The sequence below is a fragment of the Bufo gargarizans genome, chromosome 6 (genome assembly GCF_014858855.1).
Source record: "Bufo gargarizans isolate SCDJY-AF-19 chromosome 6, ASM1485885v1, whole genome shotgun sequence".
Taxonomy (NCBI): domain Eukaryota; kingdom Metazoa; phylum Chordata; class Amphibia; order Anura; family Bufonidae; genus Bufo; species Bufo gargarizans.
In genome coordinates this window covers 238,720,411-238,864,589 of record NC_058085.1, presented here as the reverse complement: position 1 = coordinate 238,864,589, position 144,179 = coordinate 238,720,411, and the positions used below count along the sequence as shown (strand labels likewise).

At 43.4% G+C, this 144,179-nt stretch overlaps 2 protein-coding genes across 9 annotated transcripts; one reads left to right on the top strand and one right to left on the bottom strand.

The window, feature by feature from the left end:
* Positions 1–71,534: 71,534 nt before the first annotated feature.
* On the bottom strand, positions 71,535–116,159 carry LOC122941358 (oocyte zinc finger protein XlCOF8.4-like). 4 transcript variants are annotated; one of them, XM_044298544.1, is made up of 8 exons: positions 116,070–116,159; positions 100,641–100,761; positions 100,326–100,523; positions 100,125–100,248; positions 99,917–100,017; positions 99,716–99,809; positions 81,010–81,851; positions 71,535–71,655 (listed from the first exon to the last, which is right to left on the bottom strand). In XM_044298544.1, exons 2-7 carry the CDS (start codon positions 100,740–100,742, stop codon positions 81,052–81,054), a joined length of 1,419 nt encoding a protein of 472 aa, XP_044154479.1. In that variant the 5' UTR covers positions 100,743–100,761; positions 116,070–116,159; the 3' UTR covers positions 71,535–71,655; positions 81,010–81,051. The 4 variants fall into 4 exon arrangements, with proteins under 4 accessions (XP_044154479.1, XP_044154478.1, XP_044154480.1 ...); XM_044298543.1 differs by lacking the exon at positions 71,535–71,655 and adding an exon at positions 72,483–72,508; XM_044298545.1 differs by lacking the exon at positions 71,535–71,655 and adding an exon at positions 72,556–73,826 and having other exon boundaries at positions 81,645–81,851.
* Positions 116,160–116,427: 268 nt separating this feature from the next.
* Positions 116,428–143,463, top strand: LOC122941376 (gastrula zinc finger protein XlCGF66.1-like). Of its 5 annotated transcripts, none has more exons than XM_044298592.1 (6): positions 116,428–116,474; positions 126,002–126,123; positions 126,223–126,396; positions 126,480–126,603; positions 127,134–127,231; positions 143,405–143,463. In XM_044298592.1, the coding sequence occupies exons 2-6, from the start codon at positions 126,046–126,048 to the stop codon at positions 143,426–143,428; spliced, it is 498 nt and encodes a 165-aa protein (XP_044154527.1). In that variant the 5' UTR covers positions 116,428–116,474; positions 126,002–126,045; the 3' UTR covers positions 143,429–143,463. The 5 variants fall into 5 exon arrangements, with proteins under 5 accessions (XP_044154527.1, XP_044154526.1, XP_044154528.1 ...); XM_044298591.1 differs by lacking the exon at positions 116,428–116,474 and adding an exon at positions 116,508–116,569; XM_044298593.1 differs by lacking the exon at positions 116,428–116,474 and adding an exon at positions 116,573–116,597.
* Positions 143,464–144,179: the final 716 nt, after the last annotated feature.

The following is a 144,179-nucleotide window of genomic DNA, read 5'->3' as shown; positions in this document are numbered from 1 at the left end:
TTTTTTTGTATATTCTAGCCTAAAGCGTCCCCATCACCATGGGAACGCCTCTGTGTTAGAATATACTGTCGGATCTGAGTTTCACGATCTAACTCATATTCGACAGTATATTCTAACATAGAGGCGTTCCCATGGTGATGGGGACGCTTCAAGTTAAAATATACCATTGGATTGGAGAAAACTCCGATCCGATGGTATAAAAGGGACTCCTGACTTTAAATTGAAAGTCAATGGGGGACGGATCCGTTTGCAATTGCACCATATTGTGTCAATGTCAAACGGATCCGTCCCCATTGACTTGCATTGTAATTCAGGATGGATCCGTTTGGCTCCGCACGGCCAGGCGGACACCAAAACGACTTTTTTTTCATGTCCGTGGATCCTCCAAAAATCAAGGAAGACCCACAGACGAAAAAACGGTCACGGATGACGGACCTACGGACCCCGTTTTTGCGGACCGTGAAAAAAAACTGTTGTGTGCATGAGGCCTTATAGAAAGAGTTACTGGGGCGTAATCTGAAATAGTAACTGGACCAATGGTGGCGGATCATATGAGGTCTATGTGTTGCTCAGATATGAAAATATAGTCCAGTCTCTGGAAGGTGCCATGCACAACCGAGAAGAATGTATAATCTTTTGTCGTGGGGTGTAATAGCCTCCATGCATCCGCCAGACCTACTCTTTTCAGTGTACCATAAACACCTCCCAGAGAGCGCTGAGAATGTATAGAGGAGCCAGATGAGGTGTCCAATAATGGGGACAGAGCTAAATTAATGTCACCTCCTGCAATTCTATTACCTTCGGCAAAGGTGTCTAGCTTGGAAAGTGTATTTTTTAGCCAAAGTCCCTGACCTTTATTGGGGGCATATAAGTTTACCAGGGTGACCATATCTACTCCTAGCTTCCCTTTAACAAACAGGAATCGCCCTTCCGGGTCTGCCTGTGTCATCATGTGAGTGAAAGGTAAATTTTTCGCAATAGCAATGCTAACTCCCCTTGAAGCTTTCACATGAGTACTGTGGAACCACATCTTAAAGTGAAGGTGCGACATACATGGCACACACCCCAACTTAAAATGCATTTCCTGTAAGAATCCTATCAGTTTTAGACTGACGTAACAATCTACACATTTGGGAGCGTTTCTGCGGCGTATTCATGCCTCTAACGTTAAATGTAGTGCAGTTAACCTGTGTCATTATGATAAACACTCGATAGTAAACGCATTAATACACAACCCTTATGCTGCAGGAGATGAGGGGAGGAAGGGGGGTGGGGGTGGAAAGGCCAGGAAAGAGTGGGGAGGAGAAAATTAGGGTTACAGAAAAACATATGGCTATCATTTTTGATCCACAATGTGACCTTAGCAACAACATGGAGTGGATATGCAATAACATAAGGCAGTAGAGACCTAACCAAATGTCAAGATCCACACCGTTTCTATATAGTGGGCATTGTCTAGAAGCGGGGGTGTCCAGACGAAGCAAATAATGTAATAACATGCGAGCCTGGTAGAGGTCTTTCAGGCCCGTGACATCCAAGGCACAATATAAAAAGTAAACAAAACAATTTGAACTACTGATAGTCAAACATGAGGCGAGTGCAGTGTCGATTATGCGCTTCTCTGGAGACAATAATGTGGATTAGTGTGATAAGTCTCCTGATCGCCTTACTGTAATAAACCATTGTACTGTTGTACACATATAGGATGTCCTCTCATGGTGAGGCGTAAAATCACCATACCCCCTCACCTCAACCAAGAGAGCAACTGGTGTATGCCTCATAAAATCGGGATGCGAACTTTTGTGACCGCTAACGTACGGTACCTAAACACTTGCATCGGCTTCCCGAACAGCATGAAGGTTACCGATTAGTCCTCACGGGTTGGCATTATCCCGGGCAATGGGCTTCCTTTTCTTCGGCAGTGACCAGGACCCTGAGTCCGGTAAGTCCGGCAACGAGTCAGCTGAGGTATTAATTTGGAGCCAAGATTGTATATCCATCGGCGGGATCTGAAAAATAGACCATGTTGTGGTTAGATCCGCAGGGTTCCTGATGGTACATCTCCGACCGTTACTGGAGAATGCCAGGCCGAATGGAAACAGCCACCGGAACATGATGTTGTTGGCCTTCAGGTGATCTGTTAGAGGCCGCAGCAATCTTCTCTTGCTGAGGGTAGCAGGCGAGATGTCTTGGTAAAGTTGAATGCGCTCCCCGCCATATTGCAGGTCGGCGCGTCTTCTGGCCTCCTTCAATAGAGCTGCAGTGTCCAAATAACTCAGCAGGCCACATACAATGTCCTATGGGGGTTCATTAGGTTTGGGCACAGGCCTCAATGCCCTGTGGGCCCGTTCAACAATAGCAGTCGCTCTTTCATCCCCAAGGAGAGTAGAAAAAATGGCTGTTACCGCCTCCTGAATTTGGTCTGAGAGGACGGATTTAGGGACGACGCGGATCCCTAAGTTTCTCCTTCGACTGCGATTCTCTTGCAAGAGAGTGAATGCGGTGTTGATGGACTCCGCTTGTGAAGCAGTTCGTTTCTCCAGGAGGGTGTTGAACGCAATCATTGCAGCTTGGTTATTCTCTAAGGTCTTGACCCTGTGTCCTATCTGTTTCAGGTCGCCTTTAATATCTGCAAGTTCTTTCATCACAGGGGTGATGGTGTGGGACAATGCTTGCTTCAGAAACCGTTTAGTGATACGGTCCTGGGTCCCATTGCCACTAGCAACAGTCGAGTCAGAGACGCTACCTGCGTCAGCTTCAGCAGACTGGTCTCGCCGTTTTTCAGGCGCCATCTTGCGTGCGTGGTCTCCCAGTGTGCCTGCTGCTTTGCTGAGGAAATTCTCCATGTCAACGCCTCGTAAGTCGGGTTTCGTGAGGTCTCTGGCTTTCTCTTTGCCTGTTTTGACCATTCTGGTAGGGATGTCAGCAAAGGTATGAGCTGTGCACGGGCCTTGTGTAGCAGAGCAAGCTAACACACGTCCACCATGTTCTCAGTCCAGGCTCCGAGGTGCTCAACCCTACTTTTAACCCCTTTAGGACCCTGCCATTTTTCACCTTAAGGACTAGGCCATTTTTTGCAAATCCAACATGTGTCACTTTATGTGGTAATAACTTTAAAACGCTTTTACTTATCCAGGCCATTCTGAGATTGTTTTCTTATCACATATTGTACTTCATGACAGTGGTAAAATTGAGTACATTTTTTTTATTTTTAATTATAAAAAAAATACCAAATTGACCAAAATTTGGGAAAATGTACAAATTTACAAATTTCAATTTCTCTACTTTTATAATAGATAGTAATACCTCCAAAAATAGTTATTACTTTACATTCCCCATATGTCTACTTCATGTTTGGAACATTTTGTGAATGTAATTTTATTTTATGGGGACGTTAGAATGCTTAGAAGCAAATCTTTAAAATTTTTTGAATTTTTCAAAAACCCACTTTTTAAGGACCAATTCAGGTCTTAAGTCACTTTGTGAGGCTTACATAATAGAAACCACCCCATTTTACAAACTACACCCCTCAAGGTATGCAAAACAGATTTTACAATCTATGTTAACCCTTTATGTGTTCCACAAGAATTCATGGAAAATAGAGATACAATTTCAAAATTTCACTTTTTTGGCAGATTTTCCATTTTAATCATTTTTTTCCAGTTACAAAGCAAGGGTTAACAGCCAAACAAAACTCAATATTTCTGGCCCTGATTCTGTAGTTTACAGAAACACCCCATATGTGGTCGTAAACTGCTGTGCGGGCACACGGTTTTTGGAAGGCAGATTTTGCTGGACTGTTTTTTTGACACTATGTCCCATTTGAAGCCCCCCTGATGCACCGCTAAAAGCTCAAAAAAAGTGGCCCCATTTTGGAAACTATGGGATAGGGTGGCAGTTTTGTTGGTACTATATTAGGGTACATATGATTTTTGGAAGTGTTACTGAGGCTCACCAGTCGGTCAATATGGATAGAGGTGCTCAATCACCGGTACACCTAAAAACCGTGAGAACGTGATGTATTGGAAAACAGAATTGTGATGGCACACTCACATTTGGTTGGATAGATAGTATTTATTGGTTTTAGTTGGGTATTCGATTGGCTTAGTTAATTATATTTTTAATTATTTATAAGTATAAAAAATTATTATCTGGGCATATATTAAAAAATAGGATAAAAATTGAATAGGTAGAAGTAAAAATAAAAACTCTAAATACAGTTATATCTGATGTTCAAAGTTTTGTAAGAGTCTATTCAGTGAGTCCTTGAATGTAGAGTCATATAGTTGAAATGTTTTTCTGGAATAATTATATTCTTCAGTACATGTACAGTGACGTTGTAAGTAGAAGGTGATCCAGTATAAGGTTAATCAAAAAAATGGCGTGAAAATAATAGAAAAGCGTGAAAAAATGTAATAAAGAATTAAGGTAAAAAATTTTAAGGTAAAAAATTTGTGCAAAATTGGTGCTGGTTCACTCAAATATATATATATTGTGCACAATAAAAGTGATAATCAATATTGATTATAGATTCAAATGGTGTGAGTGATATTTAGAACAGTGTCAGATATTTGCTGGTAGGAGATCTGCAGTAGTTGTTCTTCTACTCGTCAGATTTTCCAATGTTGGAACGTCCGCCCTTTAATGGTAGAGCCGGTACCTTACTGATAGTATATATATATATGATATATAAAGTCTATTAAATAGTATCCCGATGCAGTCTATTCAAATAGCCATCCTGTTTGGTAAAATATATATATTCTCATACGTGGAGGAATACTTAGTATTTAGAAAGGTGTACTTTACCCCTCTTCTTCCGTTACGGTGTACTCCTTTGTGCAAGGACCTGCGTGGCGTCCCACGTGATCACTCGCCTTACCATGTGATGCTGCACGTGATGATGATGCGGGTCAACGTCACACGGTGTTGTGGTTCCTGATTGGCCAATCTTTTTTGCTGCGGGATATTTGAAGAGTTTCTCGCTGAGACGAATATGTTCTTTGCGGAAAATAAAATAATTCCAAGTGGTGAATTTCCTTTAGTCCTCACTGGTTCCTTAGACCAGACGCGTTTCGGGACACTTATGGTCCCTTCCTCAGTGGTCAAGTTGTGTTGTATCAGGAGCAAGTGAGGATTTAAATGCTGGTTGCTCTAAGGGGTGTTACCTTCAGTTTGATTGAGTTGGTTGTGAATCCTGGTCTGAATTTGGTTTATTTAAATCCTGGTATGGATTTGGTATGTAGATTGAGGTGAAAGATGCAATGAGACTGGGATGCAAATAAAAATAAAAATAAAAATAGATATAAAAAAATGAGCTGATATTTGTTCACATTGTTTGTGTTGTCCTATATTTCTCATTAAGAGTATTTTGTATTATTATTGAGAAAGATCCATAGTATATCTTGGATCTCATCCCTAGATTTATGTTAACTGTTCTTCCGCTATTTAGTGCTTGCGTTTTTTTTGCAAATATGCGGTTACAGTGCGTTTTTTTTTCCCCTTTTTTATCAAGTGTTATTTGTTACTTGAAATCAAATTAATTGATGTAAGTGAGGAATCTGATGACTGTGTCATATTTGACCACAACTTTATTATTTGGATCTTTTGTGAATGGTGTTTGTTGTAGCTTCGTTATTTTAGGTAGTATATTGCTTCCAATTGTAGTTTGATAGGTGTTTGGTATATTCTGTTCTATGTTGTATTGAGCTGGTTAGCTTTCTTGTTTGTATCTGTGTCTAAAAAGAATGTTGTACCATTGATGGTGCTCCTATGTCCATTGCGGTTTTGATGCGGTTTGTGTGCGTTTTTTCAAAATATCAGTATTATGAAATTCTTCAAGATTGTTTTGAAATTGGGATTACTTTTCTTTTTCTTATAGCTGATTAAATGGATGTCTGTTGTTATTTGGTTTAGTTTTACTAAATAACGGTAAATAGATTTCATTTTTCCAATTTCTTTGGCGATTTCTGCTATTACGTGCATCTGATGGATAATTGGAGGAAATTGTTTAGGGTGCGTGCGGGGAGAGAGGGGCCTAGATGGGAGAGGAGATAGAGGTGCTGGTAAACAGCCTGACCTCTATCTTACTTTCCCAAGGAGGCACCTCCCCACGATCACAGGAATCCAAAGATTTCCATTTCCGCGTTTAGCCCTGCCGGTATTAAGGTGTCAAATTCATAGATTCTTTTGGATTCATTTCGTGACATATTACTTATATGATTACCTCCTCTCCATGGTTTGGCAATCTTTTCGAAGGCTGTAAATTTAAGAGATGATGGGTCACTGTTATGGTATATTTTGTACATTACAAACATTACAAAATATACCATAACAGTGACCCATCATCTCTTAAATTTACAGCCTTCGAAAAGATTGCCAAACCATGGAGAGGAGGTAATCATATAAGTAATATGTCACGAAATGAATCCAAAAGAATCTATGAATTTGACACCTTAATACCGGCAGGGCTAAACGCGGAAATGGAAATCTTTGGATTCCTGTGATCGTGGGGAGGTGCCTCCTTGGGAAAGTAAGATAGAGGTCAGGCTGTTTACCAGCACCTCTATCTCCTCTCCCATCTAGGCCCCTCTCTCCCCGCACGCACCCTAAACAATTTCCTCCAATTATCCATCAGATGCACGTAATAGCAGAAATCGCCAAAGAAATTGGAAAAATGAAATCTATTTACCGTTATTTAGTAAAACTAAACCAAATAACAACAGACATCCATTTAATCAGCTATAAGAAAAAGAAAAGTAATCCCAATTTCAAAACAATCTTGAAGAATTTCATAATACTGATATTTTGAAAAAACGCACACAAACCGCATCAAAACCGCAATGGACATAGGAGCACCATCAATGGTACAACATTCTTTTTAGACACAGATACAAACAAGAAAGCTAACCAGCTCAATACAACATAGAACAGAATATACCAAACACCTATCAAACTACAATTGGAAGCAATATACTACCTAAAATAACGAAGCTACAACAAACACCATTCACAAAAGATCCAAATAATAAAGTTGTGGTCAAATATGACACAGTCATCAGATTCCTCACTTACATCAATTAATTTGATTTCAAGTAACAAATAACACTTGATAAAAAAGGGGAAAAAAAACGCACTGTAACCGCATATTTGCAAAAAAAAACGCAAGCACTAAATAGCGGAAGAACAGTTAACATAAATCTAGGGATGAGATCCAAGATATACTATGGATCTTTCACAATAATAATACAAAATACTCTTAATGAGAAATATAGGACAACACAAACAATGTGAACAAATATCAGCTCATCTTTTTATATCTATTTTTATTTTTAATTTTATTTGCATCCCAGTCTCATTGCATCTTTCACCTCAATCTACATACCAAATCCATACCAGGATTTAAATAAACCAAATTCAGACCAGGATTCACAACCAACTCAATCAAACTGAAGGTAACACCCCTTAAAGCAACCAGCATTTAAATCCTCACTTGCTCCTGATACAACACAACTTGACCACTGAGGAAGGGACCATAAGTGTCCCGAAACGCGTCTGGTCTAAGGAACCAGTGAGGACTAAAGGAAATTCACCACTTGGAATTATTTTATTTTCCGCAAAGAACATATTCGTCTCAGCGAGAAACTCTTCAAATATCCCGCAGCAAAAAAGATTGGCCAATCAGGAACCACAACACCGTGTGACGTTGACCCGCATCATCATCACGTGCAGCATCACATGGTAAGGCGAGTGATCACGTGGGACGCCACGCAGGTCCTTGCACAAAGGAGTACACCGTAACGGAAGAAGAGGGGTAAAGTACACCTTTCTAAATACTAAGTATTCCTCCACGTATGAGAATATATATATTTTACCAAACAGGATGGCTATTTGAATAGACTGCATCGGGATACTATTTAATAGACTTTATATATCATATATATATACTATCAGTAAGGTACCGGCTCTACCATTAAAGGGCGGACGTTCCAACATTGGAAAATCTGACGAGTAGAAGAACAACTACTGCAGATCTCCTACCAGCAAATATCTGACACTGTTCTAAATATCACTCACACCATTTGAATCTATAATCAATATTGATTATCACTTTTATTGTGCACAATATATATATTTGAGTGAACCAGCACCAATTTTGCACAAATTTTTTACCTTAAAATTTTTTACCTTAATTCTTTATTACATTTTTTCACGCTTTTCTATTATTTTCACGCCATTTTTTTGATTAACCTTATACTGGATCACCTTCTACTTACAACGTCACTGTACATATACATATGATTTTTGGTTGCTCTATATTACACTTTTTGTGAGTCAAGGTAACAAGAAATAGCTGTTTTGGCACAGTATTAATTTTTTGTTATTTACAACATTCATCTGACAGGTTAGATCATGTGGTATTTCTATAGAGCAGGTTGTTACGGACGCTACGATACCAAATATAACTTTTTTAGGTTGTTTGTTTCAGTTTTACATAACAAAGCATTTTTGCACAATGATTTCATTTTTGAAACAAAAATCATGTTTTAGTGTCTCCATAGTCTGAGAGCCATAGTTTTTTCAGTTTTTGGGCGATTTAGTTAGATGGTTTGATTGGCACTATTTTGAGGTGCGTATGAATTTTTGATCGCTCGCTATAATTTTTACGCAATAACAGCATTTTTTAAACAAAAAAAATTATGTTTTAGTGTCTCCATATTCTGAGCCATAGTTTTTCTTCTTTTTGGGCGATTATTTTAGGTAGAGGCTCATTTCTTGCAGGATGAGGTGACTGTAGGATTGGTACTATTTTTGGGGGTATACGCCTTTTTGATCGCTTGGTGTTGCACTTTTAGTGATGTAAGGTGACCAAAAAATTGCTTATTTAGCACAGTTTTTATTTAATTTTTTGGATTGTGTTCATCTGAAGGGTTAGGTCATGTGTTAGTTTTATAGAGCAGGTCGATACGGACGCCGCGATATCTAATATGTGTACCCTATTTTATTTATTTTTTATATTCTTTATGTTGGCAAAAGGATATATATTTTTTATTTATTTTTTTACTTGAAACTTTTAATTTTTTGGGGGGGAAACGTAATTTTTTTTAACTTTTTTTTTTACTTTTGTCCCACTCTGGGACTTCAACTTTTGGGGGTCTGATCCCCTTTACAATGCTTTCCAATATGTATGTTTAATACAGTGTGGTTTTATGGTCGCAGCCATAGTATACGGTAATAGTAATCCGCCGCACGTAGTTCAGTAATTAGGTGAGGCAATAGAGTTAGTTTCTTTTAAGGTAATAAATAGGCGGAGTCATCAACAGACGACTCACGACTATTTATGAATATTAATTATTGGTATTAACACAAAATATTAATATTTCCTTTAACAGGAGGATAAGATTTCTGCTGTATACAGGAAGTTGGTGGTGTAGGAAGTTAATGCACTGGGTTGAGGCACACCATTAGGCTCCACCATATCAGCTAGAAAGGATTCTAACATCTGGATTTTGAACCTATTCCACATTGGGGAAGGATACCTGACTGTCGGGCGTGTGAAGGATGGGACCAGTTGAGCAGGCAGGAGAGGAGAGGGAGAACCAAGAATTTCTCGATCTGTGTTAGTGACATATCACTAACACAGTCCCTTTAAGAAGAGGGTTATATGAGACTCCCAGTCCCCACAGGCCCGCAAGCTGTTCTGGCGTTATAGATTTCAGTAGTTCAGGACTTGGTTATTTGTGAAATTTAATTGGAGCTGTTTTAGATGAACTGCTCTATAATAAATTAATGGATCAGGATGACCAAAGCCGCCATTTTCTTTCCTCAACACAAGTCTGTCATATGCTAAGCGTGCTTTTTGTTCCATAGGAAGGTTGCAAATGCAAACTTAATCTGTCGAAAGAAGTGCATGTGAACATGTATCGGCAGCATCTGTAGAAGAATAGAATGATAAGCAGCACTACAACTCCCCACATGGGAAAAAAGCCATTAAGAAGGGTAATGGTGCTCACAGATAGGGATCCTGGCCATGGGTCCCAGCATGAAGTAGATCAAATAAAAAAAATCCGCATCACTCTTCCAGTGGTGAAAAAAATCTGGTCTTTAATTAACCAGCAACAAAGTAAAGCGACGTTTCGACCGTCTCCGGTCTTTGTCAGCATCTGTAGGACATAAAGCAATTTAGGCATTATGAAGGTCTGGAGCAAGTTCTCACGACCCATCCAGGAAATATAAGGGATTTGGAGAGATTTTAAGTAGGCCTGAATCTCCCGTATCAGAGGTGGATAATTGATATGGAAGACCCTCGTAAGGTCCGGGGGAATCTTAATGCTAAGATAGGTGAGGTTTGCCACTTAAAGGAGGTAGCTGAGTGAAGTTTAGACACTATTGAGGCTGTTGCTGTTATATCGAGCTCCACAGATTTAGGCTTCATTCACACGTCCGTGGAACAGGGTCCGTGAGATATCGGACTGGCATCCTGCTTAGTGCAGGAGCGCACGGGGTCATTGGTTGCTATGACGCCTTGCACGTGTGCAGCCGCCGCAGTACAGTAATACACTCATATGATCTATATGAGTGTATTACTGTACTGCGGCAGCGGCACAAAGCGCACGGCATCATAGCAACCAATGACACTGTGCGCTCCTGCACTAAGCAGGATGCCAGTCCGATATCTCACGGAACGTGTTCCACGGACGTGTGAATGAAGCGTGATTTATTTTGAAGTTAGAGAGGGATCAAAATTTCTCAAAAAGGTCTAGCAGAAGAGGGAAGGCACGTGAGAGATTAACTATGAAGAAGATGAGTAAATCATCTGCAAAAGCAGCTGTATGGTAAGTGGGTAATTTATTAGGTAGATGAAGTCCTTGTATTTGGAGATGTTCTTTAATGGCTTTTAATAATGTCTCCATTACCAGAACTAAGAGGGTGGGGGACATGGGGCATCCCTGTCTTGTCCGATTTTTAATAGGAAATGCATAAGAAGGGGTACCATTTACTCTGACTCTTGCGCTAGGGGACCTATATAATGACATAATATCGTTGACAAAGGCAGTAGGGATGCCGAATCTCAAAAGAGTTTTCTGCATAAAAGCCCAGCTGACACCGTCAAAGGCCTTTTCTCTGTCGATACTAAGAAGGACCAATGACTGTTTAGACACCTTTGCATAGGAAATGACATTAAGGATCCTGCAGGAGTTGTGATTCCCATCCCTTCCCGGAACAAACCCTGCTTGTTTGGGGAGAAGAGAGCTCAGCCTAGAAGCAAGAAACTTTGCCCATATTTTGACATTACATTAAGAAGGGATATGGGTCTGTAATTCCCACATTGCTCTGAATCTTTCCCCTCTTTGGGTAGGACAGTAACAACTGCTAGTGATGAGCGGGAGGTGCCATATTCGATTTCGCGATATTTCGCGATTTATTCGAATGAATATTCGTGTTATATTCGTCGAAATCGAATATTCGTAATTATTCCAATTATCGCGAATAATATACGATTTTTTTTTCCGCGTATTGCGATTATTTATCTTGATAGTATAAGGCAACGTTCCTATGCTAATTGACTATGGCTAGGCTAATATGTGTATTTTACGAAATTTCGTGATTTGCTCTATCTTCGTCTCTTAGAATATTACGAATATTCTAAAAGACGAAGTTAGAGCAATATTACGAAATTTCGTAAAATACACATATAGATTGTAATTTAGCTTATATAGTGCTATAATCCCTTTTTTTTTCCCTCAAATTTTTTTTGCCTCTTCTGAACTTAAGTTTTGTAAAATATGTACACTATTAAAAAATATTACTATAGCAGTATATTAGCTTAAATACAATCTATGTGTATTTTACGAAATTTCGTAATATTGCTCTAACTTCGTCTTTTAGAATATTCGTAATATTCTAAAAGACGAAGTTAGAGCAATATTAAGAACATTTGCAAAAGTCGAAATTGCGATGCGAGTAATATAATACGAAATAATCGCATGAAGATTTCAACTTAGCACTGCTATATTCCATATTCTAGCCTAGTATGGAATATAGCAGTGCTAACTTAGCACAGCTATATTCCATATTAGGCTAGAATATGGAATATAGCAGTGCTAAATTGAAATCTTCATGCGATTATTTCGTGTTATATTACTCGCATCGCAACTTGCGAAATTTCGTAAAATACACATATAGATTAGATTGTAATTTAGCTAATATGGAATATAGCAGTAAGTTGAAAACGCCACTGACTGGAGCAGCCAGGAAGCCAGGAATCCAAAGGACAGGTAAGAACAACTTTAGAGAAGTGGGAAAGAAAAAAATACAATAATAAAAAAAAAAAAAAGAATATTCGAATTCGCGAATATATAGAACGATATTCAAAATATTCGCGAAATCTCGAAATTGCGATATTCGAGAAAAAAATTCGCAATTCGAATATTCGCGCTCAACACTAACAACTGCTTCTAAAGCCTGAGGGTGCAGAGTGGCACCTGACATAAGAGACCTACACCATTTTGTGATTTGAGGGAGAAGGGTGGACAAAAATGTCCTATAGTAGCCCACTGGGAAGCCATCTGGGCCCGGGCTTTTGCCTAACAACATTGACTGTATGACTTTGGCTACCTCAGTTTCTTTTACCATTGAAGAAGAAGCAAGTGGTCTTCAGGGGAGATCTTCATAAGGTGCAGAGTATCTAAAAAGCCATCAATGATCCTGCAAGAATCCTGTTCCATTGGGTCTCCCTCCTCTCTCAAACCATAAAGCTGGGCGTAAAATTTCTGAAAGGCAGCTGCAATATCGGCAGTTTGCTTTACTTTACAGCCCTGAGCCTTCTTAATTGATTGTATGAGGGTGGCATCCTTACGCTGCTTCAGGAGGTGAGACATAAGTTTCGTGCCCTTGTCCCAATGTGCATAAAATCTGAGTATTGGTAGGACTTAGTTGATTGTATACTGAGCAAGACTCTCAATTGTTGCCGCAAATGTACCAGCTCCTGGTGTGACTTCAAAACTTTAGTCCTCTTATGGAGTGTCTCAATTGTGGCTATCTGTGAAAGCAGTGAGTTCAGCAGCTTTTGCCTTTCTTTTTTCAGTTTGCTACCTAGGGAGATCAATTCCCCTCTCATTACAGCCTTATGGGTCTCCCATACTGTTATGGTGGAAGTGTCTCCCGGCAGGTTCTCCTGAAAGAAAAGGGCTAGCTTCTGCTGCATTGCCTGCAAGTATACGTCCCTATCCAGCAATGACTCATTCAGGCGCCAAGACCATGTTCTAGCTTGCAAGTTTTGAAAGCATAAGGATAAATTCACTGGTGCATGATCAGATACAGTGATCGGCTCTATATTAGCTGAGTGCAGTAAGTCAATATGCCGCTCTGAGACAAAGATGTAATCCAGTCCCTGGAATGTGTTGTGCACGTTAGAGAAAAAGGTATCGTCTTTAGTAGATGGGTATATGTGTTGCCATGTATCAGTTGGGCTTCTGTCACCCCACTAAACTTTTTTTTTTTTGGGTACTTATAATCCCTATCCTGAGATATATCTATACATTATGTTATTAATCATTTTCGTTCTGTAGATAATGCAAAAAACATACTTTTATAATATGCTAATTACCTGTCTACCAGCAAGTAGGGCATCTACTTGCTGGTAGCAGCCGCAAAAAAACGCCCCCTCCTCTTGTTGATTGACAGGGCCAGCAGCGATCTCCTCCTCCCGGCTGACCCTGTCTGCATTTCAAAAATCGCGCACCTGTCTTGATTTGGCGCAGGCGCTCTGAGAGAAGGAGGTTCGCCTCCTCAGCACTCCCTCAGTGCGCCTGCTCTCTTTCGGTGATGTCATCGGTGCAGGCGCACTGAGAGAGTGCTGAGGGGGCGAGCCTCCTTCTCTCAGAGCGCCTGCGCCGAATCAAGACAGGCGCGCGATTTTTGAAATGCAGACAGGGCCAGCCGGGAGGAGGAGATCGCTGCTGGCCCTGTCAATCAACAAGAGGACGGGGCGGTTTTTTGTGGCTGCTACCAGCAAGTAGATGCCCTACTTGCTGGTAGACAGCTAATTAGCATTTTATAAAAGTACATTTTTTGCCTTATCTACAGAACGAAAATGATTAATAACATAATGTATATATATCGCAGGATAGGGATTATAAGTACCCAAAAAAAAAGAGTTTAGTGGGGTGACAGAAGCCCTTTAAGTGTTCTGTGTATTTGCACTAGAAATGCCGGAGAGTGTGTGAAGGTATCAAGAGTAGGCGATAGGGTAATATTGATGTCACCTCCCACTATGCAGATAGCTTTATTGAACTGATGTAATTTGGCCAATTGTGGGTTTGAGCTATTGTTGTTGGCCTCTATTGGGTGCATATAGACTTGCAAGTGTAACAACATCCACTCCTATTTTACCCTTAACAAAAATATAGCATCCCTCAGAGTCAGATTGCGTGAGGCTATGCGTAAAGGGTACATTGTTAGAGATAGCAACACTCACCCCGCTTTGAAATGCGTTTCCTGAAAAAAACATATCTATATATTTACATTAAAAAATGACACAATTGAGACCTTTTTTGGGCGTGTTCATGCCTCTTACCTTGTAAGTAGTATATTTAACCTGGGCCATAGAAAACAGTTATCACTGAACATCTTAATGCATATGATCTGCAGACTTGCCGCATGAAGGAGGGAGGTACCAATGAGCAATAAACCACAAAAAAAACGGGATACGGTTGTAAAACACAAGTAGAACACAAGACATAATACAAAAATGGATATCTAAAAATGTATCTTTATTCAAAATTGAAAAAAAAAATTGATGCATAAATTTGCAAAAACAGACACAACCATATGGAGAATGCACAAAACATGTTGGGACATCAAGTGATAGCATTGCAAGTAGTGGAAAAGGTGAGATGGAAAAACAAGTATAAATAAAAACAAAATCAAACTATGTGGCTCCCCCACCTAGATAACCAAGATTCACAACATATACACAATACAGACCCTGACACGTGTTTTGCGTCAGCTTTCCCCTGTCGGGGTCTCTAGGAGATGCCACTAGTTGTTTTTTTTTGTTTTTTTTTTATCTGTGTAAAATGCTGGGTGCCTGGGTTTTTCCCATCTAGGAGCTATGAAGGAGGGAGAGTGGAGAGGGTGAGGATAGGTGGGGCAGCAGCGAGGATAGAAATAATGGGTCTTTTCAATGCAACATCTTTTAAGTGAGACTCTTTAAGTGCACATATTGAATTATACCACAATGTAATAATATATCATTTTGTTATCACTGACTATCACCCAATTTTTTCCTCTCCAGGTATGTCTACCTTGAACCTAACTGCTCCATCCAGCTTTCCCAAAGTCTGATATTGTCCACGCCTCATCTTTCCCTCATCTCATCCCCTGGTATCTCTGCCTTGAACCTAACTGCTCCATCCAGCTTTCCCAAAGTCTGATATTGTCCAGACAGCTCTGGTCTCTGCTACCCCCCACACACAACAAAACCTGAAAAATCAACAGACAAGCCTGGCACACCAGCCTGACCAAAAAACTCAGACAAGCTTCCAGGGTTGCAGAGCGGCGATGGAAGGAATCCCATTCTAAGGATCACTTCACCACATACAAGCAATCCCTCCTCATTTTCAAATCCTCAATCGCCAATGAAGAACAGGCCTACTTCTCATCTCTCATATCTTCCCTGTCCCGCAACCCTAAACAACTTTTTAAGGCCTCTTTCACACTTGCGTTGTCCGGATCCGGCGTGTACTCCACTTGCCGGAATTACACACCGGATCCGGAAAAACGCAAGTGTACGGAAAGCATTTGAAGTCGGATCCGTCTTCAAAATGCTTTCAGTGTTACTATGGCACCCAGGACGCTATTAAAGTCCTGGTTGCCATAGTAGGAGCGGGAAGCGGGGGAGCAGCATACTTACAGTCCGCGTGGCTCCCGGGGCGCTCCAGAGTGACGTCAGAGCGCCCCATGCGCATGGATGACGTGCCATGCGATCATGTTATCCATGCGCTTGGGGCGCCCTGACGTCACTCTGGAGCGCCCCGGGAGCCACACGGACGGTAAGTATGCTGCTCCCCCGCTCCCCTTTACCATGGCTGTCAGGACTTTAGCGTCCCAGCAGCCATGGTAACCACTCTAAAAAAGCTAAACGTCGGATCCGGCAATGCGCCGAAACGACGTTTAGCTTAAGGCCGGATCCGGATCAATGCCTTTCAATGGGCATTCATTCCGGATCCGGCCTTGCGGCAAGTGTTCAGGATTTTTGGCCGGAGCAAAAAGCGCAGCATGCTGCGGTATATACTTCGGCCAAAAAACATTCCGTTCCGGAACTGAAGACATCCTGATGCATCCTGAACGGATTTCACTCCATTCAGAATGCATGGGGATAATCCTGATCAGGATTCTTCCGGCATAGAGGCCCAACGACGGAACTCTATGCCGGAAGACAAGAACGCAGGTAAGAAAGAGCCCTAACAGTTTCAACTCTCTTCTCCGTCCCTCAGCGCAACCACCCTCACCTCAGCTGAGGACTTTGCAACATTCTTCAAAACAAAAGATCGTCAACATCAGAGAAAGCTTCAGTGCACAGTCCCCACAGACCCTCTACACAACTGCTCAGTCCTCTTCTCCCAAAATCAGCTACTCCACCATTACAGAAGAAAAACTTTCCACTCTACTGTGCAGATCATATCTCACCACCTGCACACTTGACCCAATCCCATCCCACCTCATCTCTAACCTCACAACAGTGTTTATTCCAGCACTAACTCATCTCTTCAACCTATCACTAACCTCTGGTGTCTTCCCCTGTGGTTTTAAACATGCTACCATTACACCCATCCTCAAAAAAACTTCACTTGACCCATATTTGTCCAATTATCACCCCATATCACTTCTTCCATATGCCTTGAAGTTACTTGAACAACATGTCCATTCTGAACTGTCTTCTAACCTCTCCTCCTGCTCCCTCTTTGACGGACTACAATCTGGCTTCCAACCCCACCACTCAACTGAAACTGCCCTTACTAAAGTCACCAGCATAGACCACATAGACCCCTATCACGCTACCTTCTTAGACCTGGAACTATCAATACATGAGAACCGAATCGAAACGAGTACACACTTCAAAACAGTAGATGCTAACAGCTATCTTGACTACATAAGCTGTCACTACCATAAATGGAAATAAGAATATCCCGTATGGCCAAATGAGAAGGATAAGAAGGAATTGTTCCAATAACCAGGTGATTCGGAAACAACTAGAAATCCTACAAACAAGATTTCTAGAGAAAGGTTACCCCAAAGGGCTGATTGAAGATTCTTTTAGAAAGATTGAAAATGAAAATCGATCCGATTGTTTGAAAACAACAAAAAAAACGGCCTAATAGCAAAGATCAGTCCACTACATTACAAATAGGGGATGACAACAAATATAAATGCAACTTCCTAACCAGTTATAATTCAGCTCACCACAGAATTAAGGAAATCTTAAATCACCATTGGTCTATCCTACAGAAAGACCCTATTTTAGGTGATGTTGTAGTTACACAACCACACCTCACCTTCCGTAGAGCATGGTCTTTAAAGGAGATGGTGGCACCATCTTACCGCAAACCTAGCCTATTGACCAACCGCCTTACTGAGATTGCCTTAACGTTTGGCAGACGGGCCCAAATAATTTTGTACAAAATGATTTGCCAAGCATCTCAAATTTATTAGCATAGCATTTGCACCAGAATACTTTCTATTATTTTGGCATTATTGTACTTTATTTGGTATGCAGAGTGCTGTTGCATTGTATATTTTTTGCCTTTGTGCTTTCAGCCATGGCAATGCGCACCTACGCACTGGATGGGCTGACTGACCCCCAATTTTTCTTTATCGACCAACACCACGACCATCACCAATATTGAACCTAGGGGCTCGTTTAACCTCTTCAAGACATAGGGCGTACAGGTACGCCCTTATGTCCTGGTACTTAAGGACACAGGGTGTACCAGTACGCCCCGTGTATTTTCGATCACCGCCACGCGGCGGGCAGTGACCGGAACCCCGTGCCTGCTTAAATCATTGAGCAGGCACCTGGGGCAAATGCGCCGGGGGGTCCTGTGACCCCCCCCCCCCCATGTATGCGATTGCAGAAAACCGCTGGTCAATTCAGACCTGCGGTTTTCTGCGTTTCCGGGTTATTCGGGTCTCTGAAGACCCGATAACCAGAACAGGATTGTGATGGTGGTGTGATTTCACCCCACCAATCACCATCCAGCGATCCTGAGAGGTGATGGTGACATCACCTCTCAGGATCGCCTCTGATTGGTTGGTGGGGGGCGGGCCGGAGGGGGATTCAAAAGATGCAAGCGCTCCTCTCCTCCTCCTTTTGTGCTCCGGAGCCGGAGAAGAGAGGAGCTGCCTGCACGTCGTCCATCGCTGCCAGCATCACCCCATCTGTGCCCCCCAGGACCCGATCTGTGCCCCATCACCCCCCATCTGAACTTCAGGTACATAGGGAAAGCATAGGGAAAGTTTGGGTTAGGCAGGGAAAATAAAGGGAAAGTTAGTTTGGTAAACTTTTATTGCATCACCCTAAGTTAGGGTGTCTGGGGTCCACACCACAGCTGTGTGATCCTAGATCCCCCAGGGGTGCTGCCGCTTGCCCCCCTCTGCCCCCCCAACTTTTTTGGGGTGCAGGATTTTTATTTTTTTGTGTACGCTGACTGTGGCAGGCACTCATAGCATCCGGCCACTGTTAGCGCATCGCACACCCCACCGCTGGTCAACTTTGGACGGTTGATCTGCGGTTTTTATTTTTATTTTTTTCTGTTAGTTTTAGGGTGAGTTCGTGAACACCCGTGCCCCCACACATACGCACACCAAATAAATATTTACACACACGCACATACACACGCAGACACACACTCCCCTATGGCCCGCCGGACGTTCTTGGCCGAGGAGGCATACGCCCAGCTTGCCTTCGACTCCGAGAGTCCCAGTGAGGACGAGAATGACCCCACATTCCTGTTGTCATCCGCGTCCTCCTCATCATCTAGCGATGATGATGAGCCCCCAAGGCGGCGGAGACGCCGCTAGGCGGAGCAAGGGGACCGCCATGTTAGGGACCCTGTGGCCCAGAGCGATACGAGCCTGTGATTCCTGATTTTGTAGGCCAATCAGGAATCCAGATTTCCACAGTGGGCTACACTGAATATGACTTTTTTTTGTCATTTTTTCAGTGACCCACTGGTAAATCTGATGGTGGAGCAGACAAACCTGTAGGCCCAACAGTTCGTTGCTCAACACCCGGGTTCCTTTTTGGCCAGGACATTTTGGGGCCATGACACGCTCCCGGTTTGAGGCCATCCGGAAATGTCTTCATTATTCAGATAATGCAGCATGTCCCCCCCGAGGTGATCCTGCCCATGACCGTCTGTATAAGATACGGCCGGGCATCGATCACTTTGGGGCAAAATTCATGGAGGCCTATGTACCTGGAAGGGAGGTCGCGGTTGATGATTCTCTCATTGCGTTCAAGGGGAGACTCATTTACCGCCAGTATGTGCCCTCCAAGCGGGCAAGGTATGGCGTGAAGCTATACAAAATTTGTGAGAGTACCTCAGGGTACACTTACAAATTTTGTGTATACGAGGGGCGAGATTCCCAGATTCAACCCCCAGAATGTCCCCCCACTCTGGGTGTTACCGGGAAACTTGTGTGGGACCTTATGCACCCACTGCTGGATAAGGGTTACCACCTGAACGTGGATAACTTTTATACTAGTATCCCCTTGTTCCAGTCCCTTGCCGCCAGATCCATGTCCACTTGTAGGACCGTGCAGAAAAATCAACGTGGCCTCCCTGCCCACCACCTCCAGGTACCTATCCCCAGGGGCGAGACCCGTGCCCTTACCACTGAAAAACTGTTGCTGGTCAGGTATAAAGGACAAGAGGGATGTTCTTATGCTGTCCACAATTCATGGTAACGGCATCACCCTTGTCCATGTGTGAGGTACCGTGGCAACGGTCCTCAAGCCCGATTGTATCGTCGACTACAATCGGTATATTGGAGAAGTTGATCTCTCTGACCAAGTCCTCAAGCCATATAACGCCATGCGCAAAACCCGGGCATGGTACAAAACAGTTGCGGTCTACTTGGTACAGGTTGCCATGTACAACTCTTTTGTGCTGTCCCGAAGCGCTGGCAACACAGGAACATTACTCCAGTTCTATGAGGCAGTCCTCAAGGCCCTAATCTTTTCGGACCGGGAAAGAGCAGGCCGGAGTACCTCGGGAACTGTAGGCGCCCGGATTGTCCCTGGCCAACACTTTCCAGGTGTGGTCCCCCATACTGGAAAGAAGGGACGAACCCCAAAAAAGTGCAGAGTGTGTCGCAGGAGGGGGATACGGAAGGACACCACTACTCAGTGCGACACGTGCCCCGATCATCCGGGCCTCTGCATTGACGGTTGCTTCAGGGAGTATCACACTTCCATGGAGTACTAAATTTATATCCCAATTTAGCACAGACAATGGATAAAAAAAACTGGTTCTCAGACTTGAGACACCCAAAAAAACTAAAATAATTTATTAAAAGTAGACATATTAGGTATCTCTGCGTCGGTAATAATCTCCTCTATAAAAATACCCCATGACCTAACCCCACAGATTAACACGGTCCAGAAAAAAAAACATAAGTGCAAAAAAAGGTTTTTTGTCACCTTACATAATAAAAAGTTTAATAGCAAGCAATCAAAAAGTCATATAGCCCCCAAAATAGTGCCACTAAAACAGTCCTCTCATCCCGCAAAAAATGAGCCCCCAGATAAGATAATCGGATAAAAAATAAAATTACTCTTAGACTTCAATTTTTTTTGTATCAAAAAGGATAATATGACTCAAAAACCTAAATAATTGTAATAGACTTATTAGGTATAATAATAGACTTATTAGGTATCGCCGCATCCGTAAGAATCTCCTCTATAAAAATATCCCATGACCTAACCCCCCCAGATTAACACTGTCAAAAAAATAATAATAAACTGTGCCAAAACCGCTATTTTTGGGACTTTTCCATTTCAATGCGTTTTTTCCGGTAACAAAACAAGGATTAACAACCAAACAAAAGTTAATATTTATTACCCTGATACTGCAGTTTACAGAAATGCCACATTTGTGGTCGTAAACTGCTGTATCAGTAAAAGGGAGGCCGCAAAAGGAAAGGACCGACATGGTTTCTGGAAGGCTGATTTTGATGGGCTTTTTTTATTGACACCATGTCCCTTTTGAAGCCCCCCTAGAGTAAAAACTCCCTAAAAGTGACCCCATCTAAGAAACTACACCCCTCAAGGTATTCAAAACTGATTATACAAACTTCATTAACCAGGGTGAGTTCAGGATTTTTTTTTTACTCTGAAAGTGCTAACCTAAGGTTTACGATATGTACCAAAGTGTTTACCCAAGTCTGTTTTTGTGAGAAGGAGATGTCCCAAGGTCTAATGAAAAGTAATTGCATAGATAAGACAATGTATTAGAAATGTGCTGAGTTTTGATGATTTTCAGTGAATAGAAAGACTCTAATCTTTCTTTGTGATTTTATATTAATCAATGTATGAGTAGATTGATTTTATATTATCAATTTTAATATGTGTGCTGAATATATAGTATATATATATATATATATATATATATATATATATGAGTATGGTCCTTATAGCTATATTCAGTTTTAAGATTAGAAACGAGGTACAAATTCCTCTGTCATTTTTAGAATCTATCTCAGTGTAACACACAAGTTAATTATTTCTTTCCTTGAGGTTTTCTTGAATGGAGAAATGTGGACATAGGTGATCGTAAACAAACCCTGTCTTTTCCCCAAAACAATGACTTAAGAATAGTCATGTGTATCTTGATTTAATTAGGTCTGGTCAAAAGATTTAAGGATAAACAAGGTGGTTGACTAAGTATAAAAGTCATTGTCTATTCAAGATCTTCTCAAGGTTTTGTCTGAAACCTTAGATAACATTTATTGCTAGTATGTAAATAAGAGAAATAAGGGAGTGCTTTGACTTTTGTATGGAGTACTAGTGCCATCTAGTGTTAGGGTAACATAAAGATTTAGGGAGGTTCTATTGATTATAGAGTGAGGTCACTAGTTAATGATAAAACTTGGCCAAGCCCTTTCTAAGATAGGATAAAAAGATGGTATGGGCTGACAGAAGGATCGATCTCTAGAGCTCTCTAGCTCTCTCTCTGACCATCTTCAAAAGACCAGATCCAGCCCTGACCACCTTTTCAGTCATTGGAGGCAGCCATCTTAGAACCATTGAAACTGATTTCTGCTAGCTGACATTTTGGTATAGTATAACCTTACCTATATTTTATAGGATAATTAATTAATATAATACATATCTATATATATTCAATTAACCATACCTTGTGTATAGTATCTGTTTTGGAATAAGATTGGGGTGTACCTGCAGCATCATCCTGAAAATTAATCCAATACAGGGAGATTGAAAATATACTGGTGAAAACACGGTATTATCTCCAAGGAATTGAATTCAGTTCTAGACCAGTATGGTTGATTATATATATATATATATTTGTATAGATAAAAGATAAACCAGATTTGGGTTTAATCGGACATTTGTCGGCTGAGAGAAATCAAGTATTTAATTGATTTAAAATATAATTGAGGGGTATCATTATAAGAAGGCATAATTGTATATATATATATATATATATATATATAAATTATTTTTGACTTTATCACTATTTTGCATATCATTGATTGAATTTTATTATCACCAATTTTTATATATATTATTTTGCACTAAAAATTGTATTAATAAATTACATATATATTTTGTCTGTAACTGGGTTTTGTCTTCAATTCAACGCAGATCACGAGCTTGTTTTAGCTTGATATTTATGATAATAAATTAGAATCTCCTTTATTATAGATTTTAATTTATTCACATAAATAATATAGACTGTCAATCGGAGACAGCATAAATATTCCGACATTAATCTGGAGGTCCCCACCGAGATCTGCTTGTAATAGAAACAAAATTTTGGGGTGCAAAATATATATTTGATACAGTTATTGTGGTACTTGTAGTGCAACAAGTAAAAATGTCTGAGAACAATAGCGAGGCTAGCCAAGGCATGCAGGCTGCTGCTGCAGTGGTAAAGACTGATATACATGATGGAAAGACTCAATAATTAATTGAACATATTGTGATGTGTCATATGCATGACAGGTTGGATATTAAGAGAGAGTTAAAGGATTGGAGGGTTGAATTGGAAAAGAGAGCTGTAGAATATGCAGATGATGTCTGGTCTGATATATCCCGGTTTGCTGATTATCTCTGTCACATTTCCCAAGCTAAACATAAGAAAGATAAGGATTCATTAATCCTTCAATCTTGGCCTGAATTTGTATATTTAGTTGTTGAAATAGCAAAGCAATTATAAAAAGCAAAATATAAAAATGTTGAACAGGCATAGGAAATTCATACATTTCAAAAAGATCTATCTGAAATGGAAAATAAGGCGGCCATGGTTTCTGGTGAATTCGCACAATGGTCTGCTAAATTATCAGAATATAATGACAGAGACAATCAACAGCAAGAGGTAATAAGAACTCTGGAATGGAAATTAAGTCAGGCTACTAATGAACTGTCTAAATGTCAATTGTCTATGGTGGATCTAGATGAGGAATGTAAAAAGTTGTATAAGGACAATAGAAATTTACAAACAGAGTTAGATAACAGGGATCCTGACCCTTTACAATTCAGACAGCCTAAGGATTCTAATAGAGTGAAGGTAAAATATTCCAGGGGGGAATTATATGCAGAAAGTATATATGACAACCCCTTTAATGGAGAAGAGCTCATGTCTCTGAGAGAACATTCTCTTCCTAAATTAAAACCGATTTCACCTCCTAGGTCCTCTAAAAGTTCAGTACAGAGATCTTATTAACCCATGATAGACACTACTAAAGTGATCAAGTTTCTCAAGGAAACTGTGGGTCAATTTGCTAAAAAGGGATCATCCTCCATAATTTGGAAATATATGAGGAGGCCATGAAAACTTTACATTTAGAACAGGACATACAGAAACTTTAATTTATTACCTGGGCATTTGAACCAAAACACCGGTATTTTTTTAATTCCCTTAGAGATATGGGTAGGGATTCTTGGTCAGATGTGGTCGCAGAAATAAAAACTGAATTTGGTCCCTATAAGGCTACTTTCACACTAGCGCTTGATCGGATCCGTTCTGAACGGATCCGATCATATTAATGCAGACGGAGGCTCCGTTCAGTACGGATCCGTCTGCATTAATAACTTAGAAAATTTTCTAAGTGCGCAAGATGCCTGAGCGGATCCGTTCAGACTTTCAATGTAAAGTCAATGGGGGACGGATCCGCTTGAAGATTGAGCCATATGGTGACCTCTTCAAGCGGATCTGTTCCCATTGACTTACATTGTAAGTCTGAACGGATCCGCTCGCCTCCGCACGGCCAGGCGGACAGCTGAACGCTGCAAGCAGCGTTCAGCTGTCCGCCTGTCCGTGCGGAGGCGAGCGGTGCGGAGGCTGAACGCCGCCAGACTGATGCAGTCTGAGCGGATCCGCATCCATTCAGACTGCATGAGGGCTGGACGGAGGCGTTCTGGTCCGCTCGTGAGCTCCTTCAAACGGAGCTCACGAGCGGACCGACGAACGCTAGTGTGAAACTAGCCTAAGTCTGCTACTGCTGCAAGGAGGGCCTTATTTACCCTGAAATGTAGACCTAATCAAAGTCCCAGGGAATTTTTGTCAGTCCTCAAAAATGCCTATAGTTTATCCGAAAAAGATCCCAATTTTGAAAGTAGTGAATTCGTCCAGTAACTTTATGACGCTTTTCCCAATAAAATAAAATTTATTTTGGCCAGGGATTACCATCCCAGAAAAACTCTGGATTGGTTACTCACCAAGAGTACAACTCTGTATGCTGCAATACAAAATTGTGATGAGTCTCCTAAAAGAGCGAGTGAGAAAATAGCAGAAACTCACATAAAAAGAGATCAGGGAAAATTTGAAAGCCCTAAAAGCAGTTATGCTGAAGTGGTGAAAACTCCTAGACCTTCCCACCCAAATAAAATTCAGCCTAGGCCAGATGGAAATAAGGGTACAAATGTTGCTGAAAAGAACCCAAACCACCAGAAAGAGTTTAGAAATAGACGGTTCCCTTCTTTTCAAAGATATCAAAATAATTATTATAGGGGATATCAACGTAGGCCAGAAAGGGTTCAAAGTGGTTCTGAGTCAGACGGTTCTGGGAGGTCACAATCATATCGGTACCAAAATCAATCTCCCAAAGATTATGGGAGAAAGAGAAGTAACCTATATGATCGAATGGATCAAATCCAAGATCAGTTTGGTATGTTGATGCAGCGGATGGAGGAATTGTCTAAAACTATCACTGCTAACCCTAAAAATCCTTTTTTAGGGGTAACCCCTCCTGTAGAGAGTCCTCCCCAAATATAAAGGGGGAGAAGCAGGTAAGTATGTCAAATGTTGCAGAGGTTGATGACTTAAATGTATGTAAAGTGGAGAAATCTAACATAATTGTCTTTCCCTTTAAAAAGAATTTAACCCTTACAAAGCCACATGGCAAAGGGGAGGGGAAACATGTTTGTTCTGTCTTACAGCACACAAAGTCTTCAGCTGCACAGAAGAAGGTATACGATCCTGCTAATAAAAGGAAGGAGGAGGAGTCGAGGACAAGTATAACTGCCAAGCAGGAAAACAATTTCAATAATCATTCCAAATATCTTTGTTCCATACAGGAAATAGAAAATAGATATTATATGAAAGTTGAATTATTTGATAATTTCCTACCAATAATAGCCTTGATAGATACAGGTAGCCAAGCAACTTTATTATCCCAAAAGTACTTCCAACAATTACAGGATGTATCTTCTAAAAAGTTTTAATGCTAACCTGGTAAGTGTCTCAGGCAATGCCCTCAAGGTTTTAGGTAAAGCTTGGCTGGATTTTAAAGTAGGAAACAAAGTAATTAGCCATCCTACATTGATCGTGGATATGCCCATTGATAGATTAATTATTGGCATCGATTTCCTGAAAAGATTAAGCCCAGTTATTGATTTTGTTAATAAGGTGATATGGTCTCAAGTGGGGATGCCCATTAATTATGAACAATCACAATCCTATCACAATAGGCATAACTGCCATGTGATAGAGGAAAGGCCGGATTCCATTGAGGTACATTTCCAAAAAAGCCAAGTCCCTGATGTCTCTTTCCTGCAAATCACTCCAAATTCCACTATAGGTGAACAGGAAGATAACACCATATGTGTGTCTCCTGAACGAGTAAAAGATGTCTGTTTGGAAGGGGATGTTCTTACAATCCACCTACACCCAGAAACTACTGACCCTATTGGGTTTAATGGTCACGAACAATTCCTAGTGGGAATGGAAAAGGTGGATGATAAGATGTTCTTCCCAGTACAGGTGAATGACTTAGGAAGAACTAAGAGGGCTAAATTGGATTTGCGCCATGAAAATAGTTATATTAGTAGGGATCTACTAAATCAAGTGGCCAATGCTAAAGTGATTCGATATCCAAATCCACAGGATAATTGGATACATGACTTGGATAATGATTCTGATGATCATAATATAATTGCAAAATGTATATTAACCATTTCTATTGCAGGAAAATTGGCTACTCATTTATTCCTGGTGCTTGATGAACCCAGATATCCCATGTACATTGGCACGTTTTGCCATCCATGTGGATATAGTGAATTCCACATTGTGGACAAGATTAAAAGGGGATCCTGATGGTTTTATGGATGAACATGAAGCACTCAGGTCATCCCAGATACTGCCTTATGCAGTCAGTGTATTAGTGCCACGAGATAAAATCATCCCTCGAGGTACTAATAATTTCCTGTTACCCATTCAGGTGTCAAAAGGCCAAAAATTAAAGAATTGTGATGCAGTGATATGCCTATCAAACAGAATGCAACAATTAGGTATTTCAGTAAATCATACCCCTATGGTGAATTTACAAACCTTTAAAACCCAAATAATTGTGAATAATGGTATGCCAAATGAAGTTCATTTGTCTAAAGACACTATCATTGGTATGGCATTAGATTCAGATTATTATACTTTTGGGTTTCAGAATGTAATTATTGGCCTAATACCTGAATCGTATCTGACAGAAGAACAATTGGTTGAACAAACATTTTATTCCTCTCCTGAAGGATTGTTCACCATTAGTTCAGTATATCCTTTTAATCTTGAAGAAGGTACCTGTAAGGTAGAGGAATCCTCCCTTACCTTTGATCATACAATCAATGAGCAGGTAAGTCAAATCATGACCTCACTGACAGGTTGGAGGAAACCTATGAAATAGGTCAACCAAAAGTTTTCCCAGGGTTTATGGAAATGGTCCAGCAACAAATCTCATTAGCTGATGGATGCTCCAATGACCCAGAGCGACAACAACTAAAGGAAGTTCTCTTAGAATTCAAGGATATCTTTGCTAAAGATTCATTTGATTGTGGTCTGACTGACATACACATTGCCAGGATTCAGACTGATCCTGAGGCACCTCCTGTTTATATCAAGCAATATCGTCTTCCGCTAGCTTGTTACGACTCGCTAGCGGAAATAATTCGAAATCTCAAAGAGAGAGGTATTATAAGACCAGTGCACAGTTCTTATAATAATCCTATTCTTGGAATTCTTAAACCGAATGGTCAATGGCGTTTATGTGCTGATCTTCGTCAGCTAAATAAACGTGTACATATGTCCGGCTGGCCTGTGCCATATATAGACCAATGCTTGGTACAAATGCAAGGTGCTAGGATCTTTACCACCTTAGATTGCGCTCAGGGATATTGGACCATCAAAGTGAGTCCTGAAGACCAATACAAATTGGCCTTTACTTTTGGTAAAGAACAATTTGCCTGGACTAGACTACCGTTTGGGTACATAAATTCAGGTCAATAATTTGCGGTGTTTTTACATAAGGCTATGCCTGATGCCACAGAAAGAGGAAATTTAACTTATGTAGATGACATTTTGATGAAAAGTACTTCATTTGACCAGCATATCCAAGAAATTAGGCATGTACTGAATCAGTTGAAAGAGGCAGGTGTGAAAATTTCTTTACAGAAAGCCCAGTGGTGTCGAACTAAGGTAAATTTCCTTGGACATGAGGCTACCTGTGAAGGCCTGAATCCCCAGAAGAAAAAGGTGGAGGCTGTTATGAAATCTAAAACGCCTACCAACATCAGTGAATTAAGATCATTCTTGGGTATGATGAATTATTCCCGTAAATTCATTGATAACTATGCTGAGATTAGTAAACCGTTACTGACATTGTTAAAGAAAGGTGTACCCTGGACATGGGGGGAGGATCAGGAACAAGCTATGTCTGAGCTTAAAAGGAGACTCACCCAAGCCCCATGTCTAGCTTATCCAGAGGGGGGTAAACCCTTTTATCTGGAAACTGGTTTTACGAATCTTAGTATTAGTGCTGTCCTATGCCAAAAGCAAGATAAATTGCATAAAATTATAGCTTATGCAAGTAAATCCCTGTCACCTGTAGAAATAAAGTTTAGTGACTGTGAAAAAGCTCTACTAGCCACAGTCTGGGCGCTTCAAAACTTTAGAAGTTTTGTACAGGGTGAGAAAATCATTGTTGAAACGGCCCATCAACCCCTACAATATCTACAGAGTGATAAAATTAGGGATGGTAACTTGTCTAACAGTAGGATCACTGCTTGGAACTTGTCTTTACAAGGATTGTGTCACCACCAGACATCTGAGAAGCTCTGACAGATGCCTTTCAGAACCTCCTCCTTGGGGTTCCTTTGTTTTGCTTTCATTTTCTCATCTCGTTAGCCTCTCTCAGCTGTCATGTAGTTGCACTGATTGCATCCCTTTAAATCCCTCCCCATAGTGCATCAGTTTGCGGTTTATATTACTTCCTGGAGTGTGTGCATGCTGATCCTACTTCTGAGTCTTCTACAAGATAAGTTTTGTTCATTCATTTGTGTTTTTCTTTTTGCTGGATCCCAGGTGACCCTGACTCCCTCCATATCTAGTGTAAGGAGCCGGTGGTCGTGTCCCCTCACTATTATAGGGTGTTCAGGTGTTATACAGTCGAGGTACGAGGATATGCGATCATCTACCATTGGGATTTTGGCATTGGCTGAGCAGTAAGGGAGAGAGCCAGGTCTGATGCAGGGCTCTCCCTTTTTGTTCCTTAGTTTTGGATCCAGTCAGTCGTATATTCATTTTGTGTTGAGTATTTCAATAGGTTACAGTATTGGTGCTAAGAGTAGCCAGGTAGCCGAATTAGCAGCTGTCTACCAAACCGTTAAAATTGCTATAGAGCACAATATAAAGGAATTCGTCATTGTTACTGATTCAAATTATGTGCGGAACAGTTTTGTAGAATATATGCCCACATGGAAGAGGAGTCACATGTTACGGTCCAATAACAAACCAGTGAAACACGCCAAGTTGTTTTGTGCCATAGATGAGCTAGTCCGACATAATGATCTAACCATTTATTGGAAAAAGACTAAAGGTCATTCCAAAACCCAAAATAAAGATAAAGAGGGTAATGACCTAGCTGATAAACTAGCCAAACAAGGAGCCATAAATGGTGATCATGTGAATATAGATCATTTACTAGAGATGATTCCCATTGACGCTATCGCTAGACAACAGGCTAAGGCCCAAACTGAAAATAGTGTAGTTCAATGGAGCCAATAATCTTCTAGTGAGGATCTGATCAAAAGCCAGAAGGAAGATCTTATATTGGGAATCTTCTATAAACATATTGAGGATCCTAATAATAATCCCATATCGGAGGATAATTATACCCAAAAAGAAGACCTCCGATTACTTATGAAATCCAAATCCCAATTTAGTATTCAGGATGGATTATTAATGAGAACCTCTAAAAATGGTATTCAGCAGTGGGTAGTTCCTACTACATTTAGAGGTTTAATGTTACAGCATGCCCATGATGCACCTACAGCTGGTCATCGTGGAGAAAAGATTACATATGAGTCACTACATGATTATGCCTACTGGCCTCATATGTTAAAGGATGTCCAGAGTTATTGTCAAGGTTGTTTGGTATGTGTGCAATTTCAACCTCAAGGTCCTAAACATCGTGCTCCACTTCAGAAGAAAGGTTTTTCATTACCATGGTCTGACATCCAAATCGATTTTATTGGTCCTGTTACCCGGTCATCCCGAGGGAATAAATACATGTTGACCGTCACTTGTGTATTTACAAAATGGGTAGAATGTCTACCGGCCCGCAATAACACAGCCGAGACCTGTGCATTTTTGTTGATTAACCATGTATTTTCCAGATTTGGGTTACCGTTAAGGATTGATTCAGACCGTGGATCACACTTTGTAAGTGAGGTAATGACCAATATGTGGAATTGTTGGTTGTGAAGAGAAAATTACACATTGCCTATCGTCCAACATCTAGCGGATCCATTGAGCGCTATAGGCAGTCTATTGTCAACATCCTTAAGAAATATGTTAAGGAGTCAGGTAAAGACTGGGATATAAGGTTACCATTAGTACTCATGGCCATTAGAGCTACTCCAAGCACGGCTACCCAGATGTCACCTTTTGAGCTGATGACAGGGAGAAGAATGGTACTGCCTCAACATCTGTTGTATCGCACATCAGATCATAACCTGATCAATGCAGCCATGACACATCAGTATGTGGAGGACCTTCGTAAGTATCTTCAACACGCGTTTTCTTTCGCGCAGAAGAATCTTGAGAAAGCCGCCGTAAGTAACAAAACTTATTATGACTTGAAAACTACCAAAAAGGAATATGAGGTAGGAGATAGAGTGTATCTCTATAATTTTGCCCGGGATCGGGTAAAAGAAAGAAAATTTCTCCCATCATGGAAAGGTCCGTATGATGTAATTGATAAAATATCCCCTGTAGTTTATAAGGTGAAAATTAATACCAAAGATGGTTTCATCGAGAAATGGGTCCATGTAAATCAATTGCGAGTATGTCATCCGAGATCACAACTGAGAATCATAGATGATGACGCTGAACAAAAGAATGAATAAGGATTGCATTAATCTGATTTCTCTCAGTTCACAGATGTTCCGATTTTGGTGCTTCCTTGCAAAGAATTTTACATAGCAGCGCTAGGGAAACTGTATATCTCAAAAGATTAAAGAATATGTATTCATACTTTAATTTTATTTTATAGAAAAAGGACGGGCGAAAACCAGACGTGATTCCTGGCGATGATGATGACAACAAAGATACAGATATCATACGGATGGTGTTGATTCGAGAGGTCCAATTGAAGACGGAACTAATCATCAACCCGAATCTACACCCGTGTTTCAGATGTCCCAGGATTGTGAATGATGGCTAAGAACATTGTACTTCAAGAATCTTTGCGAAATTGGATCCAAGGACATTCATTGGATGAAGATACCGGATATCACAATTTTAGCTTGGGAGAGGAACCAAATTGGTACATTATGTATGGGAACAAAGTCACAGCAATAATGGCATGATTGGTGCCAAGTTTTGCATTTTCTTACATGCTTAAACCATTGGACACAGGATCTCTGTGATAATATACTTTTCCAGGATTGACTTTATGATGCGACAAAAGACTCGGATAAAATATTGATGAACATGAAAATTCTTCCGACCTTCTCCCAGTTAGGTCTTAAGGGGATCCTTGACTAACGTGGGAAGAAGGGGGGGGGGGGGGATTTGTCAGAACTATTGGGTATGAATAAAGACCATAAGTATAAGGCATATATAAGAGTATGGACATGAGCCTAAAGGACAACCATTTTGTCTTATTTTAAAAGTGCAGGGTGAGTTCTGGATTTTTTCTTTTTACTCTGAAAGTGCTAACCTAAGGTTTATGATATGTACCAAAGTGTTTACCCAAGTCTGTTTTTGTGAGAAGGAGATGTTCCAAGGTCTAATGAAAAGTAATTGCATAGATAAGACAATGTATTAGAAATGTGCTGAGTTTTGATGATTTTCAGTGAATAGAAAGACTCTAATCTTTCTTTGTGATTTGATATTACTCAATGTATGAGTAGATTGATTTTATATTATCAATTTTAATATGTGTGCTGAATATATAGTACAGGGAGTGCAGAATTATTAGGCAAATGAGTATTTTGACCACATCATCCTCTTTATGCATGTTGTCTTACTCCAAGCTGTATAGGCTCGAAAGCCTACTACCAATTAAGCATATTAGGTGATGTGCATCTCTGTAATGAGAAGGGGTGTGGTCTAATGACATCAACACCCTATATCAGGTGTGCATAATTATTAGGCAACTTCCTTTCCTTTGGCAAAATGGGTCAAAAGAAGGACTTGACAGGCTCAGAAAAGTCAAAAATTGTGAGATATCTTGCAGAGGGATGCAGCACTCTTAAAAATGCAAAGCTTCTGAAGCGTGATCATCGAACAATCAAGCGTTTCATTCAAAATAGTCAACAGAGTCGCAAGAAGCGTGTAGAAAAACCAAGGCGCAAAATAACTGCCCATGAACTGAGAAAAGTCAAGCGTGCAGCTGCCAAGATGCCACTTGCCACCAGTTTGGCCATATTTCAGAGCTGCAACATCACTGGAGTGCCCAAAAGCACAAGGTGTGCAATACTCAGAGACATGGCCAAGGTAAGAAAGGCTGAAAGATGACCACCACTGAACAAGACACACAAGCTGAAACGTCAAGACTGGGCCAAGAAATATCTCAAGACTGATTTTTCTAAGGTTTTATGGACTGATGAAATGAGAGTGAGTCTTAATGGGCCAGATGGATGGGCCCGTGGCTGGATTGGTAAAGGGCAGAGAGCTCCAGTACGACTCAGACGCCAGCAAGGTGGAGGTGGAGTACTGGTTTGGGCTGGTATCATCAAAGATGAGCTTGTGGGGCCTTTTCGGGTTGAGGATGGAGTCAAGCTCAACTCCCAGTCCTACTGCCAGTTTCTGGAAGACACCTTCTTCAAGCAGTGGTACAGGAAGAAGTCTGCATCCTTCAAGAAAAACATGATTTTCATGCAGGACAATGCTCCATCACACGCGTCCAAGTACTCCACAGCGTGGCTGGCAAGAAAGGGTATAAAAGAAGAAAATCTAATGACATGGCCTCCTTGTTCACCTGATCTGAACCCCATTGAGAACCTGTGGTCCATCATTAAATGTGAGATTTACAAGGAGGGAAAACAGTACACCTCTCTGAACAGTGTCTGGGAGGCTGTGGTTGCTGCTGCACGTAATGTTGATGGTGAACAGATCAAAACACTGACAGAATCCATGGATGGCAGGCTTTTGAGTGTCCTTGCAAAGAAAGGTGGCTATATTGGTCACTGATTTGTTTTTGTTTTGTTTTTGAATGTCAGAAATGTATATTTGTGAATGTTGAGATGTTATATTGGTTTCACTGGTAAAAATAAATAATTGAAATGGGTATATATTTGTTTTTTGTTAAGTTGCCTAATAATTATGCACAGTAATAGTCACCTGCACACACAGATATCCCCCTAAAATAGCTAAAACTAAAAACAAACTAAAAACTACTTCCAAAAATATTCAGCTTTGATATTAATGAGTTTTTTGGGTTCATTGAGAACATTGTTGTTGTTCAATAATAAAATTAATCCTCAAAAATACAACTTGCCTAATAATTCTGCACTCCCTGTATATATATATAAGAGTATGGTGGTTGACTAAGTATAAAAGTCATTGTCTATTCAAGATCTCATCAAGGTTTTGTTTGAAACCTTAGATAACATTTATTGCTAGTATATAAATAAGAGAAATAAGTGAGTGCTTCGACTTTTGTATGGCGTACTAGTGCCATCTAGTGTTAGGGTAACATAAAGATTTAGGGAGGTTCTATTGATTATAGAGTGAGGTCACTAGTTAATGATAAAACTTGACCAAGCCCTTTCTAAGATAGGATAAAAAGATGGTATGGGCTGACAGAAGGATCGATCTCTAGAGCTCTCTAGCTCTCTCTCTGACCATCTTCAAAAGACCAGATCCAGCCCTGACCACCTTTTCAGTCATTGGAGGCAGCCATCTTAGAGCCATTGAAACTGATTTCTGCTTGCTGACATTTTGATATAGTATAACCTCCTATATTTAATAGGATAATTAATTAATATAATACATATCTATATATATTCAATTAACCATACCTTGTGTATAGTATCTGTTTTGGAATAAGATTGGGGTGTACCTGCAGCATCATCCTGAAAATTAATCCAATACAGGGAGATTGAAAATATACTGGTGAAAACACGGTATTATCTCCAAGGAATTGAATTCAGTTCTAGACCGGTATGGTTCATTATATATATATATATATTTGTATAGATAAAAGATAAACCAGATTTGGGTTTAATCAGACATTTGACGGCTGAGAGAAATCAAGTATTTAATTGATTTAAAATATAATTGAGGGGTATCATTATAAGAAGGCATACTTGTGTGTATATATATATATATATATATATATATATATATATATATATATATATATATATATATATGAAACGAAGAAGTAGGACTGCACTCCAAAATAGTGATAAAATCAGCAGTAGTTTATTCACCCATAATATGGCAAGTCTTGCGACGTTTCGGCTCACAAGAGCCTTCCTCAACCATGTCTGGTTGGTGCTCCCACTGGACTTTTTCTTCTCTCTCTCTCTCTCTCTCTCTCTCTATATATATATATATATATATATATATATATATATTCTCAATTTTTTTTTACTTTATCACTATTTTGCATATCATTGATTGAATTTTATTATCACCAATTTTTATATATATTATTTTGCACTAAAAACTGTATTAATAAATTACATATATATTTTGTCTGTAACTGGGTTTTGTCTTCAATTCAACGCAGATCACGAGCTTGTTTTAGCTTGATATTTATGATATTAAATTATAATCTCCTTTATTACAGATTTTAATTTATTCACATAAATAATATAGACTGTCAATCGGAGACATCATAAATATTCCGACAATAGAGCAACCAAAAATCATATGTACCCTAAAAATAGTCCCCCCAAAAATGCCACCTTATCCTCTAGTTTCCAAAATGGGGTCACTTTTAGGGAGTTTCTACTCCAGGGGTGCATCAGGGGGGTTGAAACAGGACACGATGTAAATAAACTGGTCCATAAAAATCAGCCCTCCAAAAACCAAGTGGTGCACCTTTCCCTCTACGCCCTGCTGTGTGGCCGTACAGTAGTGTACGGCCACATATTGGGTGTTTCTGTAAACGGCAGAGTTAGGGCAATAAAGATACAGTCTTGTTTGGCTGTTAACCCTTGCTTTGTTAGTGGAAAAATTGGGTTAAAATGGAAAATTAGGCAAAAAAATTAAATTTTCAAATTTCATCCTCATTTGCCAATAACTCTTGTGCAGCACCTAAAGGGTTAATGACGTATGTAAAATCAGTTTTGAATACCTTGAGGGGTGTAGTTTCTTAGATGGGTCACTTTTAGGGAGTTTCTACTCTAGGGGAGCATCAGAGCGACTTCAAATGGGACATGGTATAAATAATCCAGTCCAGCAAAATCTGCCTTCCTAAAAACCATATGGCGCACCTTCCACTCTATGCCCGCTGTGTGGCCGTACAGTAGTTTACGGCCACATATTGAGTGTTTCTGTAAACGGCAGAGTCAGGGCAATAAAGACACAGTCTTGTTTGGCTGTTAACCCTTGCTTTGTTAGTGGAAAAAATGGGTTAAAATTGAAAATTAGGCAAAAAAAAATTAATTCTCAAATTTCATCACAATTTGCCAATAACTCTTGTGCAACACCTAAAGGGTTAACGAAGTTTGTAAAATCAGTTTTGAATACCTTGAGGGGTGTAGTTTATAGAATGGGGTAATTTTTGGGTGGTTTCTATTATGTAAGCCTCGCAAAGTGACTTCAAAGTGACTGTAGTGGTCCCTAAAAATTGGGTTTTTGTAAATTTCTGAAAAATTTCAAGATTTGCTTCTAAACTTCTAAGCCTTGTAACATCCCCAAAAAATTAAATATCATTCCCAAAATAATTAAAACATGAAGTAGACATATGGGGAATGTAAAGTCATCACAATTTTGGGGATATTACTATGTACTACAGAAGTAGATAAACTGAAACTTTGAAATTTGCTAATTTTTCTTAATTTTGAGTAAATTAGGTATTTTTTAATGCAAAAATAAAAAAATAAAAAAATTTGACTTCATTTTACCAGTGTCATGAAGTACAATATGTGACAAAAAAAGATATATCTCAGAATGGTGTTTTAAAGTTATCAGCACTTAAACTGACACTGGTCAGATTTGCCAAAAATGGCCTGGTCCTTAACCACTTCAACCCCGCTAGCTAAAACCCCCTTCATGACCAGGCCACTTTTTACACTTCTGCACTACACTACTTTCACCGTTTATCGCTCGGTTATGCAACTTACCATCCAAATGAATTTTACCTCCTTTTCTTCTCACTAATAGAGCTTTCATTTGGTGGTATTTCATTGCTGCTGACATTTTTACTTTTTTTGTTATTAATCGAAATTTTAACGATTTCTTTGCAAAAAAATGACATTTTTCACTTTCAGCTGTAAACTTTTGCAAAAAAAACGACATCCATATATAAATTTTTCGCTAAATTTATTGTTCTACATGTCTTTGATAAAAAAAAAATTTTGGGCAAAAAAAAATGGTTTGGGTAAAATTTATAGCGTTTACAAACTATGGTACAAAAATGTGAATTTCCGCTTTTTGAAGGAGCTCTGACTTTCTGAGCACCTGTCATGTTTCCTGAGGTTCTACAATGCCCAAACAGTAGAAAACCCCCACAAATGACCCCATTTCGGAAAGTAGACACCCTAAGGTATTCGCTGATGGGCATAGTGAGTTCATAGAACTTTTTATTTATTGTCAGAAGTTAGCGGAAAATGATGATTTTTATTTTAATTTTTTTTTTCTTACAAAGTCTCATATTCCACTAACTTGCAACAAAAAATAAAAAAATCGAGGAACTCGCCATGCCCCTCACGGAATACCTTAGGGTGTCTTCTTTCCAAAATGGGGTCACTTGTGGGGTAGTTATACTGCCCTGGCAATTTAGGGGCCCAAATGTGTGAGAAGTACTTTGCAATCAAAATGTGTAAAAAATGGCCTGCGAAATCCGAAAGGTGCACTTTGGAATATGTGCCCCTTTGCCCACCTTGGCTGCAAAAAAGTGTCACACATCTGGTATCACCGTACTCAGGAGAAGTTGGGGAATGTGTTTTGGGGTGTCATTTTACATATACCTATGCTGGGTGAGAGAAATATCTTGGTCAAATGCCAACTTTGTATAAAAAAATTGGAAAAGTTGTCTTTTGCCAAGATATCTCTCTCACCCAGCATGGGTATATGTAAAATGACACCCCAAAACACATTCCCCAACTTCTCCTGAGTACGGCGATACCAGATGTGTGACACTTTTTTGCAGCCAAGGTGGGAAAAGGGGCACATATTCCAAAGTGCACCTTTCGGATTTCGAAGGCCATTTTTTACACATTTTGAGTGCAAAGTTCTTCTCACACATTTGGGCCCCTAAATTGCCAGGGCAGTATAACTACGCCACAAGTGACCCCATTTTGGAAAGAAGACACCCCAAGGTATTCCGTGAGGGGCATGGCGAGTTCCTAGAATTTTTTATTTTTTGTCGCAAGTTAGTGGAATATCAGACTTTGTAAGGAAAAAAGGAAAAAAAAGAAAAATCATCATTTTCCGCTAACTTGTGACAAAAAATAAAAAATTCTAGGAACTCGCCGTGCCCCTCACAGAATACCTTGGGGTGTCTTCTTTCCAAAATGGGGTCACTTGTGGGGTAGTTATACTGCCCTGGCTTTTTAGGGGCCCTAAAGCGTGAGAAGAAGTCTAGAATATAAATGTCTAAAAATGTTTATGCATTTGGATTCCGTGAGGGGTATGGTGAGTTCATGTGAGATTTTATTTTTTGACATAAGTTAGTGGAATATGAGACTTAGTAAGAAAAAAACAAACAAAAAAATATATATTTCCGCTAACTTGGGCCAAAAAAATGTCTGAATGGAGCCTTACAGGGGGGGGGGTGATCAATGACAGGGGGGGTGATCAATGACAGGGGGGTGATCAATGACAGGGGGGTGATCACCCATATAGACTCCCTGATCACCTCCGTCATTGATCACCCCCCTGTAAGGCTCCATTCAGACGTCCGCATGTGTTTTGCGGATCCGATCCATGTATCCATGGATCCGTAAAAATCATACGGACATCTGAATGGAGCCTTACCAGGGGGGTGATCACTGACAGGGGGATGATCACCCATATAGACTCCCTGATCACCCCCCTGTCATTGATCACCCCCCTGGTAAGGCTCTATTCAGACGTCCGTATGATTTTTACGGATCCATGGATACATGGATCGGATCCGCAAAACACATGCGGACGTCTGAATGGAGCCTTACAGAGGGGTGATCAATGACAGGGGGTGATCAGGGAGTGTATATAGGTGATCATCCCCCTGGTAAGGCTCCATTCAGACGTCCGTATGATTTTTACGGATCCATGGATACATGGATCGGATCCGCAAAACACATGCGGACGTCTGAATGGAGCCTTACAGGGGGGTGATCAGGGAATGTATATGGGTGATCACCCCCTTGTCATTGATCACCCCCCTGTAAGGCTCCATTCAGACATCCGTATGATTTTTACGGATCCATGGATACATGGATCGGATCCGCAAAACACATGCGGACGTCTGAATGGAGCCTTACAGGGGGGTGATCAATGACAGGGAAGTGATCAGGAAGTCTATATGCGTGATCACCCCCTTGTCATTGATCACCCCCCTGTAAGGCTCCATTCAGACGTCCGCATGTGTTTTGCGGATCCGATCCATGTATCCATGGATCCGTAAAAATCATACGGACGTCTGAATGGAGCCTTACAGGGGGGTGATCAATGACAGGGGGGTGATCAATGACAGGGGGTGAACAGGGAATCTATATGGGTGATCACCCGCCTGTCATTGATCACCCCCCTGTAAGGCTCCATTCAGACGTCCGTATGTGTTTTGCGGATCCGATCCATGTATCCATGGATCCGTAAAAATCATACAGACGTCTGAATGGAGCCTGACAGGGGGGTGATCAATGACAGGGGGGTGATCAATGACAGGGGGGGTGATCAGGGAGTTTATATGGGGTGATCATAGGTGATCAGGGGTTCATAAGGGGTTAATAAGTGACGGGGGGGGGGTGTAGTGTAGTGTGGTGTTTGGTGCGACTTTACTGAGCTACCTGTGTCCTCTGGTGGTCGATCCAAACAAAAGGGAACACCAGAGGACCAGGTAGCAGGTATATTAGATGCTGTTATCAAAACAACGTCTAATATACCTGTTAGGGGTTAAAAAAAAGCGATCGCCGCTGGCAGGCTGAGATCCACTCGCTTACCTTCTGTTCCTGGGAGCACGCGCGCCTGCGTGACCGCGTTCACAGGAAATCTCGGGTATCGCGAGATGATGCGCCGATGCGTCCAGGAGGAGTAAATCAACCACCTCCCGGACGCATCGGCGCGTTAGGCGGTCGGGAGGTGGTTAAGGTGAAATAAGGCTGTGTCCCTAAGGGGATAAATGTGGGTGTAAACGCTGTAAATGCTGTTGTATAATAAAAGTGATGAGTTGAAAGAAGTGGAGATTACAACCTCAGACGTATTAAAATGTTAAAGAAGCGTGAATCCAAGTGGATATTCAAACTACAAACAATTAAACCAGGGGGCTTAAATGTTGAATACAAACCCTGGTTATTCATATGATCCCTTGCCCCACCTGGTCTTTGTCAGCTGATGTATTGAAAAAACTGTTCTTTTTCTTTTAATAATATATTTTTTCTAGTAATAATATATTTTTTAACTTTCACTACTTTAGGACCATTGGATGGAGGGGTCCAGCTCACCAGGTGGATGGATGATCTCCTGGATACTAGCGACAAAGTCTGTTATATCGAGGCATCTGTCTGTTGATTCTCGTCACATACTGCGCTCTAAGGATGATCTCATCTTTACTGTATTTATTGCGGCCACCTAGGACACTATTGCCTGTTATAGGTTAGCCAATGTGTGGGCGATGCATGCCGAGAGCAGCTGACGCTTGCCTCTACATGTTTTTCACCTACATGCACTGGAGGATGGTGCGTCGACAGACAGCACATCCTCAGCTATATTACCTTAGGGCGAATTGTCCTTTATTCAGGCTGGCTTTCTACTGTTATTACTTTGTTTACTTTTTACCTGACTCTCCGCTCATGTGACTGATTATGTGATTAGTTACGTGACTGTTACGAGTGACCATCACTATCATGCGCAGTTTGACATCCGCAACGCTGTATCCTCGAGTTTCAAGTTCATCATGTGAAGTTCACTGACAGGTGAGCGCGCCCGACTCCATCCTTGGCCCTTTTTTTTAATACACAGGTGAAGACTAATCACTTCTTATCACTTATGAAATATGTTGGTGTTTTTTCAGTACTGAAGTATATGGACAATTTCTTTACATTTGTCTATGTGCACAATGTTATTTATTATACAGCACTATTCTTTTTGAATGTACAGGTCCTTCTCAAAAAATTAGCATATTGTGATAAAGTTCATTATTTTCTGTAATGTACTGATAAACATTAGACTTTCATATATTTTAGATTCATTACACACCAACTGAAGTAGTTCAAGCCTTTTATTGTTTTAATATTGATGATTTTGGCATACAGCTCATGAAAACCCAAAATTCCTATCTCAAAAAATTAGCATATTTCATCCAACCAATAAAAGAAAAGTGTTTTTAATACAAAAAAAGTCAACCTTCAAATAATTATGTTCAGTTATGCACTCAATACTTGGTCAGGAATCCTTTTGCAGAAATGACTGCTTCAATGCGGCGTGGCATGGAGGCAATCAGCCTGTGGCACTGCTGAGGTGTTATGGAGGCCCAGGATGCTTCGATAGCGGCCTTAAGCTCATCCAGAGTGTTGGGTCTTGCGTCTCTCAACTTTCTCTTCCCAATATCCCACAGATTCTCTATGGGGTTCAGGTCAGGAGAGTTGGCAGGCCAATTGAGCACAGTAATACCATGGTCAGTAAACCATTTACCAGTGGTTTTGGCACTGTGAGCAGGTGCCAGGTCATGCTGAAAAATGAAATCTTCATCTCCATAAAGCTTTTCAGCAGATGGAAGCATGAAGTGCTCCAAAATCTCCTGATAGCTAGCTGCACTGACCCTGCCCTTGATAAAACACAGTGGACCAACACCAGCAGCTGACATGGCACCCCAGACCATCACTGACTGTGGGTACTTGACACTGGACTTCAGGCATTTTTGGCATTTCCCTCTCCCCAGTCTTCCTCCAGACTCTGGCACCTTGATTTCCGAATGACATGCAACAGTCCAGTGCTGCTTCTCTGTAGCCCAGGTCAGGCGCTTCTGCCGCTGTTTCTGGTTCAAAAGTGGCTTGACCTGGGGAATGCGGCACCTGTAGCCCATTTCCTGCACACGCCTGTACACGGTGGCTCTGGATGTTTCTACTCCAGACTCAGTCCACTGCTTCCGCAGGTCCCCCAAGGTCTGGAATCAGTCCTTCTCCACAATCTTCCTCAGGGTCCGGTCACCTCTTCTCGTTGTGCAGCGTTTTCTGCCAGACTTTTTCCTTCCCACAGACTTCCCACTGAGGTGCCTTGATACAGCACTCTGGGAACAGCCTATTCGTTCAGAAATTTCTTTCTGTGTCTTACCCTCTTGCTTGAGGGTGTAAATGATGGCCTTCTGGACAGCAGTCAGGTCGGCAGTCTTACCCATGATTGCGGTTTTGAGTAATGAACCAGGCTGGGAGTTTTTAAAAGCCTCAGGAATCTTTTGCAGGTGTTTAGAGTTAATTAGTTGATTCAGATGATTTGTTTAATAGCTCGTTTAGAGAACCTTTTCATGATATGCTAATTTTTTGAGATAGGAAATTTGGGTTTTCATGAGCTGTATGCCAAAATCATCAATATTAAAACAATAAAAGGCTTGAACTACTTCAGTTGGTGTGTAATGAATCTAAAATATATGAAAGTCTAATGTTTATCAGTACATTACAGAAAATAATGAACTTTATCACAATATGCTAATTTTTTGAGAAGGACCTGTATACACTGCTCTTTTTTAAGATATTTGACTATGTATACTTGATTGATACTTATCTATGCAAATATGTTGTGACCCTATAAACATGCACTTTGTACTGAGATGTATTGCTTGAAAATGGTCCCAGCAAGTGGACCGAAACATTGCACACATGGGTGAATAAAAGGATCCCACTATTTTCACCTATTGGAAGTGCTGTGGTGTGTTTATTTTTTTATCGATTTATCACTTTGGTTAAGTGAGATACTGGCACCGCTTTTATTGATTACCCTATTAGGTGTGTTGCACTCTTCTGTTATATTTGAAAGGAGGATATACCACGAAACACGTTGAGCTTTTTTGACCAAATAAAGAATTCTCCACTTGGAACCCTGGTTATCATTCTTTTGGGATGTGGAGGCAAATTCATAACATCTGACGAGCGACCTCGGCAGGGGAGGAGAAGGTATAGGTGTTTTATGCTTATCCTATACCTCCCTCCCTGGTGAAGTAAGTCCCCCATTCGTTATAATATTTAAATATTCTAACATCATTCACTTGGTAGAAATACGTTAAGTCCACATTTCAAAATAGTCCTATTCTTGACTATACCACTCTCTTGGCGCCCCTGTGCCATTCCCTTCCCTCCTCTGACACCACTTGAGCTATATGGGGGAATACAAGCACTTATTTTAGTTTTTTCCTCATTTCTGAACAAACTCTGCAGTGTAGTTCTGTACACTGCTGTCTAGAGGGTGCAGCCTCAGGAACGGTACTCAAACTACCCTATATCCACCTCCTTTTAACCATATCTTCCTGCCCATTAATAGTCTCTTTGGCGCTTCTTAACTCATCTTTTTTTCATTTCCCTATTCTTTATTTTTTTTCTCTTTCATCAATATACCATGGACCGGGACCCCATCGAACCGGTTGAAGCCAAAGAAGCTGACTCGGGACTATTGACCTACCTATTAGAGGATCTATCCAACCTACCTAAAAGAATATATGATGAAATGACAAGACTCAAAATTCCTGTCAACCCAAATGAAAAGTGGGATTTAACAAACCTGGCCCATACAATCTAAGGATATTCCTGTACCCACCAATGACAGTTATAATTTAAGTAAGATTACACAGGATTTCTTACACCATGAAATAGACTGGTATTTCCTTAATATTTATCTCTACCTAAACATGATCTCAAGAGGGTTGCAGTTGCCAGTGAAACCCACCTTCTTTAACGATAATTACTTTATATCAGAGTGGTTAAAAATTTCAGATGAATGTTCAACGAATATGATCATATTACTGGTCAATAAGTGTTATGGAATATAATGGACACTTGCTTGTCACTTACAAAATGGTGTATGTCCAAGAGACAACCCTCAGTATGCATTCTATGATTAAAACTATTTGCAGCGAAGACTTGAAAATGTCATGAATTCCTCTGAGTCTATCATACATACGCCTTAAACTTATTTCCTGTTTACATTCCTTCTTGCTAAAAGACCAATCATGTGAGCCCACTCCTCCAACTTATATGGAGGGTATATAATGTAAAGCCCCCACCTAATAAATTAGAGTTATGCTTTGACCTAATAAAGAGAGTCAGTGTTATTTCTCTCGCCGTGCATGCACGTATATATATCTAATTTGGAGAAGTGTATCAACCTACCTATTGATCAGAACCAGAAAATGTTGGTGCCCAGCGTGAGGCTCGAAGGTTGGACCCCCCTGTTCCCGTACCCCCGGAGATCAGACGTAGGAGGGGCGCACCAACGGACACCGGGATCGCTACCCATGATATGAGGTAAGAAAACAGAGTAATCTTGCCTATACTGTGTCCCCTGGTGTAGCCTCTTGTCTTTTGTCTGAGGAAGGGGTGCGGCGGCAGTTGGGGCACCTTTGAGGGCACGCAAGTAAGAACCCCACAGCAATTGATGAGATCTTGATACACTGTGTTTTATGTGTTGTTCTGACGTCGTTATGACCTTGAGCACCTGTGTATAAACTACAGAGTTACAAAATAAGGAAGCCTACCTCATTTGCCTACATCGCGGTACAGCCAAAGGCGTCTGTCCGGATAGTAGAAGGGGAGAAGGTGGTCAGAACCGGTCCAATGGTGTACTACGTGTCTGACTCAAAGAAGAACTCAGGTAGTTCAGGAACACAGGGTGCAAGCACAGGTCATGGACTAGACGGCTCCAGGAGATATTACATTATGGGAAATGTTGAAAGTGTCCCGAAGGGATACTGCTCACCGGAGCAGTACGTGGCGGACAAGAGAAGGAAACGCTTCGTCAAGTGTCTACCCAGGTTGGAGAAACATTATGAGATGTGTAAAGGTGGCACTCTTTGTGTTGATACAAGGAGAGCATTGTTAAATGAGAAGAAAGGCAAACTTGCTGATGAAAAGATAGTAAATGCAGTGGAGGTGTGGCTTGACTGCAGCAAAGAATTTGAACGGATGGAGGGAAGAACAGACAAATAATGAAAAGACAGGAAGATATTACTGTATGCGTGGGCAGCCACCTTATAATTATGGTGTCATCAAGAAGAAGGGGGGGTGGACCTGTGCCATATGTGGGCAACGGAATCCTCCCTACAGTGTTACGTGCCTCGCATGTGGTGCTTTACACCCACATAGCCACATTTCTGTAGCTCCCCGGCACCCCCTACCCACAGTTCTGCATGAGACACCGTCATATTCCCAGCCGATGCCCACGGATGGACTGTTAACCCCTGGTAACCCAGATCCCTCCATCCTGCCTGTAAGCCCACAAGTTCAAGCACTCTATTCCATGATAAATCCTGATGGCACATTCAGTCTGCCGCAGCAGGTTGTTCAAGTGATGGTCGGGAAGAAGGAGGAGGAGGATGATATGTGTCATTCACACCAAATCAGCTATATTCAATTGTCAGTCAGTTGCCGGACCTCGAAACCCAACCCATGCTGTTTTACCGTAAATTAGATCAAATATACAAGACATATGGGTGTACGTGGTCAGATCTACAAAGTATACTAGAGTGAGAGACAGGGGCCATAGCTGGAAGGGGGGAGTGACGTCATGACATTGGCATGTGTGATAAGCGACAACACTGTCTGCAAGGCCAAAAAGATAATTAAAAGATTGTCGCATTCACACATGCAGGCAAGCAATACACTTGGACTATGATGCCTCAGGGAGCACAGAATAGCCTCTCATGCTTTAGCAAAGCCACGTCCTCTGTGCTCCAATCATGGCAGGCATACAACCCAGAGGTCGAACTCCTACAATATGTGGATGACCTCCTCCTTTGTGCTTCAAGCTTTCAGGAATGTTTGGCCAGCTCAATCTCTCTCCTACAGTTCCTGGCCGAATCTGGCTGCAAAGTATCTGAAACCAAACTCCAATTGTGTTTACCCAAGCAAGTCTTTCTTGGCCACTGTATTGCCCAAGGTAGTAAACACTTGACGGATTCCAGGAAAAAGGCAGTTTCAAACATTTCCTACTGCCGACCCTGGATCCCCGATGCCTCAGTGCTGATGTAGCCCCTATATGACTGTATTCCCCGGAATGCAACCTCTCCGTTCCAGTTAACAAGGGGGGCTAATGAGTCCTTTGACAAGTTGAAGACAGCAATTGCAACCGCTCCAGCCCTTGGGATTCCTAACTACAGTCTTCCGTTTAGGCTGTATGTCATGGAACGTCAAGGTCACACTACTGGAGTTCTTACCCAAACTCATGGTGGATGCAGCAGACCGCTGGGCTACTACTTTGACCCTGTAGCCAGAGCTGCCCCTTCCTGTGTCAGAGCTGTCCATGCTGCCAACTCTCTTCTGGATATCACATCTGACGTTGTGCTTGGGCACTCCCTCACTATTTTGGTTCCGCATGACATCTCTGCCATTCTCCAGCAGACACAACCTATACACCTCACTGCACAATGCCACCTCTGGCTGCAGTGTAGTCTGCTCCTGCCAGATAATGTCACCATTCAGAAATGTCCCATCCTTGACCCTGCTGCACTCCTTCCTCTTCCAAGGGGGGATTATACTAGAGATTCAGGAGAAGCTTCTGAAGATTTTATTGATCTGCATGCTGAAGAAGATCTATGGACCTCAACTGACTCTTTACCAGGAACAGGGTCATGATTGCATCACAATGATGGAAGCTAAAGTAGGGATACCACCATTGGCCCAAGACACTCCTCTGACAAACCCTCATTGGATTCTCTTTGTGGACGGCTCAAGGTACGCCGATGACAAAGGGAAATTCCATACAGGCATGGCAGTCACTAGTGAGCATGAAGTGCTGTGTGCGAGACAATTGCGCCCAGACCAGTCAGCACAGGAGGCTGAACTCATTGCCCTCACTGAAGCCTGCCTCATGGCAAAAGATTCCACCGCTAATATCTACACGGATTCCAGATATGCCTTTGGAGTGGTTCCTGACTTTGGACTAATTTGGAAGGCACGGGATTACATCACAGCCGCAGGAACCCCAATCAAAAATGCCTCAGCAGTAGCAGCCCTAATGGCAGCAGTACTCCTGCCCACTCAAGTGGCAGTGATCAAGGTAAAGGCCCATACATGAACTGACACTCCTGAGGCCAGAGGAAATGCCTTAGCTGATCAAACAGCGAAGAGAGAAGCAATGGATGAGGAAGGAGCCCAGACAGAACAGATCATGACAGTACAAGAAGATCTGGAGCAAGAGGAAGTCACATGGGACCTACTGAAACAAATGCAGAAACAGGCCACTCCCAGGGAAAAGGAAACCTGGTTGAAAGAGTCAGCCCTCGAAGAAGAATCCAGACTCTGGACACAGGGAAATAGAGTATGCCTACCCAGAACTCTCTATCCCCTAATAGCTGCAATAGCTCATGGGTCCACCCACCAATCCAAAACCATCACAAAAGAACTAATAAAATATGGGTGGCCCCAGGGATCACCCCCATCCTGGTGAGACATACTCAAGCGTGCCTCATCAGCGCAGAGTGTAATCCAGGTAGAACCAACCCCACGCCCCAGAAATGTCTCCCAAAGGCCTTATATCCCTTCAGAGGATACAAATCGACCACATCCAGATGCCAATGTGCCAAGGGTTTCAATATGTGCTGGTAGTGATAGACTTGTTCTCTGGGTGGCCAGAAGCCTACCCTGTTCGAAATCAGACAGCAACTACTACTGCAAAAAAAACTGATGCAGGAGCTTGTCTGTAGGTTCAGAGTAACTGAGGTCATTGACGGTGATCAGGTCTCAGCATTCACTGCCAGATTAACCCAAGAAGTTTGGGAAATGGTAGGGTCGCACCTGGCATATCACACCTACAGGCTCCACAGCAGAGGCAAAGTTGAAAGATTAAACGGGGTGTTGAAGTAAAAAATGTTGAAGATGACCAGGGAGACAGGGCTCAATTGGGTTCAGTGCTTGCCTATAGCACTCTTTTCAATTAGGCACACACCAAGGCCTCCACACAAACTGACACCATACGAGACCCTATTTGGGACAGGGCCAAGAATGGGACAGTATTTCCCGCAACAGTTGCAAATGCATTATGAATGTTGCCAAATATGTGATAGCTCTGAGTAAACAATTGTCTAACATCCATGCACACGTTTTCTCTTCCATTCCAGATCCTAACTCCCTAGAAGGAAGCCACACTCTGAAACCTGGAGAGTGGGTGGTGGTCAAGAAGCATATCAGAAGCACCCTCGAACCACGATACGAGGGACCTTACCAGGTGCTGCTAACCACCCCAACTTCTGTAAAACTCGAGGGGAGACCTAACTGGATCAATGCATCACACTGCAAAAGAATACGAGTGCCAGCTTCAGATATCGAGGGAACCACCGCTGAATCTGCATGAAGCCTACAAAGTCACATATACACAGAATCTTCCAAAGACAGGAGGATAAGTGTCCCTCACCCAGCAAAAAGAGAAGGATTGCTACATATTGACCACTTTCTGGTTTAATTCCTCCAGTACTCACGTGGCTACCTTCAAATTCGATTACTGCAGTCTATTATTGTGCCCAATGCCAGTATGGCAATGTAGCATGTACCAAACAGGCAGCCATAGATCCACATACATCTGTGTCACTGATAACCAGTATGGGGAACAGTATAACTCGTGGGGAGCAGTTGGGTGGAACACGGGTGACCCATGAGGATACAGACCTCAGAGTGTCAGAGACAAAAAAATACAAAATTGGTAAATCCTTGCTTACCCGCATGACACTGTTAAAGAGAGGATGATGCCACCCAAGTGGACAGACAGGCTCCAACATGCCACTTACCCTCACAATAGAAAACCCCAGCCCCAATGACGCAGGGACATACAGTACAGACCAAAAGTTTGGACACACCCTCTCATTCAAAGAGTTTTCTTTATTTTCATGACTATGAAAATTGTAGATTCCCACTGAAGGCATCAAAACTATGAATTAACACATGTGGAATTATATACATAACAAAAAAAGTGTGAAACAACTGAAAATATGTCATATTCTAGGTTCTTCAAAGTAGCCACCTTTTGCTTTGATTACTGCTTTGCACACTCTTGGCATTCTCTTGATGAGCTTCAAGAGGTAGTCACCTGAAATGGTCTTCCAACAGTCTTGAAGGAGTTCCCAGAGATGCTTAGCACTTGTTGGCCCTTTTGCCTTCACTCTGCGTTCCAGCTCGCCCCAAACCATCTCGATTGGGTTCAGGTCCGGTGACTGTGGAGGTCAGGTCATCTGGCGCAGCACCCCATCACTCTCCTTCGTGGTCAAATAGCCCTTACACAGCCTGGAGGTGTGTTTGGGGTCAATGATGGTCCAACTAAACGCTAACCAGATGGAATAGCATGCCGCTGCAAGATGCTGTGGTAGCCATGCTGGTTCAGTATGCCTTCAATTTTGAATAAATCCCCAACAGTGTCACAAGCAAAGCACCCCCACACCATCACACCTCCTCCTCCATGCTACACGGTGGGAACCAGGCATGTAGAGTCCATCTGTTCACCTTTTCTGCGTCGCACAAAGACACAGTGGTTGGAACCAAAGATCTCAAATTTGGACTCATCAGACCAAAGCACAGATTTCCACTGGTCTAATGTCCATTCCTTGTGTTCCTTTAGCCCAAACAAGTCTCTTCTGCTTGTTGCCTGTCCTTAGCAGTGGTTTCCTAGCAGATATTCTACCATGAAGGCCCGATTCACACAGTCTCCTCCTAACAGTTGTTCTAGAGATGTGTCTGCTGCTAGAACTCTGTGTGGCATTGACCTGGTCTCTAATCTGAGCTGCTGTTAACCTGCGATTTTTGAGGCTGGTGACTCGGATGAACTTATCCTCCGCAGCAGAGGTGACTCTTGGTCTTCCTTTCCTGGGGCGGTCCGCATGTGAGCCAGTTTCTTTGTAGTGCTTGATGGTTTTTGTGACTGCACTTGGGGACACTTTCAAAGTTTTCCCAATTTTTCGGACTGACTGACCATCATTTCTTAAAGTAATGATGGCCACTCGTTTTTCTTTACTTAGCTGCTTTTTTTCTTGCCATAATACAAATTCTAACTGTCTATTTAGTAGGACTATCAGCTGTGTATCCACCTGACTTCTCCACAACGCAACTGATGGTCCCAACCCCATTTATAAGGCAAGAAATACCACTTATTAAACCTGACAGGGCACACCTGTGAAGTGAAAACCATTTCAGGTGACTACCTCTTGAAGCTCATCAAGAGAATGCCAAAAGTGTGCAAAGCAGTGGCTACTTTGAAGAACCTAGAATATGACATATTTTCAGTTGTTTTACACTTTTTTGTTATGTATATAATTCCACATGTGTTAATTCATAGTTTTGATGCCTTCAGTGTGAATCCACACTTGTCATAGTCATGAAAATATAGAAACCTCTTTGAATAAGAAGGTGTGTCCAAACTTTTGGTCTGTACTGTACCTTATAGGCACTTGGGTGGGGGTAACTGCTGGGGACAAGGGCATGTTCCACCTGAAAGACCTACATAATCTCACAAAGATAGAGAATGGTCCGTCTAAACCCTACACTACCGCCCTTAGGCTGAGTTAACACGGGTGAGATTTCCGTACGGGTGCAATGCGTGAGGTGAACGCATTGCACCCGCACTGAATCCGGACCTATTCACTCCTATGGGGCTGTGCACATGAGCAGTGATTTTCACGCATCACTTATGCGTTGCGTGAAAATCGCAGCATGCTGTATATTGTGTGTTTATCATGCAACGCAGGCCCCATAGAAGTGAATGGGGCTGAGTGAAAATTGCAAGCATCCGCAAGCAGGTGATCTCTTCTTACTTCTTTAATCATGAGCTGCCGGCTAAAGGACCTGTGGTGACGTCACATCACATGGTACATCACCGTGGTGATGGACCATGTGATGATCTCAGTGACGTCACCACAGGTCCTTTGACAGGTCCTGAAGAAAGAATAGGAGACCGGCAGCTACGCAATCAATTGGAGGAGGCGAGTTCATTTTTTTTTAAAAATTTAACCCTCAATTGACCTTCTACTAAGCATTCTGTATTAAAGAATGCTATTATTTTACCTTATAACCATGTTATAATGGAAAATAATTACATCTACATACCACCGTACCCACACCGGAACTTCAGTGAAGAAGTTCGGGTCTGGGTACCACATTCAGTTTTTTATCACGCGCGTGCAAAACGCATTGCACCCGCGCGATAAAAACTGAACAAAGGAACGCAATCGCAGTCAAAACTGACTGCAATTGGGTACCTACTCGCGCGGGTTTGCCGCAGTACACCCGAGACACACCCTGAGCAAATCCGTCACGCCCGCGTGAACTCAGCCTTAGGCAGATGACAGCAATAGCAGACCCCACTTTTGAAGATACTATGGCCTCCGAGACAGGATTTTATGACACCAACCTGTGGTTAGAATGGATGAAATACAATGCTGACGCACACAATAAGACGAACTGTTACATGTGCGGGGGAGGCACGCCCACACCTAGGCACAGTGCCCTTGCATCTGCTTCCTGAGACTGAAAGCTGCTTTCTCAGCCTATACACCAACACTAGCTTGAATGACTGTGCCTGTGAAAAGTGGAAGAGAAAATACCCCCTGGTAGTAATAACCCCCAAGCCAGGTGAAGGCATAACCATATACCCCGGAAACTACACCTGTTACTTCAACCCTGGCAGTCAGAGATTCTTGGGCAACTTCACAGAGGGGTACTGCTCATCCTACAGCAACCTGTCCACTGAAACACAGAATCAGAGGTTATCTTTGGGGGACATCTATTGGAGATGAAAAAATAAGAACTAGGTTAGAAGGCAATTGGTCTGGTGAATGCGCCCTAGCGAAAGCCATAATGCCCCTTCACATACAAGAAGATGACCCCACAGTTAGAGGGTATACTCAAGAAACCTATTTAGGGAGGTCAAAAAGGGAGGCCTCCCCATAGGGGAGCTTTGACCCACATGTGTATATAGATGCAATAGGAGTCCCAAGGGGGTGTCCACAACGAGTTTAAGGCCAGAGATCAGGTGGCAGCTGGATTTGAATCCCTACTCCCAATGGTGACAATCAACAAGAACGTCGACTGGATAAACTACATATATTATAATCAGCAAAGATTTGTAAACTACACCCGTGATGCCCTAAAAGGAATTGCAGAACAATTAGAGGCTACTTCTGCTGTGGCCTTTCAGAACAGGATGGCCCTAGATATGATCCTAGCGGAGACTGGGGGAGTTTGTAAAATGATTGGGGAAACATGCTGCACCTACATCCCAGATAACACCGGACCCAAAGGGAAGGTAACTGAAGCAATACACAAGCTTACTAACCTATCAGAGGAATTAAAATGTAACTCAGGGATAACAGACCCATGGGATGAGTACTTTGGATGGTTAAAAAATTGGAAATCCTTCCTCACCCAGATAGGTCTGGTGATAGTCTTGATGCTAGTATTAATGTCAGTAGTGTTATGTTGCATTGTACCCTGAGTGCAAAAAAAATTTGAAAAAAATGTGACTTTAACTACTGAACAGCCCATCATGCTGCTATATGGTGAAGAAGTAATGGAAACCAAAGAATTCAACACAAGTTCCCCCACCAATTACGATGTTGTACCGAGATAGGGAAAGATGAATCCCAGGGTACTATCATAAGTCCGATTAACCGGAAGTCTACCCAAAAGGGGTAGGTTGTCGCCACTGTGGGTGAAGAGGATTTGCGAATGGTATTCCCAGGGGTTCACTAGACAGGGAAAGTTCTACAAATCAAGAATCCAAGGGGAGACTGTTATGGAATATAATCGACACTTGCTTGTCACTTACAAAATGGTGTCTGTCCGAGAGACAACCCCCAGTATGCATTCTATGATTGAAACTATTTGCAGCGAAGACTTGAAACTGTCAGGAATTCCTCTGAGTCTATCATACATATGCCTTAAACTTATTTCCTGTTTACATTCCTTCTTGTTAAAAGACCAATCATGTGAGCCCACTCCTCCCACTTATATGGAGGGTATATAATGTGAAGCCCCCATCTAATAAATTAGAGTTATGCTTTGACCTTATATAGCGTGTCAGTGTTATTTCTCTTGCCGTGCATGCACGTATCTATCTAATTTGGAGCAGTGTATCAACCTATCTGACCATTGATCAGAACCAGAACATTTGCGTAAATCTTTATGCAAAACATTATGTTAAACAATGTCACTTTGTGTTCCACCATGACAAACAACTACTGTACCACCAGCCCCCACCACGATATCCCCAGGTAGATTCACACTTCGTAAACTAGACTATACCCTAGTAAGGAAGAAATGCACCAAACTAATAAGGGACATTTCAGACTATACTACTGGCCGCATTCGGACGTGGGAAAGGAGAATGCCGTCCATATCCCCACCCACCCTATCAGTCCAACCCCCACCACACTTCAAAAGTAAATCCAGATCATCCCATACCATTCAATTATAATGTCACGGTTAAGAATAGAACCTTTTACAATAGCACTTGCGATAGTCACTCCCAAATGCCACCGGTAGATTCTAATGCTCATCAAGTTCCTCCAATGGCCATCATGACCTCCACCAACCCCATTCCGTTACCTTTTGGCGCCCAGAAGGGGCCAAACCCAGCCATTACACCCCCACCCTATCCAACTGGACATACCCATCCATCAGCACACTCCACTACGGTCCAATATACACCTATCCATACCATTTCTACTCCAACATCCCATAACAGCACTATTAATAATGTGAACAATAATGCTACCACCCTGAGCCAGGATGCTACTTCATCCCACACCATCACGAGGGACACTAGACCCCCTACTAGCCATGATAGGAATTCAAACACCACTCCAAGCCAGGACGTAAGCTCACCCCACACTAATATGAGTGATTCTACTTCCTTTCCCCACTCCCTGTCATTTGATATCCATAATATTTAAACATACAGCGATTCAGACTCCAACTCAGAACTGAAGCCTTTTTTAGCCTTACCTCCCAATTTATCTGAGAACCCTCCACTAAATCAACTCTATCCAACTCCAACACGGTCCGTACTGTCAAGTATTCAACTCCTCACACCTCTACTATCACAAAATATGGTAGTCCGATCCAAAATACCCATTCCATCATATGTTCGCCCCCAGGATAAAATCGCTCACTTCTACAATCCAGTAACTACACTGAAACAAACCAAAAGAAAGGAAAGATCAAACGGAGAAGATGAGGATGTAGAGGAGGCCAAAAGCGATCACGCATCCAAAAAAGCAAAACCCTGCCTAGCCTGACCTCTATTAATTCCCTCAGTACTCTAAAATCCAATGGTATTTTTAATCTATCCAATCATATACTTCAAAGAGATGAAATAGAAGTTCTTAGTAAGGGCCTCTCTTTTTGCCCTACCAGTGGACCGGACTTCGAACTATTTGTAGATTTGAACAGCTTCATTCGTAAACTCTACAGTGACATTACATTGTCAAACAACACCGTTGTCCCCCCCCCCCATCCCGGACCCTTGACTGCATCCTTAGACTCAGACATGATGACAGTGGACAATTGGGAATTGGAGGATAAGGATATGAAACTTCTCGTTGAGGATATAATTAATGCCTCAATCTCGCCCTCACTTAGACGCAAATCCACCTTCTATCCCCTAGACAGCAGAGGGCCTTGAGACCTTTTATAATCTAGTCCTTGATAATCTAAAAGCTACATTTTCCCTGATTAACAGTGAATTAACCCCCACATACACCCATAATCTCTCTAACAACCAACAGAAAGCCATCGCTGGGCTAGCCAAAAATAGGGAGATTGTCATCAAGAATGCAGTCAAAGGTGGGGGGGTAGTAATCATGGATTCTGAGTACTATAATAAAAAGGCCCTAAACATTCTCTCAGATACCAACTACTATCAAAAACTGCAAGCAGACCCTACAGATCTCTATAAGAAAATGATAATTGATCTGTTGCAGATGGGTTATGCACAATAAACATTAAGTAAACAAGAGAGGAATTTCCTCTTAATAGAGCACCCCTCCATACCTTACTTTTATTTCCTCCCAAAAATCCATAAAACACTGTACAACCCACTAGGTAGGCCTATTATTTCCGGCATCGACTCCATAACCTCCAACCTTTCAGCTTATGTGGATAACATTCTGCTAAAATATGTTGCTAATTTACCGGCTTACCTCAGAGACTCCAGTCACCTTATCACATTATTAGATGAGATCCATTGGTCAAGCGATATGTTCTGGGTCACCCTAGACGTATCAGCACTATACAGCAATAATATCTATGAGCTGGGCATAGATGCAGTAGATAAAGTTCCTCTGTGTAGAAGGCATAAAGGGATCTATGGAGAGGAAGCTATTTTAGATTCTATCACATTTATTCTTAACCATAACGATTTTAAATATGATAATGTATTTTATATTCAACAAAGAGGCACTGCGATGGGGACGAAATTCGCCCCATCCTACACAAACCTTTGAGGAGACAATTGGTCTTTTACACCATCCCAATATCCTACTTTATAAACGTTTTATCTATGACATAATTTTTATCTGGAAAGGTGAACGCCATGCCCTGGACCAATATGTCATGAACTTAAATTACAACGGTTGGAATTTGGCTTTCACTGCCCACATAGACCCCAATAACGCTACCTTCTTAGATCTGGAACTATCAATACATGAGAACCGAATCGAAACGAGTACACACTTCAAAACAGTAGATGCTAACAGCTATCTTGACTACAAAAGCTATCACTACCATAAATCGAAACGGAATATCCCATATGGCCAAATGAGAAGGATAAGAAGGAATTGTTCCAATAACAGGTGATGCAGAAACAACTAGAAATCCTACAAACAAGATTTCTAGAGAAGGGTTGCCCCAAAGGGCTGATTGAAGACTCTCTTAGAAAAACTGAAAACGAAAATCAATCAGATTGTTTGAAAACAACAAAAAAGGCCTAATAGCAAAGATCAGCCCACTACATCACAAATAGGGGATGACAACAAATATAAATATAACTTCCTAACCCGTTCTAATTCAGCTCACCACAGATTTAAGGAAATATTAAATCACCATTGGTCTATCCTACTGAAAGACCCCATTTTAGGTGATGTTGTAGCTACGCAACCACACCTCACATTCCGTATTGCAAGGTCTTTAAAGATGTTGGCACCATCTTGCCCCAAACTTAGCCTATCGACCAACACCACGACAATCACCACCATTGAACCTAGCGGTTTGTTTAAATGTAGACGTAAACGCTGTAAATGCTGTTCAATAATAAGTGATGAGTTGAAAGAAGTGGAGATTACAACCTCACACTTCGTAGCCACATGGACTGTAGTACATCCAATGTAGCGTATATGCTGCAGTGCCCATGCGGACTTCAATATGTGGGCCGCACCACCCAGAACCTGAGGGACCGCATTAACTCTCATCGTTCTAATATCACAAAACAATACATGAAACACAGTGTTTCTATACACTTTGCACAAGTCCATTCCTGAGCATAACCCCTGTAGAATGGGTCCCTAAATCCTTTCAATATTTATGCCGAAAGGAAATGTATTGGATTTTTCATTTTAATTCCCTCATTCCCTTTGGTCTTAACCCCTTCCCGACACATGACGTACTACTACGTCATTGGCACCACTGCGTTCCCGCAATTTGACGTAATAGTACGTCATCGTGATCGCGCATGCACCGGAACGGTGTGCACTAGATCACTGCAGGGACCCGGCAGTCCCTGGTCCCTGTAAAAGCCGATGCCAGCGGATTAACCCCTTCTATGCTGCGGTCCACGCTGACCGGGTTGGATAAGGAGGTGCATCGAGTCCCCGTGCTGCTGTGGCGGGGACCCGATGCGTGACAAGGCAGCCCGATTCTGTGCCTTGCATGGCATAGGGACCTGCCTTCTACGGGAGCATCGGAGATCAAGCCTCAGTGTCATACACTAACAGGCAATGCATTACAATACAGATGTATTGAAATCCATTGCAGAGGGGATCAGACCCCCAAAAGTGATCAGAAATAAAGTAAAGAAAAAAAGTTCAAAAAAAGTGTTCTTAATAAAATTAATAAAGTAATAAAATTGATAAAGTAAAAAAAGAAAAGAAAAAAACGCCCCTTTTCCCTTATTTTATAATAAAAAACAGAAACCCCCCCCCACACACACATTAGGTATCGCCACGTCTGTAATGACCAGCTCTATGAATATATCACATGATCCACCCTGTTCGATAAACACCATAAAAAAAACATAAAAACGGTGTAAAAATAAGCCATTTTTGTCACCTTACATCACAAAAAGTGCAACATCAGGCGATCAAAAAGGCGTATGTCCCACAAAATGGTATCAATAAAACAGTCACTAAAAATGAGCCCATAACTAAGACAATCGCCCCAAAAATAAAACATGGAGACACTAAACACCATTTTTTTGTTTCAAAACTGCTATTATTGTGCTAAAGTGAAATACAAAAAAATAAATAAATATATATATATATATATATATATATATACACATATTAGGTATCGCCACGTCCGTAACAACCAGCTCTATAAAAATATCTCATGACCTAACCACTCAGATGAACACCCAAAAAATAAAATAAAAAAATAAAGGGTGAAAATAAAAACAAAGTCACATTACATAACAAAAATTGCAACAGCAAGTGATCAAAAAGGGTATGCCCCCCAAAATAGTACCAATATAACTGTCACCTCATCCGACAAAAAATTAGACCCTTCCTAAGAGAATCGGTCATAAAATAAAAAAAACACTCTCAGACAATGGAGACACTAAAATATGATTATTTTTTGCTTCAAAAATGCAATTTTTGTGCTAAAGTGAAATAAATTTATGAAAGTATACATATTAGGTATCGTCATGTCCATAACAACCAGCTCTATAAAAATATCACATGACCTATCTACGCAGGTGAACACTGTAAAACAAAAAGAAAATGTAAAGAAAAGCTATTTTTGTCACATTACATCACAAAAATTGCAACAGCAAGTGATCAAAAAGGCGCATGCCCCCCAAAATAGTACCAATCAGACGTCACCTCATCCCGCAAAAAATTAGACCCTACCTAAGAGAATCGGTCAAAAATAAAAAAGCTATGGCTCTCAGACTATGGATACACTAAAATATCATTATTTCGGTTTCAAAAATGCTATTATGGTGTAAAACTTAAATAAATAAGAAAAAGTAGACATATTAGGTACTGCCACGTCTGTAACGATCTGCTTTATAAAAAGTCACATGAGTTAATCCCTCAGGTGAACGCTGTAAAAATAAATAAATAAAAACTGCACCAAAACAACCAATTTTTTGGTCACCTTGCCCCATAAAGTGTAATAATAAACTGCACAAGACAATCGATAGAAAAAAATAAAAATGGATAAAAAAAACTAAATTATTGTTTTAAAAAATGCTTTATTATGTAAAACTGAAACAATCTTCATAGAAATTAGACATATTTGATATCATTGTGTCCGTAACAACCTGCTCTATAAAAATAGCGCATAATCTAACCAGTCAGATGAATGTTGAATGTTGTTAAAAAATAAAATATTTAAACGGTGACAAAACGGTGACTTTTTTTGTTACCTTGCCTCACAAAAAACTTAATATAGAGCAATTAAAAATCACATGCACCCCAAAATAGTAGCAATAAAACTTGCACCTTATTCAGTAGTTTCCAAAATGTGGTCACTTTTTTGAGTTTCTACTGTAGGGGTGCATCAGAGGGGCTTCAAATGGGACATGGCATCTAAAAACCAGTTCAGCTAAATCTGCCTTCCAAAAACCATATGGCGCTCCTTTCCTACTGCGCCCTGCCGTGTGCCCGTACAGCAGTTTACGAGCACATGTGGGGTGTTTATATAAACCGCAGAATCAGGGTAATAAATATTGAGTTTTGTTTGGCTGTTAACCCTTGCTTTGTTACTGGAAAAAAAATGGATTCAAATGTAAAATCTGCGCAAAAAGTGAAATTCTGAAATTTCACCTCCATTTTCCATTAATTCTTGTGGAACACCTAAAGGGTTAACAAAGTCTGTTAAATCTGTTTTGTATACCTTGAGGGGTTTAGTTTCTAAAATGGGGTCATTTCTGGGTGGTTTCTATTATGTAAGCCTCACAAAGTGACTTCAGACCTGAACTGGTCTTTAAAAAGTGGGTTTTGGAAATTTTATGAAAAATTTCAAGATTTGCTTCCAAACTTCTAAGCCTTTATTTACGTGCCCAAAAAATAAAATGTAATTTTCAAAATGATCCAAACATGAAGTAAACATATGGGAAATGTCAAGTAATAACTATTATATGAGGTATCACTATCTATTATAAAAGTAGAGAAATTGAAATTTGAAAATTTGGGAATTTTTAAACATTTTTGGTAAATTTGGGATTTTTTAACAAATAAAGGTGAAATATATTGACTCAAGTATATGACTATCATGAAGTACAATGTGTCACGAGAATAAAATATCAGAATGGCTTGGACAAGTAAAAGGCCTCTTTCACACGAGCGTGACGGATTAGGTCTGGATGCGTTCAGGGTGCGTTCAGGGTGCGTTCAGTGAAACTCGCACCATTTTGCAAGCAAGTTCAGTCAGTTTTGTCTGCGATTGCGTTCAGTTGTTCATTTTTTTCCGCGCGGGTGCAATGCGTTTGGATGTGTTTTTCACGCGCGTGATAAAAAACTGAAGGTTTACAAACAACATCTCTTAGCAACCATCAGTGAAAAACGCATTGCACCCGCACTTGCTTGCGGATGCAATGCGTTTTTCACACAGCCCCATTCACTTCTATGGAGCCAGGGCTGCGTGAAAAACGCAGAATATAGAACATGCTGTGATTTTCACGCAACGCAGAACTGATGCATGAAAAACAACGCTCATGTACACAGACCCATTGAAATGAATGGGTCAGGATTCAGTGCGGGTGCTATGCGTTCACATCACGCATTGCACCCGCGCGGAAAACTCTCTCGTTTGGAAGGGGCCAAAGTGTTACAAAGCTATTACCAAATAAAGTGACACGTCAGATTTGCAAAAAATGGCCTGGGCAGGTGAAAACAGGGCCGGGGTTGAAGGGGTTAATGAATCTCTAGAACAATATAACTACTAATGACCCCCTGACTCATCTTGGCCACCTATTATACAGAGAAAAACTTTCTACTCCCCAATGTATTTATAGTTTGATATAATACGGCTTTCATTGATAACTAATAATATTCACTGGGTGTATTCATATTTTTATATGTATGTGTATTTTATAAAAAAATGTATATATTTAACGGATATATTTATTTATATATATATATATATATATATATATATATATATTTTATACATTTATTGAATTATTATATTAATATATCTTTGTATGATAAGATTTATTTTATCACCATCAACTATTTTTATATATATATATATATATATATATATTTTATTAAAATATATATACCGTATTTTCCAGCGTATAAGACAACTTTCTAACACCAGAAATCATTTTCTAAAGTCGGGGGTCGTCTTATACACCGGGTATTAGGCAGTACAGGGGAGAAGGAAGCAGTCCCTCCCTCCCCCCTGTGCTGCCCGCTGCCACCAATGATGAGAGAGGGGCGGAGGAGGGGCCTGTGGTTTGTTTATTTATTGCAAAAAAATAATGATTTTATAGATATACAAATTACCAGTACCTTTGTGCCCAAGGGGCTGTTGCCCAGCCGCGCCCCGAATACTGGATCCCAGCGCCGCACCTCTCTTAATTTATTCACTGCACTTCTGTTTTTTCTCTTCTGAAGCCGCTCGTAATCTCGCGCATGTGGAGTTAGTTGGAGCACTCGCTCATTCTTGCTGTGAGGTCGGAGGGAATAGAGGAGACAGCGCCAACTAACTGCGCATGCGCTAGATTACGAGCGGCTTAAGAAAATAAAAAAAGCAAAGTGCAGTGAATAAATTAAGAGAGTGGCAGCGCTGGGATCCAGGATTCGGGGCGCGGCTGGGCACAAAACGGCGGAGGGAACGCCCCTTGGGCACAAAGGTACTGGAAATTTGCATATCTATAAAATCGCTTTTTTGCAATAAATACGGTAAACCACAGGTGGGGTTAACAAAAGTACAGTATGTTTTTTATTACAACAATGAGATTCTGTGTAACTCATTTAACCCAGTGTAATTGTTGGGCTCTGATCGGTTACCATGGCAGCCAGGATGCTACTGAAGCCCTGGCTGCCATGGTCAATTCCCTAGACTGGAGAAGATCGTTTTTGAGACAGGGAGGGCTGGGCATTTCAATTAAAATTACCATATTGAAATCAAATCAGGTGTTTTAAATTTTTTATTTAGTGTGCGTTGGAAGAGGGGTAGTCTTATACGGCGAGTATAGCCCAAACCCTATATTTTTAATGGAAAAGTTGGGGGTCGTCTTATACGCCCAGTCGTCTTATACGCCGGCATATACGGTATATATATATATATATATATATATATATATAAAAAACAAAAAAGGGGCCACAGCAGCACAAGACCGATGAAGTGGGTGCAAGTAATCCTCACAGCCGCAGGCTCACACGGCTATCATCAATATAGCATCAAAGGATGAGGCAGCACTCCAAAAGAGGTGAAAAAATGGTGGATCTTTTATTCCCCTTGCAACGTTTCAACCGATCAATGCGGTCTTTCTCAAGCATACAACATGGTGTAATAACAGGGTATATATACCCACAATGCATAGCACAAAACAAAGTGATAATAATTCAATTAAAAATGAATAATCATATATAGAATACAATAAATATCTCGAAATCGTGAGAGTCACATCCATGGTGATTTACATGATATAATACATCGTATACACAATCGATGACCATAATACAAACAGAACAGTGCAATAATTAGTGATAATAAGACACATCATTACAATGTGATATCACCTGTGTATCAATATTCAAAGTGATCATAATCAGTAAAATTTAAAAAACTCACACGGCGGTGCATGGACCTGAGCGCCAAGAGTCCGCATCCTCACAATCAGACCGCGCATGCCCAGGCTCCCAGCAACGTCACACCAAACAGACGCAGCCCTGCGACGTCAGCGGACACGTGAACAAGCACATGACCTACCAGACCATCACATGACCCATCCGGGGGAGGCGTCGGGCCACGTCACACAGGCGATGCGAGGCAAGCGTCGCCCGGCCAACGACGCCGGCACTACCGGCGTAGTTGCCCCAGCAACCGCAAGCCAAACACCGCCGGCAATGACACGCCCATGCTAGAAAAAATAGAAAAAATGGGCCAGCGCAGCCAGATTAAAGGAGACGGGAGAGAAGACAAGGGGCATAGCAATCTTAAAATCCGGGGAAAACAAACACGCGGTAGCATATACATACTCCCATACGGCAAATGTATACAGGTTTACAGAATAGAGTGAACGTGGTATATACGTATATCGGCACCAGGAAGGAGCACCTTCAAAGTCTGTGCCATGCTAACATAGAGTAGGGGAACAGGGGCCAATGGTCCGGCCATTCTCACGACATGGCCACCGGTCCATAGTGGGTGAAGGGTCAAGGACACGTCCATGCCCAAAATCCCAAACCCAAAAACTGTCCCCTGGACCTATGAAATGAGACAATTGGAGAAACCACCACTCATAAACAACCCTGTACAGTCAACCCACATGATGTATAATATACAAATTACTGTGCCCCCCATCCATAAGCAACGCCATTGGAGTATAGATGACAAAAATCTAGAGAAAGAAAACAGAGAAGTATTGGTTAAAACAATGGATACAAAATTAACTGTAAATCCAGTCATTTCAGTTAATAATATAATGAATGACACCAATCGAGTTCACATACACCAGGGCAGGACAAGGAGAGGATCAAACAAATACAATGAACAAGCCCCATCCTTTATCACATTCCACTTGAAATCAACATTGAGACCAGCAGGTCTCAAAGTATTGAGGCGATGGATCCATCTCAGTTCTCTCTGTTTGAGAGCCAATGTCCTATCACCTCCCCTTCTGGACGGGGTGATTTGATCCACTATTACAAATTTAAGGTCCAGTGGTACAGGATGAGGATATACTACCTATTCGATTCACACAGATGGTACACAGGTTCAAAGAACGTGGTTACCCGACTCGGGTGATCAATAAGCATCTTACTAAGGTAAAAGGTCCACAACAGGTGCCAGTAGACACTACGTGTAATAAAGTGGAAAGGATACCATTTATATCTACGTATTCTGAACAGAGTGCTAGAATTGACTCTTGGTCTTCCTTTCCTGGGACGGTCTGCATGTAAGCCAGTTTCTTTGTAGCGCTTGATGGTTTTTGTGACTGCACTTGGGGACACTTTCAAAGTTTTCCCATTTTTTCGGACTGACTTTCCTTAAAGTAATGATGGGCACTCGTTTTTCTTTACTTAGCTGCTTTTTTCTTAGCTGCTTTTTTTTTGTCTATTCAGTAGGACTATCAGCTGTGTATCCACCTGACTTCTCCACAACGCAACTGATGGTCCCAACCCCATTTATAAGGCAAGAAATCCCACTTATTAAACCTGACAGGGCACACCTGTGAAGTGAAAACCATTTCAGGTGACTACCTCTTGAAGCTCATCAAGAGAATGCCAAGAGTGTGCAAAGCAGTAATCAAAGCAAAAGGTGGCTACTTTGAAGAACCTAGAATATGACATATTTTCAGTTGTTTCACACTTTTTTGTTATGCATATAATTCCACATGTGTTAATTCATAGTTTTGATGCCTTCAGTGTGAATCTACAATTTTCGTAGTCATGAAAATAAAGAAAACTCTTTGAATGAGAAGGTGTGTCCAAACTTTTGGTCTGTACTGTATGTATATATTTTGTAGGAAGGCGCAAGGGTCTGTCATTGACAGAAGATACGGGTCACAGAGGTTCCTGGCCTCATTGAGATGAGAACTGGTAATTTTGTGTGTCGGGGCAGCTAGTGCTCGCTGACACTGTTTTACTTAATGTGGCTGTAATACCAATCCGGGCTGGTTCTTATTGGGAACAGCCAAAGAGCAGGGTGGATGGCTGTTCCCCACGTCCAGGCCAGGTTTTGGGCTGGGGTTTAAAAACCCAGCCAGCAGATCAGCTGGGTGTGGTATGATCCTCCAAGTGATAGTGGAGCTGTGGAAGCTCTGCGTTTTTGGGAGCTGAGGAAATCCGCCATACTGCAAGGCTGAGAGCTGCATGAGAGCCGCCTGCTGGGAGTCAGGCGCCCTAAAGCCTGCTGTGGTCTGGCAGATGATTAATCTTATTTTAGGAACTCTTGCTGTGTGAACTAACACCAGGACCCTGTGTGAATAAACACTGGACTTTTGTTTTTTCAACCGTGGTCTTGCCTCTGCATTGCGTCCGCTTACCCTGCCTACCAAACCAAATCCCTACAATTAGTGAAGGATGCAGGCAAGTGCAGTGAGGCTGGCATGATCATCAAAATATTTTTGGTTTGCAAACGGGTGTATGTCGTTTATCAAACCTGCTAGATTTAAACCTGTGTCACGTGACAAAATAGAGGCTGTTTTGGAGGCCCTCATGGAGGCTAATCTGCAGCAGCAAGAGACCAACCTGCAGGAACGAGAGGCTAATAAGCAGCAGTAAAGAGACCAAACAGTTGATGCTACAACAGATGATGGCTTTGCAAACAGCAGGAGCAACCCCAAGTGTCCACGATGCCCGGAAAGCAGTCCGTGCAGCGATCCCTAAGATGACACCCACAGATGACATCAAGACCTACCTGGCGATGTATGATAAAGTAGCCACCAGGAAAAGGCTGCCCCCGGACCAGTGGGCTGAGGTCGTTGCTCCTTTCCTGGCTTCAGTGCGTGTATTTCGATTTGCCGGACTATCAAAGGTAAAGGGGGAGATTTTGGCAAGACTGGGGGTGAATGTGCTGGTCCGGGCCCAGCGGGTGCATCAGTGGGAGTTCAAACCAGGCTGAGCCCGTGAGACCCCAGTATTATAACCTGCTCAACCTGTTGCAATGTTGGACCGGTTGCTAGCAGACAGGTTCTGAGGGCTCTGCCATACTCTCTCCACAAATGGATTGGCCAGGTCTCTCCAGGAAATGCGCTGGAGATGGTCGACCTGGTGGAGCACTAGGAGGCTACCTGGAACTTACAGCGGGGATTCTTTTGGGATGTGGCCCCTGTGGACCCCGCTCCAATGGTCTGCTGGCGGTGTCCGGAGCCTGGCCATGTTCGAGCGGACTGTTCACAGCAGGGGGAACCCATGGACATGAACTATGGCTTCCGTCAATCATTATATGCCAGGAAAATGTGTGCCGTGGGTGCTACGGAGTCTCTGAACCACCTGTGCCAGGTGGAGGCGGGAGACACTCCAGCGGAGGCTCTGTTGGACTCGGAGTCTGGTGACCCTGGTAAGGGCTTTCCTGGTACGCTCCGCTAAGTACACCGGCCGTAAGGTCAGAGTCATGTGTATACATGGGGACTTAAAAGACTACCCTACTGCTATGGTGTCTCTGTCCACGGTTTCTGGCAGGTGGACCCACGAGGTGGCTGTCGCAACCAACCTACACTATGAACTTATAATAGGGAGAGACTTCCCGGCACTGTGGCCGGTTACGAGAGTGACTGATACCCATGAGACAGGGGTAACCCTAGCAGAATGGCCCGACTCGGGGAGAACCTGAGTCCGAAGGGGTGACCGCCACTTCGGTGGAAGAGGGGGAGACAACCCTGCTAAGTGTGATGGCAAGAGACATGGAGTACTTGCCACCAGGTCCTGAGCTGGCAGACCTCAATGTCTCCGGGGATAATTTTGGTACCGCCCAGCACAGGGACCCAACCCTATCCCGAGTATTAATAGTAGATGGTGAACCACAACAACCAGGGGCAGAGTCGGTGTTCCCCAGTTTTGTGGTTCATCAGGATATGTTGTATCGGGTAAATCAGCTGCGAGGTGAATCCATTGAAAAGTTGGTGGTGCCCCAGGCTTATTGCAAACTCGTGTTAGAGTTAGCCCACCAGCATGTTCTCGGCCATCTGGTAATGCAGAAAACACAGGACCGGATACTACATTACTGGCCCAGTGTGTTTAAGGAGGTGGACGGGTTCTGTAAGTCTTGCCCGACCTGCCAGTAAACTAGCCCCCAGCACCTTTTTTGCAGTCTCTTGGTGCCTCTCCCGATCATCGAGGTACCGTTTGAGCGAATCGCTATGGACCTAGTAGGTCCAGTGCCGAAGTCCGCTAGGGGACATCAACACATCTTGGTTGTCCTTGATTATGCCACTTGGTATCCGGAGGCAGTGCCACTGTGACATACATCGGCAAGACTTATAGCTAAAGAGCTCATGGAAATGTTCTCCTGAGTGGGGTTACCTAAAGAGGTCCTGACTGACCAAGCGACCCCTTTTATGTCCACGGTCATGGGGGAACTCTGTAAGTTACTGTGTATTAAACAGTTACGGACATCTGTGTACCATCTGCAGCGTCCCACTACGTGTGTGTGGGCACTGCTTAAAAGCACTTTTTACCTTATCAAAAGCACTAGGTTGTAATGTATGATTTTGTGTGTACGTATCTGCAAAATCCCTGTTAACAGGCCTATTAAGTGTAATTTATACATCCCTTCACTAGATGGGGATAAAGTTCAGGTCCTATATATATTCAGGTCAGGCCTAGTGAGGCAGATAAGAAAATGTAGTCAGAGAAGAGAGCAGATCTGAGGTAGTCAGATCAGATTAGTGGGAAGAAAATGTAGAGTGAAGACTTCATGACACAGATTAGTGAGTGGAGCCAACTTCGCTAGTATGTGATACTCAGATGTGAGGCGCAGTAGAGCGTTTTCTCCTACTGGTTGCAAGTCTATAGTCTGGCCACAGAAGGAAGAGTTTGCCTCCCTGGAAAAGAAACAAGCTTTTCTAAGAAATCATCGGTGATAAGAGCCATTATTGAGGGCCACAGACACCTTTGCATGGTGGAGGATTCATAGCTTCAAGCAGCCACACCAAACTTCTAAGAGACAGTTGAGTTTTCCTGTCTAAATATTCAGCTTGTAGGGAAAGACAAGGAATAGGATCCCACACATCTAAAGGAACCAGGTACGCCTAACCCACTGCTCCAAAACCACGAAACCTAAACAGCCTAGAGACAGTGGATTTGCAGAATTAACTATGTACCATCAAGAGACTGCATATTTGTACTGCTGCAACCAAAAGACATCCAAAGTAAAAGTTTTGAGTTGCATCTTACCACTGTCTACCTCATTATTACCACTACTGGTTGTACCACCATTAACGGTAGTGGTGTCAAGACAAAAACCATCAAGGGACTCAGCTGCAACAGAGCGTGCCCCGGATGATTTTGTGCTGTCAGCTCAGGGAGGCTTTCTGCTAACCGTGAGTAAACTGATGAAGTGTGTGTTACATTATTTGGCCCCTCATCGGTCCACTGTGCACCTCACGTGTTGCCCCTGCGACTGGCTGGCTGCACATCCACAGCGGATGGACTGGTTGAAAGGTTTAGCAAAACTCTAAAAACCATGTTAAAAAGGGTGCTGTCCAAAGATGGAAAGAATTGGGACCTTCTTCTGCCCTATCTCATGTTTACAGTGCCAGAGGTGCCCCAGGCCTCTACTGGGTTCTCGCCCTTCGAATTGCTATATGGCAGACATCCTCGTGGTTTGTTGGACATGGCCAAAGCGCCATGGGAACAACAACCCACTCCGCATAAAAGCGTCCTTGAATATGTTACCAAGATGCAACAGTGGATAGAGACAGTTTTGCCTCTTGTCAGGGAGCATTTGTGGGCCGCTCAGCGAGCCCAGAGTCGGATCTATAATCAGCAGGCCCGGGTCTGAATCTTTAACTTAGGTGATCGGGTTTTGGTTCTGGTGCCGACCGTGGACAGTAAGTTCCTAGCCAGGTGGCAGGGGCCCTACGAGGTACGTGCAAAAATTGGAGAGGTAAATTACAAGGTACACCAGCCGGGGAGCCGAAATTCGAAACAGGTTTACCGTGTTAATTTACTAAAACCTTCGAAGGATAGGGAAACCTGTACGGAAGACAGCCTGCGGCCGGACTTTCTAGAGCAAGATAATTCAATGATAATTGGAAGGTTATTACTTTATGGTCACTATTTCCCAGGTGTCCCCCAACCTGCACGTCTGTTGTTCTGCTTTTTTGACAAAATAAAGAATTCTCCACTTGGAACCCTGGTTATCATTCTTTTGGGACGTGGAGGCGAATTCATACCATCTGACGAGCGACCTCGGCGGGGGAGGAGAAGGTATAGGTGTTTTATGCTTATCCTATACCTCCCTCCCTGGTGAAGTAGGTCCCCCATTCGTTATAATACTTTAATATTCTAACATCATATCACTATAGTTTCATCATTCACTTGGTTGAAATACGTTAAGTCCACATTACAAAATAGTTCAGTTGCTGACTTGTGTTTCACTTTTACCTATTCTTGACTATACAGCTCTCTTGGTGCCCCTGTGCCATTCCCTTCCCTCCCCAACTGAGCTATATAGGGGAATACAAGCACTTCATTTAGTTTTTTTCTCATTTCTGCACAAAGTCACCAGTGAACTGCTAACAGCCAAAACAAAAAAAAATTACTCTGTACTCCTCCTTGACCTGTCCTCTGCCTTTAACATCGTCGACCGCTCCCTTCTGTTACAAACTCACTCATCTCTTGGCATCACTGACCTGGCCCTCTCCTAGATCACATCATACCTCACAGACCAGACATTTAGCGTCACACTACCTCGTAACACAAGGCTCTGTCCTAGGACCCCTGTTCTTCTCTACCTACACCCTCGGCCTGGGACAGCTCAGTGTCCCATGGCTTTCAGTATCACTTTTATGCTGATTACACACAAATCTACCTCTCTGGTCCAGACATAACCACCTTACTATCCAGAATCCCAGAATCTCTCTTTCTTAAACTTAACATGGCTAAAACAGAATTATAGGGACTGAAAAGTTTTTCATTTTCCCTATAACACTTGCGCAGCTTTCCCCTAAATAGTTATCCAATAGGCACATAGTTTTGGGGTGCTATTGTATTTTGGTCTATTTCATAATCTTTCTTCCATTTATACCTACATCTCTTCCATCCCTCTGGCGCCTTCTTTCCCAGGACCTCCTGTCCTGGTGAAACGACTCAACCTCTTTTTTTTCTTTTCTCTTATTGCTAAAACAGAATTAATCATCTTTCCACCCCTCTTGCTTAAACCCCCCCAACAGACCTATCCATCATGATCAATGGCTGCACACTCTCCCTGGTCAGCCAAGTCCGCTGCCTTGGAGTGACCTTGAATTCTGTCCTCTCCTTCAGACCGCACAGACAAGCCCTTTCCGCCACCTGCTGTCTCCAACTCAAAAATATGTCCTGAATCTGCGCGTTCCTGAACCATGAGTCTGCAAAAATGCTTGTACGTGCCCTCATCATCTCCTGTCTAGACTACTGCAACATCCTCCTCTGTGGCCTTCCATCTAGCACTCTCGCACCCCTCCAATCTATCCTCAACTCTGCTGCCTGGCTAATCCACCTCTTCCCCTGCTACTCCTCTGCCTCTCCCCTCACTGGGTCCCTATTGCCCAGTGAATTCAGTTCAAAGTTCTAACAAATACATATAAAGCCATCCACAACCTGTCCCCTCCATACATCTCTGAGCTACTTTTCCAATACATCCTCACATGTAATCTCTGATCCTCACAAGACCCCTCCTCTTATCACCTCTTATCACAACCGCCTCCAAGATTTCTCACGTGCATCCCCTATACTCTGGAACTCTCTACCCAAACATATCAGACTCTCACCTACAGTGGAATCCTTCAAAACAAACCTGAAAACTCACCTCTTCAGACAAGCCTACAACCAGTGACCCTGGTGCTGCTATACCACCATGACCAGCTTTACCCTCACCCACTGTGTCCTCCCTCCCTCCCACTGTGTATATGTACAGTGCCATGGAATGAATGGCACATAATAAATAATAATAAATAAAAACAAAAGGAAGGTCCACATATAATAGACACAAGAAGGTATGGTGGCACAATAAACCTCCTGTACAATGTTAGTTAGTATGAGAATAAGGCACACTATACCACTTGCAGGCAAAAGTACCCATCTAACGGGAGGGAGTGACAGGTATGTATGAACTCTAACAAACATGTAGGTCCTGACATAAGAGTGCACAGGCCCTGTGTCACTATAAATTAGCTAACATAAGCTAGCTGCTCGACTTTGAATTAACAGCTAGTATTAGAAGATTAACACTATAAACCACAGATCAACAACTGTCAGAACAAGTAATGCTGGTAAAAGACATTTGGTAGAACCTTGGAAGAGAAATATTTAGTCCATCATGTGAGGCACTGATAGCCTAACCACAGACCACCCGCCCTGATAAGAGCGACCCTGTCCGGAACCTTACCCTATATAAAAATGGCCCTAGTAAGCCTCTAGCCCCCTGACTTCCAGGTGATCACTATATAGATCTATGTGTTTTTGACTCATTATAAAAGTATATTATAAGTATATCGCACCCCTCTGTGTATCACACCTATCGATAGCACACCTATACCAGTCCTTAAAATGACTTTTGTGGCCCTATTAGCTAGCGTTTGGTGTCCCTAACAGCCTGTCCCTGCTCCACACAGCAACCTCTCCCTACACTGGCAAAACACTGAATGTAAAATGGCAGCCAGATCAGGTTTATTTATAAGGTAGGGGGTATGTCCATGTGCTGAAACGTCTCAATTGGCTGTCCTGTACCACCTGATGGATGTGTCATGGGTCACAGTTCTTCACAATGTAAAAGAATATGGCGGACGCGAATATCTCCATATGTTCGGAGAATCGCGAACATGCAAAGTTCGCCTCGAAACAACCGCCGGGCTAACCGCAAGGCCATCTCTATTTGTAATATAGACCATGCTGCTAGGAGATCTGCTGGTCCTCTAATGGAGCACCTTTTCCCGCTTTTGGTGAAGGTAAGGCCGAAGGGAAAAAGTCACCTGAAAGCTATGTGGCTGGCTTTCAAGGGGTCCATCAGAGGATGTAGAGCCCGTCTCTTGTATAAAGTTGAGTCAGCTAGGTCTTGAAAGAGAAGAGTACACTAACCTTTGAATTGCAGATCTTCTTTTTCTCTAGCAGCTTTCAGTAGTGTAGCAGTGTCTAGGTAGCTGAGTAGGCCAAACACTAATGTCTCTTGAAGGCTCATTCTGCTTCGGTACCGGCTTTAGCGATCTGTGAATTAGCTCCACTATGATTGCTTTCTCTTCTCCCAGCAGGTCAGTAAAAATAGCGCCCGCAGCGTCTAGTAGTTGGTCGTGAGGCTGCGGTTTTCAATTAGGGCAGATTCTGTGTTGAGGGAATCCATTTGTGTGGTACAGCTCTTTCCCAAGGCAGCATTAAATGATATTATCGATTAATAAAGTCTTTCAGCAGCTGTATCTTGATGCAGATAAACTACTTTATTCCATAAACGGAGTGGCCTATTCTCCCGGGCAGCGTGCACCTGAGTGAGTGCTGGTTTCCTTATATTCATTAAATGATACTATGGCTGCCTGGTTCATCTCCAGGACTTCCACAAACTGCAAACTCCAGGAGAGGCAGCTGCCTTGTTGAGATATCTCTCTATGCCGGTCCCGCTGCGGCCTGGTTTTGCAGGTTCTCTTTTGTCTCTAGCTTTGTCCTTGCCTATTTACACCATCTTGAAGTGGGGTGAGCAGCTTATATGGCAGTAACACAGGCCTGTGATGAAGGAGCTCTCTAACAAGCGTCCATTACACTGTGCAGTCAGGATCAACCCCACCTCCATTTCTTCTGATCTGGCGACAGAGATCAGAGGAAAGCAGGATTTCGACCCTAAAAATAAGACAGAAGGTAAACAGTTTGGTCCGGTACATTTCTGCTTCATCTTCTGAGTGCCATGATTCACTTCTCTATGGGCATATGGGAATAGTAGGTACTAAGAGGATAAACTTTACACATTATAGGCCACCAGTAATGTCCAGAGACATTAGGTCTTACGTGTCAGCTTGTGAGGTTTGTGCTAGTTCTAAAACACCTAGAACTCGCCTGGTTGGAGAGTTACGTCTTTTACCAATTCCTCTGAGACCATGGTCCCATCTGTCCATGGACTTTATTACAGACCTACCTGCCTCCCAGGGTAAGGCTGTGATATGGGTGATTGTCGAAAGGTTCAGTGAAATGTGCGATTTTGTCCCGTTATCTATGGAACTCTCCGCTGAAGTTGGTGGTGATGATGAACTCACTAAAAGAGTGCAAAAGGGGCCTGGATGTATTTCTAGAGTGTAAGAATATTACAGGTTGCAGTTACTAGATTTCTAGTGAAGGGTCATTGATCCAGGGAGTTATTCTGATTACTTGAATGGGGTTGGGAAGGAATTTTTCCCCCTAAAATAAGGAAAATGGACTTCCACCTCGTGTTTTTTTTTTTTCATCTTCCTATGGATCAACTTTTTTCAGCCTTACAAACTAGGTTATGTTCAGATCAGACCCCCATCACATCTAAAATAAATAAGTTAACTTACCTCTCCTGCTCCTATTATCGCAATTCATGCGATTCTCTTCTTCTTTGTGTGGTGCCAAATCAATTAGAAGTATAAGTATGCACGTGCCATACTGCTTTCATAATGAGACCAGACACACAAGTTGGTTTCATAAAAACATCTTCTCATCCCCCTGAGCAAGAGACCTTTATTCAAGATACATTCACTTAAATAGCAGACATGACATCACAAAAGGGGTGTTCCTTAAGAAAAGACTATTGGCTTCTTGACAAAATGGGTGTAGTTTGCCAACTTTATCCCTGAGTTTCATTGGCACATTCAAAAATGGCAACCTAACTCCCCCTCCCCCAGTAACCTTAAGACAAAGAAATGCACATGAGGCTCACACATCTGGTTTGCAGATCTTGTGGACAGAAAAGAGTAATACAGTATATATATATATATATATATATATATATATATATAAATATAGAAAAAAGAAGAAAATTATGGCGGCACTGGAACAAAATACTGGCGGGTGCTAGGTCCAGGGATAGAGCTGCTTACCCCAAATGGATAGAGATGAAAAACAGACAGCACTGGTGTTTATTCACCCATGTGGAAGGCAAAGTTTCAGCTCATACAAGAGCCTTTTTCAAGCAATGAACACAGTGTATCATGGGGTATATATAGTCCAACCCCTATTACATCACAATGGAATCAATCAACAATAAAGTGCAAAATAAAGTGCAAATAGTGCATAAACAATTCATAAAAACATACATGTGCACCGCTCATATGCGGCAACCCGCTGTAATATTATATCATGTGTACAATATGAGGCAGAGACATTATACCATACAGAGCAATAATCGACAAGTGAATACAGGTGCACATCATCAACAATGTGGGAGGAGCGATATGATGTGATGCTACCAGGAGGGAGCGATGACATACCCAAAGTTGTCCTCTGTGTCACACATGCCAAACCTCGCCGAATTCGGCGTTCCGATGGAAACACTGCGCAGGCGCCATGATCACGGTATGACGTCCTCACAAGACGTTGCGGGAACATGTGCATCACTGCTGGGCCGCTCATTTGGCCATTTTGCAATAGGTAAAAGCCTCCCAATACTGTGTGTGCGCATGACCATGTAAAGATAGACAGGACAGCGCTTCGCGGAGAGAATTCCGCATTCTGTGGTGTGGATATATCGGAGGCAGGGGAGGGTGCGACTCGTTAGAGACACAAACCCACACCCAATGTGGGCGTAGTATGACGGTGACCACGACGGGGTACGCCATGGTCACTATATAGAGAGCCCACCAGAACCCTCCAAGCACCACCCGTAGTCAAAGACACACAATATAGAGAAACAGAGGCTAAAAACAATTACTTTTTTGGCACAACTTGGAAATTAAAGCAGAGATACTAACAATCATGTATAATGAACAAAGGCATGTGGACATAGTATTCTTAAAACGGGTACGCCCCACTTCTCAATCTCGCGGCATCCATCTCATCTGTGAAAATAGAAAAAAAAGGGAACATGAGAATAAAAAAATGGCTTAGTGGTGTTCATAATACACTAAGTACCACCAGAGGAGTGACGTACATTATGTACACATGACAATGTAGGGCAAACTGCTCATCTAGGAATACATCCCCGGGTGGTAATCCACATTGAGCCCATTAGGTTTTAAGCTATTCAAGGTATAAATCCAAAAGAGCTCCTTCTTTTTTAGCATCAATACTCTATTGCCCCCACGTCTAGACATGGGGACATGGTCAATGGCCCAACATTTCAAATCTTTTTCGGAGTGATTGCACATATTTTTGGGTCATCATGGACACCAAAAAATATGTGGCTGAGGTCAAACGTCAGCTTGACGATACTGATGTTTATTCTGTTCTTCAGGCTGACCCTAAATTTGACATAGCGAAACTTATCAAGAAATGTCTTGCTGATGCTATTATGGCAGGAACTATTGATGATGATTTGGGCACATTTCTTACTGTTGACCATCCGGTCACGCCGGTTCTATATATACTCCCCAAAGTGCACAAATCTCTCAGTGACCCCCCCCCCCCCCCCCGGACGCCCGATTGTGTCCGGTGCGGATTCTATTTTTAGTTGCATTGCGATATTTCTTGATAAGGTTCTACGTGATTTTGCGGTGGGGGCTGAGTCGTATATTCAAGATACGACCGACTTCCTATGCAAGTTAAATATGATTGAGCTCACTGGTGTCCATGAGGTCCACTTGGCATCTTTTGATGTCACGTCCTTGTATACCTCAATTGACCACAATTTGGGTATTGGTGCTATTGAGTGTATGCTTGGTCTGTCATCTTACACTATATCTGCTAAGATTACAGATAATTTTGAGATACAATTATTTCCTGTTCCAGGATACATTTTTCCAGCAAAAACGAGGCGTAGCGATGGGGTCTAATGTAGCACCGACCTACGCTAACATCTTTATGAGGTGCTTTGAGGAGGATGTCATCTATGCGTCCCACCACCGCAGCCACTTGCTGCGGTGGTGGAGATACAGCGACGACATCTTCCTCATATGGACTGGTAGTGTTGTCCAGTTGACCGAGTTCCATATTTTTCTAAACAGTTTCAATAAAGATATACAGTTTACCCTGGTCCATTCTGAGACTGAATTACAGTTTCTAGATACTATGGTTACATTCAGCAAGGGCAAGTTGCATACACAACTGTATATTAAGCCCACGGATAAAAATACCCTCCTATGTTTCAACAGTGGTCATCCACGTAATATGCTCAAGCATTTACCCTTTTCACAATTTCTTAGGGTCAAACGCATAGTTTCTGAACCCGATAGGGTTGATTTGTCTTTAAATACTATGGCTAGAAAATTCCAAAAAAGGGGGTATCCGTCCCAGCTATTGGATTCCCATATAATCAAGGTCCATGGATTGGATAGGAGTAGTATTTTGGAGAGGAGGGCATCCAACAGGTCACAGAGCAGGATCCCCTTTATCTCCAATTATACAGAGCAAAGCGAGGATATTAACCGCATCATTAAGCGACATTGGGGGATCTTGGGAGGATGTCACAGTGAGATCCAAGAGTTTAGATCTCCCCCCCATTTTTCTTATTGCAGATCCAGAAACTTGCACGATCAACTTGTTAAAGCAGATATTGGCCCCAGGTCTAAATTAACACAAGCCTCCCTGACCATACATGGCAAGGGTAGTTTCCCCTGCCTAACTGCATTAATTGTAAAAATATGGGCAAAGGTAGGACGTTTGTCCATCCCACCACTGGAGTCTCTTACGCAATCCGTTTCCACCTCACATGTAACTCTAACTTTGTCATCTATGTTTTGTCCTGCCCATGCAGGTTGTTATATGTGGGGGAAACGTCGAATTAAATAACCACAGATTTTCCATACGCAAAAAAAGAAAGGATCTTCCTGTCCCCAAACATTTTTCGGAGTGTAATATATAGAAAGGCTGAGCACTCTCCCAATGGACCACACAGAAACTATTCAAAGATTGTTTGAGTTTATTACACCAATATATAGATCTAAAAATCAACAAAATTAACTAAATTACAATAAGACTATAATAAAAATAAAATATTCAATAAAATACACTATGAGTATAATAAAAGGGTTAAACAGATTCAGAGCATAATGAGTAAAATGGTTTACAAAAGTATAATATATCTGACTTTGATGAAGTATGTCCTAAATATGCAGAAAAAAGATGATGATTTGCAAATATTCGACAGTCAGAGAATATATGATAATATTTTCGGATATATTTTCGAATATATATTCGTATAAATGTCCAGACTGGAATAGATTATGTGCTTGCGATAATTAGTCAATATCTCCTGTGTGGCAATTTAAAGGAAACACTTACTCTTGCAGACAGCCGTCTAATTATCGCACACGGTGGCGTCCCACGTGGCTAATGGAGTTGAATTTCGGCGGTGTCTGTTACTTGCAGTACAGCAGGAGTAGTGTGAGCGATATAGCCCTCCGTGTAGAGATTCTTTATGAAAGAAATTGAAGTTGTAGCTCTACTTCATGGGACTGAATGTTCGCTTTATGCCATAAAGTTCCTCAGGGTGAAAGGAATTGATTCAAATTATCGGCATCGGGACGTCCATCAGCTGATGTGCGGGTCTTTTGAAACCAGCACATCAGCTGATGGACGTCCCGATGCCGATAATTTGAATCAATTCCTTTCACCCTGAGGAACTTTATGGCATAAAGCGAACATTCAGTCCCATGAAGTAGAGCTACAACTTCAATTTCTTTCATAAAGAATCTCTACACGGAGGGCTATATCGCTCACACTACTCCTGCTGTACTGCAAGTAACAGACACCGCCGAAATTCAACTCCATTAGCCACGTGGGACGCCACCGTGTGCGATAATTAGACGGCTGTCTGCAAGAGTAAGTGTTTCCTTTAAATTGCCACACAGGAGATATTGACTAATTATCGCAAGCACATAATCTATTCCAGTCTGGACATTTATACGAATATATATTCGAAAATATATCCGAAAATATTATCATATATTCTCTGACTGTCGAATATTTGCAAATCATCATCTTTTTTCTGCATATTTAGGACATACTTCATCAAAGTCAGATATATTATACTTTTGTAAACCATTTTACTCATTATGCTCTGAATCTGTTTAACCCTTTTATTATACTCATAGTGTATTTTATTGAATATTTTATTTTTATTATAGTCTTATTGTAATTTAGTTAATTTTGTTGATTTTTAGATCTATATATTGGTGTAATAAACTCAAACAATCTTTGAATAGTTTCTGTGTGGTCCATTGGGAGAGTGCTCAGCCTTTCTATATATTACATTTCTTTCTAATTTGTGACTGGGTGAGTCACTCAGGCCTAGCAGCACCCACTCATAGTTATAGGCGACAGAGAGCCACCATACTCTGTCTATTATTAACTTCATTTTTCGGAGTGTAATCACTCCGAAAAGGATTTGAAATGTTGGGCCATTGACCATGTCCCCATGCCTAGACGTGAGGGCAATAGAGTATTGATGCTAAAAAAGAAGGAGCTCTTTTGGATTTATACCTTGAATAGCTTAAAACCTAATGGGCTCAATGTGGATTACAACCCGGGGATGTATTCCTAGATGAGCAGTTTGCCCTACATTGTCATGTGTATATAATGTACGTCACTCCTCTGGTGGTACTTAGTGTATTATGAACACCACTAAGCCATTTTTTATTCTCATGTTCCCTTTTTTTCTATTTTCACAGATGAGATGGATGCTGCTAGATTGAGAAGTGGGGCGTACCCGTTTTAAGAATACTGTGTCCACATGCCTTTGTTCATTATACATAATTGTGAGTATCTCTGCTTTCATTTCCAAGTTGTGCCAAAAAAGTCATTGTTTTTAGCCTTTGTTTCTTTATATTGTGTGTCTTTGACTAGGGGTGGTGCTTTGAGGGTTCTGGTGGGCTCTGTATATGGTGACCATGGCATACCCCGTCGTGGTCACCGTCATACTACGCCCACATTGGGTGTGGGTTTGTGTCTCTAACAAGTCGCAACCTCCCTTGCCTCCGATATATCTGCGCCACAGAACGCGGAGGCTTTTACCTATTGCAAAATGGCCGAATGAGCGGCCCAGCAGTGATGCGCATGATCCCGCAACGTCTTGTGAGGACGTCATACCGTGGTCTTAACGCAACTTGGCGCCTGCGCAGTGTTTCCATCGGAACGCCGAATTCGGCGAGGTTTGGCGTGTGTGACACGGTAGCATCACATCACATCGCTCCTCCCACATTGTTGATGATGTGCACCTGTATTCACTTGTCGATTATTGCACTGTGCGGTATAATGTCTCTGCCTCATATTGTACACATGATATAATATTACAGCGGGTTGCCACATATGAGCGGTGCACATCTTGTATGTTTTTATGAATTGTTTATGCACTATTTGCACTTTATTGTTGATCGATTCCATTGTGATGTAATAGGGGTTGGACTATATATACCCCATGATACACTGTGTTCATTGCTTTAAAAAGGCTCTTGTATGAGCTGAAACATTGCCTTCCACATGGGTGAATAAACACCATTGCTTATTTTTATATATATATATATATATATATATATATATATATATATAGAGAGAGAGAGAGAGAGAGAGAGAGAGAGAGAGAAATGAAACCTCTCTCACACAATCCGCATCTACTCTGCGTATATGGCAGTCTCTCCTGCAGTCGTCACACTCCCTGGTCTTCTCTAGGACAGTGCTGCACTACCCTGACTACATACAGCTTCAAGACATAGTGCAGGACTCCTGCATAACGGAAACCGGACGGATCCGTTATGCTGGTCATAGACTTCTACTATGAAAGAATGCATAACGGAATGCCTCTAAAGGCGTTCGTTATGGAATTGCATTATGGTCCTTGGTAACGGAATCCATAATGCAGTTCAGCATATACCCGAACTCAAACTTCAAAACTTGAATTTCGCTCATCCCTACTGATGACCTTTTCTGAGGATGGATCATCAGTATACCTGAACTGCAAATCCACTTTAAAATCTCAGAAATCAGAAATAGTATAATAGCAATTAGATTGTAATCATTTTAAAGACCTTTCACTAGAATAAAAAAAAATCTAAACTAAGCATACAGACATGGAGAGCGGCGCCCAGGGATCTCCCTGCACTTACTGTTATACCTGGGCGCCGCTCCGTTCTCCCGGTATAGGCTCCGGTATCTTCAGATTTTCGGCTCAACTGGGTGGAGCCTGCCGGCGTCTCCTTCTCCTTCGTTTTTTTTTTTTCTCTCAGGCTTTGAGCTGAGCGCTGCGATTAGCCAGCACTCCGTCGCCCAGGTATAACAGTAAGTGCAGGGAGATCCCTGGGCGCCGCTCTCCATGTGTGTATGCTTAGTTTAGTGAAAGGTCCTCTTTAAGGCTATAATTAGGTTGTAGTTTTACAATGTATGATTCTTAATACAGTACATTGTTTCTTTTCCGATAATCACAACTCTTGACATGGACATGTGCTTTTATTGTGTGCATGACCTGACAGAAATCATTCAGACATTGAAACAAGTTGTAATTTTAAACAGATTCTGGATACATTTGGAAACATCCATCTCCTGGAATTCTCATTTTTCTGGAAAAGCTTTCTATTCCTCTTTTTCTTCCATTCCGGCACTCTGAAGCTATCATTCAGTTCTACATTTTTGGATGGCAGAGCTGCAATTCATGGAATTCAGCATGTGATAAATTCATGCCTACTTGCTGTTTGTTACAGCTTAAGCTACTTTCACACTGGCGTTTTGGCTTTCCGTTTGTGAGATCCGTCATGGGCTCTCACAAGCGGTCCAAAACAGATCAGTTTTTCCCTAATGCATTCTGAATGGATAAGATTCCGCTCAGAATGCATTAGTTTGCCGCCGATCAGTCTCCATTCCACTCTGGAGGCGGACACCAAACGGATCCGTCCTAGCACACAATGTAAGTCAATTGGGATGGATCAGTTTTCTCTGGCACAATAGAAAACGGATCCATCTCCCATTGACTTTCAATGGAGTTCATGACGGATCCGTCTTGGATATGTTACAGATAATACAAACGAATCTGTTCATGACGGATGCATGCGGTTGTATTATTGTAACGGATCCGTCTGTGCAGATCCATGACGGATCCGCCCAAAACGCAAGTGTGAAAGTAGACTTAGGTAAAACAGTTGCAGGATCTTATCTACATGTTTTCTTCATATTGTAAGCTAAGCGAATCTGCAAACATATCACCACAAATGAAGGATCAACGCAACTAAGTGAAGGGGAGCAGTTCTGCAGTAGCCAGGTACAACCACTGCACAGTGTGTGGAACTTTGCAGCTCCGGTGACTGCTTTTGGCACAAAGAAGATCTCTTGCTAACACTGATCAGATCATCGCGGGTCCATCTCCCAGCCCATCTGATATTGATGACCTATCCTAAAAAACACCCTTTAAGATATTAGGGATCATGGATAACCAACCCTCATACTAAAAACCCTTCAAAGCTGCTCCTACGTCTCTGCATTGCTCCACCTCATTGTATCCAGAAGATAAACTAAGGACTTCCTTAGTATGGGGCTGTGAACAGGATGATTATTATTAATTTCTAGGAAGTAGAGCCTCCTTTGGAAAAAGCTAAAATAATTATGAATTGGCACAAACAAGTCATGTGGCCTGTTAAACTTTTCTCAATTTTCAGGGTGTTTATAGAATTTAAAGAGGTTTGCCAACTTATATTACAAGCTGCACATGTGCAGGTCCCTTGAGTTGTGTGCCAACGCTGCGCTAGGAACATGGCCACTGATGGAGGATCCCGTATATTAGTGGCCTTCATTCACTCATATTGGAGACAGACTGGAGAACTAGCACATGCGCAGTCTGTCCCTGGTATAAGTGAATGGAAGCCACTGATGGATGAGACCTATCAGGGGCCAAGTTCCCAGCGCATCGTCATGCAGATCAGAGGACATGAGTGTAAACATGAATTATTCTTATTAAACTATTAGACATCAGTTTATTACTAGCTGCATACATGTGCTACCAGCACATATGCAGTTAGTAGTAAATACTGGCCAAGCCCTTTAAGTGACCCTTTAAAGGTTAGTTGTTTTCTTCATCCTTCAATTGCTTTCCTCGTCACTTACCACGGGTAACCAGACTAAAACAGCTCACATGCCAATATCTTATTACTCTTTCAGCATTCGAGATGAGGGTGCATCTTCAGGCAGGTGGCTGCTTCTCAAGCACAAACTTTCTGTGTGATCATTCAGATTCTTAACTGTGTGAGTTTTCTGATGTTTAACAAGATGTGATTTCTGGATAAAACACTTTCCACATTCACAACATTTAAATGGCTTGTTCTCTGTGTGGGATCTCTGATGTTCAATAAGATGTATTTTCTGGATAAATCCTTTCTCACATTTCGAACAGGAAAATGGTTTCTCTCCTGTGTGAGTTCTCAGATGTCTCTCCAGATGGGATTTCCGAGCAAAACATCTCCCACATTCTGAACATAAAAATGGTTTATCTCCTGTGTGACTTCTCTGGTGTTCAACAAGAATAGATTTCCTGGTAAAACTCTTCCCACACTCTGAACATGAATATGGCTTCTCCCCTGTGTGAACTCTGTGATGCTCAACAAGAACAGACTTCTTGGTAAAACTTTTCCCACATTCCGAACATAAAAACGGTCTCTCGTCTCTGTGAATTCTCTTGTGCATATAAAGATTAAAAGCATTTTTATAAATTTTCCCACATTCATAACATTGGAATACTTTACCCTCTTTATGTGCTTTACTTTGTGTTCCAGTCTGTGATTGATCAAGTAAAGTTTCCACATGGTTAGGTAAATCAGATGACAATTGTTTTCTGGAAAGGACTGAGAGTATATTTGAAGTGTCAGAAGAAGTATGATGAAGGAAACCTTTAGGTTCTGCTTCATAATATGGAAAAAAGTGTTGTCCCTCTGAGAGTTTGCCACAGTCATCTGCAGAAATGAAAAAAAATGTTTTTTCTTTCCAAACACACACACTGAGGTGGTCCTCCCTAACAGAGGCTAATATATAGTCACCCTATTTGGCACAGTACTTTCCATATACTCTATCACTACTGTACGGCCACACGGCGGGGCATAGAGGGAACAGAGCGCAGTGTGGTTTTTGGAGGGCTGATTTTTATGGACCGGTTTATTTACACCGTGTCCTGTTTCAACCTCCCTGATGCACCCCTGGAGTAGAAACTCCCTAAAAGTGACCACATTTTGGAAACTACGGGATAAGGTGGAATTTTTTTGGGGACTATTTTTAGGGTACATATGATTTTTAGTTGCTCTATATTACATTTTTGTGAGGGAAGGTTACCAAAAATTTTAATTCTGAAATTTCATCTCCATTTGCCATTAACTGTTGAGGACCACCTAAAGGGTTAATAAAGTTTGTACAATCAGTTTTGAATACCTTGAGGGGTGTAGTTTCTTAGATGGGGTCACTTTTAGGGAGTTTTTACTCTAGGGGGGCATCAGGGGGGCTTCAAAAGGGACATGGTGTCAATAAAAAAGGCCATCAAAATCGGCCTTCCAGAAACCATGTCGGTCCTTTCCTTTTGCGGCCTCCCTTTTACTGATACAGCAGTTTGCGACCACAAATGTGGCGTTTCTGTAAACTGCAGTATCAGGGTAATAAATATTAACTTTTGTTTGGTTGTTAACCCTTGCTTTGTTACCGGAAAAAACAGATTGAAATGGAAAAGTGCAAAAAAATAGCGGTTTTGGCACCGGTTTTATTTGACAGTGTTAATCTAGGGGGTTAGGTCATGGGATATTTTTATAGAAGAGATTCTCACGGACTGCAAGCAGCGTTCAGCTGTCCGCCTGTCCGTGCGGAGGCGAGCGGAGCGGAGGCTGAACGCCGCCAGACTGATGCAGTCTGAGCGGATCCGCATCCATTCAGACTGCATCAGGGCTGGACGGAGGCGTTCGGGTCCGCTCGTGAGCTCCTTCAAACGGAGCTCACGAGCGGACCGACGAACGCTAGTGTGAAAGTAGCCTAAGCCAATTATCTTATTGTCATGTCCTGCTCAGACTATGTGCGGAGGTCTGCCAGATTAGCAGCATGTGTCTAATCTTGTGTTTTGTTTTGGAGTTATGTTAGATACGCCTCCCTTCAGGTGCACTGGGTGGGGTCGTTGGTTTAAATTACCCTAACTCCCAGTGTACTGTGTGGGTTATAGCTCTGTCAGACTGTGGAAGCAAGGAGTGAAGTATTGGCTTTTCCTGCTCTGATAAGATAAGTTGGTTTCTTATTTCTTTGGTTTGCTGTCTAGGCTATTTGAGTGTCATCTGTTCCCTCCTGGTGCTGAGGGAGCAGGTTGTCCCTTTTCCCCTTTCACCATCTCAGGGATTCTAGGGTATTCTTAGCCCAGGCACAAGGACACATTATTCCCACCTTCAGGGTCTAAATGTGGGCTTAGCAGTATAGGGAGAGCTGTAGGGATTTGCTAGGAGGTGACCTTATCCCCAGCTTCTCGTCTAGAAACTTGTTTGTTTAGTTATATGTGTATATGATTTCCTGTCCGCCGTGACAATTATGTGGGGGCTCATTTTTTGCGGGATGAGAGGACGGTTTTATTGGCACTATTTTGGGGGCTATATGACTTTTTGATCGCTTGCTATTAAACTTTTTGTTATGTAAGGTGTCAAAAAAGCGGCAGCACCCCTGGGGGGGTCTAGGGTCACACAGCACAGCTGTGGACCCCAGACACCCTAACTTAGGGTGATGCAATCAAAGTTTTACAAACTAACTCTTCCTTTATTTTCCCTGCCTAGCCCAACCTTTCCCTATACTTTCTCTAAAGTACCTGCTGTTCAGATGGAGGGTGCTGGGGCACAGATCGGGTCCTGGGGGGCACAGATCGGGTGATGCTGGCACAAATCCACGAGGTGCATGACACAAAAGGAGGAGGAGAGGAGCGCTGGCAACATTTGAATCTGCCGCCGGCCCGCCCACCAACCAGAGGCAATCCTGAGAGGTGATGTCACCATCACCTCTCAGGATCGCAGGATGGTGATTGGTGGGGTAAAATCACACCACCATTCCCATCCTGTTCCGGGTTATCGGGTCTTCAGAGACCCGGTGTCACCACCAGACATCTGAGAAGCTCTGACAGACGTCCTTCAGAACCTCCTCCTTGAGGATCCTTTTGCTTTGCTTTCATTTTCTCATCTCGTTAGCCTCTCTCAGCTGTCATGTAGTTGCACTGATTGCATCCCTTCAAATCCCTCCCCATACTGCATCACTTTGCGGTTTATATTACTTCCTGGAGTGTGTGCATGCTGATCCTACTACTGAGTCTTCTACAGATAAGTTTTGTTCATTTATTTGTGTTTTCCTGTTTGCTGGATCCCAGGTGACCCCGACTCCCTCCGTATCAAGTGTAGAGAGCCGGTGGTCATGTCCCCTCACTATTATAGGGTGTTCAGGTGTTATACAGTCGAGGTACGAGGATATGCGATCATCTACCATTGGGATTTTCGCATAGGCTGAGCAGTTAGGGAGAGAGCCAGGTCTGATGCAGGGCTCTCCCTTTTTTTCCTTAATTTTGGATCCAGTCAGTCGGATCTTCATTTTTCTGTACACCTTCCGTGACATTATAAACTGCCAAAACCGTCTCAAGCATGGATCCGGTTTCACTTTTGACTGAACGCATGCAGGGTCTTTCATTGGAGGTAGCAGATCTCCGTAAGACTCTTTCTCAGTTTCAGGTGACCGGTTCAGGTTGCATTCATGGAGTTTGTTCTGAGCCTAAGATCTCGCTCCCGGATACGTTCTCCGGGGGTAGTGAGAATTTTGTTCGTTTTAGAGAGGCTTGCAAACTCCATTTTCGCCTACTTCCCCATTCCTCTGGTGATGAGGAGCAGAGGGTGGGGATCATCATCTCGCTGCTCAGGGATAACGCTCAGTCCTGGGCCTTTTCGCTGCCAGTGGGGGCACGGCCCCTCCGTTCAGTGGATGAATTCTTTTTAGCCCTGGGTCAGATATATGATAATCCGGATCATATTGCTCTGGCTGAGTCTAGACTACGTCTTTTATGTCAGGGTAAACAACCCGCAGAGATATATTGCTCAGAATTTCGGAGATGGGCAGCTGATACTGGTTGGAATGATGCTGCACTCCGAAGTAAATTTTGCCATGGTCTTTCAAAGGGATTGAAAGATGCATTTGCCTTTCATGAGAGACCTACCTCCTTGGACTCTGCCATGTCTTGGGCCGTTCGTATTGACAGGCGTCTTAGAGAGAGAGGAGAGATCACTCCTTCCTGCCATACTCAGTCCAAGGACAGTGCGGCGGTCTCATTTGGTGCACAGGGGTCTCAGTCGCTCTCAATCCCTTCTGAGCAGGGGCCCATGCAGCTGGGTTTGCTTGCCTCTGACAATAGAGGATTCAGCTCGCATAGGAAGGTTTGTTTCTGTTGTGGAGGTATAAATCATTTGGCAAATGTTTGTCCCTCTAGGAGATTCAGGCAGTTTTTTGAGAGTAATAAAGAAAAAAATCCTCTAAAAACGTTCCATCTGTTACTATTGGCAAGGTTGATGCGGAAATTGAAGGTTTTCCGTTTGCTTGTAGTTCCCGTTTTGTCCTACCTGCCAGGGTGGCGCTAGAGAGCAAGAACATTTTTTGTGAGATTTTTGTAGATCGTGCAGCAGCTGTCAATCTCATTGATAGTCAATTTGCTATAACTCATGGTTTCCAGGTATGCACTTTGGAAAAGGATATACCTGTTTTTGCTATTGATTCCGTTCCACTTTCTCAGAAATCGTTAAAGGGCATAGTTCACAATATACGTTTGATTGTGAGTGATACTCATGTTGAGGATGTGTCATGTTTCGTCCTAAGCGGGTTGCCTACTCCTCTAGTGTTGGGGCTACCCTGGCTCACTAAACATAACCCCACCATTGATTGGCAGGCAAGGCAAATAAATGGTTGGAGTGACTTTTGCAGAGAGAATTGCCTCACGACATCTGTTTCTGAGGTTTCTACTAAGACTGTACCATCTTTTCTCTCTGAATTTTTGGATGTGTTCTCCGAGAGTGGTGTTCAGGACTTGCCCCCGCACAGGGAGTACGATTGCCCTATTTATCTCACCCCAGGCGCCAAGCTGCCTAAATCTCGTTTATACAATCTCTCCCAACCTGAAAGGGTCGCTATGCGTGCTTATATCTCTGAGAGTCTGAGAAAGGGACACATAAGACCCTCGAAGTCACCTGTTGCCGCTGGTTTTTTCTTTGTTAAGAAAAAAGATGGTTCTTTAAGACCATGTCTGGATTTCAGGGAGCTGAACAGTATCACAATTCGCGACCCTTATCCGCTTCCTCTGATCCCGGACCTGTTTAACCAGATTGTTGGGGCTAAAGTTTTTTCCAAGTTGGATCTAAGAGGGGCATACAACCTGGTCAGGGTCAGAGAAGGAGACGAATGGGAGACGGCCTTCAATACCCCTGAGGGCCATTTTGAGAATTTGGTTATGCATTTTGGTTTGAAGAATGCTCCAGCCGTCTTTCAGCATTTTGTGAACAGCATTTTTTATCATTTAATGGGGAAATTTGTATTAGTGTATCTAGATGACATTTTGATTTTTTTCTCCCGATTTCTAAACTAATAAGGAACACTTACGTCAGGTCTTGCTCATCCTGCGGGAGAATAAATTGTACGCTAAACTGGAGAAATGTGTGTTTGCGGTTCCAGAAATTCAATTTCTGGGGTTTCTTCTCTCCGCTTCTAGTTTTCGCATGGACCCCGAGAAGGTCCGCGCTGTGCTTGAGTGGGAGCTTCCTGAGAATCAGAAGGCGTTGATGCGTTTTTTGGGTTTTGCCAATTATTACAGGAAGTTTATTTTGAATTATTCCTCTGTTGTTAAACCACTCACTGATATGACTAGAAAAGGGGTAGATTTTTCCTCCTGGTCGGTAGAGGCGCGTAAGGCCTTTTCTAATATCAAGGAGAGTTTTGCTTCCGCTCCCATCTTGGTACAACCTGATATTTCTCTACCCTTCATATTTGAGGTTGATGCTTCTGAGGTGGGTGTGGGTGCGGTCTTGTCTCAGGGTCCCTCTCCTGCCAAATGGTGACCGTGTGCCTTTTTCTCGAAGAAACTCTCCTCCGCAGAGAGAAATTACTATGTGGGAGATAGGGAGAAAGAGAAAAACAAAAAAATAAAAATATAAAATATATAGTGGCAATTCTGGAGGAGCTGCTAAACCCCTGACACTGTGGCGTGTCTTTTATTGGGGGAGCAGCCCAACCGCATGTGGACCGCAGTAATCGACTAACCCCAGCAAATTATGCATACAATGGAGGATGTCGGCGCGGTCCACATGCACCACAAGAGCAAACTACACAAAAAATGTAGCAATCATATGAAACACACAGAGAGAATGCACCAAACAGATATAACACTGACTATGCTGGCAAGACATGAATAAAGGTATTAAAAGCTGAGGCTTCATTCACATAGTACTACCGCAGTATACATGCTGGGCATTTGTGGGAAGCTTGGCTGCGAGTTGAATTATATCACCGCCAGACCGTGTTCACACCATAGTTAGAGCAGCGGTTAGGACCCCTTGCCATGCTGAGAACCGTGACGTGGTGCATGATGGGCTCCGATATATCCATGACTGGAATATATTGGCAAAAGTCTCAGCTTTTAATACCTTTATTCATGTCTTGCCAGCATAGTCAGTGTTATATCTGTTTGGTGCATTCTCTCTGTGTGTTTCATATGATTGCTACATTTTTTGTGTAGTTTGCTCTTGTGGTGCATGTGGACCGCGCCGACATCCTCCATTGTATGCATAATTTGCTGGGGTTAGTCGATTACTGCGGTCCACATGCGGTTGGGCTGCTCCCCCAATAAAAGACACGCCACAGTGTCAGGGGTTTAGCAGCTCCTCCAGAATTGCCACTATATATTTTATATTTTTATTTTTTTGTTTTTCTCTTTCTGCCTTGTTAGATTTGAGTGTGTTTGCCTTCACTTGGCATTCAAACACTCTTTTGCACCTGGTAACCTCCATCACATGGTCTGGTGTGGGTGTGACTCGCGGCCTGGCTTCATTCACATAGTACTACCGCAGTATACATGCTGGGCATTTGTGGGAAGCTTGGCTGCGAGTTGAATTATATCACCGCCAGACCGTGTTCACACCATAGTTAGAGCAGCGGTTAGGACCCCTTGCCATGCTGAGAACCGTGACGTGGTGCATGATGGGCTCCGATATATCCATGACTGGAATATATTGGCAAAAGTCTCAGCTTTTAATACCTTTATTCATGTCTTGCCAGCATAGTCAGTGTTATATCTGTTTGGTGCATTCTCTCTGTGGTTTTCGTGGGAGATAGGGAGTTGTTGGCCATCAAGTTGGCTTTTGAGGAATGGTGCCATTGGCTAGAGGGAGCCAGACACCCTATTACCGTGTTTACTGACCATAAGAATCTGGCCTACTTGGAGTCAGCCAAGCGTCTGAACCCGAGACAGGCCAGATGGTCTTTGTTCTTTTCAAGGTTTAATTTTGTTGTCACGTTCCGCCCTGGGGTTAAGAATGTGAAGGCGGATGCCATTTTGGCTGAAGGTGTGGTGGTCTCTGCTCTTTATCCTGAATTGGAGGCAGAGGTTCAGGTAGCCCAGTCAGAGGCTCCTGATCTTTGTCCTCCTGGGAGGTTGTTTGTGCCTCTCGCTTTAAGACACAAGATTTTTAAGGAACACCACGATACTGTCCTTGCTGGGCACCCGGAGGCAAGAGCCACAGTGGATCTCATCGTTTAGAGATTCTGGTGGCCGGCGTTTCGTAAGTCAGTTGAGGGTTTTGTGGCAGCCTGCGAGACCTGCGCTCGTGCCAAAGTCCCTCATTCACGGCCATCAGGTCCTCTCCTTCCGTTACCCATTCCTTCCCGTCCTTGGACACATCTGTCCATGGACTTCATTACGGACCTGCCTCGTTCCTCGGGGAAGACTGTGATTCTGGTGGTGGTGGACCGTTTTAGCGAAATGGTGCATTTCATTCCTTTTCCTGGCTTGCCCAATGCTAAGACGCTGGTGCAGGCATTTATTGATCACATTGTCAAATTGCATGGTATTCCTTCAGACATAGTCTTTGATAGGGGCACACAGTTTGTTTCCAGATTCTGGAAGGCTTTCTGTTCTCGCTTGGGGGTTCGGTTGTCATTCTCTTCTGCTTTCCACCCGCAGTCGAATGGTCAGACAGAGCGCGTCATTCAGAATCTGGAGACATATCTGCGCTGTTTTGTGGCGGAGAATCAGGAGGATTGGTGTTTTTTTTTGTCCCTTGCTGAGTTTGCTTTAAATAACCGTCGTCAGGAGTCCTCTGATAAGTCACCATTTTTTTGGTGCATATGGGTTTCATCCGCAGTTTGGGACATTCTCTGGAGAGGGGTCTTCTGGTTTACCTGATGAGGACAGATTCTCCTCGTCTTTGTCATCTATTTGGCAAAAGATTCAGGATAATCTAAAGAGCATGAGTGAGAGATATAAGCGTGTGGCGGATAAGAGACGTGTGCCTGGTCCGGACCTGAATGTTGGTGATCTGGTGTGGTTGTCTACTAAGAATATCAAATTGAAGGTTCCCTTCTGGAAGTTGGGTCCTAACCCTTTTGGGCCTTACAAAATCTTGTCCGTCATCAATCCTGTTGCCTACCGTCTTGATCTTCCTCAGACTTGAAGATCCATAATGTTTTTCATAAGTCCTTATTAAAACCTTATGTCCAACCCAGTGTACCCTCGTCTTTGCCTCCTCCTCCGATTGTGGTTGATGGTAATCTTGAATTTCAGGTCTCTAGGATTGTGGATTCTCGTGTTGTCCGCGGTTCTCTCCAGTACCTCGTTCATTGGGAGGGTTATGGTCCTGAGGAGAGGATGTGGGTCCCAGTGACGGACATTCGTCTCATCAGGGCTTTCCATAGGTCCCATCCTGAGAAGGTGGGCTCTGAGTGTCCGGAGTTCACTCGTAGAAGGAGGGGTACTGTCACCACCAGACATCTGAGAAGCTCTGACAGATGTCCTTCAGAACCTCCTCCTTGAGGTTCCTTTTGTTTTGCTTTCATTTTCTCATCTCGTTAGCCTCTCTCAGCTGTTATGTAGTTGCACTGATTGCATCCCTTTAAATCCCTCCCCATACTGCATCACTTTGCGGTTTATATTACTTCCTGGAGTGTGTGCATGCTGATCCTACTACTGAGTCTTCTACAGATAACTTTTGTTCATTTATTTGTGTTTTCCTGTTTGCTGTATCCCAGGTGACCCTGACTCCCTCCGTATCAAGTGTAGGGAGCCGGTGGTCGTGTCCCCTCACTATTATAGGGTGTTCAGGTGTTATACAGTCGAGGTACGAGGATATGCGATCATCTACCATTGGGATTTTCGCATAGGCTGAGCAGTTAGGGAGAGAGCCAGGTCTGATGCAGGGCTCTCCCTTTTGTTCCTTAGTTTTGGATCCAGTCAGTCGGATTTTCATTTTGTGTCTTCTAGTTTTCTGTACACCTTCCGTGACACCCGGATAACCCGACAATGCAGAAAACCACAGGTCTGAATTGACCTGCGGTTTTCTGCGATCGCCGACATGGGGGGGGGGGGGGGTCACAGGACCCCCCGGCGCATTTAGCCTAGGTGCCTGCCCAATGATTTGAGCAGGCACCGGCTTCTGTCTCCCAAGAATGCTTTAATAAACCCTCACATTTTTTTGTCCATAGGGTCTTTTGGCAGACCCAGAGCTTCAAAGGGGGGAGAGGACTTTTTAGAAATTCTGGCTACCGGTGCATCTATTTTCAGAGTCTTTTCCCAAAATTCCGTATCTGTATCAGCAAACTGTATTTTCGTTTGAAAGCCCTAGATGTTGCTGGTCTTTTTTCAGCATCCCGCCATGCCCTAGCAATTAGCTTTTTAATATTCTCATGAATAGGGAACACTCTCTTCCCTTTTTCTCCTAGACCCTGAACATCTGGTCCTGTATTGCCTGAGGTTTTGTAATGTCTTCCAAGTGGCTCTGACTGTTTTTAAGGCAGATTCTGTCTCTTCTGGCAAACATAATGGACAGCCTGATCCATCATCAGAAAAGTCAGAGTCTCCATCTGAAAAGAGCTCCCATTCATCTAATTCAAATGCATCTGTAGAAGTCATGCTTGACTCTATTGCAGTTTACTTTGTCCCTAATCAGGGTTCTTAGATTCTCCATAAAGGATGGGGATTCCTCCGCTACCACTTTCTCTGTACACCGCAAACATAGTGGTTTTTTTTTTTTTATTAGGAGGGCAAACCTTTTTACAGACTGCACATTTCTTTCTTGCAGATTCTCCACCCCCAGACTTTGAAGAGCTGGTTTCTGTAACCTAAGGGGGAGTATGACAACAATTTAGCACCCCATGTACAAAAAAGGGCCTTCACCAACACCCAGGTGGAGTGAACCCCAAAAATGTGGAAAGGGCATCCCCCCATCATTATGAGAAGGTCTCTTACCGGGCTCAGGGCCTTAGAGGGTTTAGCAGGCCTGTGAGGTGTCTCTCCTGTCTCGGCGCTTGACATGGCAGAGCTGGTCACCGGAGAGGCTGGCTTGAAGCCGCTGCTGTGCTTCAGTCTCTTATGAGCAAGGTAAGGGCCTGAAGCGGCTGCATTCCACCACTGCACACTCTCCGGCCCATGCTCTCCCAGTTCCGAAGAGAGGCACGCCGGCCAGAAGTGCTTCACCCCTAAGTCACTTTCTCTGCGCCAAGAAAGGGAATCCTCCTGCCCACCTGCCGTAGCCATCTTCTACCGATCTCTGGTGCTTTCGCACATAGCCAGGGCTGCCTCAGGGTGAGGACTTACACGAAGGAACACAGAAGGGGGGCCCACACCCCATCCGGACCCTCCAATCCCTGCTCAGCCCTTCCTTAGAAGATTCAGGCTGAGCGTTTTCCTGACGGTTCTGACACTGGAGGGCGCATTCACGCGTCCTGAGGGACAGGAAACAATAGCTGGAGTAGGTAGGAGGAGGTAACTTTTTATTGGGGCTCTGTTTAGTTTCCTGTCCTCGGGAGGCGGGATCATATCAGTGCTTCTGGGGAGGCGCAAGGGAAAAGGACATAATTTGCAGAACAGAAATATGGATGCGAACAGCCAATGGAAGATATTCATGTGTTGTCTATTTTTTGCAGACCAATAGAAATGAATGGGTCTGTGTGCAAATCGCAAAAATGCAGAACAAATGATCGTGTGCATGAGACCTAAAATTCAGTAGACCCGCAGTGAGATGAGAATTCATAGCATCTAAAATAATTATGATGCTGCAAGTTCACTTCTGAGAAGCAGTGTTCAGTCTGGGTAATACAGCTCCCACACAGAGCACTGGAGGGAGGACTTACAATGACAGCTCTATTGTACTACTGAAGGCTCAATTCTCACCATGCCCAGAAGATACAGTTGAGGTAGATTTATTATAAACATATATAGTGGAAAAAAAGGGGCAACAATGAAGGAAGACACTAAAACATATAACAAACTTGATGGAGTTAGAAGCTTCTGTGGATTTGATCAGAAGTGGATGCACACATTATAACATTTGAGTGTCTAAATTCTGATACACATTGCACCTTGGAGAAAAATGTGCAGAAGGAATGGCTTCAACCCATGAGTTGACTTTGTTTAGAGTATTTTGGCTTCATTTGGTACTGTGGTTATAGGTTATGACCAACACCATCATAGAAAGGATGTTCTGGAGCTCGAGAAGGTAAAAAGAAGACCAAGTAAACTGCTAAGGGGCATGTAAGATCTTAGTTATGTGGAAAAAGGGTAAATTTACTCTTACCGGTAATTGGATTTTCCAATAGCCCTCCCCAACGGCACTGACAGGAGGGTGTCCCCGCCCCTTAAACAGGAAACAACACTGAAGCTCCAGATTAAAAAGGCCTCCTCTCCTTAATTAAGCCAGTTAATAACCAAGGACACAGAAAATTATGCAAGAAAAATGATTATTAAAGGAATTCTGTCATCTCGTTTTAGCTTATAGAGCTGCGGACATGCAGGGCTAGATCGCCGCTAGCATGTCCGCAATATAACTGTCCTTAAGGGCTGTGTCCTTTTATTTGGTTTAAAAAATGATTTTAGAGATATGTAAATAAGCCTTGTAAGGTGCCCAAGGGGCTTTACTAACTTCTTGGTGCCCAACCACGCCCCCCTGTGAAGGAGCCCAGCACCGCCTGCGTCCTCCAAATCTCCTTCTTTCATCACAGTTAGATTGCCGTAATCTCGCGATGCGCAAGCTCGCGCATGTGCAGTTCCTTCCCTGAGGCTGGTGCCAGCACAGGGAAGAAACACTATACCGGCACTGCGCATGCGCAAGCTCGCGCATCAAGAGATTACGGCAATCTAACTGTGACGAAAGGAGGAGATTCGGGGGACGCAGGCGGTGCTGGGCTCCTTCACGGGGATGCGTGGCTGGGCACCAAAATTCTCAGATATGGTGCACGACAAGAGAAGGCCTGGATCTCACCCACCCTTCTAGCAGTTGTTATGGCTAGAAGAAAGGCGGTCTTAGGTAACAAAAGCATCATGGAAATACTATCAATGGCTTCAAACGACGACTCCATTAAGACTGTGAGAACTAAATTTAAGTCCCATGTTGGAACGGTAAAGTGTACAGTTGGTGAGATTCTGACTGCACCTTTAAAAAATTGTTAAAAATGTTTAATGTCACGGCTTTCCTACCTTTTAGTATAGTGGAGATTACTGGATCCGAAAGGCCCTTATTCTTTAAAGCTAGGCGTTCAATCTCCAAGCCATCAATCTGAGTTGAGACACTCTGGGGTGGTAAATTGAAACCTGAAATATGAGATCTAGAAGTGCTAGGAGAGTCCAGTATTCCCCTCCTGACAGATTGAGATGCAGGGAAACCAGGCTCTTGGCCAATAAGGAGCGATCATGATTACCTGCGCCTGTTCTTCCGACACTTTCATTAGGGTTCTCGGAACTAAGCTAAAAGGGGGGAACACATATAGCAGCCCCTTTTGGCCATGGACGAGATAGGGCATCTAGAATCTCTGGCTGGTCCTGTGGAGACAGAGAACTAAATTTCTGTACCTTCCTGGTGCCCCGGTTTACATATAAGTCCAGGATTTAAACGCCCCATTTTGCTGTGATCAGTTGGAATACGTCGGGGCTCAAGGCCCAAAAATCCTATATTGTCTGCCTGCTCAAGAAATCAGCCACAATATTTTTGCTTCCTTTTAAATGGACCGCTGATAAGGAAGTCAGATGTTTTTATGCCCATAGAAAAATCCTCTTCGCAGTTGTGGCCAGAACTCTGTTCCGAGTGCCCCCGTCTGTTTATGTATGCAACTGTGGTTGTGTTGTCGGATAGGATTTTTACCTGGAGTAGAGGTATCTTTAAAATGGAGTACCAGAAGAACCTTAAAACCTGCCAAAAGTTCCTTTTGGTTTGAAGAGGCAGTTCCCATGGGGTTGTTCCAAACTCCTTGAACCATCAGGTCTGCCGCATGACCACACCAGCGTCTGTAGTGACTACTAGAAGATTTTGCTATTGCCAGTAGACTCCTGTCTGCAATTTTTTTCTTATGTTTCCACCAGGCTAGGGACTGTAATAGCCTTGATGGCAGGCCTACCTTTTTTTCTAAGGAGGCTCGAGTACCGTCACAGGAATCTAGAAGAAAGGATTGTAGAACCCTTGTATGGCTCTGCACCCATTTGACTGCGGGTATAGAGGATGTTAGGTGACCTAAAACCGTCATGATTTTTCCCAAAGGGAAGGGCCTGGAATTGAAAATGACAAAGACGGGTTCCTATATAAACCGCAATTTGCAGGTATTTCTGGTGTTTTCTGATGATTGGCATGTGATAATAGGCATCCATAGTTACTATATAGCAACTCTGAGGAAGGAGGTTTATGGTCCACTTGATGGTCTCCATTTAGAATTGTTTGTAAGTTAAATATGTATTCTATTTTCTAAAATGTATAATGAGTCTGAATGAACCCTCCCGGTTTCTTGATCAAAAATACTGGAGAATAGAATCCCCCTTTTTGTTGGTAATCTGGGACTAGAATCAATACTTGCTTTTAAAGAAGAACGGATATTTCTGCCGCTAGGGATAGTTGTTTCTCCTTCTGAGGCAGTGGTTTGTTGATTACGTAGTAATCCTCTGGACAGGTATCGAACTCTAGGCTGAACACTCTTTGGATGGAATTTAGAATCCAAAGGGAGGTTCCTATTTTCTCCCACTCTGGAAATTTTTTTTTTTTACCTTGCTCCAACCGGGCATCTGGCGTCATTGAGTGGATTTTGCCGGATTGGCTGGATTAAAGAGGAATCCTTTCCCTCTCCCTCTTGAGGACTGCCATTTCCTTGCGTAATCATTTCTCTTCTGGTCCGTCTTCTGTCGGTTCCTCTGGTTCCGAAAGGACCGCCTCTGATCAAAAAAAAAATAATCTACTCTCTGTAGGGAATCCTTTCTTCCTATCAGAGGCCTTTTCTAGGATATCATCAAGGACTGACCCAAAGAGACGGTCTCCTTCAAAGGGGATAGAACATAGGCGATTTTTAGATGCCGTATCTCCTGACCAGGAACAAAGCCAGATGGCCCTTCCTGTTGCATTGGAGATGTCGGCTGATGTGGCCGACAATCTCATCAAATTGTCTGAAGCATCAGCTAAAAAGTTTGTTGCTTGTTTCAACGTCGGTAGAGATGCTAATCTCTCCTCTCTAGGAGTTACAGCTGCCAGGTGATCTTCTAATTGACTTAGCCATACCGACAAGGACCTAGCCGTGCAGGTGGAAGAAATACTGGGTCTAAACATCGTAGTATTGGTCTCCCATGCTTTCGCATTTTTTTGACCATGGGGTCACGTAGTAAGCCTATATCCTCAAATGGAAAGGAGGTTTTCTTTGATATGTGGGCTATCGGTGCGTCAATCTTACGAGTTTTATTCCAAAGATTCGCATCAGAATCTGCAAAAGAATACTTCCTTTTAAAAGAGCTTGTAACCAGGGCTCTTTTCTCTGGGTCTCTCCATTCCTTAGAGATTAGATCTTTAATACTAATATGTACAGAGAAGACACGTTTTCTTCTCTCCCCCAGACCCTGAAACATTTGATCCTGTTCCGACTGGCTCTCTTTATGGTCTTCTATATCCATACTAGCAGTTACTGTTTTCAGAAGACCTTGCGATTCTTCTGGAAGGAATGATGGTCTTCCATAACCATCTTCCAAGGAGACAGAGCTGTCATCAAGGATCTCCCCTTTATCAACATCAAATTCGTATAATTGGGTACTTAATAAGTGGGATTTCTGAGAGGTGGAAACTTGTGGAGACAAGGGAGTCTTGACTCCACCGCCGCATTTACTTCCTCTCTAATCATATTCCTCATACGCCCCCATATGGATTCCACTAAATGTGTTCTATACTATCAATGCAATCTTTAGAGACTTAATTTGGAAGAAGGGGGTTCCTCGGATAAAACTGAGTACCCTGTATAGATCCAAGACTCAAGGTGGACTGAGTGTCCCTGATCCCTTGGTTTACTATCTGGCAGCACATGAGGGGTTGGGGGGAGGAAGAACAGGTTAACAAGACAGGCAGAATAGTAAAACACTTGCTTAACAGAGGGTGCCTCCTATCTGCGCTGGTACTTTTAAAGAGGCAGGGAGAAAATACGGGATATTGGATATGATACATATGGTGTGGTGGAAAACCAGGAAAATGGCAGGTATTGTGGGACTCGAAGACTCCTCCCTCCTCCCATTGCAAGCATGGTTACATGCTGGAGGTAACTGGTGAGTTGTTTGTGAGTCGGCCTCATGCTCCTGTAAATTGCCCACTGGCTCCTGGTATTGCCCATACAGCTCAGGTAGAAGAGTGTTAGGTCCCGGGCTACTTGAGAAACCTTGGCGCGGTGCCCGGGCTCAGACATGTCCTACACCGTAGGACATGTTGGCTAATCTCTCAATTTTAAAATCAGTTTGAGGGTTTAGTAAGACCGCAGAGTGCACCTGTCTTTGCTATTATTTTTTTATATTGTTATATTGATTATCACATCAACATAATTGCTATCTTGTGTAGGATGTCTATTGTGGTACTTGTGGTTCGATGCGGGCATCCTCCACCGTATGCATTTTTGCTGGGGATCGTCATTAGCAACGGGCCACAAGTGCAGGATTTGCTCCCCTATATATATGCACAACTGCATGTGGTTTTGAGCACCTCCTGCTAATACCACGCCATTCTTTTCAGTTTGTATATATAGAATTGTCTGGAGGTGCATAAACTCCAATTTAAATGTGCCTGCTTTCCATCTACAGGCCACATTTTGGTGCACCTGTGAGGTCTGGGCCATATCAGCCAGTCTTGAGTGGGACTCACAGACTCCTCCCTCCTCCCATTGCAAGCATGGTTACATGCTGGAGGGAACTGGTGAGTTGTTTGCGAGTCGGCCTCATGCTCCTGTAATTTGCCCACTGGCTCCTGGTATTGCCCATACGGCTCGGGTAGGAGAGTGTTAGGTCCCGGGCTACTTGAGAAACCTTGGCGCGGTGCCCGGGCTCAGACATGTCAACATGACATGTTGTATACGAAGTTTACTCCAATTTGGCCAAATATTATGTATACTGAACTCAATAAGGTTTCCAGTGTTGGGACATGGAGGAAATTTGGCCTGGACAGACTATGTCAATTATTCGGAGATACATCCCTTAAGGAGTTTTCTACACTACAGCAGGAATTTAGTCTGCCTAAATCTCTTTTCTATGTATATTTGCAAGTGAGGCATGCCATACAAGTGCAGGAGCGACAGGAGAAGTTGTTGCCTGCCCAGAAACACCTGATTATAGACCTCACGGCCACTGGAGGCAGCTCGGGGGGAGTGATATCGTTGCATTATCTCAGCCTAATGGAAGCCATACATAAAAAAAATCCATTGCAATAGTTTGAAAAATGGGAAAAAGACATACCAGAATTGAAGGAGGACCAGTGGGAAAAGGTGCTAGCTGTTTTTCCTGATATAGCGGTAAGTGAGGCTCACAGGGTCTCGCAAAAACTGTTGCTTCACAGGGTATATAGGACCCCTAAACTTTTACATAGAATAGGATTTCGTGCCGATGATACATGCCCAAGATGTGGTGCTACGTCTGCTGATCTCATACACTTGATGTGGAATTGTCCGCGCTTACGCAGGTATTGGAATGATGTGGCAGACCTCATTGTGAAGGTTTATGGGGTTACGATTGAACGTTCTCCTTTATTATGCATATTGGGATATGTTGGTGAAGTGTCGGGACCTAGAGAGGTTCAGGTGGCGATTCAGCGCATTTTATATCAGGCTAGAAATAGGATAGCGTCCCGATGGATAGCTCAAGATCTACCAGAGGTGCGAGAATTAGTGACAGCAATACACACTTTGGTGCAACTTGAGAGTTACGTATATCAAAAGAGGGGGAAATAACAAAAAGTTTAATAAAATGTGGTATACATGGATTGAACATTTTCATCTTGTTGTCTAGGACAGAGGCCTAAGGAAGGAGTATGATGTGACGGTTATAGGTAATAAGGAAATCTGGGTATAGTGTGCTTGTAGTATGTGTGTGAATTGGATCACATCCTGAACTCTGCTGTGGATTATTTCTGAGATGGACTGCACCTGGACTTTGGGGCTGGGGAAGGGGGGGGAGGGTTTATATGTGTTGTTACCTTTGTCCGCATGTAAAATGAAAAATCTATTTCAAATAAAAAGATTTGATAAAAAAAAAAAAATCATATTCCTCATGCCGTTCAGAAATGAGGGAGACTCTTCTGATACTACTTTTTCTGTGCAATTTACACATAGTGACTTCTTGGACTTAGAGACAAAGGACTTCCTGCATATAGCACACTTTTTGCATCCCGAGTCTCCTCCTTGTGTCTTGGAAGTGGAGGTTTCTCTGCCCTAAAACAATGATTTAAAAAAAGGGCTAGTAATTTTATATATCTTAAACTCCACCACCAGACACCTATAAGTGCATTTGTAAAAGAGGAGAGCCCCACTTCCAAGATAATATCTGCACAAGCTTACAGGAGATGAGGCTTACAGGGCTGAGGGAGCTGGAACCAGGATCCACAGGTTTCATCCTCCTGAGAAGTCAACATGCTGCAGCAGGGAAAAATGCCACTGGACAAGGCTGTGGCCATGTTCCTTTAATATCCCCGCCACTAGTGCGCTTCTGTGCATAGGGACGCCCACGTACATGCACGTGACGTCATGATGCACGCCTAGTCACTACGTTGTGACGTCATTTCCGCTTCCGGAACCTCCTCTGCCCTAGAGAAGGCCCCGCCTGTATCGAAGCTTGCCGCGTCGGATCCACAACCCTTCCAGAAGGGGTAAGAAGCCCAAAAAAGGGAGACACAACATCTCTGGAGCCTCCGTCCTCTGCAGCAGCCCTCCCAATCCTGGGGAAACAGTAAGGCCATGCGGTAGTCTTCATAGTCCTAGCAGAAGCATCCGTGCTGTCCGTGCACAGGAAACACTGGCTTAGGTAAGGAGAGGAGGCCTTTTTAATCTGGAACTCCAGTGTTGTTTCCTGTCCAAGGGGCAGGGATACCCTCCTGTCAGTGCCGTTGGGGAGGCGCCGGGGAAAAGTAAAAGAATTAAAGGAGTTTCAGTTTTTTTTTTAATTATGTGCAAATGGTCTGCATGCAGTAAGATAAAATTACTTGCTGATGTGATGTATCTATAGCTGAGATGCATCTGTAAGTCAGTCTTACATGCAATCAGATGACCAATTATATGAAATTGGACAGGTCTATACTGAGTGATTACTTGCCTGGGCAGATATCTACAGCAATCTCCTCTTCCTTCATATAAAGGTCTTCTTCTCCTTCTATAACTTCGACCTTAATACTATTCAGATCTTCATCCTGATTGAACATGTGTAACAAATAATAAAGAAAAAGAAGTGAGAAGACAGATGGCAACATCTCATAGGCAGTATAACATACAGAGGATTTGTGGAGGTCATAGCTACCTCTACTTGGTGATCTAGTGCCACATAATTTTTCTTCAGACAATCTTGCGAATATAGAGGACTGGGACATCTCTCTGTTGTATTTTTCTTATTAGATCCAACTGTAGGAAAAATACAAGAGCAGAAAAAACTTTATTTAAATGTAATTATAAGAAGATAGGGGTATCCAGGCGACCATCGAACTGCTGCACTCAGTGAATTATCTTGCCTGGTGACATGTTGGTCTGGTGATTCTCCACCATTATGTCCTTGTACAGATTCTTGTGTTCTTCTAAATACTGCAGCTCTTCCATAGATAAATAGACAGCAACATCCTGACACCTTATAGTAACCTGTCACAACAATACAGTCATTATCCAGACACCTTAACGTTACATATTGTAATTACTGTGCCCACAGCAGCGCTCACCTCTCCAGTCAGCAGTTCTATGATCTTGTTGGCGAGTTCTAGGATCTTCTGCTCATTGCTCTTCATGTGCATGAGGGGATCATTTGCAGTCATTAAAATTGGGCTTTGGCTCCTGCTCCATTCTACTGACACATAGGGAAGGCAATTGGATCTGGCACGTTCACCAGATGTAGACGTGTTCTTCACTAATGTGTAATCCTGTGTGTGAAAAGAACCTGATCAATATACCCATTTCCTTTTTCAGATTCTGTCACCTCTCCACTTGTTTCTTTATTTTAAAAGATGTCATATGACACAAATCCTAGAATTTCTCACCTCTCCAGTTAGTAGGTAGATTATCTCCAGCGTGAGGTGTAATATACTCTTGGACATCTTCTTTCTGCTCTTATCCAATGAATTGGTCAAGGAAAGGACCATTATGAGGAGACTTTGGATCCTGTAGTGAAAGAAAACATATTGTATAATTCTTTACCAATATAGAATAATTGTTCACCACAGTTGCTTCACAGTCTGGTGAAACCTCTATAAACCTCTACTTCTGACATTTCAAAATAGCCAAGATCATCAATTACGTAGGTATAAGTAACCATTTTGTCCCCGATTCTCATCCACTGACCCCAAAAGTCTATAGTAAAAATATTTTTATAAAGTATTTTTGGAAACACTGAACCTTAGTCTTTTTATCAGATATACCTACCATATCAAGTACCATGGCTGAAAAAAGTGTTAAGCCAGTGAAAGAAAAATTTTGTTCAAGAAATATTCCATCATTGAGTACAAAGACAAAATAAAGGGGTATAAATAGTATTGGAGACTTAAATGGTCACTAAACTTTCAAAAATGTTACATAAATCAAATAAAAGGTGAATATAAAGAAAATTTCGTCATATATCTTATTAGAAATAATTGTCTCTTTCTCCCTCTAGAACTTTACTCCTACTAACCCCTCCTTCTCCTTAAAGACTTCTATGAACTTCGTATGTGTCTCTTTGCACCTCCTCTTCCCTCCCCCTTTTCATAGACTCATATAGTAAGCATGTAATTTGATCCTTTAGAGAGCATATAGTCCATCCTGTCTTGCAAGATTGATTTGGCAAAGATTATGAACAGTGTAATCTCGACATTTGACAAGTAAATAGTTTTAAGAAATGTTTAGTTGGTGGCCAGACGCCAAACAGGGAGGATGTCTTCTCGCCATAGCTCCGACAAGCGAGGTGAATCCAAGCCGATCCAAATGGCTGATGACATTTATCAATCTCCCTACACTAATATCTTGAGATATTTATCCGGCCATCATTTGCCGGATTTTTTTCCGTAGCTCCTGGACGAAAGGTGACTTGAGATCCATCTGCGGCCTAGCCGGTTGAGTGAACCTCCGGCCTAGATTAGTGGCGACACTGAGCTCGCAAAATTGCTCTCGCAAGATAGTGGGATCGCTACAAATTTGGTGAAACTGCACCTTCCACTTAAAGATATTTACCCGGCCAACATCAGAAAGATCCGATTCAGGGGCACAGTGACGGCGGCCTGCCTGGCCAGGCGAATCCCTGGCTTGGATTTTTAGCCGTGAAGCAACGTCCGTATGTGAGCGGAACTTAAACTTAAGACCGGAGGATCGATACGCCAACACCGAGCACCACTTTGCATTTAATGGGGTCATAAGCTGTCCAGGGACCTGAGAAAAGGAAGCCTTGAGGAATAAAAGGCCTATCACTGTCCAGCTTGGAGTGCAGCACCATCTTGAGTCTCAGGAATAGAGAGAAGAGGGCACAGAGCATTGAAGTGACCCCCTGCAGCAGAGTCTGCTACAGAGACAAGTAGGGGAGCAACCCCATTATACCCCTACCCAATCACTCAAGCTATTTATCCATTTATATAGGCTAGTAGTGAGATCCTCACATCCAACAGGTCTAATGAGGCTTATTTGGGTAACACTACTCAGCACCAAAACTGAGCTTTTGGAATAACAGACAAGAGCAAAGAAATGTTTATCTCAGTCTGTTCTACAATGTCCCCAAGATTATATTGCAGCAATGTCCTAATATTCCCCACCCATAAGTTAACCAAGAGTATGTAAGAGAGAGCTTTTCTGCTTAGTGGGGCTCAAGGTCAAGCGTCTATGGTGAAGATTGGCAAATACAAAGGATCAGCCCCTGATCCCCTCAAACATCAACAATCCGCTTCTATGTCACAAACGGACGTAGACAAATACATAATGAAAAAAATAATAATAACAAGTACCAGCCAGTGCATCAGCACAATCGGCTAAAGTAACATCCAACCGCTATATGTCAAATCAGCAAAACAGAGAAAGTGACAATGATGAAGATATGGACACATCATATCTCAAGCATAATCAAAAGCTTTAAATCAAGTATTGGAAGAGCTTGCAGAGATCAAAAAAAGAAGTAAAGCAAATAGGTCAAAGACTGGATAATCTGGAAGCAACTCATTTAATTATTGTGGATTACAGAAACACTCTCAATTTACCAACAACACCTCAACTACCTGTATGATCACCTTGAAGATAAAGAAAACAGAGGAAGAAGAAATAACATAAGCTTAAGAGGTATACTGGAATCTGTAGCCCTGGAAGCTATCCACAAAGCTGTATTAGAAATCTGTGAATCGCTAATAGGAGAAGATAACAAAGAACCCATAATAATTGAGAGGGTACACAGAGCTCTACGCCCTAAGCCGAAACCAACAGACCCACCAAGAGACACTATTTGCAAGCTCCTAAATTCCACCCAAAAGGAGTTGAGAAAGCTCAAACATTGAATATGAGGGATCAAAAATCCTACTTTTTCAAGACCTTGCCCCAGCAACTTTAAACAAGAGACGAATTCTCAAACCTTTTACATATCAGCTAATACATAAGCGCATAGCCTTCAGATGGCTGTTTCCCTTCAGACTATTGATTTCCTGGAAGGATAGAAAGATTATTATCAGGACTCACAAAGACCTACAAGACGCAATAGCTATCTTAGAAATAGAAGACCTGGATATACCGACCTGGTCATCGACCAACGACATGTGCATACCTTCAGAAATAACACCTACCACCCCTTGGGAAGTCGTAAGCTACGGGAAAGCACAGAGGCAAAAGAAGAAGCAAGAGAAGCTGACACCCTGTCGCATCATTACAGATGGAGAATGAGGACAATGAACTTTGCGCTCATGTTTTTTTTTCCTATGTCTCCTTCTTCCTCCTCTAAAGTAGCTGAAAAATAATATGTTTTCTTTTATCTAATAGGGTTCTTTCCCATCCATGCGACTACTGCTAACCCCTACAGAATAACTCACCTTTGTGTAGCTGTACAGACAACACACCACTCATTGATGTGGGGGTGGTGGGGGACGTACGCATGGAAAAAGAGAAAGATAATTACCTGTGTTGGAGCATTCCTCTATTGGATAGTTTTTCTATTCTCATGTTTTGATATCATGGCTCCTCTCTTACGTTATCTCATAACTTTTTAACTTAATGTTAATTTATACTACAACCTTAATCCTCCCTTTACACCCCGCTCTATGGTGGAGGTGTACGACTCATATATGGTTCTCCCAAGAGTTGTTCAATCTCACTTTGGATTTACCTACGCTGAGGATTATTGTTTTCCTGTTAACCAACATATTTTCCTTGTATTCTACAGTTTTCTTATACCTCCTTTCCACCTCCACTTTCCGGATTGTTGGGTCTACCACGCCAGTCCACCTAACAGTTATACTGCATGTAAATGGGTCTGTTGAACAGCAACACAACACCACATCTCCCACATCCTCAATATGGCAGAACTGGGATTAGTATCCTATAACGTAAGAGGTTTTAAATCCACTGCAAAGAGAAATCAGGTTTTGAGACACTTTAATAAAGAAAAGGCACATATAGTCTTTATGCAGGAAACTAATTTTAAGCATGATAGAGTGCCTGATCTATCAGGCTCCACCTACAACTTATGGTTTCACAGTATGTATGCTTATTCAAATAGACTGGGAGTTAGCATAGGGGTGCACAAACATACTTATTTTTCATTGAAAGAGATTAACCGCCTTCGGACCGCCTAACACAGATCCGCGGTCCGGAGGCGGCAGCGCTGCGCACAATCACGCATTGGCGCGTCATCTCGCGAGACGCGAGATGACGCGCTTAGCCAGCCCGCACATGCGCAATGCGGGCCGGCATTTCGTCAAGGGGGGTCGCGTCATCAGCTTGCCAGCCAATGATCGGCTGGCAAGCTGATGATTTTTTAAAAATCCAATCAGAAGCCATATAGCAGATCATATTAGTAAATATGATCTGTTATATGGCTGCCCTGCTCCTCTGCTGGTTCTTTTCGTCGGTTGGATTCAGCAGAGGAGCAGGCTTCACAGTGAGTACACCAAACACCACACACTAGCCCCAGATCACCCCCTGCACCCCAATTAACCCTTTGATCACCCCTGTCAATCACTAGTGAAAGGAAAAAAGTGATCAGTGTAAACTGTCACTTTTTTTTTTCACTGGTATTGACCGTTAGGTTTTAGGATAGTTTAGGCCCCTTGGTTAGGTAGTTTAGGGATCAGTTAGCGCCCAGCCCACCGCACCGCAGTCCCTTATTCGCTGATTAGCGTATCGGTAATCAGCATTTGTACTTTTATAGTATCTGGAAGTGATCAAAACTGATCACGGTCAGATCTATAATAGTATTAGTGTCACTTTAGTTCGCCCTCCACCCAAAACGCAGTGTTTGCCCGATCAGGCCTGATCGGTCGCCCACACGTGCGTTCACCCACGCCCGCCCCACCGCAGTGACAAAAAATATATTTTTTTTTGATCACTGCACATTCACTTTACACGCGCTGCGGCGATAAAAAAAATCAGTTTTGATATTTTTTATCAACCGCAGCGGCCTCCGGTACTTCGCTAGCCTCCCATTTTTAAGACAGGCTTGCTTTTTTTCTTGGGTAGTCTCAAGGAATACCCCTAAATTTAGTTGCCCACAAGTCAAACAGGGGGTATTTTTCTGAAGAGGCCTACAGGCTTCTGACCCAGTCGGATGAGGAATGGGAACCCTCATCTGACGAATCTAGCGGGTCAGAATATGAACCTGTAGAAAGCAGTGGCACTCTGACCCAAAGTTCGGACGAGGAGGCTGAGGTCCCTGATAGCACCAGGCGTACCCGGCCCCGTGTTGCTAGACCACAGGTTGCGCAGGATCCGCTTCAAGGGCAGCAGAGTGGGGTTGGCGCTGTCGGATTACGTGGTGAGGCATACACCAGCAGCGCAGCCCTCCCTGGACCTAGTACCAGCACTGCCGTAGAACATGGTGAAGTGGCGAGCACCAGAAGGGCAGTTGAAGCTGGTACGGTGGCATGAGCAGTAGTTACTCCGTCGCAGCCACCGCAAAGACGGGCCCGTAGACCCCCTAGAATCCCTGAGGTGCTGGCAAACCCTGATTGGCAGTCCCCAACTTCAGCCGCACCTGTAGTTCCCCCTTTCACCGCCCAGTCTGGAGTTCGAGTTGAGACAGCTCAGATCGGTTCAGCCCTGGGATTTTTTGAGCTGTTCTTGACTGCAGAGCTTTTGGACTTAGTCGTGGCCGAAACAAATCGGTATGCCACACAATTTATATCTGCCAACCCAGGAAGCTTTTATGCCCAGCCTTTCCGGTGGAAACCAGTCCAAGTTTCCGAAATTAAAACTTTTCTGGGCCTTCTCCTCAACATGGGTCTAACCAAAAAGCATGAATTGCGGTCATATTGGTCCACGAACCCAATTCATCACATGCCCATGTTCTCTGCTGCTATGTCCAGGGCACGTTTTGAGGCCATCCTGCGTTTCCTGCACTTTAGTGACAATAGCACCTCCCGTCCCAGAGGCCATCCAGCTTTTGACCGACTCCACAAAATTCGGCCCCTCATAGACCATTTCAACCAGAAATTTGCAGATTTGTATACCCCAGAGCAAAACATCTGCATAGACGAGTCCCTAATACATTTTACCGGCGGGCGCCTTGGCTTCAAACAATACATCCCAAGCAAGCGCGCCCGGTATGGGGTCAAATTGTATTAGCTCTGCGAAAGGGCCACAGGCTATACCCACAAATTTCGTGTCTATGAGGGAAAAGATCAGACCCTGGAGCCGGTCGGTTGCCCTGACTACCTGGGGAGCAGTGGGAAGACAGTCTGGGACTTGGTGTCACCTTTATTCAGCAAGGGGTACCATCTTAATGTGGACAATTTCTACACAAGTGTGGCCCTCTTTAGGCATTTGTTTCTAGAACAGATTGGCGCCTGTGGCACCGCGCAAACTAGTCGCGCGGGCTTCCCCCAACGGCTCGTTACCACCCGTCTTGCAAGGGGGGAGAGGGCTGCATTGTGTAACGAAGAACTGCTCGCGGTGAAATGGAGAGACAAGCGTGACATTTACATGCTCTCCTCCATTCACGCAGACACGACAATACAAATTGAGCGAGCAACCCGTGTAATTGAAAAGCCCCTCTCAGTCCACGACTATAACCTTCACATGGGAGGGGTGGACTTCAATGACCAGATGTTGTCTCCGTATTTAGTTTCCCGCAGAACCAGACGCTGGTTTAAGAAGGTGTCTGTATATTTGATTCAATTGGCTCTGTATAATAGTTTTGTTCTCTGCAGTAAGGCTGGGAGAACACGATCCTTCCTCAAATTTCAGGAAGAGATCATCGAGAACCTCCTGTACCCAGGAGGTTCCATAGCCCCATCCACCAGTGTAGTTAGCCGTCTACACGAGCGACATTTCCCCAATGTCGTTGCCGGTACCTCAACCCAACCGTCACCCCGAAAAAGATGTTGTGTCTGTAGCAGGAGTGGAATAAGGCGTGACACCCGCTATTTCTGTCCTGACCACCCTGCCCTATGCTTAGGGGAGTGTTTCCGGAAGTACCAGACACAGGTACACCTAGCATAGGGATCATCTCACCAGGACAGGCACACAGGGCTATTAGGGCCCATTCACTCACAGCTGCTGCAAACGTCTCCTTTCACCTGGGACAAAGTGCATAACGCACTTCGTTCGCCACATCTTTGGGCGATTTGCGCTTTGCACATTGACCCATGGGGAAGGAGAGGTTTGTTCTATAAAGGTAAAAAGAAAAATATAAAACACCAGTAAGCAAAAAGGTTAATGTTCAGTTCAAAAAGTTAAAGTTTATATGTTCTGTTCCAAAGTTAATAAAATTATTGCGTTGCGGCCTGTTTTTTTTTCTTTTTTTACCTTCCAGGTGGACCAACCGATCGACTAGCTGCAGCACTGATGTGCATTCTGACAGAAGCATTGCGCTGCTGTCAGATTACACGCAAGTCGATGCATGCGGCACTGCAAGACGAGATTTCTCCTCTGCAGTAAAAGATACGTTTGCCAAGGCATATGAGCTGAGGAGGAGGCGGTGTTCCTATGCTTTGGTAAACACTTTGTATATAAAAAATAAATAAAATCCCAGCAATGATTTATTCATCCACATCGATTGATGTGAATGGAGAAATCTGGCTTGCCAGGGCATACGAGCTAAGTGGGTATGGATATTGGGCAGAGCTTTTATGTCCTGGCAGAAGCCTTTCCCCTCTTTTTTTTTTTTTTTGGCAGAGATTTTTTCATCCACATTGATCGATGCGAATGAAGAAATCTGTGCCGTTCATTTTTTTCTTTCAGCCCAGAGGCTGAACGGAAAAAAAAAAATCTCATTACCTGTATGCTCAATATAAGGAGACTAGCAGAAACTCCTAATGCTGGCCATACATGTAATGATTGCGGAGACCCTCAAATGCCAGGGCAGTACAAACACCCCACAACTGACCCCATTTTGGAAAGAAGACACCCCAAGGTATTCGCTGAGGGGCATATTGAGTCCATGAAAGATTTAAATTTTTGTCCCAAGTTAGCGGAAAGTGAGACTTTGTGAGGAAAAAAAAAAAAAATCAATTTCCGCTAACTTATGCCCAAAAAATTTTTGGGGATGAACTCGCCAGGCCACCCTTTGAATACCTTGCGGTGTCTTTTTTCCAAAGTGGGGTCACATGTGGGGTATTTATACTGCCCTGGCTTTTTATGGTCTGGTATCCAAATGTCTAAAAATGCCCTCCTAAAAGGAATTTGGGCACCTTTGCGCATCTAGGCTGCAAAAAAGTGTCACACATGTGGTATCGCCGTACTCAGGAGAAGTTGGGGAATGTGTTTTGGGGTGTCATTTTAAATATACCCATGCTGGGTGAGATAAATATCTTGGTCAAATGCCAACTTTGTATAAAAAAATTGGAAAAGTTGTCTTTTGCCAAGATATTTCTCTCACCCAGCATAGGTATATGTAAAATGACACCCCAAAACACATTCCCCAACTTCTCCTGAGTACGGCGATACCAGATGTGTGACACTTTTTTGCAGCCTAGGTGGGCAAAGGGACCCATATTCCAAAGTGCACCTTTCGGATTTCACCGGTCATTTTTAACAGATTTTGATTGCAAACTACTTCTCACACATATGGGCCCCTAAATTGCCAGTGCAGTATAACTACGCCACAAGTGACCCCATTTTGGAAAGAAGACACCCCAAGGTATTTTGTGATGGGCATAGTGAGTTCATGGAAGTTTTTATTTTTCGTCACAAGTTAGTGGAATATGAGACTTTGTAAGAAAAAAAAAAAAATCATCATTTTCCGCTAACTTGTGACAAAAAATAAAAAGTTCTATGAACTCACTATGCCCTTCAGCGAATACCTTAGGGTGTCTACTTTCCGAAATGGGGTCATTTGTGGGGGTTTTCTACTGTCTGGGCATTGTAGAACCTCAGGAAACATGACAGGTGCTCAGAAAGTCAGAGCTGCTTCAAAAAGCGGAAATTCACATTTTTGTACCATAGTTTGTAAACGCTATAACTTTTACCCAAACCACATATGGATGTCGTTTTTTTTGCAAAATTTTACAGCTGAAAGTGAAAAATGTCATTTTTTTGCAAAAAAATCATTAAATTTTGATTAATAAAAAAAAAATGTAAAAATGTCATCAGCAATGAAATACCACCAAATGAAAGCTCTATTAGTGAGAAGAAAAAGAGGTAAAATTCATTTGGGTGGTAAGTTGCATGACCGAGCAATAAACGGTGAAAGTAGTGTAGTGCAGAAGTGTAAAAAGTGGCCTGGTCATTAAGGGTGTTTCAGCTAGCGGGGTTGAAGTGGTTAAAAACGATAGAGAGGGTAGATTCCTATTCATCAAAGAGGTCATTGATGCTCAAATCTACACCTTTGCTAATTTCCTTGCGCCAAATACAGCCCATAAGTCATGGTTCGCAAAAGTAATACCTCTGTTAGAGACATTCAGGGAGGGCACTACCATTGTGGCAGGCGACCTAAATGTATCCCCTACCCCTGATCTAGATTCCTCTATGGGCAAATCGGCAATGCCTCACGACACTTTAAGGACTATAAAAGATATTACAAAACAGCGGACTAGTAGAAGTATGGAGATTGTTTCATCCGTCCTCAAAAGATTATACTAATTATTCTGCTCCTCATAACTCATATCATAGGTTAGACTATGTGTTTTTCCCTATGTCAAATATACACTTATGCACAGAGGCAACAATTGGATCCATAATTCACTCAGACCATTTTCCAGTATACATTTCTTTCAAGACCCCAAAGTCCAGCCCAAAAGTGTTTTTATGAAGGCTAAACTAAACACTCTTACATAATGCAGATTCTAAAAATAAAATTATCAACAGCCTAAAAGAATTATTCTTACTAAACGATTCAGGAAATACCACACTTGTTGTGGGAGATACATAAAGCAGCTATAAGAGGAGAATTCATATAATTAGCAGCCCATATAAACAAGAGCAGAAAAGAAAAGATAAATACTCTTTGTAAAACAATCAGCAGTAGAAACGGCTCACAAGTGTAATCAAACAATGCATCTTATGGCGGACCTGGCGTCATCGAAAGAGGAGTTGCGGAATATCCTAAATGCCCAGTATGCAAAGTTTTATCTTTCGCTGAGGCAGAATTTTTTTGCCCATGGTAATAAGCCCACAAAATTTATGATTGCCATGTTATATGTTAAAACAAAGGAGAAGGAAATCAAGGATATCAGCTATTAAATATGATGATAAAACTTTAACAGATGACGTCGGTATTGCCAAGGCTTTTCACTCATTATTCAGCCCTCTACAATATAAATTAATCAGACTCAGAAATAATTAAAAGAAAAGTTATCCGTCTCCTTCTTAGAGAAATTAAACCGCCCCTCCATTACACCAGAACAAGCCTCCCGTCTATGTGAACCAATATCCCAACGGGAATAGTTATTAACATTAAAATCCATGGCCAAAGGAAAGGCCCCAGGGCCAGACGGTCTTCCACGCTTTCACTCTAGATGTCAAGATTTTCGCAAAAATTCTAGCATCCAGAATCAAACCTCTCCAAGACATTATACACTCGGACCAATGTGGATTCGTCCAAGGCCGAGAAGGTAAAGACTACACATATAAAATAAACGCAATCACCCTCACAAAGAAGAAAAACAGACCATTAGTCTTACTGAGCACCGATGCTGAAAAGGCCTTCGACCGTGTATCCTGGCCTTTCATACAAATGGTTCTGTCGAGATTTGGATTCCTCCAAAAATTCATCAACTAAGTTTTCACTATGTATACTTTCCCCAGAGCTTATATAAAAATCAATTATATATTATCTTCTGCAGTCAACATTAATAATGGTACTAGACAGGGCTGCCCCCTTTCACCAATACTACTTAAATTAACCCTTGAACCCCTACTCCAACGTATTCGACAATCCCCAGAAATAAGAGGTCTGATCGGTAAAGAACTAGAAATAAAACAAGCAGCATATGCAGATGACCTCTTTCTCCTGGTATCTAACCCTAAACAAGCCTTCCCTATACTAACACAGCTATTTGAAGCCTTTGGATATATATATATATATATATATATATATATCAAACTACAAAATAAACCCATCCAAATCGCAAGCAATAGGGATAAACATTCCGAATCAGGTGCTGAGGGATTTAAAAACAAACTCCCCTTTTAAATGGGATTCAGATTCGATTAAATTCCTAGGAATAAATATCTCCTCCAACCTTGACCGATTATATGAGCTAAATTATCAACCATTAAAGAAATATCAGGAATACTTAGTTCATGGTCACCGTCCTTTATTTCATGGTTGGGCCGCAAAAACACTTTTAACTCTATAATCATTCCTAAAATCACCTACCTCCTACAGGTGCATAACAATGGCTGGTTAAGGCCGGTATACATGTCTATTCTGAACAAGGTACAGATAAGTCCTGTGGGATCCCTGCCTGGTCCATTTTAATGAACGTGAGCTTGTCCACATTAGCTGTGGACAGAAGGCTGCGCTTGTCTGTGATGACGCCCCCTGCCGTGCTAAACACATGTTCAGACAATACACTGGCTGCAGGGCAGGCCAGCGCCTTCAAGGTGTAAAAGTCAAGCTCAGGCCATGTGCCCAATTTGGAGACCCAGAAGTTGAAGGGGGCAGACCCGTCATTCAGTATGTGCAGGCGTTTGCACACACACTGCTCCACCATGTTGCTGAAATGCTGCCTCCTGCTAAGACGTTCCATATCAGCTGGTGGTGCTGGTTGTTGTGATGAGCAGCAGCAGGGCGAGAACGCCGAAAGCGCGCACAGACGGGCCGCACTTTATGCAGCAGCTCTGACATATCGGGGTAATTTTAAGGAATCTCTGCACCACCAAATTCAGCACATGTGCCAGGCAAGGGATGAGCGTCAAACCGGCTAGACCCAGAGCTGCTACGAGATTTCGCCCATTATCGCACACCACCAGGCCGGGCTTGAGGCTGACTGGCACCAACCACTCATCGGTCTGTTGTTAAAGGCCCGTCCACAGCTTGTTTGTCCCCCAAACAGATAAGTTTTAAAACTGCCTGCTGTCGTTTACCCCTGGCTGTGCTGAAGTTGGTGGTGAAGGTGTTACGCTGACCAGATGAGGAGCCGGTAGAGGATTAGGAAGCAACAGGAGGCAAACTGAAGCGCCCTGCAATCCTCGGTGGGGGAAGGACATGCGCCAAACTGCTATCCGCCTCAGACCCAGCCGCCACTGCATTTACCCAGTGTGCTGTTATGGAGCTATAACATCCCTGACCGTGCTTACTGGTCCACGTAAGGGTAGTTAGGTGGACCTTGCCACTAAGGGCATTGCGCAGTGCACACCCGATTTTGTCCCCCACTTGGTTGGCGAAAGGAATGGCACGCCTGGAAAAGTAGTGGCGGCTGGGCACGACGTACTGTGGGACAGCCACCGCCATAATGCTTTTAAAACTCTCTCCGTCTCCACCAGATGGAATGACAGCATTTCAAAGGCCAGTCATTTTGAAATGCTGGCATTCAGGGCCAGGGATCGCGGGTGGGTAGGGGGGTACTTCCTTTTCCTCTCCAGTGTTTGGGAGATGGAGAGCTGAACGCTTCCGTGGGACATTGTGGAGATGCTTGGTGACCCAGGTGTTGGAGTTGCTGGCAGATCCTCTGTTTGCGGGGTGGCCGGTGGCACTGTCACTCCAGAGGTGGATGAAGAGGCCGCGACTGCAGCAGAAGAGGAAGCAGGAGGAGCCAGAGACCTTTCTTGGTTTTTGAGGTGTCTACTCCACTGCAGCTCGTGCTTTGCACTTAAATGCCTAGTTATGCAGGTTGTGCTCAGGTTGAGAACGTTTATGCCTCGTTTCAGGCTCTGATTGCACAGCGTGCAAACCACTTGCGTCTTGTCAGCACATTGTCTGAAGAACTGCCACTCCAGGGAACTCCTTGGAGCTGGCTTTGGTGTGCTCGGTCCCTTGATGCAGTGGGATGTAGGAGGCGTACTGTGTAGAGGACGGCCGCTCCGCTTTTGCACCCTGCTCCCTCTTCTGCTGTGCTGGTAGCTCTGTGCGACCACCGCCTCTTTCTCCGAACCACACAGTTCACTCGCATGACCTTGATTCCATGTGGGGTCTAGAACCTCATCGTCCGACCTCCACATCATCTTCCACCCAGTCTTCACCCCTGCCCTTCTTGTCGGTCATGCAGCAGAAGAGACTGCTGCATGACTTGGGGCTCAGACTGCTTGGCTGATTTGCAAGGGGGTGAGGTGAAAGACTGATGGACATCGGCTGCAGGTGCCAACTCTGATCTTTCAGCAGCAGACTGGCTGGGAAACAATGTAAAGAAACTGGAGGCACTGTCAGCAACCCAATCTACTATCGCTTGTACTTGTTATGGCCTCACCATTCGTAGAGCCGCATTAGGCCCGACCAAATACCGCTGAAGGTTCTGTCGCCTACTCACACCTGAGGAAGGTGTTTCACTTGTGTGTGTAGCTGGCACAGATCGAACACGTCCTCTCCCTGCAACAGGAGCTCCACTAGCAGCACCACGACCGGGGCCACGTCCCTTATTTGACGCTCTCTTCATATTTCTCAAATTTAGGATCTTGCCAAAAATGGGCATTTTTTTTAATAAGGCCGAATGCCCACAGCCGTTTTTCACGGCCGTGAGCGGTCCGTGGAACCGTGGCCTGGATTCCTGCTGAGAGCAGAAGCGCACGGCGTCATTGGTTGCTATGACGCCATGTGCTCCCTGCTGCCGCCACAGTACAGTAATACACTAACAGAATAGAACACTATCTAACGCGTATATCTCACAATGACAGATGCAGCAAAGGCTGCTAAATTATGATTTTTGCCCAAAATGGGTGTTTATTTAATACCAGAATAGCACAGCAGTATGTAAAGGGTGTATCTCACAATGACAGACACAGCAAAGGCTGCAAAATTAAGATCTTTGCCCTAAATGGGTGTTTTTTAAAAAGCAGAATAGAACAATAGCATCTAAAGGGTGTATCTCACCATGACAGATGCAGCAAAGGCTGTAAAATTAAGATTTTTGCCCTAAATGGGTGTTTTTTAAAAGCAGAATAGAACAACAGTATCTAAAGCATGTACCTCACACTGACAGATGCAGACAAGGCCACAAATTAAGTATTTTGCCAATAAATGGGTGTTTTTTAAAACCTAGAAAATTATAGCTGTATTTCTAGCTTAAATTGTACACTGACTAACGTGGCAGAGGCCCCAGATGGAGGGTATTGCCAAAAATGAAAATTATTGAAATATTTAAAGCTTGTTTTAACAATAACAGATGCAGCAAAGGCTGCAATATTAAGTACTTTGGCCAAAAAGGGTGTTTTTTTTTTATAACAGAATATGACAGCAGTATCTAAAGCGTGTATCTCACACTGACAGATGCAGCAAGGGCTGTAAAATTGAGTATTTTGCCCAAAAAGGGTGTTTTTTAAAACCCAGAAAATGATAGCTGTATTTCTAGCTTAAATTGCACCTGACTAATGCTACAAAGGCACCAGATGTAGGATATTGCCAAAAATTGGCATTTCTAAAACCGGGCACCACAGTCAAACCTGTCTAGCTGGCAGTTACAGCTTAGGCCTCTTTCACACTTGCGTTGTCCGGATCCGGCGTGTACTCCACTTGCCAGGATTACACGCCGGATCCAGAAAAACGCAAGTGTACTGAAAGTCTTCAAAATGCTTTCAGTGTTACTATGGCACCCAGGACGCTATTAAAGTCCTGGTTGCCATAGTAACAGTGCTCGGTGGTCTGTTCTTGCACCAGATGGTGCATCTATGAACCCAAATAAAGAAGAAAATCCACAGCACTCCTCAGTTTTGGTGAATAAGCTGGTTACTTTATTGGTAACAGCAGCATTGGAATAGCAACGTTTCAACCATCTCTGGTCTTTATCAAGCTTGATAAAGACCAGAGATGGTTGAAACGTTGCTATTCCAATGCTGCTGTTACCAATAAAGTAACCAGCTTAGGCTACTTTCACACTAGCGTTTGTCGGTCCGCTCGTGAGCTCCGTTTGAAGGGGCTCACGAGCGGACCCGAACACAGCCGTCCAGCCCTGATGCAGTCTGAATGGAGCGGATCCGCTCAGACTGCATCAGTCTGGCGGCGTTCAGGATCCGTCCAGACTTACAATGTAAGTCAATGGGGACGGATCCGTTTGAAGATGCCACAATATGGCTCAATCTTCAGGCGGATCCGTCCCCCATTGACTTTACATTGAAAGTCTGGACGGATCCGTACGAGGCTATTTTCACACTTAGCTGTTATATGCTAAAATAATGCAGACGGATCAGTTCTGAACGGAGCCTCCGTCTGCATTATTATGATCGGATCCGTTCAGAACGGATCCGATCGAACGCTAGTGTGAAAGTAGCCTTATTCACCAGAACTGAGGAGTGCTGTGGATTTTCTTCTTTATTTGTATACTTATGGGACCCTTAGCCAGGATCCTGATCCGCGAGCACCAACCTATCCAGGTTTCTATTGGCAACTGTCCCTATATTGGGACCTGGAGTGCTGCTTAACCCTCTTTTTTGCATCTATGAACCCAGCCTTACTATCCGTTTTTAAAGAGGACAGCAGACCCATACAAGGTAAGGGTGCTAGTCACACAGCCATTTTTTTTTGTTTAGCAGATCCCTTTGCCCAATCTGAGATACTCACTTCATGTCCATCTCTGGTCCGTTATTTGCAGATCAGAATGGGGGTGGAAAAATGCACATGGAAGCTATCCATTTTTATCTATCTTTTGTGGATGGAAAATTAGGCACAATTGTGTGAATAAGCGCTTAACACCAGCGTAGGACCAGCTCTGCTACATACACACCTTGTAACACTGTATAATCCGCATCCAGACACATCGGCTGCAGCTCATCCAAAGAGCATAGCCCTCAGTATCTGATCATGTGGCCCTGAGACTCCTCCCACACATATGACTGATCACATGACTGTGACATCATCACAGGTCCTGAAGCTACTATTGTAGCCATAATCAGGGACAATCTGTGTCCGACAACAGAACACTTTCCTAATGTTACTTTTCACCAACTGCCTCCGAGTCACATGACCTCTTCACGTGACCTAAGCCTTCTGGTAGCAGATGTACTCTAAGCATTACCATGCTATTATCTTCCATCGTCCTTTTATGTGGCTGATCACGTGACTGTGACATCATCGAAGGTCTTGTAACCACTAGGATGTACTGTATCTATGTACAGTGTAGTGATCAGGGGTATCACATGCGGACCGCCCCAGGAAAGGAAGACCAAGAGTCACCTCTGCTGTGGAGGATAAGTTCATCCGACTCACCAGCCTCAGAAATCGCAGGTTAACAGCAGCTCAGATTAGAGACCAGGTCAATGCCACACAGTTCTAGCAGCAGACACATCACTAGAACAACTGTTAAGAGGAGACTGTGTGAATCAGGCCTTCATGGTAGAATATCTGCTAGGAAACCACTGCTAAGGACCAGGGCCGGTCATAACCCGGCATCCCCAGGCAAGTGCCGGGGCCCAATGCTCCTGGGGGGGCCCACTGAGCTGCTATGAGCACTTCCATCAATACAGATGGGAGCTCTCACTGCTGTCACTTCACTTACGCAGTACCCCTTTGGTGGGGCCCTCTGAGCTGCAGAGACTCAGACACGCCCCCTCTACACAGGACACACGCTGCCTGAGGAGAGAGACCGAGGGCTGGAGCTGGAGCTGAAGACAGTCTGTGAGTGAGTCTGCAGTCTGCACTGTGAATGTCTCTTGTCTGTGGGACAGAAGGGGGGGTCTCTTCGATCGGCTGCTGCTTCATTCTATTTAGTTGTGTTACTGTTTCATTAAGCAGTTTGCCCCCATGACACCTGCCCCCCCCCCCCATATCCTGTCCTATCTCATCGTCATGGAGCCCCTGCTGTCTCCTTTCCTCCCTCATGTATCCAGAGCTCCTGTCCCACCCTCCTATCTCCTGTTGCTGCCCTGCACAGACCTCCTGCCACTACTTGTATGAATCCCCCTCAGAGCCCCTTCCCCCTACTTGCTGTGTCCACCCCTCCTGTCCACCCAGGGCCCCTGTCTCACTCATCTGCCTCTCATTATGGTGGCATCTGAACCGCATTCACCATAAGGACCTTCTAACGTCACAGGGTCATGTGACTGTGCCCCCCACCCCGTACTGTGCCCCTTTATACCCTGCATTGTGCCCTCTTACCACACCCTGTGCAGTGCCCATAGTCATTCCCTGTACTGTGCCCTCTTATACCCTTTTATCCGGTCACTGTATGGTGGTTTTATCATTGTATGGCGGTGTTATCACTATATGGCGGTGGTATCCAATAACTGCATGGCCATAACTGTATCCCTTTCCCTGCCCACGCCATCCTTTTTTAGACCTGGCATGAGCGGGAAAAGATACAGATTGCGGTGCTAAGGACCTTTGTGCCACAATCTGTGTCAGAAATACGCCTAAGTCTAGTTTCACACTAGCGTTCGTTGGTCCGCTCGTGAGCTCCGTTTGAAGGGGCTCACGAGCGGACCCGAACGGATCCGTCCAGCCCTGATGCAGTCTGAATGGATGCGGATCCGCTCAGACTGCATCAGTCTGGCGGCGTTCAGCCTCCGCTCCGCTCAGCAGGCGGGCACCTGAACGCTGCTTGCAGCGTTCGGGTGTCCGCCTGGCCGTGCGGAGGCATGCGGATCCGTCCAGACTTACAATGTAAGTCAATAGGGACGGATCCGTTTGAAGATGCCACAATATGGCTCAATCTTCAAGCGGATCCGTCCCCCATTGACTTTCAATGTAAAAGTCTGGACGGATCTGCTCTAATTTCACACTTAGCTTTTTTTTTGCCAATTTAATGCAGACGGATCCGTTCTGAACGGAGCCTCCGTCTGCATTAATATGATCGGATCCGTTCAGAACGGATCCGATCGAACGCTAGTGTGAAAGTAGCCTAAGGCTACTTTCACACCTGCGTTTAGGTGCGGATTCGTCTGGTATCTGCACAGACGGATCCGCACCTATAATGCAAACGCTTACATCCGTTCAGAACGTATACGTTTGCATGATAATGCAAACGGATCCGTTTAGACTTTACATTGAAAGTCAATGGGGGACGGATCCGTTTGAAAATTGAGCCATATTGTGTCAACTTCAAACGGATCCGTCCCCATTGACTTACATTGTAAGTCTGGATGGATCCGCGCGCCTCCGCACGGCCAGGCGGACACCCGAACGCTGCAAGCAGCGTTCAGGTGTCCGCCTGCTGAGCGGAGCGGAGGACAGACTGTGCCAGACTGATGCATTCTGAGCGGATCCGCATCCACTCAGAATGCATTAGGGCTGGACGAATCCGTTCGGGGACGCTTGTGAGAGCCTTCAAACGGAACTCACAAGCGGAGCCCCGAACGCAAGTGTGAAAGTAGCCTAACAGACGTATTTCTATGTAATAAATGACCCCCTAATTGTATTATTATTTGGGGGTAGGGCTAATATCTTTATATTATATGGATTCTAGTGTATTATATTGTGCACTGTATTTCCCAGTAGAAAATGATCCTTGGGAAGCACAGTCCTCATCCCTGACCAGCAGGACCAGGTAGCGCTCTGTCAGTACATGGCGGCCTCCCCTCTCCGCCGCGCTGCTCCTATGTGTACTGGGGCTTATTCTGACACTAGGGCTGGGTTCACATCCCATTTGTGCCATCCATTTAATGTATACCAAAAATGTATGCGTTACCAGATGCCTCAGACTGATGCCGTACAGTGGCGTCCGGTCACCATACAATCCTCAGACTGATGCCGTACAGTGGTGTCCGTTCACCATACAATCCTCAGACTGATGCCGTACAGTGGCGTCCGTTCACCATACAATCCTCAGACTGATGCCGTACAGTGGTGTCCGTTCACCATACAATCCTCAGACTGATGCCGTACAGTGGCGTCCGTTCACCATACAATCCTCAGACTGATGCCGTACAATGGCGTCCGTTCACCGTACAATCCTCAGACTGATGCCGTACAGTGGCGTCCGTTCACCATACAATCCTCAGACTGATGCCGTACAGTGGCGTCCGGTCACCATACAATCCTCAGACTGATGCCGTACAGTGGCGTCCGTCCCCATACAATCCTCAGACTGATGCCGTACAGTGGCGTCCGGTCACCATACAATCCTCAGACTGATGCCGCACAGTGGCGTCCGTTCACCATATAATCCTCAGACTGATGCCGTACAGTGGCGTCCGGTCACCATACAATCCTCAGACTGATGCCGTACAGTGGCGTCCGTTCACCATACAATCCTCAGACTGATGCCGTACAGTGGCGTCCGGTCACCATACAATCCTCAGACTGATGCCGCACAGTGGCGTCCGTTCACCATACAATTCCATGGTAAAAAAACATATACGTTAACGTATGCATTTTTTACTTGACTCTGCAGGATACAAAAACGTGGAGTGCTGCACATTTGTATACATCAAACCGAAAGGAAAAACGTGATGTGAACACACATTGGGGGGGAGGGGGGGCGTTCTAAAATTTGCTGTGGGGCCCAGTCAGTTCTAGCTACATCACTGCACATCTCCTTCTCTGCTCCAGGCCTGGCTCACTGCTGCAGCGGCCGCCAAAGAGAAGGAGCGCAGGGAGCTGCGGTTAGTGATGGACAGGACGACCAGCTCCCCTGCAATGATAGGTATGTGAGGGGGCCACTGGGGGTCATTCATCATACTGTGAGGGCCCCTTACACAGTATAATGACTCCCAGTGCCCCCCATTTAGTATAACGATCCCCATTGACCCTCCATTTAGCATAATGACCACCAGAGCCCCCATTAAATATAATAACCCCTCGTGCCCCCTCCATACAGTATAACCCCCAGTGTGGTGGCGACTGGGGGTCATTATTCTGCATGGAGTGTCGCTGTGGGGTCATTATACTGTGAGGGCCCTTTACATAGTATAATGACCCTCAGTGTCCCCCATTTAGTATAATGACCCCCAGAGCCCCCTCCATACAGTATTCCCCCAGTGTGGGGGCTACTGGGGGTCATTATTCTGAATGGGGGCGACTGGGGGTTATTATTCTGAATGCAGGGCCACAGGTGGTCATAATACAGGGGGGGGGGGGGGAATTGGGGGTTCATTATACTGTGTGAAGGGCCACTAGTAGTCATTATACTGTGTGAAGGGCCACTAGTAGTCATTATACTGTATAGGGGTCACTGGGGGTCATTATACCGTGTGGGAGCCACAGGGGGACATGTCAATGTAAAAAAATGCCTCACGGGGGCCCACTGGGATTTATCGCCCAATGAACCTGGAGCCGGCCCTGGGTATGTGTGTTTTGTATGTATTGTTATGTTCTGGGATCAATGGGTATAGTAATATGTGGGTTTTGTGTATTGTATATAGTGTAGGATTTAATATCATTGTATTATTTTGCATATCTACATTTATATGTAAGGCTCTGTTCACACTGGCATCATGATTTCTGTTTTTACATGAGTTGTGATGGACCATTGCGGTCATTTTCATTGACTTTTAATGGATCAGTCACTTTTCTGTCAGGTATTAGTTTCTTTATGTGCTAGATACCATACTGCAGCATGCTGTGCAAGACAAACAAACAAAAAAGACAACTGTAAAAAGAATACAAGTGTGAACAGAGCATTATATAAGCTTGTGTGCGTATGTTGTACGAGGTTGTAGATGTAACATGTGTGTTTATATATATATATACATGTGTGCTCTCCGCATCCGCATTTCCGAAGCGCGGCCCCGAACTTCCAGGTTTTACACCTGAACTTCTGGCCCGCGGCTCTGCAAAAAAAAAAATAGAACATGTCCTATTCTTCTCCTGCGGACGGGAATAGGCAGTTCTATGGGGCAAGCCGGCCAGGTGTATTGCGGATCCGCAATACGCCATGGACTTGTGAATGGACCCTAAAACTTGAAGCTGAGTTCTAAAGTAAAAAAAAAAAAGAAATCAATCTGCTCTCAGTTCCACCTAATGAGAAAGTGAAACTGAATTTTAGAACTGTTTGCAAATTTATTAAAAAGGAAAACCTAAAATTTGGCATGGACACAAGTATTTAGACATGTTGCTCTGGGGGCCTCCCATTTCTCGTCATCATCTGAGATATTTCTGTAGTGTCCACCTGTGGTAATTCAGTTGATTGAACATGATTTGGACACCCTCCTGTCTATATAAGCAGCTCGGGTGAGCACTGCAGTCCGTATAAAATGCACAGCGCTCCTCATTGTAGATCACTTGAGTAGGACTGAGCTGCACAAAGGTCATGTGACCAATGGAACTTGGTGTCACAGGATAATGAAGAGGCTGCGGTGTTCACCCAACATCGCTAGCTGCTTCAAACAGCGGATCAGCAGGTGTGTGTCGGGAGCTGGACCCCCCAGTGATCCTAAGGATATGTCATCAGAGGAACTTTCATAGATTTTTTTTTTATTATTATTTTTTTTTAGTTCAGTTAAATACTTTTCTTTGCCGGTGGCTGATGCTACCACCCTGCCTGCCGCTGTGCCCCCCTGCAGTTTTCCCGCCCAGTATGTTAATACTGAGCATCGGTACAGGGAGGAGGAGATGCCAGGGTTTCTCAATGGGCGTCTACTTCTCCCTGGCTGTGCCGCGGTCCAATCACAGCGGAGAACATCACAGCCAGGTGGAATGTGAGCATTTTTTCTCCCTGGCTGTGACGCTCTCCACTGTGAATGGGCCGTGGCACAGTCAGGGAGAAGGAGATGCCCATGGAGAAACCCTGGCATCTCCTCCTCCCTGTACCGATGCTCAGTATTAACATACCGGGCGGCAAAACTGCAGGGGGGCACAGCGGGGTGTACATAGGGTTGCCACCTTTTCTTAAAGACAAACCCGAACAGAAGGGAGGGAGGGTGGGCGTGTCTGAAGTCTCAGAGCTGCCCTGGGATAGCATCGCATCACTCCCAGCTGATCACTGTGCCCGGGTCTGAGAAAGGCTTGTACCCGGGCACAGGATTACAAACCCGGACTGTCCGGGTCATTCCTGTACGGGTGGCAACCCTAGGTGTACAAGCGATATTTCAAAAAATCAGGTAGGGTGGCAGCATCAGCGGCGACCCGGCGAAGAAAGGTATTTAATTGAACTAAAAAAAACAATCAATGAAAGGTCCTCTTTAAAGGCATTGTCTCACTTCAGCAAATGGAATATAGGCCTCATGCACACGACCGTTTTTTTTTTAAGGTCCGCAAAAACAGGGTCCGTAGGTCCGTGATCCGTGACCGTTTTTTCGTCCGTGGGTCTTCCTTGATTTTTGGATGGTCCACGGACATGAAAAATGAAAAAAAACCTAAGTCAAGTTTGCCATTGAAATGATAGGAAAAAACGGACACGGATGACAATCTTGTGTGCATCCGTGATTTTTCACGGACCCATTGAATGGGTCCGTGAACCGTTGGCCGTGAAAAAAATAGGACAGGTGCTATTTTTTTCACGGCCAGGAAACACGGATCACGGATGCGGCTGCCAAACGGTGCATTTTCAGATTTTTCCGCCCCCATTGAAAGTCAATGGGTCGCCGAAAAAAAACTGAAAACGGCACAACGGCCACGGATGCACACAACGGTCGTGTGCATGAGGCCTTATCACGCAGAGAAAGTTAATACAAGGCACTTGCTAATGCATTGTGATTGTCCATATTCCCTCCTTTGCTGGCTTACAACCGCCCTGTAATCCAGTAGTGGTGGCCGTGCGTGCACACTACAGGAACCACTAACCTGCTTCACTTTCCTTCACTTTGGAGTGCTCACTGTACTGTGCTGGTTCACAGTTTCTCCTCTCTACTTGTGATGAGCGATCTTGTGTTTTCAAGTTCAGCGTACAATGTTCGGGTTATCTAAGAATTCCGTTATGGATTCCGCGACCATGAGTTATGGTCCATGGTAGCGGAATCCAAAACGGGATTCTTAGATAACCTGAACCTTGTACACCGAACTTGAAAACACAAGGTCACTCAACACTACTCTCTGCATTGTGTGACAGTCAGGAGACCACCATAGATGTCACTCAGAGCAGCAGCTCAATTGTCAAGCACTGCCTCTTGGGCACTTGCAGTAGAAGTGCAAAATAAAAGTTCATAGTCATGGCTCTTCCGAACTGATACCTAGCACCATCAGCAGTTTAACATAGTCAGAACTGCTGACAGACTCCCTTTAGGGAATTTGTCAATAACTGTCTGCTGCACTCTGAGGGTAGCATAAAGTAGTGACAGACATGTTGCCTTCAGCATTGTGATGTCTGTATACTGTGCATAGAGAGAAAGCAGTCAATTGGCCTCAGATATCAATTACTCCTACCTCAACTAGTAAACTTTAAAGTACAGAGAACACACATCAGAATGCCTTTCACTATGTTATGCTGCCCTCATAGAGAGCAACAGAAAGATGTTGAAAGATTCCTTTTAACCCCTTCCTGACAAACACCATACTATTATATTGCTTCAATTATCAGTTAACACAAAGCAATGTAATAGTACGGCACAGTGATGGTGCAGGCTCTGAAACTGAGCCTCAGTTAGCCCTTGTGGGTGCAAGCTGTATAATACCTTGCACCTTGCCTTCACTGCTGGGATTGGACATAACTCTGATCCCAGCAGCTTAACCCTTCAGATGCTGTGGTCAATAATGACCGTGGCATCTAAATGGTTTACAGAGTGAGGGGGCTCCCTCTGTATCCCATGAAGCCCCTTGCCATGCGTGTGCAGGGTCCCAATGATGGCCATGGCAACCAGAGACCTCACAATGTCACGGTCTAATAGGCAAATTGTCAGTGTAAGGCTACATGCACACGACCGTGCCGTTTTTTTGCAGTCCGCAAACCGCGGATCCGCAAAAAACGTCAGCTGTCCGTGTGCCTTCCTCAATTTACGGAATGGGCGGCCCATTGTAGACATGCCTATTCTTGTCTGCAAAACGGACAAGAATAGGTAATGCTATATTTTTTTTGCGGGGCCTCGAAACAGAGCAACGGATGTGGACAGCACACTGAGTGCTGTCCGCATCTTTTGCGGCCCCATTGAAGTGAATGGGTTCGCACCCGAGCGGCAAAAACTGCGGCTCGGATGCGGACCCGAAAAACCGTTGTGTGCATGAGGCCTTATACTGATAGATAAAGTACAATACAATATAGAAATATTGTAATGTAGTTTACCAATGATTGAAAAACTTGATGGGAGCTAAGCTGCAGTACCCCATAATGACCACTGCACAGTGTATAGAGCTGTTTATTTCCTGGAACTATGGCTTTATGTAACAATTGGTGTGGGTGCCAGGAGTTGGACCCCACGATCTGATTGATGACCTATCCTAGGGCTTAGTCCTGGAAAACTCTTTTAAGACCAAAACTGGTTGCATCCTTAAAGGGGTTGTCTCACTTCAGCAAATAGCATTTATTATGTAGAGGAAGTTAATACAAGCCACTTACTAATGTATTGTGATTGTCCATATTGCTTCCTTTACTGGCTGGATTCATTTTCCATTGCATTATGTACTGCTCGTTTCCATGGTTATGACCACCCTGCAGTTCATCCGTGGTGGTCATGCTTCCATACTATAGGAAAAAGCACCGCCCTCTCTGGTTGCCGTGACCGCAGGGATGCTCAGGCAAGTGCGTTTTTCAATAGTGTGCAAGTACAGCCACCACTGATGGACTGCAAAGGACGCAATATGGATAACAACAATATATTAGTAAGTGCCTTGTTTTAATTATGGTAAATACTATTTGCTGAAGTGAGAAAACCCCTTTTAAGGGGGTAAACATTTCCCATTTTTTACGGCTAGTAGACAATAATTTATTATGATGCTAACACGTGTGGGCCTATAATGAATTGACCCCACCAGAGCGTCTAGCTTGGGGGGAGACATGGGGGCAATGACACCATTGTTAGGCAGAAAGTTAAGGTTTTTAGGGGCCTTGTTTCTCTTCCCTGTATCTCTTTTCCCGCCCTTTTTTCTATTACAGGTAAAATGACCTCAGAGATGTCTTACCTGCATTCCAGAAGTTTCCAGCTGCTTTGTGTCAAGAAGGCAGCTGATTGGTTGCTGCTTGTTGCTGGGGGAGATTTCCAGCTCCCTGATTTGTTGCTGGATTATCAGCGGGAATCTGTTCCCCTTTATATTTCCAGGTTCGGCGGAGATGGCTCAGAAGTGCCTAGAGAGCTGACCAGCGCCCCCCTTCCCCTAATTTTTCACTGTGTCACCTGTCGCTGGGCTTTATTAGAGGGGTAGTGTCGCTCAGCTCATGCTGAGTGGATCTTGGTCTTTATATGGTTAATTTATTATTGGTCTTATGGTATCGGTTATGATGGTGTTTTAAAATTTATTTATTTAACGTATGGTTGTAAAATATTTTTAAGTGACCCTTAATAAAGCACAGCGGCCATTTCCTCCACTATGTTGTTGATGTCAAATATTTATTTAGGAATAAGTCAGTATTAGAGTGTGTCATTTGCCCCCATGTCCTAGGTCCAGATGTATTTATTAATTTTACAGTTCTACAGAAAAACATTAGCAATTTTTTTGGGGGTATCCGCTTAGAGACATAAAAAGACTAATTGGTCACATACGAGAATGGGTGACTTGAGAATCTATTCAGCTCTTGCTCCAAACCTTACTGAGATAAAGCAACATCTACACATTAATGTTTCCTTCAAAGGGTTTCCCCATTGTTTATGATCAATTTCTCCTAATTGCTCAAGCAGAATATCTCCTTTTTCTCAGGTTTCTTCACTACTCTATAGGATCCTCCCAGCGACTCCGCAAGAATGGATATGGACAGGTACACAATGGCTGAGAGACTGTTAAACCTCACCTTGGAGATAATCTACCTGCTGACGGGTGAGGTAAGTATCCTAGCAGTTATGTATTCTAAAACATGGACATGACTGCAGAGGTGCGGACTTTAGGGTCGGTAATATTTATCAGAGTGTCTCTCTATACAGAATCATACAGTAGTGAAGGAGACATCTGGTGAATGTGTAAAACCCAGGAGCCCAGGACTGAGAATGAACAGCCCCATCAACATGTATGATAATAACTTCTTGCTACATGAAAGAAGCAATAAGCAGAAGATCCTAGACCTCACCAATAAGATCATCGAGATGCTGACTGGAGAGGTGAGCGCTGCTGGGAATGCTGGGATGTCATATACTGATACCAAAAGAGATGTGTGGATGATGACTGTATGATTACGTATCAGGTTCCTATTAGATGTCAGGATGTCGCTGTCTTTTTCTCCATGGAGGAGTGGGAGTATGTCGAAGAACACAAAGATGGATACAAGGACACAATAATGGAGAATCGCCAGCCCCTCATTTCACTAGGTATTATACACAGCTAACCACACACATGCTTTCTTCAATACTATGCTAAAATAATGTATTTAAAGGGAACCTGTCACCGAGATTTTGGGTATAGAGCTGAGGACATGGGTTGCTAGATGGCCGCTAGCACATCCGCAATACCCAGTCCCCATAGCTTTGTGTGCTTTTATTGTGGAAAAACACTGATTTGATACATATGCAAATTAACTTGAGAAGAGTCCTGTACGTGAGAGAAGTCAGGGACAGGACTCATCTCAGGTTAATTTGCATATGCATCAAATCATTTTTTTTTTACACAATAAAAGCACACAGAGCTATGGGGACTGGATATTGCGGATGTGCTAGCGGCCATCTAGCAACCCATGTCCTCAGCTCTATACACAAAATCCCGGTGACAGGTTCCCTTTAATCACTAAGGGTGTATAACTAGTCTGTACTAGAAATAGTGTAAACTTGCACCACCAGTTTGACAATTCAGACGTGTAAATTCATGCACCATATATATTTTCCACTGCATGTGTTTCCTACAGATCTATCCAGTATGAAAATCACACCGCAGAGATGTCTCAGTCCTCTTCACCCAGAGGATTGCGCTGAAGAACATCACAGTGTCTCACTAGATCAACAGGTAGATGAACATGAAGATTATTATGTTGAAGTTGCTTTAATTAAAGCATTTAAAGAGGACCTTTCACCTCTCCTGACATGCCTGTTAATAGCTTCATGCATTCCCCATGTAATAACAATTCTGGAGCATCTATTCTTATGGCTGTATGCACACCTCTGTACCCTTACTGCAGACTGCTAGCAATATATTCATAAATTCTAGCAGGATTAACAAAGGAATGGCACAACATAGAGTCATAAGAACAGATGCTCTAGAATTGTTATTACATGGGGAATGCATGTAACTATTAACCACCTCAGCTCCCCTAGCTTAAACCCCCTTAAATGACCAGACCACTTTTTACAATTCTGCACTACACCACTTTCACCGTTTATTGCTCGGTGATACAACTTGCCACCCAAATGAATTTTATATCTTTTTCTTCTCATTAATAGAGCTTTCATTTGGTGGTATTTCATTGCTGCTGACATTTTTACTTTTTTTGTTATTAATCAAAATTTACAGATTTTTTTGCAAAAAAATTTCATTTTTCATTTTCAGTTGTAAAATGTTTCAAATAAAACTACATTTCTGTATAAATTTATCTAAATTTATTGTTTTACATGTCTTTGAGAAAAAAAATGCAATAAGTGTATATTTATTGGTTTGTGCAAAAGTTATAGCGTTTACAACTATGGTACAAAAATGTGAATTTCCGCATTTTAAAGCAGCTCTGACTTTTTGAGCACCTGTCATGTTTCCTGAGGTTCTACAATTCCCACACAGTAGAAACACCCCACAAATGACCCCATTTCGGAAAGTAGACACCAAGGTATTCGCTGATGGGCATAGTGAGTTCATAGAAGTTTTTATTTTTTGTCACAAGTTAGCAGAAAATGATAATTTTTTTCCTTGCAAAGTCTCATATTTCACTAACTTGTGACAAAAAATAAAAACTTCCATGAACTCACTATGCCCATCACGAAATACCTTGGGGTGTCTTCTTTCCAAAATGGGGTCACTTGTGGGGTATTTATACTGCCCTGGCATTTTATGGGCCCTAATGCGTGAGAAGTAGTTTGAAATCCAAATGTGTAAAAAATGCCCTGTGAAATCCTAAAGGTGCTCTTTAGAATTTTGGCCCCTTTGCCCACCTAGGCTGCAAAAAAGTGTCACACATGTGGTATCGCCGTACTCAGAAGAAGTAGGGCAATGTTTTTTGGGGTGTATTTTTACATATACCCATGCTGGGTGAGAGAAATATCTCTCTAAAATGACAACTTTGTATAAAAAAATTGGAAAAGTTGACTTTTAGAGAGATATTTCTCTCACCCAGCATGGGTATATGTAAAAATACACCCCAAAACACATTGCCCAACTTCTCCTGAGTACAGCGATACCACATGTGTGACACTTTTTTGCAGCCTAGGTGCGCAAAGGGGCTCAAATTCCTTTTAGGAGGGCATATTTAGACATTTGGATTCCAGACTTCTTCTCACGCTTTAGGGCCCCTAAAATGCCAGGGCAGTATAAATACCCCACATGTGACCCAATTTTGGAAAGAAGACACCCCAAGGTATTCCATGAGCGGCATGGCGAGTTCATAAAAGATTATTATTATTTTTTTGGCACAAGTTAGCGGAAATAGATTTTTTTTTTGTTTTTTCTCACAAAGTCTCCCTTTCCGCTAACTTGGGACAAAAAGTTAAATCTTTCATGGACTCAATATGCCCCTCAGCGAATACCTTGGGGTGTCTTCTTTCCAAAATGGGATAATTTGTGGGGTGTTTGTACTGCCCTGGCATTTGAGGGTCTCCGCAATCATTACATGTATGGCCAGCATTAGGAGTTTCTGCTGAGATTTTTTTTTTTCGTTCAGCCTCAGGGCTGAAAGAAAAAATGAACGGCACAGATTTCTTCATTCGCATCAATCAATGTGGATGAAAAAATTTCTGCCCAAAAAAAAAAAAAAAAAAGGAGGGGACATAGGAGCTACACCCAACATCCAAACCCACTCAGCTCGTATGCCCTGACAAACCCGATTTCTCCATTGAAGATGAATAAATCATTGCCAGGATTTTTTTTTTATTTTTTGTTATATACAAAGTGTTTGCCAACACATATGAACACCGCCCCTCAGCTCATAAGCCTCGGCAAACGTATCTTTTTTACTGCAGAGGAGAAATCTCGTTGTGCAGCGCCGCATACACCGACTTTTGTGTAATCTGACAGCAGCGCAATGCTTCTGTCAGAATGCACATCAGTGCTGCAGCTGGTTCATCGGTTGGTCCACCTAGAAGGTAAAAAAAAAAACAGGCCGCAACGCAATAAATGTATTAACATTAACTTTATAATAACATTTGAACAAAACATTAACTTTTTTGCTTACCAGTGATTTTTTTTTATTTTGTTTTGCTTTTTTTACCTTTATAGGACAAACCTCTCTTTCCCCATGGGACAATGTGCAAAGCGCAAATCGCCCAGAGATGTGGCGAAGTACATTGTGCACTTTGTCCCAGGTGAAAGGAGAGGTTTGCAGCAGCTCTGTGTGAAAGGGCCCTAAGAGCCCTGTGTGCCTGTCCTGTGTGACGCAATCCCTATGCTAATAGTGTACCTGTGTGTGGTACTTCCGGAAACACTCCCCTAAGCATAGGGCAGGTTGGTCAGCGTAGTCAGGACAGAAATAGCAGGTGTCACGCCTTATTCCACTCCTGCTACAGACACAACATCTTTTTCGGGGTGGCGCTTGGGTTGAGGAACCAGCAACGACATTGGGGAAATGTCGCTCGTGTAGCCGGCTCACTACACTGGTGGATGGGGCCACGGAACCTCCTGGATACAGGAGGTTCTCGATTATCTCTTCCTGAAATTTGAGGAAGGATCCTGTTCTCCCAGCCTTACTGTAGAGAACAAAACTATTATACAGAGCCAATTGAATTAAATATACAGACATCTTCTTATACCAGCGTCTGGTGCGGCGGGACACTAAATAAGGAGCCAACATCTGGTCATTGAAGTCCACCCCTCCCATGAGCAAACTATAGTCGTGGACCGAGAGGGGCTTTTCAATGACACTGATTGCTCGTTTAATTTGTATTGTCATGTCTGCGTGAATGGAGGAGAGCATGTAAATGTCACGCTTGTCTCTCCATTTCACCACCATAAAAGTGCCAATGCTGATTAGTGATACGCTAATCAGCGACTGCGGTGAGGTGGGCTGGGCGCTAACCAACGCTAACTACCTAACAAAGGGGCCTAAACTATCCTAAAATCTAACCGTCAATACTAGTGGAAAAAAAATAAGTGACTGTTTACACTGATCACTTTTTTCCCTTTTACTAGTGATTGACAGGGATGATCAAGGGGTTAATTGGGTTGATGGGGGGTGATCTGGGGCCAAGTGTGTGGTGTTTGTGCACTTACAGTGATCTGTGCTCCTCTGCTGGGACCAACCGACGAAAAGGACCAGCAGAGGAGCACAGAAGCCATTTAAGGCTACTTTCACACTAGCGTTCGGGGCTCCGCTTGTGAGTTCCGTTTAAAGGCTCTCACAAGTGGCCCCGAACTGATCCGTCCAGCCCTAATGCATTCTGAGTGGATGCGGATCCGCTCAGAATGCATCAGTATGGCTCCGTCTGTCCTCCGCTCCACTCAGCAGGCGGACACCTGAACGCTGCTTGCAGTGTTCGGGTGTCCGCCTGGCTGTGCGGAGGCAAACGGATCCGTCTAGACTTACAATGGAAGTCAATGGGGACGGATCCGTTTGAATTTGACACTATATGGCTCAATTTTCAAACGGATCCGTCCCCCATTGACTTTCAATGTAAAGTCAAAACGGATCCGTTTGCATTACCATGAAGAAGAAAAAAAAAGAAAAAATTGTTCATGGGAATGCAAACGGATCCGTTCTGAACGGATCTAAGCGTTTGCATTATAGGTGCAGATCCGTCTGTGCAGATACCAGACGGATCCGCTCCGAACGCAAGTGTGAAAGTAGCCTTACACATTATATTTATAAATATAATGTGTTAAGAGGCTTGTGATTAGTTTTTTTGAAAATCACCAGCCTGCCAGCGATGATCATTGGCTGGCAGGCTGGTGACGAACTTCTGCTGCGACTTTTGCCGGCCCGCAATGTGCGGGCCGGCTATGCGCGTCATCTCGCGTCTCGAGAGATGACGCACGGATGCGTCTAGGAGGAATGAATCGACCGTCTCCGGACTGCGATCCTGTGTTAGGCGGTCCGGAGGCGGTTAAACAGGAGTGTCAGGAGATGTGAAAGGTCCTTTTTTTAAGATACACTCTGGTGCTCCAAATCAAGGTACCCTCAAGGGGTTATTATCCACGCATGGCAGAGAGACTAGACACTGACGCAAGCTGGTAAAAGACAATATCTTTGTTTATGACAATGAGTAAAGCCGTTTTACATCTTCAAAGGGGGGGCGTCCCCCTCCGAGTCTCATGCCATTATTTCATTCTTAAAATGAAATCTTAAAAAACTTTGGGATGTGAGCTTAATGTAAACATCTGTGCATCGGCGCCATATTATAATGGAGTCTTACTAACATTAATACTGCTTACATCGTATAGGACACTTCAAGGAGGTGCTTTTTTTTATAGGCACTAAATATATACACTACCGTATTTTTCGCCCTATAAGACGCACCTAGGTTTTTGGGGAGGAAAATAAGAAAAAAACATTTTTAACCAAAAGGTGTGCTTTTGGTGGGTTTGGTACTAATGGTGGTCTGTTGATGACACTATTACTGGGGATCTGTGGATGGCACTATTATGGGGGATCTGTGAAGGACACTGTTATTGGGGGGATTTGTGGATGACGCACTGTTATGGGGGATCTGTGATGGACACTGTTATGGGGGGAATCTGTGAAGGATACTGTTACGGGGGGATCTGAGGCTGACACTGTTGGGGGGGATCTGTGGCTGACACTGTTGGGGGGGATCTGTGGATGGCACTGTTATGGGGGATCTGTGGATGGCACTGTTATGGGGGATCTGTGGATGGCACTGTTATGGGGGATCTGCGGATGGCACTGTTATGGGGGATCTGCGGATGGGACTGTTATGGGGGATCTGTGGATGGCACTGTTATGGGGGATCTGTGGATGGCACTGTTATGGGGGATCTGTGGATGGCACTGTTATGGGGGATCTGTGGATGGCACTGTTATGGGGGATCTGTGGATGGCACTGTTATATATGTGCCATCCACAGACCCCCCCACCCCATAACAGTGCCATCCACAGATGTCCCCCATAAAATTGTCATCCACAGATTCCCCCCCCCCCCCACCGCTCTAGTGCTGCAGTATACAAATATAAAATGCCTCATTCAATTAAAAGTGATTAAACATACCCCCTCACTCCTAATATTACCGTACACCCTAACAGCTTCTGTACAACTCACTGACATCACGTGGCTGCGCCGCCTGCTTCATTCATAAAGTAGGCAGCGCAGGCAGCGCCGCCTGCCTGCCTGCCTGCATTCTACAGAAGCTGTTAGGGTGTACAGTAATATTAAAAGTGGGGGGGCATGTTTAATCACTCAATTGAATGAGATATTTTATATTTGTATAGTGCAGCACTGGAGCGGCGGGGCCAGAGTACAGTGACTGCACCGTCCCCGCTGCAATTGCCGGCCCCCAGCTCCTTCTCCCAGTCCGTCCCCGCTCGCTCATACATCGCAGCCTGCGATGTAAAAATGACAGCATTTGTCCCATAAGACGCAGGGGCATTCCCCCTTCCCCCATGATCTTTCCTCACCTCCATGATCGTCTGAGACCAGCCACCTGGAAAGCTGCAGCAACAATCTGTTTGCATAACTAAAGAATTTCTGCACAAACTGTCAGAAACCGTCTCAGAGAAGCTCCTTGTCGTCCTCATCGGTGTCTGGACCTGACTGCAGTTCGTTGTCGTAACTGACTTGAAAGGGCAAATGCTCACATTCGATGGTGTCTGGCACATTGGAGAGGCGTTCTGTTCACGGATGAGTCCCGGTTTTCACTGTTCAGGGCAGATGGCAGACAGCGTGTGTGGCGTCCTGTGGGTGAGCAATTTGCTGACCGTTGTGGATCGAGTGGCCCATGTTGGCGGTGGGGTTATGGTATAGGCAAGCGTATGTTATGGACAAGAAACAAAGGTGCATTTCATTGATGGCACTTTGAATGCACAGAGATGCCGTGACGAGATCCTGAGGCCCATTGTTGTGCCATTCATCCACGACCATCACCTAATGTTGCAGCATGATAATGCACGGCCCCATATTGCAAGGATCTGTACACAATTCCTGGAAGCTAAAAACATCCCAGTTCTTGCATGGCCAGCATGTTCACCATTGAGCATGTTTGGGATGCTCTGTATCCAGAGGCGTACATAGGAATCACTGGGCCCCATAGCAAAAATCTGAATTGGGCCCCTTAACCCCGCCCACTACCCACCATGGCCCCTCCCACTTCCTGACCTTGCTCCTCCCATGCCACACCCCCATTAAATAAATTTATACATGACCTACAGAAACTGTTAGGGGTTTCCTGGGGGTGACCTGTCACATGGGATATCTGCTGCAGCCTGCAGGTCTCCTTATTTGGGGTGCCATGTTAGGCTACTTTCACACTTGCGTTCGGGTCTCCGCTTGTGAGTTCCGTTTGAAGGCTCTCACAAGCGGCACAGAACGGATCCGTCCAGCCCTAATGCATTCTGAGTGGATGCGGATCCGCTCAGAATGCATCAGTATGGCTCCGTCTGTCCTCCGCTCCACTCAGCAGGCGGACACCTGAACGCTGCTTGCAGCGTTCGGGTGTCCGCCTGGCCGTGCGGAGGCAAACGGATCCGTCCAGACTTAAAATGTAAGTCAATGGGGACGGATCCGTTTGAAGTTGACACAGTATGGCTCAATTTTCAAACGGATCCGTCCCCCATTGACTTTCAATGTAAAGTCAAAACGGATCCGTTTGCACTATCATGAACAAAAAAAAAAATGTTTTTTTTTTTTGTTCATGTTAATGCAAACGGATCCGTTCTGAACGGATCTAAGCGTTTGCATTATAGGTGCGGATCCGTCTGTGCAGACACCAGACGGATCCGCTCTGAACGCAAGTGTGAAAGTAGCCTTAAAGGGAATCTGTCACTAGCAATTTACCCCCAATTTTTTTTTCATGAATCCATGTTTAACAGAGTACCTGTTTTCCATCTGTCTTGTTCTTTTGATTGTGAGTCTTGTCATTTCTTCAAAAAATCGATTCTTATGATATGTAAATGAAGCTGTAAGGAGCCCAGAGGGGCGTTATTCTTTCTCCACGGTGCCCAGGAACGCCCCTCTGAAGTGCCGTGCCCGCCTAAGTTTGAAAACTAATAACGCCTCCAAGTTCATCTAAATTGCCTCCCAGAGGCGCGGCTAAGTGCTCAACACCCCCCCTCCTCAGTGCCGCGCTCTGCGGCAAACACCCCGATCCTCCTCTCGCCGGCATCCCAAATCCCGCTCAGGCGCAGTGCCGTCAGTCATCTTATCATAGCGCAGGCAATCGCCGGCACTGCGCCTGCGCAGGATTTGGGATGCCAGCGAGAGGAGGATCGGATTTGGGAGGCGATTTAGATGAACTTGGAGGCGTTATTAGTTTTCAAATTTAGCCGGGCACGGCACTTCAGAGGGGCGTTCCTGGGCACAGTGGAGAAAGAATAACGCCCCTCTGGGCTCCTTACAGCGTCATTTACATATCATAAGAATCGATTTTTTGAAGAAATGACAAGACTCACAATCAAAAGAACAAGACAGATGGAAAAAAGGTACTCATGGATCCATGTTTAATAAAGTACCTTTTTTCCATCTGTGTTCTTCTTTTCCATGTCAGTCTTGTCCTTTCTTCTAAAAATCGATTCTTAGGATATGCAAATGACGCTGTAAGGACTGGAGCCCAGAGGGGCGTTTTTCTTTCTCCACGGTGCCCAGGAACGGTGCCCCTCTGAAGTGCCGTGCCCGCCTAAATATGAAAACTACTAACGCCTCCATGTTTAGCTGAATCGCCCTTCCAGAGGCGCGGCTAAGTCCTCAACACCCGCCCCCCTGCTCAGCGCCGCGCTCTGCAAACACCCGATCCTCCTCTCGTCGGCATCCCAAATCCTGCGCAGGCGCAGTGCCGGCGATTGCCTGCGCTCTGATAATACGGCTGAGGGCAACAGCTTCAACATCGTCACTGGGCTCGGCGCATGCCCAGTGACGATGTTGAAGCTGTTGCCCTCAGCCGTATTATCAGAGCGCAGGCGCAGGCAATCGCTGGCACTGCGCCTGCGCGGGATTTGGGACGCCGACGAGAGGAGGATCGGGTGTTTGCAGAGCGCGGCGCTGAGGAGGGGGGCGGGTGTTGAGGACTTAGCCGCGCCTCTGGGAGGCGATTCAGCTAAACATGGAGGCGGGGGGGGGGGCGGCGGCGCGGCGATGAGTTGATGTTGGGGCTGGCTGGGCCCTGGGGAGAAAAGCAGCCGCATAGCCGGCTGCACGTCATGAGTGGGCGGGGCCAAATAGTGTGGGCGGGGCCTTATCTGCGCTACGGGCCCCCCAGTGCCGCGGGCCCCATAGCAGTGGCGTGGTCTGCCTCTATGGGCGGTACGCCACTGTCTGTATCGGCGTATACGACAGCGCGTTCCAGTTCCTGCCAATATTCTGCAACTTCGCACAGCTATTTAAGAGGAGTGGACCAACATTCCACGGGCCACAATCAACAACCTGATCAACTCTATGCAACGGAGATGTGTTGCACTGCTTGAGGCAAATGATGGCCACACCAGATACTGACTGGTTTTCTGAGAGTTTTTTTTTCTCTCAGGCTACGAGCAGAGCGCTGCGATTGGCCAGCACTCCAGCCTGGGAGAAGAAGATGCCAGCAGGCTCCTCCCAGTTGAGCCGAAAATCTGAAGATACCGGAGCCTATACCGGGAGAACGGAGCGGCACCCAGGGATAATAGTAAGTGCAAGGAGATGCCTGGGTGCCGCTCTCCATGTCTGTATACTTAGTTTAGATTTTTTATTGTAGTGAAAGGTCCTCTTTAAAGCAACTTCATAAGAAAATCTATCTAGTTAAATGAAAGAAAGATATTCACAAGTCTCTATCAGTTACAAAATACTTTATGATCTGTAGGAACGTTTAAGATCTTGTGTTCCTGCCGTCAGGCTATCTATTAACCCCTTCTAGCCAGTTCTCACCTTCCTGACCGAGCCTAATTTTTATGTGGTAATAACTTTAGAACACTTTTACTTATCCAAGCATTTCTAAGATGGTTTTTGCATGACACATCATACTTCATGTTAGTGGTAAATTTGGGTCGATGTTTTAACTTTAAAGTTACAGAACATTTAGAAAAATTTGAAATTTTCTAAATTTGAATTTTTCTGCTTAAAAAACTATGATACTTCATAAAATAGTTATTAATTAACAGTCACCATATGTCTACTTTGTTTGCATTATTTTGTAAATGTCGTCTTATAATTTTAGAAGCTTTTTTTTTACATTTTGAAGAAAATTTCCAAAACTCACTTTTTACAGACCAATTCAATTCTAAAGTGACTCTTATATCATATAACCCACCCATATTTGGCCCCATTTTAGAAACTACACCCCTTCAATTATTCAAAACTAATTTTAAAAACGTTGTCACTTCAGCAAATGTAATTTGTCATGTAGAGAAAGTTGATACAAGCCACTTACTAATGTATTGTTATTATCCATATTGTCCCCTTTCCTGGCTAGATTAATTTTTCCATCACATTATACACTGCTCGTATGCAGGGGTTACGACCATCCTGCAATCCAGTAGTGGTGGCCGTGCTTACACACTATAGGAAAAAGCACTGGCTTCTCTGGTAACCCCATTTTGGAAACTGTACCCCTCAAGAAATTTAGCAAGGGGTGTAAGTGAGTATTTTGACCCCACAGGTGTAGTGGATGGTGATAAGAAAAATTGGTGTAGGGCTAAAAAAAAAAAAAAAAAATCCTGTGACAAAAAAAGCGTTCACGGGTGGCTCAGCATCCGCCAAAATGCACAGGGGAAAAGATGGAATAGGGATTTAGGGACCAGGGATCCTGGAACTGCTATAAATTAACAATTAAATTATTGAACACTGCAGCAGTTCCAGGGACACACAGGTTTCCACATTTTTTTCACACTATATCACTGTGGAGCACAGGATCTGCACTCCGCAAATAAACTGAAATGGCGAAATACAGAGGCTCTTAATAATCTACATACTCCTCTTGTGCTGTGATTGGCTGGTATGCTATACCAGCCAATCACAGCAGACAGAAGGGATGCCAAACAACAACCTCTTCTTTGTAAACATTGCCATGATTGGTGCTGTCCTTTACAGCGCCAATCAATTCCATCTGTGCCCACCTTCATTCCCCTTACTGGTTTTTATAGTGAGAAAGCTGTGATTTGCCAATAAGTATTTACCGGCCAATCGCAGCAATTGGGGCTGGAGGGGGTGTTACAACCCCCTGGTCCTTTAGCTAAGATTGTCCTGGAGCTCCACTGGACCATAAGAGTTAAGTGAGCGTGTGGACACAAGGCGCAGGATTACAACCAGATGTAGAATGTCATAAAGTTTATTGAGAGACAGCGCGTTTCGGGGTTCTACGGACCCCTTTATCAAGTCTAAAAAAAGTATAAAATAGAGTAGTGTGCAAATTAAAAATTATAATGAAATAGATGCAATAATCTAATCATTAGAAAAGGTACTCACATATAATTAAGATGAGAAAAAGGTAATGCATAATAAATATGAGAAAGAAATTAAAGATTAAAAATAATATTAAATATATATATAGATGGACAGTACTTAAATGAATAAATAAATTGAAGCATAATTAAAAAAACTTAAAGATCAGAATATAAATAATTAAAGATTGATTCAAAAAAGCTTCAGGTTAAAATTATAAATAGTTACAAGCAATGGATGTGCACTTCATATAAATATGTGTGCTAGTTTCAATATGAGTACTGAAAAAATGTGTGACCTTTCAGATTGAAGAATTGTGTATGTGTATATCCCTATATACAGTCAGGTCCATAAATATTGGGACATCGCCACAATTGTAACATTTTTGGCTCTATACACCACCGCAATGGGTTTGAAATAAAACTAACAAGATGTGCTTTAACTGCAGACTGTCAGCTTTAGTTTGAGGGTATTTATATCCAAATCAGGTGAACGATGTAGGAATTACAACAGTTTGCATATGTGCCTCCCACTTGTTAATGGACCAAAAGTAATGGGACAGAATAATAATCATAAATCAAACTTTCACTTTTTAATACTTGGTTGCAAATCCTTTGCAGTCAATTACAGCCTGAAGTCTGGAACGCATAGACCAGATGGGTTTCATCCCTGGTGATGCTCTGCCAGGCCTCTACTGCAACTGTCTTCAGTTCCTGCTTGTTCTTAGGGCATTTTCCTTTCAGTTTTGTCTTTAGCAAGTGAAATGCATGCTCCATCGGATTCAGGTCAGATGATTGACTTGACCATTGCATAACATTCCACGTCTTTCCCTTTAAAAAAAACTCTTTGGTTGCTTTTGCAGTATGCTTTGGGTCATTGTCCATCTGCACTGTGAAGCGATGAGTTCTGAAGCATTTGGCTGAATATGAGCAGATAATATTGCCCGAAACACTTCAGAATTCATCCTGCTGCTTTTGTCAGCAGTCACATCGTCAATAAATACAAGAGAACCAGTTCCATTGGCAGCCATACATGACCACGTCATGACACTACGACCACCATGCTTCACTGATGAGGTGGTATGCTTAGGATCATGAGCAGTTCCTTTCCTTCTGCATACTCTTCTCTTCCCATCACTCTGGTACAAGTTGATCTTGGTCTCATCTGTCCATAGGATGTTGTTCCAGAACTGTGAAGGCTTTATTAGATGTCGTTTGGCAAACTGTAATCTGGCCTTCCTGTTTTTGAGGCTCACCAATGGTTTACATCTTGTGGTGAACTCTCTGTGTTCACTCTGGTGAAGTCTTCTCTTGATTGTTGACTTTAACACACATACACCTACCTCGTGGTGTTTTCTTCACCAGGGAAAGAATTCTTTGGTCATCCACCACATATGTTTTCCGTGGTCTTCCGGGTCTTTTGGTGTTGCTGAGGTCACCGGTGCGTTCCTTCTTTTTAACCACCTCCCGACCATCTAACGCGCCGATGCGTCCGGGAGGTGGTTGATTTACTCCTCCTGGACGCATCCGCGCGTCATCTCGCGATACCCGAGATTTCCTGTGAACGCGCGCACGCTCACAGGAACAGAAGGTAAGCGAGTGGATCTCCAGCCTGCCAGCGGCGATCGCTCGCTGGCAGGCTGGAGATGTGATTTTTTTTTAACCCCTAAAGGTATATTAGACGCTGTTTTGATAACAGCGTCTAATATACCTGCTACCTGCTCCTCTGGTGGTCCCTTTTGTTAGGATCGACCACCAGAGGACACAGGTAGGTCAGTAAAGTCGCACCAAACACCACACTACACTACACCCCCCCCCCCCCGTGACTTATTAACCCCTTATAAACCCCTGATCACCCATGATCACCCCATATAAACTCCCTGATCACCCCCCCTGTCATTGATCACCCCCCTGTCATTGATCACCCCCCTGTCAGACTCCGTTCAGACGTCCGTATGATTTTTACGGATCCACAGATACATAGATCGGATCCGCAAAACACATACGGACGTCTGAATGGAGCCTTACAGGGGGGTGATCAATGACAGGCGGGTGATCACCCATATAGATTCCCTGATCACCCCCCTGTCATTGATCACCCCCCTGTCATTAATCACCCCCCTGTAAGGCTCCATTCAGACGTCCGTATGATTTTCACGGATCCATGGATACATGGATCGGATCCGCAAAACACATGCGGACGTCTGAATGGAGCCTTACAGGGGGGTGATCAATGACAGGGGGTGATCAGGGAATCTATATGGGTGATCACCCGCCTGTCATTGATCACCCCCCTGTAAGGCTCCATTCAGACGTCTGCATGTGTTTTGCGGATCCGATCCATGTATCCGTAAAAATCATACGGACGTCTGAATGGAGCCTTACCAGGGGGGTGATCAATGACAGGGGGGTGATCAGGGAGTCTATATGGGTGATCACCCCCCTGTCATTGATCACCCCCCTGTCATTGATCACCCCCCTGGTAAGGCTCTATTCAGACGTCCGTATGATTTTCACGGATCCATGGATACATGGATCGGATCCGCAAAACACATGCAGACGTCTGAATGGAGCCTTACAGGGGGGTGATCAATGATGGAGGTGATCAGGGAGTCTATATGGGTGATCACCCCCCTGTCATTGATCACCCCCCCCCGTAAAGCTCCATTCAGACATTTTTTTGGCCCAAGTTAGCGGAAATATATATATTTTTTTTGTTTGTTTTTTCTTACTAAGGCCCCCTGCACACGGCCGTGTTTCACAGCCGTGTGCGGGCCGTGGAACCTGCGGCCTGGATCCCTCCTGAGAGCAGGAGCGCACGGCGTCACTGGTTGCTATGACGCCGTGCACTCCCTGCTGCCGCCGCAATACAGTAATACACTGGTATGATCTATACCAGTGTATTACTGTACTGTGCCGGCAGCAGGGAGCACACGGCGTCATAGCAACCAGTGACGCCGTGCGCTCCAGCTCTCAGGAGGGATCCAGGCCGCGGTTCCACGGCCCGCACACGGCTGTGAAACACGGCCGTGTGCAGGGGGCCTAAGTCTCATATTCCACTAACTTGTGTCAAAAAATAAAACCTCACATGAACTCACCATACCCCTCACGGAATCCAAATGCGTAAACATTTTTTGACATTTATATTCCAGACTTCTTCTCACGCTTTAGGGCCCCTAAAAAGCCAGGGCAGTATAAATACCCCACATGTGACCCCATTTCGGAAAGAAGACACCCCAAGGTATTCCGTGAGGGGCATATTGAGTCCATGAAAGATTGAAATTTTTGTCCTAAGTTAGCGGAAAGTGAGACTTTGTGAGAGAAAAAACTGAAAAAAAATCAATTTCCGCTAACTTATGCAAAAAAAAAAAAAATTCTATGAACTCGCCAGGCCCCTCATTGAATACCTTGGGGTGTCTTCTTTCCAAAATGGGGTCACATGTGGGGTATTTATACTGCCCTGGCTTTTTAGGGGCCCGAAAGTGTGAGAAGAAGTCTGGGATCCAAATGTCTAAAAATGCCCTCCTAAAAGGAATTTGGGCACCTTTGCGCATCTAGGCTGCAAAAAAGTGTCACACATGTGGTATCGCCGTACTCAGGAGAAGTTGGGGAATGTGTTTTGGGGTGTCATTTTACATATACCCATGCTGGGTGAGAACAAAATCTTGGTCAAATGCCAACTTTGTATAAAAGAATGGGAAAAGTTGTCTTTTGCCAAGATATTTCTCTCACGCAGCATGGGTATATGTAAAATGATACCCCAAAACACATTCCCCAACTTCTCCTGAGTACGGCGATACCAGATGTGTGACACTTTTTTGCAGCCAAGGTGGGCAAAGGGGCACACATTCCAAAGTGCACCTTTCGGATTTCACAGGCCATTTTTTACACATTTGATTGCAAGGTACTTCTCACATATATGGGCCCCTAAATTGCCAGGGCAGTATAACTACCCCACAAGTGACCCCATTTTGGAAAGAAGACACCCCAAGGTATTCTGTGAGGGGCACGGCGAGTTCCTCGAATTTTTTATTTTTTGTCACAAGTTAGCGGAAAATGATGATTTTTCTTTTTTTTCCATTTTTCCTTACAAAGTCTCATATTCCACTAACTTGCGACAAAAAATAAAAAATTCTAGGAACTCGCCATGCCCCTCACAGAATACCTTGGGGTGTCTTCTTTCCAAAATGGGGTCACTTGTGGCGTAGTTATACTGCCCTGGCAATTTAGGGGCCCAAATGTGTGAGAAGTACTTTGCAATCAAAATGTGTAAAAAATGGCCTGCGAAATCCGAAAGGTGCACTTTGGAATATGTGCCCCTTTGCCCACCTTGGCTGCAATAAAGTGTCACACATCTGGTATCGCCGTACTCAGGAGATGTTGGGGAATGTTTTTTGGGGTGTCATTTTACATATACCCATGCTGGGTGAGAAAAATATCTTGGTCAAATGCCAACTTTGTATAAAAAAATTGGAAAAGTTGTCTTTTGCCAAGATATTTCTCTCACCCAGCATGGGTATATGTAAAATGACACCCCAAAACACATTCCCCAACTTCTCCTGAGTACAGCGATACCAGATGTGTGACACTTTTTTGCAGCCAAGGTGGGCAAAGGGACCCACATTCCAAAGTGCACCTTTCGGATTTCGCAGGCAATTTTTTACACATTTTGATTCATTTTGGGCCCCTAAATTGCCAGGGCAGTATAACTACCCCACAAGTGACCCCATTTTGGAAAGAAGACACCCCAAGGTATTCTGTGAGGGGCATGGCGAGTTCCTAGAATTTTTTATTTTTTGTTGCAAGTTAGTGGAATATGAGACTTTGTAAGAAAAAAAAAAATAATAAATCATCATTTTCCGCTAACTTGTGACAAAAAATAAAAAGTTCTATGAACTCACTATGCCCATCAGCGAATACCTTAGGGTGCCTACTTTCCGAAATGGGGTCATTTGTGGGGGTTTTCTACTGTTTGGGCATTGTAGAACCTCAGGAAACATGACAGGTGCTCAGAAAGTCAGAGCTGCTTCAAAAAGCGGAAATTCACATTTTTGTACCATAGTTTGTAAACGCTATAACTTTTACCCAAACCGCGAAAAATGTATATATGGATGTCGTTTTTTTTGCAAAATTTTACAGCTGAAAGTGAAAAATGTCATTTTTTTGCAAAAAAATCGTTACATTTTGATTAATAACAAAAAAGTTAAAATGTCAGCAGCAATGAAATACCACCAAATGAAAGCTCTATTAGTGAGAAGAAAAGGAGGTAAAATTCATTCGGGTGGTAAGTTGCATGACCGAGCGATAAACGGTGAAAGTAGTGTAGTGCAGAAGTGTAAAAAGTGGCCTGGTCATTAAGGGGGTTTCAGCTAGCGGGGCTGAAGTGGTTAAGAATGTTCCAAACAGTTGTTTTGGCCACGCCTAATGTTTTTGCTATATCTCTGTTTGTTTGTTTTTTTTGTTTTTCAGCCTAACGATGGCTTGCTTCACTGATAGTGACAGCTCTTTGGATCTCATCTTGAGAGTTGACAGCAACAGATTTCAAATGCAAATAGCACACTTGAAATGAACTCTGGTCCTTTTATCTGCTCATTGTAATTGGGATAATGAGGGAATAACACACACCGGGCCATGAAACAGCTGAGAAGCCAATTGTTCCATTACTTTCGGTCCATTAACAAGTGGGAGGCACATATGCAAACTGTTGTAATTCCTACACCGTTCACCTGATTTGGATGTAAATACCCTCAAATGAAAGCTTACAGTCTGCAGTTAAAGCACATCATTTTAATTCAAATCTGTTGTGGTGGTGTATATAGCCAAAAATGTTAGAATTGTGTTGATGTCCCAATATAAATGGATCTGACTGTATAAATAAGAGGTGAATAGAGATGTTCTGGACTGGTTGGACAAACTAAAAAGAGGGGGTATTTGGGAGGATTGACAATTGACCCAAACACTGGTGATGGTGGAGGAAAAATTATTCATAAAAAGCTAATGCTATGAAAGGAAACAAAAAAAAAAAAAGAAGAAAAAATACCTGTGAGGCTGCAGAGGAAGGGACAAGAAGCACGGCCGTTCACTGCCGGCACGTGGGGTGTCTGCTTCTCTATGTGCTGAGAGCGCGCGCTAGCAGCAGAGGTTTAAAGGCATGGGATGGGTGGGGACCAAGAGCGCTGGATAGATGGCGTCTCTGGCAGGGCGGAGCTAGTGAAATGCTGACTGCAGTGCTCACCGAATGGAG

What these genes read in the sequence shown, in the direction of transcription:
- LOC122941358 (XM_044298544.1), bottom strand. Translation starts at nt 100,742, where the DNA reads ATGGTCCTTTCCTTGACCAATTCATTGGATAAGAGCAGAAAGAAGATG. An exon ending in CCAGACCAACATGTCACCAG is followed by an intron (nt 100,018 to 100,124) that starts GCAAGATAATTC and finishes TTTTTCCTACAG; the next exon opens with TTGGATCTAATAAGAAAAAT. An exon ending in CACTAGATCACCAAGTAGAG is followed by an intron (nt 99,810 to 99,916) that starts GTAGCTATGACC and finishes ATGTTCAATCAG; the next exon opens with GATGAAGATCTGAATAGTAT.
- LOC122941376 (XM_044298592.1), top strand. Translation starts at nt 126,046, where the DNA reads ATGGATATGGACAGGTACACAATGGCTGAGAGACTGTTAAACCTCACC. An exon ending in TCGAGATGCTGACTGGAGAG is followed by an intron (nt 126,397 to 126,479) that starts GTGAGCGCTGCT and finishes ATTACGTATCAG; the next exon opens with GTTCCTATTAGATGTCAGGA. An exon ending in GTGTCTCACTAGATCAACAG is followed by an intron (nt 127,232 to 143,404) that starts GTAGATGAACAT and finishes TTTGTTTTTCAG; the next exon opens with CCTAACGATGGCTTGCTTCA.